The sequence below is a fragment of the Gymnoscopelus microlampas genome, assembly GCF_963454915.1.
Source record: "Gymnoscopelus microlampas genome assembly, chromosome: 11".
NCBI classification, from domain to species: Eukaryota; Metazoa; Chordata; class Actinopteri; order Myctophiformes; family Myctophidae; genus Gymnoscopelus; species Gymnoscopelus microlampas.
Window position 1 is genome coordinate 35,690,809 of NC_139948.1, and position 101,635 is coordinate 35,792,443.

Genomic DNA, 101,635 nt, shown 5'->3' on the forward strand with positions numbered 1-101,635 from the left:
AAACACACTGAAAAGAGTGAGAACCGTAGGTAACAAATCTGATTGGTGCATTCATGTGTGGACCCACCCCATCCCACCCCACCATACTGCACATAAGAGGTAATCCAGCCTGACAGCGTCAGCGTGTAGCTGGTTCCACTCCCGATCCCGACGACCTTTGCTGCGCGTCACCCCCCTATCTCTCTCTCCCCATTTCCTGTCAGTCTACTGTTCCTATCAATAAAGGCAGAAAAAGTCCCCAAAAATATATTTGAAAAAATAATCTCAAGGCACACGCTCAACCTGTATTCATAACAAAAAAATAGTCGATCTACAAGCTCACAATGCGTTGCACCACAGCATGTGAGCTTGTAGATGTGCTATCTTCACAAGTTTGTAAAATGTGTCAAAAAATAAATAAACTCAGACAAATCTCTGTAATAGTTTTTTTTTTCTTTTTTTTACTGTTGTATTCAGGTACATGTGAGTAGACAGGTAGCTAAAACACTACCGTGTTTAAAACAATCATCACTTCTTAAGAAGCAATAAACAAATAAAGGAAACATTTGAGTGCTCAGCATAATGTAACAAAAATATGGCAGTAGTTGGTACATTTATCAACAAGGCACCAAAGGTATTAATATTTGATTTTTGTCCCTGGTTTTTTTGTGAGGTTGCCTGAATAATGAATAATAATAATAATAATAATAATAATAATAATAATAATAATAATAATAAAAATAATAAAAACCTACTTCTGCATTGTGAATGTAAAAAAAGATATTCCCTCTGTTTTTTTGTGTGCCAGTGTTGGCTTCGTAAATCCCTGCCTCACACACACAGGGATATCAGAGAGTGTTCTATAACCGTTGTTCTCAATTATTATTAATTATTTTTTTCAAGCATCCCCAGTTTGGTATGCATTAGGCCACAGACCTCCATCACTCTGAGAACGTACAAATGGAACCAAATTGACCCGTAATGGTTCATTTGGTTCCATTTGTACATTCTCAGGCCCCTCTTCCACCAAAAGAACTTTGGTTCTAGTACTAGTTCAGTTCTAGATTCTTCGAACTTTGGTGCTTTCACGGAACTGGCCAAAAAACGGCTTACGTTTCCACCAGTTTTAAGCAGAACCATAGGAATTGGCATAGCTGAATGGTTAGAGAACCTGCCTGGGGAGTAGGAGTCCCCAGGTTAAATTCCAGGCCTGGCCAACAGTGTGTCGAATTGGCCGGTCGCAGTGCCAAACTTTTAGGGTTCTGAACCAATTAATTTTCAGTGGAAACACACTTCAAAATTAGGCGGAAAAGGGGCCTCAGAGTTACAGACCAGGTGGTTTGCAAATATCAATCGTTCAGCTGGGGACCCCAAGGAACCAAATCAAGGACCCCTATGGGTCCACGGAACTCAACTTTGAAGAACTACTGGTTTACGAGATGTGGCAGTGCCATCATACCCTGGTTTCACTGCACAGTAAAGGAGATGTAGCAGTGCCACCATACCCTGGTTTCACTGCACAGTAAAGGAGATGTGGCAGTGCCACCATCCCCTGATTTCACTGCACAGTAAAGGAGATGTGGCAGTGCCATCATACCCTGGTTTCACTGCACAGTAAAGGAGATGTGGCAGTGCCACCATACCCTGGTTTCACTGCACGGTAAAGGAGTGTCAATAATCGGGGGGGAAGGAACGTGATTACAGGAAGTATGAAGGGTGACATCGTGTGTATACAGTATACAGACAGAGTTAAAAATTGAAATACAAGCATATTTCAGTTCACAGAGAAGGGAGCGATCCCCCTCCCGCCGCCCTCCCAGCCACACGGGGGCAGAGCAGAGACATGGAGACACCGGTTGACGCCATCGGGTCGGTCCACGTCTCTGTACCTGATGTCCCTGTCCCCTGTGCACTCCAGCTTTCCATGGCTTCAGTGGAGGTGAGCGTTGAGGTCGTACTTCTCGCAGAATTTGTCCGTGAAGGGGATGCACGTGATCAGCTCGCACCACTCGCACTTGATGGGGTACACGTAGAAGAGCACCACGAGGCCCGCGAAGAGCCCCACGAACACCACCAGGAAGATCATGATCTGACAGCGCTTGCGGTACATGTCCATGCGGCCGAAGCTGATGTAGGGCAAAAAGGCAAAGGACAGGAAGAAGCCGGAGATGAAACCGCACATGTGGGCAAAGTTGTCGATCCAGGGCAGCAGGCCGAAGGCGAAGAGGAAGAGCACCACGCAGAGCAGCTTGATGAAGGCCCTCCACGGCTGAGCCAGGATCTGCCAGCTCTGGATCAGCTCCACAAACAGACAGGCCAGGATCCCGAACTGAGAGCCCGCTGGGCCCACCTGGGACGAGGGTTAGGACAAGAGACCGTAGGTGAGATCAATCTGGAAAGATATTCCCGCACACTGCCACTTGCACGTTCAAGAGAGGTTTTTATTAATATAACAACGTTTCGGTCGTGTAGACCTTCCTGCTGTATATTTCCTTGATGTTGTGGACCCTACAGTATTATGTGGTACTGTATATTACCTTGATGTTGTGGACCATACAGTATTATGTGGTACTGTATATTACCTTGATGTTGTGGACCATACAGTATTATGTGGTACTGTATATTACCTTGATGTTGTGGACCATACAGTATTATGTGGTACTGTATATTACCTTGATGTTGTGGACCCTACAGTATTATGTGCTGCTGTATATGCGATGGAGCAGTGATTACCTCTGCCCTGTAGGGCAGGAAGATGGCGGAAGCGAGGTTGCCAGTGATGCCGCTGAGGATGTAAATGATTGAGATGCGCAGCCAGCCTGCCAGTTTCTCCAGGTCTCTCAGGATGGTCATCTGGAAGGCCACCGACACAAAGCAGTGGAGGATTCTGGGTTGAAAATGGAAAGAAACGGGACAAAACCGATTAGTACGAGATTTTATCCTTCCTATGACTGGTAGATGATGAGTGAGTGAGTGAGTGAGTGAGTGAGTGAGTGAGTGAGTGAGTGAGTGAGTGAGTGAGTGAGTGAGTGAGTGTGTAGGCACAGTAAAATACTCAGTGTTCATTTATCCATTTGTAACTCTGAGTGTGTACAAATGTAACCAAATGGACCCGTAAGGATCATTCAGTTAATTCAACGCTGAGGATTTTACAAGCACAAAATTTTGGGAAGGTAATCCGCCTGTCTAACACGTTCAACACGGTCATCAAGAGGCCAACTGACCTACTGTATCTCCTTGAAACCTAATGAGAGCACGCAGTGAGGGCACTCTGTTTAATTAGCTCAGAAGACTGATAAGAGGCAGCATGAACATGCAGTGACAGGTCAGAACTGATGGACAGATGGACTGCTACAGCATCGTAATGCACTAGTCATTCTGAGCAGGCTACATAGCAGATATGGACCTGACCATGAAGGTTATAAAGTCGAGTTATAAAAGGTTCCTTTAACAGAACAATTGTTGCCTACTTGTTGTTAACTAGTGGTACGAACTCCTGTTTTATTGTTGTATTGTTTTACTGGATCTTGTTTATTCGATACACTTATTTGTTTCAGCTATTGCTCATATGATTTTACTATTTTGTCTCATCTGTTTATGAAAGTAGGTAGCTGATATATTGCACTTTTACCTTAGCGCTAGGTATACTCTTAGTTGTTGTTTTAGAAGAGAATGCACTTACTTACTTCTGGTGATTAGTAGTTTCGTTCCCTAACTATGTTGAATGCAAAAAAGAAAAAAGGGTCTGCTAAATGACTGTGTAATGTTGTCCTTTGCTATTGTACTTGTCTGGTATGTTAAATGTATGTATGAATGTACTTATTGTGCTTATTATGGATTACATTTTTGTGCATATGTCCATGTGTGTGTATAAATTCTTATGGACATGTGAGTAGAAAACCATCTAATTCTATATTGCAACTTTTTTTTTTGGTCACGGACCCATTTTCATGAGTCACGAGTAAAAGTCCCTTTACTTTTCGTTTCCTGCATTTTGTTTTTAATTATTATTATTTCAAAACATTTTCAAATTAATTTTGTTTAAAGAAATCTAAGAAATTCTAAGATATAGTGTAGTGAAAATAGCAGACCTACAGGCTTGTAAATCGGCAATTTTCACTAGTTTGGGTCCTGGGGAGAAATGTTCTCTATTGAGTAAAATGTTTGGGAATGGCATGCTCTTTACACCTAAGATTTTTTAAAAGACGTTATTCGCCTCTAAGGTCTTAAGTTAGGTCAACAGTTTAGCAGTCACCCATCAATGGCTGGGACAATCTTCAGATTAGTTTTTTGTTTGTTTTTCTTGCTTTGCTGCATAAGATGCTACTTTCTCTTTCTGTGTATTAATAGAAACAAAGACTGAATGATGATTAAAACAGGGGTTCTCAAACTATTCCATGCCAAGGACCCCCAAATAGTCTAATGTGGCCAGCTGTGGCAAAATGTCAAATAAGAAAGAAAGAAGTTAAAATAGCCGATCTACAAGCTCACAACACCTCACATCATGGCACATTGTGGGCTTGTAGATGCCCAAAATGTTTGAAAATGTTTGAAAATGTTTGAAAAGAGTTTAGCAACAATAACATGCCCAAAATAGGGACACCAGGTCCCAGTCACCAGGTCAGTCAGGTCAAAGGTTAAACTGGCACAATAACCTTATGAATTGAATTTGAATTGAATACATACATAAATGAATTAATAAGTACATTCGTTTTTTTAATGAATTAAGAAAATAAAATATGTTTTTATATATCTTTTATAATTCTTCTCTACTTTCCATTTGGCCTCCCTGGCGCCCCCTAGTGTTTGCACTGGGGTCCACGCCATGGCACTCACTTAGCAGACCTGTGTGGGTCAGCCAGTCACTTACCCAGCATGAAGGAAGAGTGAGAGCCAGAGCCTGTAGAACTGGTCAGGAATCTCTGGGTTGAGGAAAGGCAACAGGCCACACACATCATCCATGCAGTGGACCTGATGAAGGACACAGCACAGCACATGATTTTACACACAGAATCTGCCTGTTACATGCTGTACCTGGCACTTGGAACCGCAGAGTTAATTCTCTGAAATGATGAGCTTGTTGCAAAAAAACATTTAGATCCAACAGGGTATAAATTTACTTTTACTAAAGATTACTAAAGATTGCTTTTCTTTCTTCTTAATATTTGAAATGCAGGAAATACATCCTCTGAATGTACCCAACCCCATCCTAACTACTAGGAGGCGCAGTGGGTGCTATTAACCCATTCAATCCGGGAACGCATCTGTGTCATTTTAGATTTATTTGGCTAGCAGATATACATAGCAGATATACAAGCTCATAGCGCGGCACCTGAGCTTTTAGATCTGAAAAATCGTGAAAATTTGATTTGACACTGATATTATAGCAAGACAGTTTAAAAAAAAAAAATGTTAGGATTTAGAAGGCATTTGTAGAATCCCCAGAAGCAAAGATTTGAGCAAAAATGTTTGCTTGAAAAAATTGTAAATACATATATTCAAAGATTTGCAAAAGTTTCAAGATTTTTCAAAAAATAGCAGATCTAAAAACTCGGTGCTGTGCTATGAGCTTGTAGATCTGCTATTTTTGAATAGCCCAAAGTATAAAATAATGGATATGGCTAAATATCTAAAATGACACATGCGTTCCCGGAATGAATGGATTAATATGGCACACAGGGACCAGTTAGGGGTTAAGTACAGTAAGTTTCTTGCACAGGTACACTTTGCTGACAGCCTCTCCACCCCAGTACCCGCTCAGCTACATCCACCCACTAAGCACAAGGAATAGAAGTACAGTATAAAGGAAAAGGAAGAGTATGAAGGGGACTTACTTGAGAGCAGAGAGTGGCCTCTTCGTGAAAGTAGCCCATCATGAAGTCACAATATTCCCGGGATGTGATTTCGCACCTCGAAGAATGAGAGAGCCACAGTAAATAATCACACAATGAAGTCTGATTCATACATACTTAGCCGAAGATACCCGATCTACAAGCTCACTGCGTCATTGATGTGATGCGTTGGTAGTTTGTATATCAGTTATTTTTGGCACACAAAGGAGCATAAATTAGGCTTAAGGGTCCTTCATTATGTGTTTGGTTAGCATGTTATGTCTCAACCTTTTCAGGCCGTTTTTCAGGCCGTGACCCGGACCCCCTAAATGATCATATTTGAACTGGGGACCCCCCACCCTGACAAGCACTTGGAATGTAGGAGTTGAGGCATTACATTTTGTTTGACTTGGTACCGTTCCGCTGATACTGTACATATCGTGAAAATAGCAGATCTACAAGCTCACAACGAGAAATAGCAGTGAGCTATTTTCTAAATGTTTGCCTCTTTCTTATATTATTTGACAATTTGGCCAATGTTTGACCAGTTTTTAAAGTATAGGCCTAGTTTGTTGATTACTTTTGAGGCATAGTAATGGTCTTTTTCTTTTCTTTCTTAGGTATTAAAAAATGTCTTAAAATAGTCCGGGAGTCATGGGGCTGAACGTGGTTTCGTCGGTAAAAGTTTTTTTCTCAACTGATTCTTGCTGCTGGGGGTCCCCTCTTAAGGATTCAAGAGGGTGCCCGGTGAAATCCCTTGAGCATTTTTTATTATTAACCCCTTAATGCCCAAAACACAAAAAATTCACCCAAAATAGACTTCTATAGTATTTCATGCAAAATACTTGATCTAATTGCTTAAAAGTTGCTGTCTACAGTGTGTATCCATGTAAGTGGATGTGTACAGTGCATTAGATTTAATATTTGTAAACTTTTAAATATTAACCCCTTCATTCCCAGAACAACTTAATCTTTAAACTGTGATATTGTGAAATAGAACATGTACAGAAATCAAATCAAATGCATCAGATCTGCTTTCTACTAAGTCTAATAGTGGACCTGGTCATGTTTCCTTTTGGATGAATGCATATTAACCCTTTGAGGCCAACCGTCATTAACCCTTAAATGCCCAAAACAAAAAAACGTTTTTTATGGCATTTTATGCAAAAATATTGATTTAGCGCATAAAATTTGATTTCTACAGTGTTTATCAATGAACGTGGATGTGTAAAATTTTGTTTTTTGATTTCACATTAGAACATTTCATAGATATTAACTTCACACCCGAAGCACCAAAATCCATTAAAAATGTTGATTTATGACATGTTATGCACAGTAAATCAATTCAAATGCTTCAAATTAGCTGTATAAGAAATTAATAATGTTTATGTGGAAGTGGTCATATACAGCATATCCCATATTAAGGTCCAATGATACCAACTAACCACATTTTCCTGAGACACCAGAATCAGAGACAAGAACCAAGTTTAAAGGAATTCATAAAAGAAAAAGGAAAGAATCCTATCTAAAACTGTCTTGAGCATCCTACAACATAACAGTGACAGGACAATGTGCATGGCAAACCATGTACTCTGCAGCTGCATTTTTTGGAATTGCATGGGTTGTCAGTTTTGCAGCCACATTTAATCATTTGCAAAATGTAGTCTGGGGCAGGTTTGCAACCTTCAGGTAGAGTGGTTGGGCTCAGTGACCTGTTAGTTATGTCTTTTTCCCATCCAAACTTCACTGGGTCGCATGCTGGTGGAAGATACCCGTCAACGGACGCTGCTTGCAGCCTGCGGGCCCGACCAGGCGCGGAGGGACCACGTGCGGAGAGGCCTCGGTGGCCTGTCCTCCGCACTCCTCCGCGGCCGACCCCGGCCTAGCGAGACCGAGACGCACAGTCTGACCTAGTTGCCCTGCCACGGACCGCCTGAGGGCCCCCGCTGTCGGCCTCGCCTCAAGCCCCATCACACGGCTCGGCGAGGAGATCCGTATGCGGCGGGGGCGCAAAGGCGCGCTCCGGAGACTCCGTTTCTCAAACCCTGCTTGCGTCGCGTACTCCGGCGACCGACCAAACAGCTGCGTACCGGGCCACGGGCGCCGATCCCCCGTAACATGCCGTCGACCTGGCTAGGGGGCAAAGGAGGAAGTGGTGACCGTCATAGTGCACGCCGCCGGGAGACTATACCTCCGAGATTCCGCGGCCGGCTCCGGTCAACTCCCCCGTGTCCTGTCTATCCGTATCCCGTTTGATAGGCCGTGTGTTCTTTGTGGCGTACCTATCGTCGGTGTCCTTTCACTGGTTCCGCTTTTTGCGTCCAGACACCATGATTTGACGGTAAGGTACAAATCCAGTAAATGATACCTGGGAGAGCTCTAACCCGCGTGCGGTGCGGTGCCACTTTGCCCGGTGCAAACCGGTTATCGTGGACCAGCGCCGGGCGTTGGTTAACTTTTCCTGTGGGCTCTGTTCGTTCAGGGCCCTCTCACGTGCCGGCCGGACCAATCACATGCTAAGCAGAGAGCCGCCTGCATGAGAGCCGCCTGCCCCTTACACCCTCGACAGCGGGGGTTCATTCCCTCGTCTGGCTGCTCGGAGAACTTGATGTTACTCGAGTCAGCGTTAAAGCACAGTAAGGGGCAGGGCAAACCTTTGGGCGTGGTGTTCATCGATTTCCAAAAATCGCTCGATACGGTCTCGCATCAACACCTCCGGGCGGTGCTGGAGGGGCGGGGTCTCGACCGGCACATGGCGGACGTAATCTTTGCGGGCTACGATGGATGTACGACGAGGGTCAGGTGTGGGGAAGGGACATCACCAGAAATGAAGGTGGGTGTGAAACAGGGTGACTCCCTGTCTCCCCTACTTTTCAATCTAGCGGTTGATCCATTAATCACCACTATCGAACGCGAAGGGCGGGGATTCTCCTTCGGGGATGTCTCCGTGGTGGCGATGGTGTTTGCTGACGATCTAGCATTGTTTAGTGACTCAAGGGAAGGCATGCGGAGAAACTTGAACATTCTGGGGGCTTTCTGACAACTTACCGGCATGCGGGTTAACGCCAGTAAGTGTCATGGGTTCTTTATCGAAAAGAAGGGCGGCCGGCTCACCTACAATGTTAACACCGATTGGGCCTTTGACGGTGAGCGGTTGCACCTGATCGATCCTGCTGGTTACGAGAAATATCTCGGCCTCAGAGTGAGCCCGCTTGACGGTTTTTCGGCTCCGGCCTGCGAAGCCTCGATCTCCGCGTGGAGTGACAGGATCGGCAGGGCCCCCCTCGATCCCCGAATGAAGTTTGATCTGTTGAACCGCTTTGCCCTACCGAGGGTTCTTTACGCCGCGGATCACATAGGCACCGCCCCCACACCCTTGAGGGATGTAGACAAGGCTATCCGGGTCAGAGTGAGGGAGTGGTTCCGCTTGCATCAATCGTCTAGCAACGGGATCCTCTACTCAAGCAATTCCGATGGCGGCATCGGCCTCTTGCAGCTCCGCTCGGTTGTCTCTGCAGCCCAGGCCCGCCGAGCCTTCCGACTCAGAATCAGAATCAGAATCAAACTTTATTGTCACATCACATTACTCGGGTTGTCCAATGACAAGGTTATCCGGAAGGTGGCTCGCGCGGTTATTGGGGCGGATAAGTTGAGGCAGTGGTGGCTTAGGGCTGGGGGAATATATATATATTTTTAATGTTTTTTTCTTTTCTTTTTCCCCCCCAGGGGAATATGTTCTGTAGATATTTTTGTGCAGGATGCTCAATATGGAAGGCCTGAAAGGGTTAATGTGCATTCATCCAAAAGGAAACAAGTTCCACTGTTGAAAGCAGTTCTAATGCATTTGATTTGATTTGATTTATGTGCATGTACAATATCACAGTTTAAAGATTATGTTGTTCTGGGCAGGAAGGGGTTAATATTAAAACATGCATAAATATTAAATCTAATGCACTGTACACATCCACTTACATGGATACACACTGTAGAAACCAAATTTAAGCATTTAGATCAAGTATTTTGCATGAAATACCATAGAAGTCTATTTTGGGTGAATTTTTAGTGTTTTGGGCATTAAGGGGTTAATAATAAAAAATGCCCAAGGGATTTCACTGGGCACCCTCTTGAATCCTTAAGAGGGGACCCCCAGCAGCAAGAATCAGTTGAGAAAAAAACTTTTACCGACGAAACCACGTTCAGCCAAAAATCACCCTTTGGCTCCCGGACTAAAAGTCCTTAAATTGTCACTTCACTGTAAGCTGGGGACCCCCCCCCCCCCAATCATGTGTGGACCCCTGGGCTATAGATAAACATGGAACTCTCCTCACCTCCCTTTGGTTCCAATGCAGCAGGGCCGGCCTGTGATGGTACAGTCTATGTGAGGCAGGTTAGTGTGGTTCCCTGTGTTGTATCGGGTGCAAATCTAAAAGCCGGGCCAGAAGAACAACAGTCGTTAACACAAATCACTGGTATTACAGTACCTCACTACTTGAGGCCAACGTACAATGTTAATGGCATAACATGAATAATTCACAGGTTTTCCCTCTACTCACCGGCCATTTGGTGATGTCATCAGGCCATTCGTGAGGTGATACTGAGGCAGGCTCAAGACATATCCTGTCATTAGATGACAAAAGATAATAAAACATATGCAAATGCAACACCAGTCACCATTAGGGTTGCGTTCGTCTATGTGCTAAAAGAGTGACTTTGAGAGCTGTTTCAGCGTACAATGTAAGTCAATGAGGAGCATATTATGACACACACCATCCAAGGTGGAGATGGTGCATGCCTATAAGTTCCTGGGAGCTTTCAATTCAAGAGATTCAATCTCTTGAATCTTGTATCCATATATGCTCATTATTTTCACTGATAGACTGCACATACATTATCCAGATACTCTTGACACTGTATATCAGTGTAACTCACTTCAAGGGAAGGGCACGCTCAACTCGAGGACAGTCTTGAGACTGTATATTAGTCTCACATCCACTGTTGAAATTTTGTACTGCAAAATCACATCAACTTGTCCCACAACAGTTTACATATAGAGCGATACACCCGTACAGAGTCCCAACAATTCTCCATGACAGCACTTGTCTGTAAGTGCTGCAAAAAGGTGCTGGAGGGCTGGATATACTGTATATATAGGCTGTACATATCATGAATTGGTGATAGATGTACAGTACATCCATGCATAGTATATGCACTGGGTGATAGACTGCACATTTATATTCATTATTGATAGAGTATGCATTATGTTAACTCATGAGTCAGACCGAGTGCAGATGGCTGAAGTTGTGGGTTGGGAACAATAAGTTATGTTTCTTCTCACTCCTTTTCGAATATGTATTTTTTTATTTACTGTTCTGAATTGTGAATATATTCTGAATATTGTTTTAAAATGTCTTTATTCGAAATAAACATATCAAATGAAGGCCAGACTCATATACTGTAAGTCTATATATTCTATTGTATTTTCATTTTATCTTTCACATCTATCTGTGGCTATCTCGTGTTTCGCTGTTACTGTTCTTGCTGCTACAACACGTGAATTTCCCCACATGGACAAATAATAGTTGATCTTATCTTATCAACAAATAACATGCTTATTTCTTGTTCAAACCTTTCTCTATGAACATCGTCACAGCAGAAATCAAAGCTCTGAAACAGCTCAGAAGTTTCCAACCAGGAAATTATGAGTTGGTAGTGCTTTTCATGTGACGTTTTCCTACTTGGAAATGGTGGAAATATCACAGTTCCCACCTGGCATTTAACACACAACTAATAACATGCCTTACCTTGGGTCCTGATGACACACAGAGCCGTGCTGTCTATCTTTGCCATCTAGCTGTGGAGTGCTAGGATGCCATGGCCATTTTACCCACACAGCTAGAGTACTCTGATATACAAAACACACAGGGGGAAATAATTTGAATACTTCACTCACAATTGCAAAGTTGAAGTATTTAGTATTAGTATGAAGCAGACAGACTAGAGCCATGGTTCTCAAAGTGGGGTCCGGGGACCCCCAGGGGTCCTTGAGTGGGTTCCAGGGGGTACCCAGATAAATGTTGGATAGTCAGTAACCAAATGGACCCGTATGTTGCTGTAACTCTGAGAGTGTACAAATGGAACCAAATGGACCCTTACGGGTCCATTTGGTTCCATTTGTACACTCTCAAATTCATGGTGGTCCGTGGTCTAAGGCAGGGGTTCCCAAAGTGGGGTCCGGGGACCCCGAGGGCCCTACATACATCAGCTATTTTCCAAAAATCTTGATATTCTTTGAAAATGTTTGAATATTTTTTTACATTTTTAACACCACATCTGGAACTCTTTTCAGATGGGGGTCCGCGACCAAATCCACATTCATTTAGGGGTACTTGACCTGAAAAAGTTTGAGAACCACTGGACTAGAGTATAAGCTTTGAGTACAAACCGAGCACTCCTCCTCCGAGGTTTGGACACAGCCAGAGCGATCGTTCCGCACGCAGCAAGCAGAGTTGCGTTCGATGGCTCTCTTATCCCTGATCAGATCATGTACCTGCTTATCTTGCCGCATGCAGGGAGAGAATTTGGCCCCCAGGTGGATCAGAGCCTCCTGATAGTGACGAGATTTTAACACAATGACGAGGTGGTTACAACACAAACTACAACGGTGGTTATATTCATATTTATGCACATGCATATCTATGTCATTTTTTCCTGTTATTTGTACTTGTATAGTATCTACTGTTGAATATAAAGTACGGCGGTGGAAATTGCTCTTACCGAACTCGGCCCAATCCAGAAGTTCTCCTGCTGTACAAACTTAACATTTTCATACACACCTTTGTTTCTTAAAACCTAGAAAAAATGCAATACAAATAAATAATAATAATTACAAAGAAAGTAAGTATAATAACGTCATAGGAAATAATAACTCATTGTGAGAGAGTGATACAGTACGTAAGGAATTGCTCAAGAATGAGCCATTACTCACAGAATCAACCGTCTCGTGCTGGGAGAAACCCACTGGTGCAATACCATAGATGCATACAGCCAAGATAGTGATCAGCAAATGGACAAAAGTGATCCAGTAGGTAAAGAAAGGCCTAGTGGAAACACAACATATACATATCTATAAAACACTTCATTCATCAATTTACAATTGCAATTTATCCAGAGTGAAGTAGTCCTTATAAATCTGTTCACTTCCTTCTTTGGGTCAATTCAGGGCAATGGTTTCCAACACTTTTGTTCAAGATAGTTTATTCTTTCTTTTGATTTGTGTATTTTAATTATTGCTGTATATGAATGAATGACTCTAACTGTTGTGTTCTGTATTGTATCTCGGCTACATTGAAAATGAGGGCCTGTCCCTCAACTGTACTCCGAGCTTAAATTTCATATGATTTACACACCGCATGAAGCATTTAATTCATAGAGATATTTTGTTTTTTTGTCAAAATTCCTGAGCCAATAATTTGATGACCGGCGGTCTCTCCGGTAGGACACTCAAAGAGTCTCCTTTGAGTCTCCTACCGGATACATAAGCATCTTACCGCCGGTAATCAAATTATTGGCTTTAATAGGAATGTGACAAAAATATAAAAATCTCCATGAATTCAATGCGTCATGGGGTGTGTAATTGATAGAAAACAAGCCATATTTTGGGTGAACTACTCCTTTAAACAAAGGTTATAATGATGATGACAAAGTGCAAGATTAGAGTAAACAGCATGAACCCTAACCAACTAGCAACAGGGTAAGTGGTCAAGTAATTAGAGTTGCAAATAAAATAAGGAGTTCGAGGGCATGAGGTGCAATCTGATCATCATCAACAACAACATCATCAGTTGAAGGAAGTAGAGCAGGGGTCTTCAACGTTTTCAGGCCAAGGACCCCCTAGTTGAGAGAGAGATGGAGCAGGGACCCCCTCTATATTGTATAAAATTGTGTTTCAGATTAAACTTTTTTTGTTTAACTTGGTCAGCTCTTTTTTCCCTCTACACCTATACCTCTTTGCCAAAAATAGCCGATCTACAAGGTTCAAGTGGTTAATGTAAAAAAGAAAATCATGTCACACAAACATTTGGCGGACCCCCTGTAGTAACTCTGAGGACCCCCTAGGGGTCCCGGACCCCCTGTTAAAGACCCCTGAAGTAGAGAAAGCCAGAGGGTAAAAGCAATCAATATCATACCTATGGTCATCCATGTCTTCTATCTGCCTCTTGACATAGCTGTCAATACGTTTACGGTAGGTGCGGTTGGTCAGCTTGCCCACCATGCCGAGCCCATAGGGCCTCTTCTCTCGAGCGAAGAGCTTCTTGACAGGTACGACGATGCGCTGGCCTCGCCGCTGTCCATTAATGCTCACCACTTCCTGCCGCAAGGGCACCTTTGGTGGACCGGGAGTTCCCTCTTTGGCCTTCCGCCAACCTCGCTCCAGAGGTCTGCAACGAACAGAGGACGTCAGGAAAGACACAGAAATCAAGCCTTGTCTCTAAATTCAGCGATTCCTCAACCTGTGGGACGGGTCCCACAGGTTGTAATAATAATCTAAATCAGTGAACCTTTTCAAGCCGTGACCCCTCAAAATAATCATATTTGAACTGGGGACCCCCCATTTTGTTTGACTGAAAATAGCAGATCTACAAGCTCAAAACGCCTCGCAACGCAAGGCGTTGTGAGCTTGTAGATCTGCTATTTTCACAATTTTGGCCTCTTTCTTATATTTTATAGTATAGTTTGTTGATTACTTTTGAGGCAGCATTTGGTCTTTTTCTTTTTTTTCTTCCCTTGAGGTATTAAAAAGGTCTTAAAAGTCCTTAAATTGTCACTTCACTATCATCTGGGGACCCCCCCAAAATCATGTGGGGACCCCCCTGGGGTTGCCGACCCACAGGCTGAGAACCACGGATAAATCAACAAGGCAAATAGTAACTCAACTTTTCAGTGGAGTAAAAAGTACAATATTTGAGATGTGAGATGTAGTGGGGAAGAAGTATCAAGTATCGAAAAACTGAGATACTCAAGTAAAGTACAAAATACCTCAAAATTGTACTTAAGCACATTACTTGAGTAAATGTACATCTCCACTGACTGTGACAGACCACGTGTGTGTCTTCTCGTCTTGCGTGGAACTCACAGCATGAGGTGGCTCTTCTCCAGCTCTGATTTATCCAGGGCACTGCCTGTCAGCTCCGTCTCATCCATCTTACTGCTGTCCTCCGCCTCCTTCATGGCCGCCTCGGACGGCGACTCGAACACCTCATCAGCGTAGGTGGACAACTCCTCATGCATCAGGATGTCCTGGAGATGGAACGAAGGACACATTATGACTGAACACAGCTTTGGAATTGTATATCGTCGCTGTCGGACGTAATGTCCAAAACAGTTACTTTTCAGGAAACGAAAAAAAGAAAAGAAAAGACCTTGCGTTCGCTCTCTTTTGAACCCACGACACAGCACTTGAATTACTTTTTATTTTATATATTTTTTGATATATATACATTTTTCGAAATTTCTAACCGATGGATAGTTAACAATTAAAAAGATTACTGTGATGGACGGATCCAATATAATTTGTATTTAGTCGCAAGCTCTTCTTAATACTTTTCATTGGTTAAATATTGATACAACCTCACACTGTGAAGCCTTGAATATATGGAGAGGTTTAGTTTTTGTCGCATTCCTTTTAAAAAACGAAATAGAGGTCCATGATTAACAGCTGCAAAACTATACCAAAAACACATCTCTCACAGTATAATCCAAGTGTCTTGTATCCACTCATAAACTCATGACTTCAAATACGCTCCTTTTAAACTGACATTTTTACTTTTTTATAAATCATTTTGGGTGTACACTGTCTCATGCACGAGTGAGGAACGCGCCTGAGCATGCCTGTGGGGTTCAACATGAGTGGAGTTCACATGGACGATTGCATGTGCCTGCCCAGGTGTGTGCGTTGGTTCGTGCATGTGACAGTTTAGTCCAGAAGTGTTTAAATATTATACATAAATATTCAGCAGAAAAGCTGTGTTTTTGAATGTTGGAGTTGGAGTTTATGAAATGAATTATTAGTAATATTCTCGACTTGCAAGCTCACAAAGCGTCACATTGCGATGTATTGTGAGCTTGTAGATCCTCTACTTCTGCCACTTTTGCGCAACAAATACGACGGATTCTAAAGGGCATTCGTTTACGAAAAAACATAGATGAAAAAAAAAACATATATATGGAGTTACAAGGTTTCTGCCCAGCAGCAACCATACACATCAGTTGCGAGAAATGCACTTCTCACAGTGTCCTCTGGGTTGTGCTGTGGTCCTTTATTGTTTTGCTTTAAAGACAAGCCAACCTTAATGACAGTACATCCTCCCTTACTCTGGCAAAGAAGGAGGTGTCCAACTCGTCAGGAAAGTCCACCACATCCTCCTCCATGAAGCTGGCCGGGGTGAAGCTCCGCCTGTGTGCACGCTTCAAGGTGTTGTTGTCCCGCAAGGAGCGACCCTGACACACACACCACACACGCACGCACAGACACAATTTTCAATTTAGGCATTTAGCAGATGCTCTTAATCCAGAGCGTCTGCTAGGGGGTCCTTTCAAACAAGGACAACACAAGGTAATACATCAAATGTACAAATAGTCATCTAGGATCATAAGTAAACCGAAAACCTCTCATCAGTCTAGCAGTAGAATATCAGAAAGAAAAAAAAAATCTGTACATTGAAACTATACACACACTACACACGCACACAAGCGGCTCACCTTGACGAGTGCCGCCGCGGCCCTGAAGCTCATCTTGGCCACAGACTCCCTCTTGCGTCGCCGCGGCAGCCAGTTGAGACCTGAGCGTGAGCTGGTGAACGAGCAGAGCGAGGCGGCGCCGGGGGTGATGGGGGTCTGGGGCACGCTGTAGCCGTCCACCTCCTCCACCATACGGAAGGCCCGGCCTCGTGCCAGCGGGTCCACAATCTGGGGTTACACAACCAGGAAGAACCGGGCACTGGTTAGAACACAGTGAAACAGCTCAGAAAGAGAGGGGAGTGATTGTAATCACGTGAACCCTAGCGTCCCTATTCTCAGGGAGAACATTCAGGGAACATAGCCAATCTACAAGCTCTAGATCAGCTATTTTCAGCGAAGACATATGGTGTAGAGCAGGGGTCTTCAACAGGGGGGCCGGGACCCCAAAGGCAGTGGTTCTCAAACTTTTTCATGTCAAGGACCCCCAAATGGACACTTATTAGCCCATGGACCCCCATTTGAAAAGATACGCCAGGGACCCCCACAAGAGAAGATTTTTTACGTCTCTAGCAGTGATTCTCAACCATTTTAATTTCAAGGACCCCCCAGTTTGACATGCATTAGGCTACGGACCCCCATTTAATGGCATGTATGTCTCTGGGACCCCAATTCATATTGTAAAATCAATGTTAATTTAACTCTGAGAGTGTACAAATGGAACCAAATGGACCCGTTAGGGTCCATTTGGTTCCATTTGTACACTCTCAGAGTTACAGACCCACAAGGGTCCATATGGTTCCTAAGTTCCTAACTATCTATCATTTAGCTGGGGACCCCCTGGAACCCCCTCAAGTACCCCTGGGGGTCCCCGGACCCCACTTTGAGAACCAATGCCCTAAGGGGTCCTCAAAGTTACTACAGGGGGCCACCAAATCTTTATGTGATAGGAACTTTAAAAAAAAAAGTGGTTTGGTGTAGAGAGGGAAACAGAGCAGACCAAGTACAGAGCCAAAGGTCAAGTTATGTCTGAAAATACACGTTAACATGAATCCAACACTGATGGATGAAACAAGTCTATGAAGCTATATGAAATCTACGAAAAAGTGTTTATGCATGAGAACAAATGAATAAATGTTGGTACCTTCTGCATGCCATGCTGGGAGGTGGGGACGTAGAGGGGAGGTGGAGTCTCAGTGCTGGTCAGGGAGATGTTGTCCTGGCTGGGCAGGTCCATTTCTCGGATCACCTGCGGCTTGAGCTTCCCGTAGCGCAGGCTGCAGTGGCGCAAGCTCTTCCTCTGCCATTTCTGCGTGGCGTCACCGTCCTTGCTGACCCCAAACCAGTCCGCCGTGCCCCTGACACCACAAACACAGTCCGTTCAGTCCCGGGGGGGGGGAAACGCTCTCATCTCATCAACACAAACACTAATCACCTTATTTCCCACTCACAGAGAGAATATAGCAGCTATCTGGTATACAGTAAAACTTGCCAGCGAGATACACAACCACTGATAAATGTCCCTCCTAGGATCGCTGCCTGGACGATTGAGTCAGCAAACATGCAGTGCACTGATAAGACCAAACCAAAGGAGAAAAAAAAGAGTTCTCAACGGTAACGCAGGGAATATGCCTGGGCAAGTTCATGTCCAGATACTGAGAAACAGACACACACATACTGTATGCAGTACATACACATACACCCGCACGCACGCACGCAAGCACGCACACACGCACACGCACACGCACACGCACACGCACACGCACACACACACACACACACAAGAGATTCTTAAAGCATGCTGTATATCAAATTATAAATAGTAATCAAAGGTATATAAATAGTAATCAAAGATATGTATATATATATATATATATATATATATATAATATAACAATTATGTGTGTGTGTGTGTGTGTGTGTGTGTGCGTGTGCACGCGTGCGCTGTGAGCGTGTGTACGTGCTGCGTGCGCTGTATGTACTGTATGTTTGTATGTTTGTTTATCTATATTTATTTAAAAACTAAATTCTGAAGAGCAGTTTCCCAGAATGACTCAGTAACAGAGTCATGTTGTTGGAGTTGCAGCTTAATAAGTACCAGAGCAAACAATCCTCTGACGCCCTGAGGCCAGGAAGTGGAAGTGGAAAACATTTTACAGAGGAAGTGAAGGCAAGCTAGCTGTTTCTAAACTAGCTAATTACCAGCTGCATGGGACGCATGTGAAGCCCCAGTGCCCTCATTCTGCTAGAAAGCATGACTAACAACCTGCATACTGAATGACGGAACTGTCTTTATGTCTACCTCTGGAAAAAATTACATGTATTCTTAAAGACAAACAAGATATGTTTCAGAAAGTGTGGGGTCGTTTTATACAATTATATCAAAAATAAGAATCCGTCACATTTAATGGAAGAACCTGGAGAGGAGTAGTGCCGATGATGTTGTTACTGTCATTGTGTGTGGTGCTTTTGTTGTTATTTTGTGTGATTGTCTTGTAATGTTTAATGTAATTGCTAATTTTATTTAGTTTTCTGTACTGTAATGTTGTATGTTGTTTGGAAAAAGAAAAATTCAATAAACATTGTTGGAAAAAAAAAGAATGACTCAAGATCTTGACAGAAAATCATGGCTCACTTAAATTGAAATTGGGACACATTTGTGTAGCTCATAGAAATGCTCAACCTCCTTTATATTGCGCAATTCTGTGGATAATTTAATTGGTTGTGAATTTTGTTGTGTTTAGCCTTTACCCTAAATTTACATAGCGTTGCAGTCGGGCAGAAACCCCCTCACTCCATATTTCAACTTTTTATATATTTTCGTAAATTAATGCCCTACTTCATACTTCATACAAGTGTCGCACAAAAGTAGTGAAAATAGCAGATCTACAAGCTCACAACGTGCGATGCGACACGCTGTGAGCTTGTATGGATGGATCGGCTATTTTCACGGTTTTGGAGTGAGTGAGATTTCCACCCGACAGCAACAATACATGGCCAAATAGCTGCCACTCCGGCAGCTGTGTGTGCCCCTCGCTGGCCTTGGTTTGTCATGGCGGTGGCCATGGCCTCGCTGACCCCGGCCAGCTATAAATAGAGCCCAGCTTGACTGAACACCTGGACGTCAACTTGCATCTCGGTCTAATCAAATCTGGGTCCGCTAAAACAGTTGTGTCGGGGTATGGCATTGGCAGCCAAAACCAAACCCACAGCCACAGCATTTAAACCTGGGCCTGCTAATGAGCTCCAGTCCAATGCAATAACAGTCCCTCAGTGATGAATGCTGTTTGACAGATGTGCATGTTGATGTGTGGTCCCTTGTTGTGTGACTACACACAACAGCTTCCTGTCCAGGCCATTACTTTAGCTCAGAATATAGGGGGATTTATAACAGGAAAATGGCAGCAATATGGGTTTCGACTCCTGTTCTGACTAACCCAGTATCACTTGTGTAAGTGAGAGATGACTCATAGCGGTACCAGGAATACAACACAGTCAAGTCCTGAATGTAAAAATGACCCTCGCTGGTCCATTTTTACCCTCAGAGTTAAATTAACCCTGATTCACAACAATGCGTGTGAACCTTTAGTACAGTATAACACTTTGACAGCACAGTGGAACCCACCCAAAAGCATTGAAAGCAGTGTATCACTTTGCTTACTGTATATGCTTAGTTAGCAAAGTACAGTAGCTTACCAGCACTAGAGCTGTAGGCAGAATTTATGAGTCAGGCTAAAATAAAAGCATATCAAACATTTCTTAACACCTTAACCCGCTAATTTATACTTTCAAAACTTTTCAAAACTGCGGAAATAACATATCTGATGTGGATCTGCCATTATTGTTATTTTGTGTGAAAAACATGTTTTGTTTTGTTTTCTTCTTTTTTTCATGTTCCCCAATGATGACATACCCAAAACAGGGATGCCTATCTTGGCATCCATCATACTTCACATTACAAGATGCATCCCCACTTTCCTCAATAATGATCCTTCCCCGGCCCCTGACCTTGAGCCTGACCTTGACGCTAACCCCTGCCCAGTCTTGTGAGGGACCTCCTCCTGTGGTACCTGAGCAGCGTTCTGGAGAGCGAGTGGTACTTCCTGGCGCTGCGGCGAGCAGCCCGCTGGCCCTTAATGGGCACCGTGTTAATCCGCTCAAAGTGCACCCTCCTGCTGCTGTGGATCGAGGGCCCCGGAGGAGAGGAGGAAAGGAAGAAAGGAAGGAAGAAAGGGAGGAAGGAAGGACAGAGAAAAGACAAGGACAGGCAGTGAGAAGGAAAAGTGCAGCTGGACAGCACAAAACGGCCATCGTGCAGAGAAAGAAAAGCAGATCATTGTTAAATAGAGACTTTTTGATGTTAAAATTCAAAAGATCACATGTTATGAAAGTTATGAAATTCACCCGATGCAGTCATCATGCAAAGAGAAAGCAGGTTAGGAAAGAGTAATAGGCTCACAGCATCACTGGAGTAATGTTAGAAGATTAGTTTGGACAGTGTTGCACTGTGAAACACGCCGTTCCCCTGTCCTCAGTTCAACTATAATGAGCAACATGATGCCCCGAAAGGGCTTTGGGCAAATCAATATGCAGTGGAACAATCCATGTGGAACACACAGACTCTCCTTTTATCCTCTCTTATGTGTACAACCACATGCTGATACGCTTTCATCACGCAATCAACAAAAACTGAAATAATGGAACCGCAAAGGTCCTTTTTTTACACTATAGAGTTAAATGACAGTAATACTCAGGGTTTTACTGTATAGTGTTGCCTACCAGATCCAAAACAAGATCGCTGTATTCTGTCCAATATACCAGAGGTTCCCAAACGTCCCAAAATGTCTACTCAAACTAGTGAAAATAGCAGATCTACAAGCTCACAACGCGTCGCGATATGACATGTTGTGAGCTTGTAAATCGTCTATTTTCACTACTTTTTAAACATTTGTTTTAGAATTCATGGACTTTCTTAGATTTTTGCCATTTATTTATGAAATTATTTAGAAAAATGTCAGAATTTGTTATTAATTCATAAAAAAAATCTTAAAAAAAAAAAAAAGTTAAAAATGTAGGATATGAAAAAGATCAAGGGGGACATTTACATTTTATTTACCATAAAAATGGACCCGCGACCCACAAACGGGTCCCGACCCACTCTTTGGGAACCACTGCAAAATACAATAAGACATCTGCATGGTTCTTCAGAACACAGATCATGAGGGATGGGTTGTTGTCTGCAGTCCATGCTAAAACCAAACGCAGTCCCATTTTATATGAGCGTCTTTACCTTTTAATGGTCTGTGTGATGGATGACTGCCGCTGCAGAACGGGCCGGCGGTGGTGGTCAAAGAGATCGCGTGGCATCGGCGACTGGAGATGACTGGTCTCTACTGGCATGCTGATGCTGCGCAGGAAGCCCTGTCTCTTCACCGGCTAGACGGAGAACAACCACACACACACACACACACACACACACACACACACACACACACACACACACACACACACACACACACACACACACACACACACACACACACACACACACACACACACACACACACACACACACACACACACACACACACACACACACACACGTCACAGGGAAGTCAAAACCTAAGGCACTCGATGAAGGAAGTGAGTGAGAGCAGTGGTGGAACATTTTGTACTTCAGTAAAAGTATCAATACTGCAATGTAGAAATACTCCCGTTACAGTCCGGAACACAACATTTACTTGAGTAAAAGTACAAAGGTATTGGTATCAAAATGTAGTTAAAGTACCAAAAGTAGGAAGCACTCATTATGCAGAATGTCCCATTTCACAAGTTTTTTCAAATGTATAAAATGTGTAAAAATCTTTTGAAAATGCGACGCATTGTGAGCTTGTAGATCGGCTATTTTCAAATGGACGAAATGTATATAGGGCTGAAGGGTTTAAAGTATGTTTTGAAATTTGCAATAATAAATCAAAATCTACAAAGTAACTAAGTTTTCAAATAATTGTAGTGGAGTAAAAGTACAATATTTGCCTCTGAGGTGTTGTGGAGTAGAAGTAAAAGTACAGAAAATTAAAAAAAAAAAAAATACCTCAAAATTGTGCTTAAGTATACAGTACTTGAGTAAATAGCTCAGTATATAGCAACATTAACACATTTACTGTAATTTTTTAATGAATTGAGTTTTTTTTTTTAAAACGTGGGTCAGGATTTAGAAGGCGTTTTTAGACTCGGCCTCAGCTTTAAATGGGTTAAGATACATTTTCACAAACGGAAATGACAAACAAGGATGACAGCTTCCTGTCTCGGCTTTCGGGAGGCGTAGTTCCAGACACAAACAGTGGATCCTACAGTAGTTAACAATGTCATGACACCATTAGGTGGCTCAGAGAGAGACAGGGTACCTGAACGAAGGTCGGAGGCTCGTCGAACGACCCCGTGGCGGTGGGAATGTCCAGTTTGAGCCATGGAGGTTTCTTCCTCTGCAGGCTGCTGGTGCTCTCCCGCCGTGGTTCAGCCATGCTCCCTGCCCCGCGCCACGCCTGCCAGCTGCATACAAAACACAACAAACAACAAAAGACAGAATGATGAGACGAGATGATGATGATGATGATGATGATGGTAAGAAGGCCAAAAGCAAACACATACAGTACATAGCATTGGTTCTAACCACTTTAACCATATTTTATACTTTGGCTATTCAAAAATAGGAGATATACAAGCTCATAGCGCGGCACCGAGTGCTGCGCTATGAGCTTGAGAACCACTGGTATATGGTACATCATTGCATTTTAATACGGTGCTATTTACATGTATCAGAATTTAGAATGATTCCAACAACTTCTCCTGGCATTCACATGTGTTAGCTGCAGCCTCTTCGGCCTCATGAGCATGTTGTTCTGCGCTACAGAAATGTCACACAAGAGGGCACTAAGTCTCCTTACTTTACTGTATCTAATCTAGAATATCTCTAGTATTAGTAACAGTTGCTGAGGGGCAAACCACTCACCAGAAGGCCAGTTTTCACAAGGAACACGGAACCATTTAACAAAACAATAAGTGTATGTGCTACAGGAGTCGGGATGTTTATATAATAGCCTCAAATCTAATCCCTAAATGCTAGAGATTAAGTCAAATCCAATTCCCACTTGCAGTAAAATGTTGTTCTCCTTCCAATGTATGCTTTCCCATAATTAAGGCCACAGGTGGTGAATATTAAACCTCACCGTCAGACAACCTTCTTCTAACTGAAGCCTCGTTACTGCGGTCCTTTCATTTGCCCGTCCCACAATAAAGCCTCCGGGCGCTTGTCAACTCGTCATTTCCAAGATCATTTTCTTAATTGCAGCTTATACCAGTACATTCCCATGGAAAGATCACAGCCATTTTCTTCACCCAAAATTGTACATCCACAAAATTGGTCCCCTCCAAAAAAAAACTCTTCTACAGACATTGTTATCCTCATTAGAACTGAAGATAATTCTTCACTCTGCAGGAGAGAGGAATGTGTGAATTTAATGACTAGTTTTCCACACAGCCACACAACTGTAAACTTGCAAAAGAAGGGTGGCTCCTCCACTCTGGAGCTTTGACAAAAACCCAGAAACGACCCCTCTCCGCCAGGGCTGTCACCATTACAACATTTCAGTTGATGATTAAGTGTCATACAAATAATTGCTGATTAATTTAATTTCTTTTTGGCTTTTAGCCTTCGTAAACAAAAGTTATTATCTCAAATAATTGCGATTAGGCGATTATGTAATAACCTACCCTCCACACAAATATTTCTCTCACAATCTCATTTTGCAAATAGAAGATTATGATGATTCTTATTCTTCTTATTATATTTTGTGATGAGTCACAGCGGCATCTCATCACATTGGGTCACTTTTTCACTTCTCTGGTCTCCCCTCCATGGATGGACTTGGAAAATGTAGGCTACACCTACTTATGCATGATTTATACTTGGTTACGCGCCGTGTCGCATACCGAAAACTGCCTATCTACAGTACAAGCTCACAATGCGCTTTTAGATCTGCAACCAATAAATCAGGTTTATGTTACTGCCCACACCTGCCTTGCGTTGCCATTTCTTTTTGACACACTGCAGGCTTCTGTTTGGACCCAAGCGATAACGGTTGTGGGGTGGGGAGGGGGGGGGGGGGGTTTGGTCAGGGGTTGGGGTGGAATATAAATCCTCCTGGAGCGGGAGAGATGTTGTCAGTGGACGAACCACAGGTCAGAGGGGGTGGTGACAGTAAGGGTGAGACGCCCTGTGTTAACATTTAACCACAGTCTAGTCCTCAGTGACAGACATTTCACTGCAAGACACTGAGCAAATTGTTCTCTGGCCCTGACACCAGGAATGTGAGTGAAGGTGAGACAGCCGTTTGGAATGGTGCGGACAACAGAGTGCGGGTCTGTCCACACAGTTTCTGTTTCATTTGTTACAATTTAAGCACTTAGAGCAGACGCTTCCAAGCAACTTACAAAAGTGCAAAGGTCAGCCTAAGTGCCATGAACTTTTGTCAAACAACAACAAGGTAAATGGTGAAGGAATAATAGCGCTACCACTAAATAGACTGACAAGTAAACATGCTACCTAGCATCGTATGTTTATAACGTAACACACTAAACAAAAATGGTGCTAAATAGCACTAAAAGTGCTTGTTTGGCTCGTAATCATAGGGGAATCTCTTTTTGTGCTATCATATGGTGAAATAATAAATAAAGGTTAAATAAAAAAAATAAAAAATAAATAGCACCTATCACCATTGGACAAAGGTGCCACACCATATCTTTGTGTGTAACTAGAAAACAACAGAAAACACAGCGGGAGCACAAAGGGACGTCTTCCTGGTTACGACGAGGCCCAAAACAGACGATGAAAGAGCGTGACAGTCACATCGTCCATTCCGTGATGCCATGCTGAAAGGTTTTGGCGTCGTCGCGTGCCGAGGAGGCTATGCACTGGAATGGCATTTGACCTCCAGAGCGTCTTTGTCTGTCTGGACTGTGATGACTGGGTTGGATTAGCGAGGCAGACAGTAACAAAGCAGGCCGGGTCGGGTCCAGAGAGGCTGGGTTCTGGGTGGATGGGGGGGGGGGGGGGGGTTACAGCTTGCTTGCATTGGGGAATGAACTCGTGAAGTAACATTTCACATTCCGGATGGTTTCGCTCAAGACTTTAAGTGGCAGCACATGTACGCATGTCAGTCCACAATCGTGGTTGGGTATGTAGTACTGCACCGTAATGTGTACACAGTAAAATCCTCAATGTTCATTCATCCATCTGTACACTCTGAGAGTGTACAAAAGTAACCATTCTGGTTCACATTTGTGCCCTCTGCTCTCAAGAGTTCAATGAACAGTGAGCATTGTGTGTGGGCGGACCTACTGTATAGTGTCCCAGAGTAGTTTCACAAAGAATGAGTCATCATCATCATCACGGTCACACAGGCTCTCTCTCTCTCTGTCCCGCAAAGCAGGCAAGGCGGGCGGCAACACCACAACCACAGGGAAACGCAAATGATTGTGACAGTCTTTGAGCCACAGTGTGTACCACTCACAGCAACAGCGGCGCAACAACAACCGTACACGCCGGGTTGAGGCGTAGCGGGCAGACCATTTGATTACTTTTGCCATCAGTTCAACCGGCAGGGTTCCTAACGTGAAGTGAATCAGTAGTGTAAAGTAACTAAGTACATTTACTCAAGTACTGTACTTAAGTACAATTTTGAGGTATTTTTTTACTTTACTGGAGTATTTCCCATTTTCAGTACTTTTACTTCTATTCCACTACATCTCAGAGCCAAATATTGTACTTTTACTCCACTACAATTATTTGAAAATGTTAGTTACTAGTTACTTTGCAGATATAAATTAGTATATTATAAAACATACATTAACCAATTTAGCCCTATTTTATAAATAGGCTATTTGAAAATAGCCGATCTACAAGCCCACAACGCGTCGCATCGCGACGCGTTGTGAGCTTGTAGATCTGCTATTTTCAAACATTTTAGTACTTTTACTTTTGGTACTTTAAGTACATTTTGATACCAATACTTTTGTACTTTTACTCAAGTAAATTTTGAATTCCGGACTTGTACCTGTAACAGAGTATTTCTACAATGCAGTATTGATACTTTTACTTAAGTAAGAAATGTGAGTACTTTTTCCCACCACTGGAAGTGATCGACCAAAAGGCCTTCAAGATTTATATCCAAGAATAGATGAGATTTGGAAGCAGGGCGCAGGGGAACCTAATTATCTTCTCCCCTCTTGTCTTATTTGATTCTTGTTCCCAGAGAGCCAGAGCTCCAGGCTCCGCCTGACTGAACTCAGCCTCTTGTTGTGCTCTGTATGCAGAGTATCAACTTCTCTGCTTCTATTATGTTCCCACAAAGGCCTCTCCACCAGCATAAAGGCTCACGTATACCTTGTTGTACGGGCGGCGGTGCCGCTGAAAACTTGTTCTTTGCAGTGAGTGACTCGGTCGTACGATGAAGTAGATCCTAAATCAGGCTTAAACCTTTTCTTCCTCGTGTCTATTGTCTCGTGCTCCTTTTAGCCCTTCAAGATAGACAGTATTGTCCCTCTGTGTGAGGGAAAGCTTTATACAAAGGCAATTACGACTCCATTACGTCCCTTTAATGTCCATGACTGATAATCAGCTATATATATATATATATTGGTAAAACGTTGGAGAAGAGAAAGAGAAATGCAGGCTAGCATAGATGAAAGAAACCCTAGTGCAACCAAAGAATTGTACATAACACATTACAGTAAATAATTAATGCACACTGCGCTGCAAACATTTCAGTACTTGCACAAGGTGTATAATATGAACATTTCACATCGCATGCTAACCACTATAAACCCTATATACTTTGTCATATGAATAGCTAAAATCCAGTCCATTTACAGTAAAAGCTCATAACGCTTTGCAATTTTGTAAATGTTTTTCTTCATATAATGACATGCCCAAAATAGGGACACCAGAAGTTGCTGCGTGTCATACTAACATGTATGGGTACAGTGGATGTTTCCAATGTGTGATTCAACTGATCAGTAGGTAGGCCTGTCACAATTATTACATTTTTTTGCCTATAGTTGCAATTATTTGAGATATTCGTAATTATTTTGCATAATCATCATAATCGTTTCTATGTTGAAAAATAGCAATCTACAAGATCTACAAGCTCACAACGCGTCACGTTTTTTTGTCAGTCATGTTTTTGTATATTTAGGTTATTTGTAATTCATAATATCTGCCCTGCGCAACCTCAAAGCCTAAAAGCCAAACAGAAATGTGATTTTTATTCATATGTTCCAGTGTTCAATGACAAAACCACAATTAAATCGTTAATCGCAATTATTTGCGCAACAATTCATCGTCATGTGAAATGTCATAACCGTGACAGCCCTATCAGTAGGTCCGTGGGAGCAGTTGGTCTCAGCCCAGGGTAAAAAACCTCCTACGTTGGACCGATAACCGAGCCAAAGTGCCTTGGAGGGAGGCCGCCTGCGTCTCTCTTGTCCTCCTCCAAAGTCAACATGGCAGCTGAGCTGGCATGGGCCTGGGACTCGTGTCTCGGGAGGAGGATAGAGGGTAGTTGGAATACTCGATGCGCAAACAGACAGGCACGGTCTCTGACAGTGGACTGCCTGTCTCACAGGGAGCAGGGAGATTCAAAACGTCAGTCATCATCATCCCTCCTTCCTGCACAACGGTAATTATAAAGTACCTGTAGAAGAGGTACAAAACAACCCGAAGGTCAGTCTGAGAAGAACTGGCCTTCACATGCGCGGCGGAAGTCCTTCACGAGAAGACGACATATCCTTGGGGGTAAAGAGATGTTGATTGAATTTCACGTTTTTGGCCATCATCCAGGCTCTCGCTTCACTCTGCCTCGTTATCTGCTCACACAGACAGTCGAGTTCCACAGTAAAAAAGAAAATAAATCTTAAGGCTCAAGGCTTAGAGAGGCATAGGCTATATACTCTATAGCTGCAAGTGGGTGTAGCAGTGTGGATATTGAAATCCTTGAACCTCACCGAGTATTTAACTAATCCAGCTGATTGTGTTATCTTAAGGCCGGAGAGATCACATTTTTCGTGTTGAAATGGTGCAGTGCAAGTACGGTATGGCAACAATTTAAACAAGGGTCTGCGAGTGTAATAGTTTCCCCACACGAATGACTACCTCACAGTGCCAGTCTTGTTTTGTGATCCGCATGCTCGCTACGATTTAATCTGTGCTCTTAAAGGGGATTTGTTGTGACTTCCAGACACAGATCTGAAGAGGGAAAGCGGCCCACTCCCATCCACTCGCACCGTGCACTGTGCGAGATTAGTTTCCTACACCGTCATTTTTAACATGCTAGCGCACGCGAGAAACTGGCACTTCCTACACAATCACTCAACCCCAACGCCCACACTCTCCTCCACGCCTTGTTCTTTAATTCTGTGGGTCTCTTAACATCGGGGGCCATTTCTATCCATTAGCCGAAGGGAGACAGACGGGCAGACAAACCATTTCTTTCCATTAGCTGGAGGGAGACAGACGGGCAGACAAAACATAGAGGACAGGCTGCGGTCTTGCAGTGCCAGGTGCAAGGCTGGAGATGTCCGACTGCCTTAGGTAGATAATCCATTAAAACCGGGAAGGCATCTGTGTCATTTTAGATTTTAGCTATTCAAAAAATAGCAGATATACAAGCTCATAGCGCGTCTCTTCGTACCCAGAGTGAGCAATTTTTTTTAAAATCGTGAAAATGTCATAACATACATATATAAATCTTTGAATATATATGTTTTTTTTTTTTTACTCAAATCTTTGCTTCTGGGGGGGTCCCTGGAACAAAATATTTTTGAGATGGGGGTCCAAGGCCAAATACATATAATTTTGGGGGTCCATGACATGAAAAGGTTTGAACTGTTAGGACTTAAGGAATTTGTAGAATCGGTCTAAATGGGATAAGCTAAAACTCTCTCTCTCTCTCTCTCTCTCTCTCTCTCTCTCTCTCTCTCTCTCTCTCTCTCTCTCATTGTATTTCATGCCGCACACACAACTTTGGGGTAAATTAAGTCTTCAGGCCATCATTTCCTATATAATAATGACTTGGTAAATGGGCTGCAGTCATGCAGAGAATAGCACACTGGCTTAGTATAAATGAAGCTCAGCTGTCACAGGTGAGGCTTTAAGGCAAACAGTGCATGGACGCTCTGTAGCTAAAGTGCCACCTTGAACAGCCTCGGCTGCCTTTGTGAGGGGGAAAAAAAGGCTTGGGTGGGCCAGGATGGGGGCAGTGCTGTTTCATTGTGTACTTGTAAATTGCAGATTATTAGAGCATTGCCAGCCTTTCCTTTTTCACATTCATCATAGGTTAAATATAGGACTACTAGGTCCCAGTCCCACTTCATTGAAATGCCTCGTTTAACCACTTTAGACCCCGCCGACCCAATTTTGGGCATGCCATTGTAAGAATTTCGAAATTTCGTGTCAAGCTCGAAACACAACGCCTTGTGAGCTTGTAGATCAGTCATGTTTTAAGTAATTTAGAAAATGTTTTGAACCCTTTAAGACCTGGAACGCATCTGTGTCACTTTAGATTTCTTTGGCTATTTAAAAATAGCAGATATACAAGCTCATAGCGCGGCACCGTGAGCTTGTAGATCTGCTATTTTTGAGGATTTAGAAAACAAAATTAAGAATCGCTTCAGGTCTTAATGGGTTAAGTGGCAAGTGATTAAGTGGTTAAGTTGTAAAAACATCCCAGTTAGACAACTGATCACGACAGACAATGATGTACGACGAGTTTCAATAAAGGCGCAGATTTCATAGACAGCATAGTCAGGAGTCACACAGGACGGAATCAACCCACATTACGCTTCAGTTGTCGTTTTTAGAAATAGAAGTTATGAATTATACACGATTCCCTGGTGCCGTACATTCCAAAAATCACCCATCCGGGGGGGACCTAACCTGAATTTGTAATCATCACACGGCATTCCATACCCAGCATTCCACAAAATCTCCGGGTGAAACCGAACCATGCTGCAATAATGGCAGTGTGGGAAACAACCACACCGTCGCCTCCGACAAAGATGGACAGAAGCTGCTTAGTGTCGTCTGGGTACTGTGTGTGTACTGTCTAGTGCACTGGTTCTCAAAGAAGGGTCTGGGGATCCCTCATTGAGGGGAGTTCTAGGGGGGTCCCCTAGCAAAATGACAGTTTAACAGTTTAAACCAGGGGTCTTCAACAGGGGGTCCGCAGAGTTACTACAGGGGGTCCGCCAAATCTTTGTGTGATATGATTTTATTTTTTTTACCTTAACCACTTGAACCCTACCAAAAATAGCCGATCTACGAGGCGTTGTGAGCTTGTAGATCGGCTATTTTTGGCAAAGAGGTATATAGGTGTAGAGGGAAAAAAGAGCAGACCAAGTAAACAAAAAAAAAGTTTAATCTGAAACGCAATTTTATACAATATAGAGGGGGTCCCTGCTTCATCTCTCTCTCAGCTAGGGGGTCCTTGGCCTGAGAAGGTTGAAGGCCACTGGTTTCAACACTTGAAGCCCCACTTTCTGCTATACAAAAATAGGCGATCTACACTACAAGCCCACAACGTGTCGCAATGAGATGCGTTTGTAGAGCTCGTAGATGGCCTATATTTGAATAATGTTGACAAAATAATGTTGACAAATCTTCTCTTATGGGGGTCCCCCTGGCACACATTCATTTCAGATGGGGGTCCGTGGGCCAATCCATGTCAATGTGGGGGGGTCCTTGACATGAAAACATTTGAGACCCACTGGTCTAGTGCTCTGTGCAGCTCTACAGAGCAGCCACAGGGCACTAGACTGAGAGTGGCTGACACAGTGTCAGCGGGCCTGGCCAAGTGGGGCTAGCACAGCGCTCCAGGCGGGGCGGGGACCAGCGTTGCCATGTCCGCTTATTATAAGCGACTTTGGACTTGTTTTTCTGTAAAGTCACTTGTAAATATTGGTAGTTTGCGGGTTGTGTTTTTTTGGGGCTTGTTTCTAAAGTGTAGTTGCTTATTTTGGGCTTGCTTACAAATTTTCATGTCAAGGACCCCCAAATTAATATGTATTTGTCCACGGACTCTCAGCTGAAATTATAATTTGTGCCAGGGACCCCCGTACCAGATTTGTGTTGTTAAAAAATACAACTTGTCGCATCGCAACGCATTGTGAGCTTTTAGATCGGCTATTTTCAAATAGCCTACGTATATAGGTTTGAAGTGCTCATGTGGCCTAATGGTCGCTTAATTCTTTTGGGCTTGTTCTCATAGACCCGGTTGCTTATTATTTCTCTCTCAAAATCTGGCAACGCTGGCGGGGACTCAGACTGTGTGGCCAGGCAGGACGGGGACAATCACAGAGGACGGTTTTAAGGAAGAAGCGCTGCTCATATCGTGAACAGGCAGGCGCCACCAAGGATGACCTCATTAATCTGGGTAGTGAGAAGTCCGGATCCCTCATTCCTGAGAGCAGCGCTTCCTGCCTAGGCCTCGGTTCCTGCTGTTTCCTCTTTCTGTCCTCTCTCGCTTTTCCTGTGCATGCTTCTGAGTCTCTCTTTCTTTCAGACACACTGTGTGGTATTGTGCGAGCTTCCTGTGAGTGTAAACTCATTTTCACTTCACTCCTTGATACAGTTGAAACTATGCAGAATAAAAGGAGTAGTTCAGAAGTAGTTTTCTATCAATTACACACCCCACGAAGCCTAGAATTCATGGAGATTTTTGTTTTTGTCGCATTCCTGAGCCAATAATTTGATGACCGGGTCATCGGTCTGTAGGAGTCTCCTACTCTTTGACTCTTTCTACCGAAGACTCTGCCGGTCATCAAATTACTGGCTTAGGAATGCAACAAAAACAACAAAATCTCCATAAATTCAAGGCTTTATGGGGTGTGTAATTGATAGAAAATAAGTCATTTTTTTGGGTGAACTACTCCTTTAAGCAAATATGCCTCATGCAGGAAGAGATATACAGTATGGACAAAAACTTGTTTTCACAGTTCACACATTCTGTTAATCCAATGCTAGAAAACGTACGTTTTGATACCGTTGAAGCTATGCAGAATTAAGCAAACAACTGTGTTTGATTACTTAACGAAATAGAAACAATTTCATCTTCTTCGGCTCAGTGCTGAATGTAATCCCATTATCTAAAGTGCTGCGAGCCCCATTTGACTAATAAGACACATAATGCAGTTTTACCCCGTCTGAATAGCCAGTCACTTATACTCGAATATTCACTACTACCCATTGTGACTTCAGTCTCACTCCAAGCCAGCAAGGCTTGACACTGGAAACAATAGAAAAGATGCTATTCAGCAGAGCCCCACTTATGTAAAAGCTCATCTAGCTTATGCCTGCCTGATGCGTACTTAGTTGTGCGTGGGTGTTACTGTTAAGCCAGAAAAATAGCAGATCTACAAGCTCACAATGTGTCACGCTGCGACGTATTGTGAGATATGTTATTTTTGTTACGCGACACCCGCGCACAACTAACTATAAATCCAAGCCTTACACATTACCCCCTCACTTTTTCTCTCTCACATGGAGATTACAGAAGGTCATGGCTAAATATGTGACAAACAAAATGTCAAGTTCACATGATGATACAGATGTTTTCTCATCAGACATGCCTCGTGTCACAATGCGAGAAACACCACCAGTTCCTTTAAATCTGAATTTCACAATAGTGTGCACGCACGCACACACGCACACACGCGCGCACACACACACACACACACACACACACACACACACACACACACACACACACACACACACACACACACACACACACACACACACACACACACACACACACACACACACACACACACACACACACACACACACACACACACACACACACACACACACACACACACACACCATCACAGGATCACATATCCTCACTGTAAAATCCTGAATGTCAGTTTATGTCTTGAGAATGTAATAAAGGGCATTTTTTACACTTAAGACAAATGAACACTCACAATTCTACAGTGATCTCTCACGGAATGTCCAATACAATCGCAGGAATCTGGCAATCGACCCAGATAGAGCATCCAGACGTCAAATCAACTGCACATAACAGTGTAAAACATGTGTGTTAGGTAACTCCACGCCATCTGAGCTCCATCTGTGAATTAATTGAGGAACGTGCATTGGCGTTTGATCTTAATATAGCACATCCTGCATGCACGGCCAATTATCAAGCTGACAAAACCTGAAAACGCCGCCGATATTTAATAGATTGGGGATCGAGTTTGACTTATGTGAGAGAGAAACGCATAAAAATAAACATGCCTCACGTTCGAAGCGGACACAAACACCATAGATGACCGCTCAAAGTTTGGATATGGAGCATATCTCTGTGACATGGCCATGGGTGTAGTTATTGTAGTAATGAGGATGCTTCTGTTACTGTTTGCTATCTCCTTGTTTTTGTTTTTTTTGTTGCCTGCTCCTGAATCTCTAGGGACAGCAGTGGATTCCACAACATATTACATTGTATCAAGAAAGAGATTTTCAGGCTGCTGTTTCCTCTCCAATCTGGCCGTGCAGCTTGGATGTACGCCACACTTGCACACAGTAAAATGACATGAGAGTGTAAAAATGTACCCTCAAGTCCATTTTTTACCCTCTCGGAGTCAAATGGACATTCCGGATTTTATTGCATTGCACGAGAAGAAATATTCCACGAATTGTAGCTGCAGGCCAGGCCAGGGGTGAAAGCGCTGACTTGACCAAAGTGACATGTGACAAGCTGTCATACCAAAGTAACCCTTCTGACATTAATAAAACAAAAAACTGAAACGCACGCACGCACGCACGCACGCACACACACAGACAGACTCGCAGACAGACAGACAGACACACAGACAGCAGAAATATCCACTTCAGCTGACCCAGAGATCAAGTGTCAGGGCTGGCGCTGGCTAAGGGCAGGGTGGTTGAGCGGGGTGGGTGGGGCTGCTGTCTGTGACAGGCGAAGGTGGACAGGGTGGTGTGTAGGCATGGCTGACAGGCAGTCCCTGAGGCATGCTGGGGGTTGGCTCATGCTATGTCTATAGGGCTGTCAAAACAATCATGGCATTTTACTTGAACATTGGACCATATTAATAAAAAATAACATTTCTGTTTGGTTTTTAGGCTTGTAAACAAAAGTTGCACAGGGCAGATGTGACGAATAACTGAAATGAAAAAGATATGACTGACATATTTAATAACTTAAAATAGTAGAAATAGCCGATCTACAGTACAAGCCATCTTTCCATTGCCATTTCCGCAATTTTTTAAATGTTTAAAAACATTTTTCAACATTGCTATTATGCCGCTTTAGCAAAATAATTGCGATTATCTTATATAATCGCGATCCGGCGATTACGTAATAATGTGTGACAGGCCTATAGCTACTCATGCTCACTGCAGACCTGTGCTTCGTGGCATACCCATTAGTTAACCTCTTACTCTCTGGTTCCAGTTTGGAGTGAGAGTGACAGGTTTGTTTAGGGCCCACGGCCAAGCTCTCCTACTGTCACAACAGTGTTGTTTACTAAATGACAGCATCTAGTGCCACTGCCAGAGTTATGAATAGTGCATGGGACTATAAATGGCTTCCCAACAGCGTGCACGCCAGGTATTTATAGAGCCCGGTTGCAAACGTACTGGATGAAACATTGGACTGATATGAATAACATCCTGCAGTCAGTGCATAATATCAAGGCGATGGCCTTTATTTCTGACACGGGCAAATACAATCCTTAATCAGCTGAACATTTTTTTTTACGGCGTGGCTCTGCAAGAGCTGGCCAGTCGTCTGTGACAGGGTCTGTGTGTGTGTGTGTGTGTGTGTGTGTGTGTGTGTGTGTGTGTGTGTGTGTGTGTGTGTGTGTGTGTGTGTGTGTGTGTGTGTGTGTGTGTGTGTGTGTGTGTGTGTGTGTGTGTGTGTGTGTGTGTGTGCGTGCGTGCGTGTGTGCGCGTGCGTGCGTGTGCTACTTGAGTAGCACGCAAGCTACTCTGGCAAACCACTGGACCTATCAGCAGCAAACTGTGTATGCCCCTGGCAGCAATAATTAATATAGAGATATGTTTTATAGTTTTTGAAATATTTTGCTTTAATTTTACGATGAAAGCCAACGGCGCCGGGATCGCCCCAAGACAGACGACGCCACAGATGACTGATGTCACATGGCTGTTTACATGAAGTCTGAGATCCACAATGGAGCCTTGATGATTAATTGTCGCTTAAATAATTGCGATTAACGATTTTATTGTGTTTCTGTCGCTGGAATCATTATGAATAGAAATTACTTTTCCGTTTGGCTTGTAGGCTTTGTAAACCAAAGTAAAGTTGCACAGATATGACAAATAACTTACAGATTTAATCACTTTTTATTAAAATAAAAATAGAACATAAAACAGTGGAAATAGACGATCTACAAGCTCAAAACGTTTTGAGCTTGTAGGTCAGCTATTTCCACTATAGTTAAAGTTTAAACAACCTTTTCAACATGGAAATGATAATGACGATTGTGACGATTATGTAATAATTGTGACAGGTCCATTTCTATGTGGATCCCGAGATCCACATAATTTCCTAGCAATATAACTATTGTACGTAGTTATATATACATGTGTACAGTATATCTCTTTGTATTGTTGTGCAACAACAAGCCTGTATCTGTATTTACCATCTTCTTGCTCCCATCCATCTTTCTCCACAAGGCCTTATAATATATATTTCCAAATTACAGCGGGGTCTATAAATTGTGCCAGGTTTCATTATCAGCGGAGGACAGCCACCCTGTCATTGTGCAGCAATATCCTCCTCCAGGGAATCAATATGAAGGAACGGTGGCACACCTTCATAGTGTGCTGATGCCAGGAGGACACATAATTACTTTCTCTACAACTTTCTGGACGACATCATGTAAGCCAGTAAAAAGTAAGTAAAAAGTATCAATGCTGCAATGTAGAAAAAACGACATTACAGAAATTCAACATTGACTTGAGTAAAAGTACAAAGGTATTGGTAAAAAATGTACTTAAAGTACCAAAAGTAGAAAAGTACTCATCATGCAGAATGTCCCATTTCACAAGTTTTCAGATGTATAAAATGTATAAAAAATCTTTTTGAAAATAGCAGATCTACAAGCATCGCGACGCGTTGTGAGCTTGTAGATCGGCTATTTTAAATATAATAATTATTCTAATAATCATAATAAAGTTTGAACCCGCCTACCAATTATGTCATTAGTAGGCAGGTTTCTGAACGGTCCACAGCCCTCCTCTGAGACACAGAGTGAGTAGACAGAAATGATGTAATATTTTAAGCAAGGGATTCAGGGCGATTAACCACCTCGGCTGCGCCTCGGTGGTTAATCGCCCTGTCGGGCTTTAAATTTCAATAATGACTACCTCCCCATGCATTATCCCGCTTATTACACGGCTACTTAATAAATACATAAATACATTTACCCAAAAGTAACAACAAAACGAAGTATTTCCTTGCTTACGGCAATGAAAGTATTCCATAAGTATTGGGCTGGGCGGACAAGTTCGCCTCGCAAAAACAAATGACGAAATGGAAAAAAACTCGCCCCAAAACACACTCGCCCCCCATTCTATTTACTGCCGATTTGCCTGTAATACCGCCGGATTTGCCCCGGGGCGACTGTGTTTTGGGGCGAGCGTTTGGGTATTCCCCCGTTGTTGTGCCACGATAAACAAGGAAGCGCAGTGGATCAAATAGAATGACTTCTCGGTTATTGCATCGTCTATTTCTCACTTCAAATGTTTTCAAAAACATTCTTGAGAGCAACGTTTAGTTGTAAATGACATTGTTTGTTTGTTTACATGGCTGTCATGTTGGATAAAGCATATAACCAAGCAGCAGAGGTTGACATGAGCAGGTGTTCTGAGTCTCTGATTACACAGCGGTCCGTTATAGAGCTCATCGGTCATTATCCAGAAATAATGACCGATGACTGACCAATCAGAATCGAGCATTCAACCAAGCCGTGTAATAATGAGCATTAGTGGGGACCAATTATACTGTATGAGGATACTGTAGGTTGAAAATGGCCAAAGTGGTCCTTTAACTCTGAAGAGTGTACTAATGGAATAAAATGTACAGGTTCATTTGGTTCCATTAATACACGCTTTAGAGTGAGGCTAAATTAACACTGGGATTCTTTCTACTCTGTGCCAGCGTTGAAAGCCAGATACAGCTACATATGGCCTGTCTGACTATGGTGTGTCTTTTCCCAGGACTCTACAAAACTACAAATAGATGCCACAAAGGCTTATCTCAATGGAAGTCTCACTCAATGGATCTACATGTCGCCGCACACCGCCTGCTGTATTTGTCTTTCTAATCTCGAGGAAGCAGCCAACAGCAAAGCTCACCGGGCCCGAGCTATATATATATCCCTATACCTCTGACTTCAAGACAGCTATACATGATTAATACGATCAAGAATGTCGTGTTTCTACTGTGAGGGCTTTTTCGTTATTTTTTGTTAGATCAGGTTAAACCCCCGTGGTGGGATTAACTCAAAGTGAAACAGCCTGTTCTCCCCTCTAGGATGAAGTAGTTGATGATGAACATGTTAGGCTAACGTAGCTGGAAAGGCCAGCTGTCAGATTCATAGAGCTCCACACAGACACAGCATAGTTATCTCCAGAAGTGTGCGTACAGGTTGATCCAGCAGGGAAGCCCTTCACCTGGGACTGTGGGATTCTGTCCCAGCCCTCGATATATATATATATATATACTGTATATATCCTCCTACACGTTAGGGAGGGTGTAGACTAGGGATGGGACGATAATCGTTATTATCGTTTATCGTGATAGAAAAAACCCGTTCACAATGAGCGTATCGCTGAGATGTTAATTTGTTGTGAAATTGTCCACCGTCACTAGGACAAATTAGCTTTTGTTGAGCTGTACTTCAGTACCACATAAACCCTCTATAGCCTACTACTTGATTAAACGGACCTGTAAAGAGCGCCTCGGGTTCGGGGACCACCGGGTGTCCAAATGGACCCTTACACTTACAGGTCTGTAACTCAGAGAGCGTACAAATGGAACCCGTCTCAGAGGTAAATAAGCACTGAGGATTTTACAGTGTAGACTGGGGTTCCAGCATAGTTTAGTTCTGTGATTCTCAACCTTTTACATTTCAGTCCAATTTGATATGACGTTCTTGCTCTGATGAAACCCCAATCTACACAGTCACACACACTGTCTGAAAGTCCTCAGTGTAGATTGGAAATTGGTTCCATTTGTACTAGTTATTACAGACCTGTAAGGGTCCATTTTGGATGCCTGGTGGTCCCTGAAACAGTTAGAGCATAGAGGTTGGACAACAGCCATGGCTCTATCTATACTCCATGGCCGTTAAAGAGTTGAGTTGAATTAATGAAATTCAACATGTGTGTGATACTCACAACGAAAGGCCCTTCTCTCAGGAGGCAACGAGGAACTGGGTCAGACGTTAAGTGAGGGCAGTTGGTCATACAGGATGAAAGCAAACAATGACACTGTAACAATATGGACTCTAATCTTCTATCTCTGTCTGCAGCATACAGTACATGCAGCCAATAATCATATCCAATTTCATGGGGAATATTGGGCTACATTACCATTCATTAGCTATAAAAATAACAACAATCCCTGGAGAATACATAACACATGAAGCTGACTCCCTCCTTACCAAATCAAATATAGACATGCTTTATTCCCTTAACAACTTTTGCAAATTACGAAGGGGCTATAAAAGCAGTCTAACTTGATTAGCAATGCAAATGCCAAACACAACTTACTTTTATGTTCTCTAAAGCCTGATCGATGCAAGATTTATGGGTCTAGTGCTGATCCACATTTTGGAGAGAGATGTTTGAACCAAAATTTTGCAAAAGAAATTTGAATTTTCTAATTAATTTGAAAAAAACAAAAAAAACATTTTGATAGATACAAAATTTAAATTTAGTATGTATATTAAACTCAACTTAAATTCAACTTTAGTTACACAATGACCAAGCTCTACAAGCTCACAGGTCACAACATGTCGCTTTGCGACACGGTGTGACTCTGAGTCACATCGTTTTTGTTTTTGTTTTACTTTTGGAAATTGTCACCTATGATTATTATGCTCAAACATTATTGGCTACATGGTATCAGCAATTGTCTAAGTCAAATAATGGCCGATATATTGGTCGGCTCAAATTTTCCCACCATTATCAGGAGATCAATAACATTAGCATTTTACTTTGTTAAAGGTTGATGTGCGCGCTTGACCCTTTGACCTCCCCTAGTCCGAAGCGGCATATTAGATTTATGTCTTCAGAGGAGAGGCTACTTCAGACGGCAAAGAGAAAACAAACCATTTTTTTCTCCCCAACCCCATCCCTGTATTTCCAGATGCGTCAAACAAAAAAAAAAATACAGACAAGTACCTTATTGTCTGTGAGGCGGCTCGGCATTCTCCTAGTTAAGTGACTAAGAGGGGACTCTCAGCAGCAGCAGCATGCCCTAACAACATGTGATCCCCATCTAAATAGTTTCCAGCATGATATCAGCCTGAATCAAGACCTACAAAAGGCTGCATTGTACGCCTTGCATACGGTTGATGTGCATAGGGGCTGAACGAGGGCCATTGTGCAGGCCACTGATCATACTCCGAAAAGGCAAAAAAAAAGCAAGGCTGAGGGGCTTCATTCCTTCGCCAATTGAAACGGCAGCCTAAGCAGATTCTCCTCAGGGTTAATTACTCGCCGTGAGGCGCATGACTGGTTAACCCCATGATGTCGGAGCCGAGACAGTCCGGTGCTTAAGTGTAATTCGATGGTTCTCGAACACTATAAAGTCAAGGACCCCCAAATTGATATGTATTTGGCCGCAGACCCCCAAGATTTTGTGCCAGGAACGCCCATAAGAGGTCATTTGTCAAGATCTGTCATAATCGTTCAAAAATAACAGTTCTACAAGCTATAGCTGAATGTTTTTTTTAGACATTTTGCTGGAGACCACCCTGCCTGGAACCCAATCAAGGACCCTTGGGGGTCCCCGGAATCCAGTTTGAGAACCAGTGGTCTAATTTATACTGTGATTTCGCTGACCAAAAATAACCTATTATCAATAATAAAACATTTCATTGAAAACCTGTTGTTTTGAGCGAGCAACACTGTCATATGATGAGGTATAAGGCTTTAGTGTATGCCAGCCATGGCCAGCCATGGGTAAAATAGCTTTTAAAGGTCACTACACAACGGGTCGGGGATGTTTTATTCATACAATGAATTCGCCCCGAAATGTATTTTTTGTTGTTTGTGTCAAGTACGTTCACACAGAACACAAATATGGCACGGCAATAAAGCCATGCAATCATTCGGAACACTATTTTCACACTATTTATTCACCACTAATAAAGGCATCAACAACCTGTATAACTGAGGTATCAGCCCTATGAATAGTTTTAATGTAAAGTACTGCAAATGTCGTATTGTGTGTATTCATCAGAAACAGAAAAGTATGACACAGGGACATGATCTATTTGCATACTACTATCAACATTCTAAGTTTATCCTACTTCCACAAAGAGAAGACGTCGGCTCTGTCACCTCACCTCACATCCTCTCTGGGAGACCCCCAGCCAAGGGGGCGAGGTCAGATTACTGCTTGGTTTTTTAAAAGAGAAGGGCTGGTGAGGAAGGAAGTGGAGAGCAGAGAGGATCTGGAGACTAGAGACGGGCAGGAAGCCACACTGCTGTCTGCAAGTCGTCTCCATGTCCGCTCAACGCGACCACGGAAACAACAAACACTTGTCGGCGTGCACGCGGACTCAGTGACGTCGCACGCGCGGAACACGCCACATCCCCACCCCTGCCTGGCCCTGGTTGATGTACACATTCACAGCAACATGCTAGTACACAGAGAGTAACCCACTTTCGGTGACCCCCACCACCAGCCTGCCGCCCACTGACTCCGGCATGGCAATGAGTGGCCAGATTGTGAGACATCTATGCAAAGCTGCTGGGGCTTCTATTGAGAACTACAGATGAAGAGAGTGGACTGCAGAACTAGGCAATCATTTGCGAGATTAACCAGATTAAAGGAGTAGTTCAAACTAAAAAAATATTATTTTCTATCAATTACACACCCCATGGAGCCTTGAATTCATGGTTATTTTTAGTTTTTGTCGCATTCCTGAGCCAATAATTTGATGACCAGCGGAGACTCAATTGACCTGCATGTGAGTCTCATACCGGAGACACTGCCGGTCATCAAATTAAGAATGCAACAAAAACAAGAAAATATCCATGAATTCAAGGCTCCATGGGGTATGTAATTGATAGAAAATAAGCCTTTTTTGGGTGAACTACTACTCAGCCAATCAGCGTTTCCCTGTCCAACAACAACAGTGCTGTGATATGAAAACCAGTGTGGTCAACCTGTATGAAGTGGCTGGGTTTACAGTATGAATTATTCACACTATCTCTGCAGCCACATACATTACAGCAGTGGTTTTCAACCTGTGGGTTGATTGTGCTCCCGCTTGGACCCTACAATCTCTGTAGGGTCCTGAAAATGCACGTTGGCCCACCCATATCTGACCACTTAGCCTATATATCGGCTGCTGTGTTAAGTTGTCAAACGGGCGGGGCCGCAAACACTTAAGAGATTTTCAAGTGGGCCCTGATCCAGAAAAGGTTGAGACCCACTGCAGTACACTACAGTATGCGACCACAGAGACAATCACATTCAATTTCTTTCAGCTGCGGAAAGCCTTGCTTAACGATATTCACAAGCTGTACTGTACCTCCTACAAGCAATTTAATATTCAAACTTTAATTCGTCCATTCTGCTCCATGGGGAATTGGCCTACATTTCTATGCCTAATTTGATTCAACGCTTTCATAATCCTTCCACACAGACTGGCTTAACCTTTATGGTTAGGTCTAATTAACAATTTTTACCCTTCCCATCGCTCATACATTTTAACAAGGCAGTGTATTTGCTCCACAGTAGCAGCTTCTACACTGTAGCTATGGATGGATTTGACCTCCACATGTGAGGAGTGGGTTCATGAGACCCACCATGGGGGTAGGGGACAAAAAAAACACACATATGAGCTCTGGGTGAAGAATGGGGAAGAGCAATATTTTCGCTCTCCTTGAAAATCGACTTTTAAATTATTTTGTTTTAATTTTAGCGATTAACTCATTAAGACCAGGAAAGCATCTGTGTTATTTTATACTTTGGCTATTCAAAAATAGCAGATGTACAAGCTCATGGCACGGCACAAAGTGAAAAATCATGAACATTTGAATATATATATACATATTTTTTTTAAAGCAAAAAAAAAAAAACTCAAATCTTTGCTTCTGGGGGTCCCTGGGAACAAAATATTTTGAGATGGGGGGGTCCGCGACAAAATACATCCTTGACATGGACAAGTTTGAATGACTGATATAGCAGTCAGAATTTAGAATTTAGTCATTTTTAGAATCGGCCTCAGGTCTTTGTTTGATTAGCTGTTGCACCCCTACTTACACCTAATAGTTTGATGACTGCATCTTGCTCAGCACTTTGTTGCCACCATCACTTTGAAACAATCTGCCCTCAGACTTATAAAAACCACACGTAAAGACTCACAAGGTGAAAAAAAATCATCACCAGCCACGCTGTCACAGCTGGTAAAAAAATATCTCCTTGAAAGGTCCTGTACACAGTAGACAGGTGGATACACATTATTTATTGGCTGCATTGATTTTCACCCAGCGAAGGATGTGTGCGCGCGTGTGTGTGTGCGCACGCAAAAATGTTACACGTGCCGCCGATCACCCTTCAAAATATGTTGTTCCAGGGACCCCCCAGAAGCAAAGATTTGAGTTAAAAATGTTGTTTCAAAAATATACAAGCATTCAAAGATTTGCACAAAGGTTTTTCAAAAAATAGCAAGCCGTGCTACGAACTTGTAGATCTGCTATTTTTTAATAGCCAAAGTATAAAAATAATGGTTATAGCTCAAATCTAAAATGACAGATGCGGATTGAATGGCTTAAAGAAGGATGTGATTTTGGCTGCTGTTGCATAAGCCTACAGTATTTGCTTTCCTGCTTGTTTTTCTGTAAAGCCGCTTCGCTTGTAAATATTGGTAGTTGCGGTTTCTTGGTCTTGTTTCTAAAGTGTAGTTGCTTATTTGGAATTGCTTCCTAATGTTGTTTAAAATCAGTGATTCTCAAACGTTTTCATGTCAAGGACCCCCCAAATGAATATGTAATTATCCCCGCCGAGGATAATTACCCCCATCTGGAAATATTTTGATCCGATGACGTCTTTCTGTATAGGCCATCCGTGCCCAAATTTAGGCAATCTGAGCCCCCATTGACTTCCATCATTACAAAGTACAAGTGAAATATGTAAAAGAAAGTATAGAACAAAAATGAGTGGGCTTCTACATTAGTGTAGTGGCAGTGGGCACAAGCAATCTGAGCACTGGAGAGACACACACACACACACACACACACACACACACACACACACACACACACACACACACACACACACACACACACACACACACACACACACACACACACACACACACACACACACACACACACACACACACACACACACACACACACACAACGGTGTAATTGTCATAAGGCTCTCGTATTTGAATGTCTTTCAACCGCTGTGACGCTGTATCCATGCAAATGAATGAAAGAGGAACAGTAGCGACAGATAGACATCATGAAAATGAACTCTTAATTTATTCTTTGGCATTTAAGCACAAACCAACCTGACAAACAGAGACGTGCTTACTCACACCTAGAGTATGTGCTGTGCTTCCCATCACCATGTCTCCCAGACTACCTGTGTACACAATCCCACATACATTTTTCCACTATACACCCTCAGGCCAAGCTCGCTGACTGCTATGGAATGTGCACAATTAACTATTAAAACTGAGCTCCCTTTCATTGTCAACCGCTGGGATGGGACACAACAGAGTGACACAAGGCGTTTGGCCAGAGATCGTGGACAAAGAACAACAACTAGACATACATTACGTTATCCAATATATAGGCCATGATGTCATATAGATGGGGTAAAATGTCTGTCTTTGTGTAACACAATTGAGAATTACTATGCACTGAAAGGCAGTTATTGCAGTGTATATAAGTGCCTTTTGTAAGTGCCTTTCGGCAAATGTGGATCTTTGTATTATCCATTTGAAGGAGCATCTTGAATAGCCTTATATTGCAGAAAATCTGTGAACGATACATAATTATCTTCCTAACCTAAATTATCAACAGGGAGGATACAATAATGATAGTTAATGATAAAAGTTTTTATTTATTTTATTTCATATATAATATTTACAATAAAGGTACTCGTGAAGGAGATTAGATAGTCATCCAGTACAACATACCAGGGACCATCTCTGTTTAGCCATTAAAATAACCAGAGCCTCATTTGGGCCATGTGTTTCATTTCGGCGTCCTTGACTGCCCGCCCACTCGCCGATCGTCCCTCAAAAGAACAGTTGAAGGCACGTTCACCGCCTGTACTTAGCTCGCTGGTTACAAGACATACGTTCTGCTCTGATAAAGGTTACAGTCAGGAAGCGAGTGTGTAACCCGAGGGAACCCCCCAGAGGTGAGGCCAGGGTCCCTGTACACTGAGATCAAGGAGAGAGGGAGAGAGAGAGAGAGAGAGTAAAAGGAGGAGGAATGAAGCCATGCTGTAGCCAGCTGTGCTGAGAGACTGAGAGCTCTATGGAAAAGTCCCGACAAAGGCACAGGAAGGCCGGGAAGAACTGGGAAGGCTGCGGCAGCGCCCTTGGGACATTCACAGGGCCAGTGTGGGGGAGGCCTCTTCAACTCTCCTGATTTAACTTATGAAAACACACACAGCCTGTCCATGGAAATAAATTCGGTGTCGTTCCCACTGGTCAAGCAGTGCGCAGACACACGGACACTTCCTCACTCTATAAACGGTTTGACAATCTAAATAAATAATCTCAAATGAAGGTCTATGACCATGGCTGAAAGGGAAACATAGCCTACTAGCTGTAAGGACTTAGCGGAACACAATACCCCACATAATAATGAGTGATCCAAATGTGAGTCACGTCCCCGTAGTGAGCGAGGGAACCACTAGGCGTACTTAACTGTTCAATAGGTCTGTGTTCCCTGCATGCCGTGCTGCTTATGCTTCGCCCGATATTACACTGCCATTATTGATGTCTTAAGGCGCTAGTGCCGAGGTGGGTGTGATTATCTGGGCAGCCTGAGTGAGGCTTTACATCATTTTCCCTGGCGCGGGGCAACGCCGAGCTTTTGTCAGCTGGCAAATGGAAAAGTGGGGAAAGTTGGCATTGGCTCTGGAGAGCAGCAGAGGCAGCACACAAAGACAGGAGGGCTGATTCACTCTAAAGAACAGACTTAAAAGAGTCAGGTGCTTGTTAAAATATGCCAAAGCCACCGGGTTTAACCACATGAAGCCTAGCGTTGCTATTCCGGACATGTCGTAAGGTGAAAATAGATTAACAACATTGGGGAAAAACAGACAAACATTTGGTGAAAATAGTTGCACATTCTGTGAAAATAGCCGATCTGTAAGCTCAATGTCACAATGTGACATGTTGTGAGCTTGTAGATTGGCCTATTTCGATATTATGATGTACAGTAGGGTTGTTTAAGCGATTACGCCACTTCAATCTCTTCGCTAAATGGTACCCAATAGATGAGCTGAAATCTAATACACTTTAAGAGCATTTAAATATGCTTTGTTAAATATAAAGAAACAAGGTATGGTGATCCCTCACAACACACAGATTTGAACATTACAAATACTGTAACTGCGGATAGCACATCGCAGTCACAGCAACATTTTAAGTGCACTCATCAATTCTCTGCGTGTAAAAATTTACCCATTTGATGTGCAGAAATACCTCTTCCGAAAAAAAAGAAAAGAGAGAAAAAGAAAGAAAAAAAGAGCCAGCTAAGGCCAAGTCAGAGAAGACTTCCAAAACACACCCTCATTTCTGGGAAAAGCTGTTAAGAGTGAGTTGGGCTGGTGGTATGTGACGTTGGTGGGACCGCTGAGACGGCCCAGATATAACTGCATGTGCCGTTCCATTCAGGGAACGGTCGACTTGAAGTGTAGCACTCTGGTACACAATGAGGATTCGCAGCCCCCTGGGCATGTCGGCTGGCGGTGCCAAAGATAGCAGGGGAGCTGGAGTGGAGGGGGACGCTATACTATTTAAAACTGCAATCTCATACACACACTGTAACGCTCCCAGGATATTGTGTCAGGCAGGGTGTTCCTAGACTTGGCTCTCTCTGGCCTGACACCGACCTGAGAAAGAGTACAGTAAATAGTTACTACACAGTGTGCGTGTAGTAAAGGGGAGATCTGTGCTGTGAGGGTAGAAACTGCACACCACAATACAGACATGAGGTTCATGTGAGAGTATAACGATCAACATGAAAAATCAAAAACAACTGGATGACTAGGGTTAACTGTTTTTTGGTTGTAGCCTTTTGTTCTCCCATTTAAACCCTCTATAGTCTCAGTGAAACGGACCTGAATTGCAACTGTACTTGGACCGTTTTTCCCCGTCTACACCAAATCTCTACCAAAAACGTCAGATCTACAAGCTCACAACGCGTTACAACGTGTTGCGTGTTGTGAGCTTGGAGAACGGCTATTTTTTTTGCGAATGTTTCACCCAGAATAGAGATGCTGGGGTTCAAGTAGTTATCATTTTAAAAATAAAAATGAAATTACACAGATGCAATTCTTCTTTGTCACAAGCAACTATATAAAATAACAACAAAGGAAACATCTCTCCAAACTGGTCCTTAAGCTCGAGCTTGGAGAGGCATGATATGAAATGGGCGAGAGGACAAGACATTCTGAGCTATGGTGTGAGCATTGCAAACGATCTCGGTGGAGATTTTAGCCAGGTGTGGTACTACAGAGTGCATGCAAAAAAAACAAAAACAACTTTAAACAATTCTTTCCAATGGTGCCATTTTGGAGAGACATAGTTTATTGGGCTATCTGTGGACACGCCCTCCCAGAGTTCTACACACTGGCAGAGGGGAAGATCAAAGTGCAAGTATATTGCTGATTTTCCAAGCACCGGCCATCTGGGAAAAGACACTGCATTCCCACAGTGCTGAAAATGAGTTGTGCCCTGGGGTTAACCAGTCTCAAACCCCATCTCAGAGCTAACACAACCTATGGGACCACAAAACACCCAGGAACAATAAACCCAAATTAGCCTAGACCTTTTCGTAACCCCCATTAAAATAGGATATATATTATATTACATTTATTACTAGATACTACTACCAGGGAGAGAGCAGTGTGAAGTTTAATCATTTTATTTGGTTCAATCAGAATTTAGTATTGGGCTGAGCCCTACCCTAAGAGATGGTCTGTGAACGTTATCGAGAATCAATACTGGTTTTTACGTTCTCTTATGAGGCCCTTCGACTCGTTAAGAAGCAGGAGTAGTACTATGCTCATAACAGGAGTTTAAAAGCAAATAAGAAACAATTACCAATACGCAAACAAGCAAACAATCAAGATAGTCAACAAACTTGACTAACATCTTGTTTAATTCTAAAAGTCTGCTAAAAATATTCAGAAGCTTACATTTCATAACAATGACATTTCTATATGCGGACATTGTTGACTCAACGTCAACATACTGTAGACTCACATCATTTCATTGTCAAGTACTACTATGTGCAACTTTTAAATAATTTTCAAAGTAACAGTTGACTCAATGTCAACGTAGTCTAATTTACTTTAATTGTCAAGTACTACGTACAATTTATGAATAGATTATTATAAGATTATAAGAGATTCCAAAGTATCGGAATGCAACTCGGACGGCGCTGAGTAAACAAGCGCAGCCATTGCACCACGCGGCGTGGGTACTTGCTCGGCTTTCGCCTCACTTGGACACGCCTCACTGTTGCATGCATGTGCCTTGTTTTCAAGAGATGTAAAAAGGAATTAGAATCAAAATGCTATAATAAACAATTTTTGTTTCGATGTTGAATTGAAAGGCGGTAACCAAGGACATTCAATTCAACATCGAAACACAAATTGATCCCTTATTTTGTCACTTATCTGTGACGTATGACTTCAAATTCGGACAATGTCTCAGTGCCATCATAGCTCCATTGACCTCAATTATAAAATTGATGATTGAATATTACAAAAAGTATAAAACATTCCGAGACCTACTGGTCGCTTGCACACAAGGTTTGGAGCTGATCGGTCCAGTGTGGTTTGCGAGATTAGCTCCGGTCTGACACACACACACACACACACACACACACACACACACAGAAACCCTGTCATAGACGGCTAGCCACGCCGTAAAAACAGGCCAGGCCCGCTGTCTGCGTCAAGTTAATTATTATCGGTGAAGACCATGTTACTGCATTCTAGAATGAATGAATGATTGGTTTATTTTGGTCATAAAATATGAAGGACAGCACTTGACAAACTGTGTCAACACATCGTACATCATCATTACACGCTTTGGCTAATCCATTTCACAAAGACATTTTCCATAATCAGTGAGCGAAAAAGGAATAGGCTGAAGCCCAACTTCTACTTCAAGTATATTTGTCACATCACATTTACACCTCCTTTAAAAGGTATAAAGGGGGTGAAAAATCCTTCAGAGCTTATTATTGCCTGTCCTAGACAAAACATGTATTAATTTATCCACAATATCAGCAATATACTGCTGTTTAATATGCTAGTCTTGCTAGTGCTTTTAATGCTTTCCATAGAAATATGAAATTTGAATAAAATCATAATCCATTCGGAAATAATTTGCATAGCTAATATTGATATCTTTATAATGCATCAAAAAGCATCATGGAATTTGAAAAGATTTTCTTAGGGGGAAAAAAAAACACAAACCAGGCTGTTTCAAGGCACCCCAGGCCAGGGGCATCATGGAATAGACCGGTTATTTTCACAAATTGAGGTAGAAAATAAAGTTTGTCTTTGTTTTTCTTCTTTATGCATTACAAAGCATCATGAAATATGAAAACAAATCTCAATTTGAGTAAAAAAAAAATCACAATCTGTGTGGGTGAAAACTTGGCAGAGTTCTAAGTGACAACTCTTGAGTCTGCAAGTCCTTTCAGATCCAAAGTAGGATCAGAACACAGGACATCCAGAATGTGTCGATACTCTCAGATGTGGCTACATCACTCAGCATTGAGCGAATTCAAATGACACGTTACATCAGTAACCTCCAGGTTCGCCACTTTCATGTCAGAGTCGAGGTCATTTTGAACTGAGGGTGGTGTAGAAGGAGCAGGTGTGATCACCTCTGTGATCACTTCTGTGATCTCTGTGATAACCTCCTGCAGGGAGTGCTCTTCCTCTACTTTGAAGATGTTGGGTTGCTCCCCCAGGTCCTCACAGATCGTATCATAAATAAGCCCATCAATACCCTTCTCTCTCAGCGTCTTCCTGGTCTCATGGTCATTGTTGTGCTCTCCCCAGCTAAACACCACCAGGCCTTTCCCCTGGGCCTCACCAATGTAGTCGAGGTTCTTCAAAATCTCTTCGGTGTGGGCGCAGATACCCAACATGTTCTCGCTCTGTGCAAAGCTCATGGCGATGTGGGTGCCTTGGCAGCGGACATCCATCATCTCTGGGTAGTTGTCTGTGATACCCTGGGTCAGGAAGAGGATGGGGTATTTGTTCTGCTTCTGACGCACCATGATGCAGACGTCTGGGTTGAAGCAAGAGAAAACAATTTGTCTCTTGCCTGCATTCTGCAGAACACATGACAAGACGATGTCCAGAAAGGTGTTCATGTTGAAGTAGGATGACACATTGCTGTCCCAGGATTCGTCCTTCCTCTGGCAGATCCACTTTAACTCAATGTTGAAGCCTACATGCTCAGGGACAGCTTGGAAGATCTGTGAGAGCGAGGGGAAGGGCTGATATTCATCAACTTCATCTTCATCATCTTCATCGTGATCTTTATGATCACTAACTGTGATGGCAGTGGCATGAACCAGCTTCAAGAGTTGTAGCTGATCAAAGGTCAGCTCTTTCACTGCCATCTCGAGCAGCTGCAGAGAAGTCTTGTCGTTTTTCTTCTTGGTGGAGATACAGCAGGTCAGGTCATGGTATATGACGGGGATGGAATCCTTGGAGAGGTGAACATCGAACTCCACAAAGGCAGCACCATGTTCAGCAGCACGTTTGAAGGAGGCTATGGTGTTCTCCCTGACTTTGTGGTGCTCGGCCGCACGTGTTCTGCCAGCTCCTCTGTGGCCAACATGCAGGGTGCTGCTTTTCTTCAAGTATTTAGTGAAGGAGGTGCTCATGTCACACTGCAGGCCCTGGATGGGCCGAATCACAAGGTAGTCCACTCGGACTTTCCCAATGTTCTGTTTCTGACTGGAATTTCGTCCCATGATAGGAAGCGTGACGACTCCAAAGTCCTTGCCACTCTCTAGGAAGCTAGAGGAGAGGCAGCAGGCTGTGCCCACATACCCTGGGTGGGTGTCCCCCTGGACCACATGTTCACCCATTTCCTCCTCAAAGAACTCGAAAGTGATATCCAGGTTGTCTGGGTACATGGTTTGGATGCTGTACTCCAAACACTGGGAAGGCTCCAGGGCATAGCCACACTCAGGCTGGTCGTGGCGAGGCTTGTAATCTTTCTTACTGATACTGCTGGTCTCTAGAGTGGTGGTGATTTTCTGCCACGATGGAGGGCTGAGCAGCTCCTCTTCCTCATCTTCCTCCCCCTCCTCTTCAATGCCCTCCCACTTTAGCTTGATCCTGAAGCGAGACTTTTTGTATTTCTTCTTGGTGATGGACACTGGAGATTTCTTGGAATCGTGCAGACGTAGACGAATCTCTGTCTGGCATGTCAGCCACCCAGAGTCTATGCATGGCTTTTCACCATTGTGAACTCCAAACTTGCCGTCATTAACATTCAGGTGTGACTCTGTAGGGCACAGGGTGCGGGGTTGCTGATGGGTCTCCCACTTATTGACTATCACATTACAGGGACCACCTGCACTCTTTGACTTCAGGAAGAAGCCCTTGAAATAACGGTAATTTGACACAGCTCCTTTGGGAAGGGTGATCGTCGTACTCCATGTAGTGCCTCCATCAGTTGGCTCTAAAGTCACAGCTCTTTCATGGCACCAGTTACCAAGGGCTTCACAGCTGCCCACCACAGCAATCACCTCACCTGGCAATGAGTCTCCTTCTACGACTAGAGTCACTTGGCTGGTTTCCATAAAGGACACCGTAAAGGACACAGGCTTGTGATTCATGTATACCGATTCATGGTTCAAACGAGCTAACTCTTACTGCTGCCACGTACTGCTGTCACCTTTTGGCAGCCTTCAGATGGCCCTCAGCTGCCTTGAAGAGGGACAATCCTCAAATGAAGCTGGTTTAAGCCACTGAGAGTCAACTTCTGAATGGAAACTGACTAGTCGGTCCTATACTAGCCGTTGATGATGTCAGGTGATGATTGATGATGTCAGGATTTCCTTATAAGGTCATCAGCTCCAATACTGGCCATGGACTTGTTTTCGTGTCACAGCACTATGAGTTGTAACAAGATCCACCTTTTTTTTTGCATTTGACACTGTACTGTGTACCTCCTTGGTGCATTTTGCTTTTGTGTGTCCAGAAATAATTCACAGAGTTATTCGTCATTATGGATTATGCCCATATATGGCATGCCCATACCCCCTTTTTGCCCATATATGGAGCTGACTGATTTGTTTGCGCCTGATGCCGTGACGGCACATTGGGTTAGACAACACACTCCATATTTGGGCGTAGCTGCATTGGGAACTCCTTATATGGTTATGGCATGAGTGACATGCGCCACACTCGTGTGCTCTGCCCACCCGCCGGCCGGTACTCCCGTAAGACAATTTTAAGATAAGATGTTGTCGTGTCACAAATTGCAGCAGCGCTTCCCATGACAACTGAGATAATGAAGAATGAAATGCTTGTCAGCTGTAAGACGAACCAACATTACACATTGTAGCATTCCCCCATCAATGAGAGCATGACCCCTGCATTTTCATTCTGGTGAACATGTGTGTACATTTATATTAGGCTGCATTCTCCTGTCTGTCTCTCCAGCACACTCTCACTCCCCAAACTTCTTGGGACGAATGTGACCAAACGTCAAACCTTTGACTGGAAGTGGGTACCCTGGGGGTCATCTGGTGCCGTCCCGGGCACTTCCGCACTCCAGGAATCCCGTACTGCTACACCCACCCACTCTTCTTCATACCCACATTCCTTTCTTCAAAGTTCCCAGGTAAACCAACATGAAATGTGTGAGTCACTGAGTCACATCCAGACTGGGCACCGTCTTTATGAGTCACAGTGAAATTAAGGCTACAGAGACTGAACAGTTTGGCAGACTGTCAAATAAATAGAAATGGTTGTAGAAAGTAGACCCCCATCAGTAGATGAGACTGCACAGACAGAAGCTGCACCAACACCACTGGAAGAACATGAAGAGGAAGTAGGCATCAGGTTAGGACTGGGCAATACATCAATATTATATTGATAATATCGTGATACTATATTATCTGATATTTTGGATATAGTAATATTGTGATATGGCATTGTCTTTTCCTGGCTTTAATAACATGAGCTCTATTTCATACTTTTCTTGTCATTAACCCTAAGCACTATAGTAACCTGTGCAAAGTGTACCTTGTTTGTGACATGTAGAAAGTACCCTTGTTTTGCTGAGTGCAATCGTGTAAGAAATTACGATCTCAAGTCATTCATGCCACATGCTGGACCGGTGTATCCTGTAGTCGATAAAGTCTAAGTTTACCTGCAACGCTCTACACGTACAGTATTACCTATTCAATTGACCAACCTACAGTGAAGATACAGAAGAAAGGGAATTTGAAGGTATTGTATGAATCAAAGTGTTTGGATTCCTTTTTCAACCCATGTGACCTACGCTCCCTCTTGATAGATGAGGTGCTGACTGAGAGAGGAGCAGAATGGCTTGCTGACAGACTGGTGTACAGGAGACCAGAAGTAGACCTGAAATAGCCCCACACTGCTGCATTACAGCATTACATCACAAGTGATTTTGCTGTCATGGCTGCCTCTGCAGCGCCAGCGTGCCACCTTAAGAGGCCATGGGAGAGGCGGCAGAACCACTTTGAGTCAAACAATTAGGCCATGAGAGGAAGCACTCTGAAACCATGCAATGCGTAATGGTTTGTAAACAGCAATGAAACAGAGATGCAAACTTAAAAACAAATATGCATTCATAATTAATGAATGTTAATTAAAGTCATTAAATTCTAAAGTACAAAATGATGAGCCAGTGGGAATACTTTTCATAATTGTCACGTTCATTATGTGCGTTTGCTTGCTTTACGCATTACAAGCGTGCTGCAGACATTCAAAACATTGTGATTTTGTCACGTCATTTCCAGTTGACATGAGAAACCACTGATCCCACACTTGACAGCCAGCTCAGTGAAAACCCTCGACTCCGGCCACATCAAAGTCGAGCGTAGTACCGATTGAGCAATCAACCCAACCCAAGATGAAACAGAGGTTGAGCGCTCTCGCTCGCATCACTCCTCTCCGTGAAGTCATACCTGACATGCTTTAGAGGCGCAGCCTTGTTGTCTTCAGTTGTAGGAACAGCTGTAACTGATCTACTTAGCAGGCATAGCACGCGTATTGTCTCTGGAGCAGCAGAACAAGTTGGTTAGCATGTTCGGCTGCAGGAGATACTGTTGCCTTGCCCTAGATTTACGACTACACACTGACTGGAATCTTAGCTGTGGAGGAGTTTTACACTAAATCTGTCACTGCCATCAATGAATGATACAAGGAATTTTGAAAGGTTACCGTCTATTTATGTTACAACTATTTATAACAAACTTATCACCATAAGCCCATATAAACACAAATGAATGAGTTGAATATTTTAAACGCAATTACATTCCAAAGATATTATAGGCTAAATGTTGACAACTTGCTGACTGTAGTGTAATGTTGTGTAATAAACATAGTTATATACAGTTCTAACCTAATGATATGCAGGATGATAGAATGGTGAACAGGTCATCCCACAAATATAATTTGCCTAATTCTCATTTTCAAAATGTTTCACGTGTGTTTGATGCAGAAGCAGCCGTAGCTGGTCTAGAGGAGCATGTGCTCTGCACACATGGAACTGTTCAGCACAACAAAGATGGTTTTCGGCAGAACTCAGGAACAGCTCTGTCCAGACACAGACAGAAGAAAGCAACCAACTATTTGAAAAAGAAACACCCAGATCTCCTCCTGACCTGACAGGAAGAAAAATCCCAGAACTTGCATACAGTACTTTGTGTAATTGTAGAAAAAGGTTGCACCGCCTTGTGGCCGGAGCATCAACTCTACAAAGAGAGACCGGTCTGGGTTAAATGACCTGTCCTTGCTTGTGAACACACCATCTTGAAGTGATTAAGTTACGTATGACAAACATCGACATAGCACTCTCACACAAAGTCCTTCCTCCAAAGCCGTTAGACTCGAAATAAAATATGCCTGTGAAAGAAAAACAAAGAACTGAGAAAGAACTGTTTAAAAAAAAAAAGACATCTGTCATAGCAAAGTGGTTGATAACGTCACCTGCTCTGCAACTCTACAACTCAACGTAACATCACTATGGCTTAATTTATCCCATGTCACTTGAGCCTGTCGTACAATACGACCAAAATGACGTACAGTATGTCTGGCACTTTTTCAGCTGAGAATAAGCCATTGTTGTTGTGCAACATAGTATACTGTAAATTAGCCATAAGCTATTGTGCAGGACTGTGAACTTGGCCAGACTAGCAGACAGACAGACAGACAGACAGACAGACAGACAGACAGACAGACAGACAGACAGACAGACAGACAGACAGACAGATACTGCTCCATGAGTCATGTCGGCATGACTTCAGTGTGCCCCCTCAGCAGTCCCCTGAAACACCCACATACCATCCAGTCAACACGAGCCAGCATAGCTGATCCACCTGCCTGCACCAGGGATAGATCCAGACCCCCCTCTGGTGTGTTTTTTTTCTACGACTGCCCCTCTCTCTCTCTCTGTATCACATATACATGTGCACACATGTACACATAAACATTCAGCCGCACACATACGCAGTGGAAATATTCCTTCTCAAGTCCAGCTGGAAAGACTAGGTATATGATGCGTGTATGACTATCACCATATCACATCATACGGCTGCTTTATTGGTGTGATTACATCACCCCCCTGTCATGATCCCTCTCCGTGAGATAATGTTTCAGGGGCATTGGGCACACAAGAGTGGGCCATGAGCTGCCATGCTCTGTTTGCCAAAATAACTCCGCAGACAGTATGTCTCTCATTTCAGTTTAGAGTGGCCAGGTATGGTACAACAATGAACAATGTCAACAATATGAAGTAGTTTAAAGGAGCACTTCGCCTACCGTATTCAACCTTATCTTCATATAAGTGGTCCTCGCTAATGCTCATTATAAGATGGCACAATTCTCGCCTACTCACTCTGTGTCTGTGTCTCGTGGCTCTCATGGCTCTGCGGACAGTTCAGAAACCTGCCTACCAGTGACATCAATGTTTCCAAGCTTTTCCTGAAAGGTTAGCATGCTGAAAATAGAAGCCATTGTTCCTGTATCAATGAAAAGTGGAAAAAAAGAAGACGTTGTAGGCAGGTTTATGAACTGTCTGTCCACAACCCTCCTCTGAGACACAGACCAAGTAGATAGAAATGGTGACTTCTTATGATGAGCAATAGTGAGAAGATAAGTTGGATAATGGATATGGGTGAATCACCTTTAGCTAAACAATACCACTTTGATCGAAACTGAAAGAACCACTTTTCTCAAAAAGAGGAGCATTTAACTGTATTATAAAGGAAACGGGTGTTGTGTGGTATGCCATGAGACATTTTGAGTCATTGGCATTGCTGTGAGATAAAAGCCACAATTCTGAGGGGGGGAAACCTTCTTTGAAGTTGTTCCAGGGTCAGAAGGTGAAGAGGTTAACAGGAGAAGTCTGTACTCTTTCACGCTCTGTTCATATTTTGTATCTTGTTTAATTTGCTCTCTCCATATCTCTCCAAATTCAATTCCATATTTTGAGAGTTTGAACGACGGGTTTAGCTGGAATCAAATAAAAGTAGAAAGGTGCAATTTATGGAAAATGGAAGTGTGATCGCCCCGTCCAGACCCAACGAATCCCCTGGGAAATATAGCGTTAGAGGCCCCGCAATGTGAGATTCAAATTTGGTGTTGATTGGATTACATTGTCACATGTCTACTGAGATCAAAGTTTTGGGGTTGCCCTACTCTACTCTACTACATAAAGGTGAACTTAAAGGCAACCACACTAATAAAGGCATTACATTTAGTTTGACTAAGTTCCACAGATAAATATTGTGAAATTAGCTGGAGCTTGTAGATCGGCTATTTTCACAATGTTTGCCTTCTTACGTAATATTTGACTATTTGGCCAATTATACTGTAGTGTATGTTGATTTGTTTACTGTTGAGTGAGAAAACAATTTTACACATTAAGCTAATCACCTGGGGACCCCCCAAAAATTATGTTGGGGGTCCCAAACCCCAGTTTGGGAACCACTGCACTAGAAGACAGAAATATATCATTGTTGTTGTTGATGATGATGATGATGATGATGATGATGATGATGATGATGATGATGATGATATCATAATGATTGATGACTGTGAGGAGGGGCAGAACAAGGAGGGTGAATAAAAGCAATAGCCTGACTTACATCAGTTATTACTAGGTAATTAGCCTCTATAGGTTGCCTTGTATTGTAGTGTGTGAATTGTTGCTTTTGTATGACTTTAGAGTAATTTTTATCCTTTTTCCCCCCTCAGCCTATCAGTCTACAGCCAAATCATTAAAGCAATGAAGCTTTGTCTCGAGTCAAGGTTCAACAAACCTTATGATAAAGGTACTAATTAAAGTCCTCTCCTCGCTCTGACAGAGAGAGGTCCTCATTCAAGTTGGCCAAAAGTCAGCTCTGGGTTTCGGGAAGACAGGAAAGGTTGGCTTGGCTTCAGTTCATACCACATTCTTTCTATGAAACCTCTCCACAACAGAATAGGTATACTTAAAAAAGAAGACAAACAAAGAGGGGGAAAAAGGTGATTTCCCATCCCTGATCCCAAGGCTTGTATAGGCCAACTTTGACATTCAACTACAAGGTGTTTTTAATATTATTATAAGACGAACACAGCCAGACTAAATAAAACAGCCTACTACCTACTCTACTAGCAGCTTCCTGTCGCATATTGTAAAGAATGCCATTCAGTTCCCTGCTGATGTTTCTCCTTGATAAACTGACTGTTTATTTCAACCTATACCATAAACCAGAGGTCTTCAACAGGGGGTCCGGGACCCCTAGGAGGTCCTCAGAGTTACTACAGGGGGTCGGCCAAATATTTGTGTGATTTTTACATTAACCACTTGACTTCAACCCTAGCCTATTCTGAGGAGAACTTTAACCAAAAAATAGCAGATCTACAAGCGATCTACAAGCGCTTGTAGATCTGCTATTTTCGGCAAAGAGGTTTGGTGTAGAGGGAATAAAAAGAGCAGACCAAGTACAGAGTGAAAGTTTACTTAGTAGTAGCCCATTGACGGTTCAAGTGGTTAATGTCTGAAGATACACATAATTAATATGAATCCAACATACTGAACTGATGATGACAGAGCTGTCAAACAAGTCTATGAAGCTACCTATGAAATATATGAAAACATATATTGTATACAATATATAGTAGGCCTACATCTCTCTTTAAAAAGGGGTACTTGGCCTGAAAAGCGTTGAAGACCCCTGCCATAAACCAAAGATATATTTCTCCCTGCCTGATTATTACGACAGTGAAAGCACGCGAGGAGTGACTGACTAGTGCCGGACGGACCGAATACAAGAACACTCGCCCCAAGACACAGTCGCCCCGGGCCAAATACTGCAACCTCGGAACGGTCGCCACTAGGTATTCGGTATTCCTAAAACGTAACGTCAGTAAGTAAAACTATGCCTGCCCTGAACCTAGCCTTATTCCTAAACTTAACATCAGCAAAACTATGTCTAACCCTAAACTTATTTCTATTAAACCTTAACCTGAGTACTCAGTAAAACGGATACAAGAGTACCGCTGGTGGCGAGCGGTCCGCGAAATAAATGGGGGCGACTGTGTTTTGGGGCGAGTCTTTCGGTTACCGACGGACCGACTGGCCTCCTCCTCCTCCTTATAGCTCCTAGTGCGTTTCATATTCCGATGAAGGCGATGCAAATCATTAATAAAACAACACAACTCACCCTTAAAATAACCAGCTCAGACGTTGCCAGGCGAGGTAAATAAATCCTATTCCAACGGCGCTCCCCGATCACTGAGATGTGGCTCCTGTCACATCATCCTAGGACAGGAATAATTTGCTTCTATACCAACCGAACCGCAGATCAGATGTTTAAATCCAACAGATCAAAGAGAAAAAGCTATTGATTTACTGTGGAATAAGTGACCGGGACGGCGCAGACATTGTAAATAAATGCCGGTTCGGCTGTCTTCTTCCCCCCACCTATGGACAGAGCCTTCCCGGTCCACTCCATGCCATGGACCCGTAGCACCGGGGCAAGTTTTTCCTTCTGCCGGTTGTAGCCCTTAATTCAGTTCCACCACCAGGGTTGCCAGATATTGCGAGAGAAATGAGCAACTAGGTCTGGAAATAAGCCCTCTGGCTTTCTTGTGTTTTCATCCTCCTCGGTGATGCAGAGGTTCTAAATGGGACTAGGTGATGCATTGGGTTTGACTCTATGTCGGAAAGTGCTCTGTGCTCTTTTTTATGTCACCAAATCAATCAATCAATCAATCAATCAATCAATCAACCAACCAATCAAGCAAGCAGTCTATGAGAACAAGGCCAAAAGAAGCATAGTGTCGGATACTTGAAAATAGCCAATCTACAAGCTCAAGATGTGTCACGAAACGATGCAATGCGTTGAGAGCTCAGGGTCACACAATACCTTTATATGGAGGGGGTCATTGGCCCTGAAAATGTTTAAGAACCATTGTTTTAAACAACAAGTAGGATTTTTTCTTACTCTTTTCCTATATTTTTTATATCTGGAATCCAGAGTTGAAATACCAACAGCCCATAGGCTTGACAGCCCATAGGCGGCAGGCCTACACCCAAACAGAAATGTCCTATCTCATTGTATAGACCCCTTAACAAACGATGTCACACTGATAAGAACCAGTATGCGCGCAACCAGTATGCGCGCAATGAAACCCATTCTATCAGGTCTCGCAAGGACGCGCCTCCACCAGCCAACACACAAGAGGAGGTTGGGTTGTCCTGAAACCAGCGCACCCCAAAACAACAGGTTGGGAATTGATTGCGTGAAACAATCACCTGTACACGAACAAATAGAGAGTTATTTATCATCCAATAACCTATTATTTCAATTTCAATCCGGTTTTAGAAAATCTCATTCGACAGACACATGCCTGTTGTATCTGACCGACTTTATTAGGAAAGAGGTTGATGAAGGAAGATTTTGCGGTATGGTTATGCTGGATCTACAGAAGGCTTTCGACACAGTGCACCATGAAATACTTTTACAAAAACTCAGGGCTATAGGTTTTGATAGTGCTTCTGTTCAATGGGTAAGATCATATTTAGAGGGCAGAGAACAAATGGTGGACATAAATGGCACCATGTCCTCACTTCTACCACTAAAATGTGGGGTCCCACAAGGGAGCATACTAGGGCCACTCCTTTTTTTAATATATATTAATGACATGAAATCAGCTTGTGACTGCAATTTGTTTTTGTTTGCCGATGATGCAGCACTCTTGGTCTCAAATAAGGAAAAATCAGTGGTAGAAACATTGCTTAGCAATGAACTTAAAAAAATTAGCATCTGGTTAGCAGATAATAAATTGTCTCTGCATCTTGGGAAAACAGAGTCAATTCTTTTTGGGTCAAAAGTAAAATTAAAGCGGTACCCTGGCTTCAAAGTGGTGGTAAATGACACTGAAATCCTGGCCAAAAAAGACGTTACTTATTTAGGTTGTATTCTGGATAATAAACTATCTGGAGAAGGTATGGCTTTAAGAGTTATCTCCAAGGTCAACCAAAGGGTAAAGTTTTTGGCCAGAGTATCAACATACATAAATGAAGGAGCAATGAAAGTTTTGGCAGCAGCACTCATACAGTGTCATTTTGATTATGCATGTACATCATGGTACAATGGTATCTCTATGATTTAAAAAAAAAAATTGCAGACCTCCCAAAATAAATTAGTTAGGTTGATTCACAAGCTCCACCCCAGAACTCATCTCCTCCCGACTCACTTTAACAGCCTAGGTTGGCTTAGAGTAAAACAGAGAGTGTCGTTCTTGAAAATGTGTATGGTTCACAGGATTGTTGAAGATAAGGCACCCAAGTATTTATGCAAATATTTTTCAAAGGTCCGTGATGTGCATAGATACTCCACTAGGGGTAGCGCCACAAATTTTGTCCCATGCAAAGTTAAAAGCAAAATTGGAAAGGCTTCTTTTTTGTATTCTGCAGCTATGACATGGAATAGTTTGCCTAAAGTTACAAAAATGATTCGATCTACTGCCAGTTTTAAGTCTTCCCTCAAGAGTTTTCTAAATACCACATGGAACTGATTCTTCTCTCTTCAAACTAAATGTATGATTTTTGTTGTTTTATTTGTATTTCTATTTCACAGTACTTCTTGTTTTGTTTTTTGTTTTTCACTGTACATGGGACCACAATGGAAATAAGCCTCTGTGCTTTCTTGTGACATCCTTTTGACTCAGATGTGCATCTTTGTTTTGTACATATGCTTGTTGTCAATAAATAAATCAAAGTATCCAGTCTCAATGTTAGTAAACACATAATTGGTCTATTAAACGACGTTAAACTCACCAACATTGCAGCTGTACGGAAACCTTGAATTATCCTTTCTATCTGCAAAGTTTTTGTTTCATAAAAATCCACAGCAGACAAGTTATGAGCTACTTTCTGTCAAATAATTCCGTGCAGGTTGATTATTCCTCTGAGTGTTGGGGTTAGGAAGCGCTCGTTTGAAAACACTCAAAGGTCCTGCTTACCACCTGTTTCGAAATTGCACATAAGGTAGGGAGGCAGCAGGACGTTGCGTTTTTGAAAACGAGCGCTTCCAAACTCCAACATAAACTCAAACACTTCATTTTTATGAAACAATTTTGCAGATAGAAAGAGGATATTTCAAGCTTTCCGTACAGCTGCAATGTTGGTGAGTTTAAACGTCGTTTAATACAATCAGATACGACATTTCTGTTTGGATGTATGGGCTGTCAAGGGTTGGTATTGCAACTGTAGATTCCAGATATTACAAATAGGATCTAAGAGTTGCTTGTGGCTAGACTAGCTACCCGCGACCACCGATATTTACAAGCAACTTTACAGAAAAAGAAGTCCAAAGTCGCTTATAATAAGCGGACATGGCAACACTGAGCTCCACTGGAGCCCCGAGCCCCGCCCTGCACTGGAGAGGTTCGGGCGAGAGGAGTCAATCAAACTCAAACAGCCAATCGGTGCACGTGGGGGTGTTGCTGCTTCGGTCAATCAGTGTGACTAAGCAATAATAGGCTATTTTACGGTGGCTCATTGCCATAGCTCATTGCCGATTTGCCGTACTAACTATGGCAGTGGTTCAAAATCATGTGGGGACCCCGACCCGACCCCCCAGATTACGTGACTGACAATTTAGGGACTTATAAGACCTTTTTAGTGAATCAACATCAAATCAAAATTAATCAACAAGTTATAGAGGGCAATTATAATGTATTAAAGGCTTATTAGCCAGGGATCATTTTGAGGCTTTACATAAGGCTTTCATGAAATTGCATACAGCACTGGCACATGAATGAGCATTCTACAGTAAACATTACAACTTAGATTAATGTAAGGCAATTTTTTTATATCAAAATGTATGTAGGCCTACCAATTACTTGCAATACCATGATTGATTATATGTGACTCTTAAACTTGAGTCAGTGGTCTTAAGCACAGCACCTGAGAGAGCTAAATAGATGTTTTCAAAATATAATTTATGGCTGACAAACGTATAGTTTGTAACAATTTATCAATTCAACAATTCAACACTGAGTGGATCACCATTGTTGTACTGGTACCTTAGAGATGCTGACATGAAGCCAAAGAGATCATGTTTATAATCTGTGGCAATCCATAATTCATACCTCATTGTAGCCAAGATTCCTCCCATACTTCGACTTAGGGATTTTCCAGTCATTACTCATACATACAGTAGATTCTTCTGTATTAATTTCCCATGAAAGTGTACAAATGTAATAAGGGTGGGTCCATTTGTACTCTCAGAATTACAAATGGATAAATTAACACTGAGTATTTGGTGTACGGACCATGTAACCTGTTCTCAGTGGGAACCCATTTTTGTATTGCTTGCATTTGTACACCACCACACCAGACAGTTTTAAGACATTAGATAATTGATATTAATTTGATCAGACACACCACCCTCCTTTATAAGTCCATTCAACTTCAAACTCCATGTTAGACTCTTTGAAAACACACGTCCCTGCTTCTGGTGACTGATTGTCCTTCTAATGAATGGAGAGACCATTTTTGATTAGTTATTAAATGCATGGACTTCATGGATTTTATGCATGGATTTACAGGACTCCTTGATGCAACATTACATTAAAGAAAATATTAACATGAAATAACTCTTTAAAAAAGGATGGTCCTTGCCTGAACAGCTCATTCCACTAGTAAAAATGGTCCTTGTCTGATCAGAATGAATATCAAATATGTAAATATTGGATCAAACAACCTAATTTTTTCATAGTTGATTTTATTATATATTCAGGTTAAATTTAATCTGTGACATTTTCCCCCGTTCTGTAGATAAAATGCATTGTCCTAATTCAATCGGTCAAGCGGTTTGTGAGATTAGCCTCGGACACACACACACACACACACACACACACACACACACACACACACACACACACACACACACACACACACACACACACACACACACACACACACACACACACACACACTAGAGTCTAGAAAGCTCACCTCAGAGGAGCCATGCCATAAAAACGGTCCATTTCAGTTCAAGGGATGTAACTTGGTTTCAGCAGAAAGACAGACAGACATCATGCACTGCTTCACATGCATGCCACCAAAACAAAAGAAAAGACCATTCCATCATGGTTGTCGTGAACGTTCACATGACCTGGGAGGATTCAAGAGAAGAGGAATAGATGTGGAGAAGAACAAGGTGATGACAGGGGCCACAGGCCAGGTCAGGGGGTTCTCTTTAGATGTGGTTGCTGGGCACCAGAGGCCCGGGTTCCTGGACCTGGTTCCAGTGGTGATAAAAGTAACTACTGTACTTAAGTACAAATTTTAGGTACTTTTGCTTTACTTGAGTATGTCCATTCTTCAAAGCTTTATACTTCTACTCCACTCCAGGTACAGTATATTGTACTTTTTACCCCACTTCAATTGTTTGAGAACTTTAGTTACAAGTTAATTTGTGGATTTAGATTATTATTACAAAACACACAGTAACCACTAACCAGTTAAACCCTATACTCTGTGTTGTTTTTTTTCGAAAATAGCTGATCTACAAGCTCGCAATGCATCGCAACGCATAGTGATCTGCTATATTTTTTTTTTGGGGTACTTTTACTTTTGCACTGAAAGTATATTTTGATGCCAACATTTTTGTACTTTTACTCAAGTAAAATGTTTAATACAGGCCTTTTGCATTGCTTTGGGTATTTCTACATTGTGGTATTGCTGGTACTTCTTCCACCACTGGATGAGGAGAAGAACAAGGTGATGACAGGGGCCACAGGCCAGGAGGTCCTCTTTAGATGTGGTTGCTGGGCACCAGAGAGGCCCAGGTTCCTGGACCTGGTTCTGAGACTAGAAAAAGACTCCCTCAGGTCTGCTTGGATCTAATCCTCTGTTCATGATACATCATCCTCTCATCACAAGTGTACACTGCTAAGTTCTGTGTATTACTTTAACTCTGAGAGGGCGCAAAAATGTACCTGTACAGTGTATTAATGCTCAGAATGTAACGGTGCGTCTGGCAGCTAGTATCTTTTTTTTCATTTCATTTATTTGTTTATATGGGAGGGAGGGTGTACATTAATGAACAGAGCATACATTCATGACATAATATAACAATAAAACAAGATAACACAGAAAGTAGGACAAGTACAAGGTGAAAACAGAATATAAAACAAGTGCAATAAAAGCACAATGTATATAACACTCAGTATATCTGTCAGCTGTCCCTTAAGGGTGATTTATACTTAGTTGGACGCCGGTCTTGCTCACTGAAAATAGTACAACAGTACAATAAGTATAGAACCCTGGGGGACATTGGTCAACTGCTGTAAGTATATAGGGCTTAAGTGGTTAAAAAATAACTCCATGCAAGACTGCACTGCAAAAGAACACAGCACTTTAATTACAGCGTTGCAAAATGTTTTTGTTTTGTGCGCTGTTTTTGCGCTGTTTTCTACATTTTCTTATAGTGATTTTCTATGCTGTACCTTCCAAAAGGCAAGATTGCCATGAAAAAAGCAGGATAAACCCTGTATAATTAGTAAGACTGGGGTTGGCTCTGTACTCTTTTTTCCCTCTACACCAAATCTAGTAGAAAATAGCTGATCTACAAGCTCACAACGCCTGGCAATGCAACACATTGTGAGCTTTTGGATTGGCTTTTTTTCTGCAAATGTTTCCCCCAGAAAAGGGATGCGACAGTTCAAGTGGTTAATGCAGTTAATGATGGCTTTCTGGTATTGCCCTGCAGTCCAATGAACCATAGCGTCTTGGGAGGTATAATGTTTTCCAGGGCCTGAAAAGGGACTGTAAAATGGTTAATATAATACCCCTTAAACAATCTCCAGCTGCTGTCAAAATGTATTGATGGCTGAAAACAGGTAGGTCATCATTCTCTGTACAGTGTGACTCAAAGCTATCTGAGCCTGCCCAGTGACTAGAAGACAGATGGGTGGTGTCAGAAGCATGCCTTTGAAATATTATAACACCTCTTCAGTAGCAGGAACACCTAAGTACCGGCCACCCCTTCCATGACTAAGAACAGTTGGAAGGAAAATGTTTTGTTGCTCTTTGTGGTTGCTCTACATAAACAACGTCTTCTACTGACTTTTTAGATGTGACTATTAAATATAAGTATGAACAATATATTTAGTTTAATGATAGTATAATACCTAACTGTTCTACAAAGGCACTATGAATAGCAGAGAGATCAAGTAAATGCTCCTATTGTGGCCTTACATCTTAAAGGTGTCATTCATACAAGCAAAGCCTATATAGCTTCCTCTTGGGACACACACTGGAAAATCTTGAGTGTTCATTTTACTCTGAGAAAAGTACAAAGTGACCCATAATGGTCCCTCTCAGCATGAAAAAAATCACTAACCTACAAATGTAGGTAATTCAAATGCATGGTCCTAAATCAGGCAAAAGTGGAATGAGCTGTTCAGACTTCTTCATCCGTTGCATATGCACAGCCATGAAAACACAGGTAAATACCAGCCAGGGACCAACAGGGAGTCCCTGATTGATATACCATGAGGTAGCAGTAATTAATGGTGAACTCTCCCATGGGGTTGAGGAAAGAGGTGGGGTGGAACCAGGGCAAAGACAGCAATTAGGACGCAACACCAGACCTGTAAGAGCACTCAAGGTCCCCTGAAGCGCCATCAATCAGGCACAGATAAAAGGGTTGACTGGCAAGGGTGATGTTTAACCAAAAGAACACTGTCAGCCGGCCCATAAACCGCTTCCTCTTTTGTCAACCAACCAGAGAGGTGGAGGGGAGGCGATCATTTTTCAGCTAAGGGCAGTGTGGTTATTGCTCACGCATGTGTGACATGTAGGTTATAGTGAATTTATATGATGCCGTATGACAAAGTATAAATCAGGCTTTAGTTTCCCCATTAAAGACATTCCCCCAAGGAGCAAAAAAAAAACGTGTTTCCCGTTCAATCTTATTTCTGAGCTGTGTTTATTCTTTCTGTGAGTTTTGCTTTAATATAAATATCTTTCTGTCCTATAGCATCTCTAGCTTTGCTTGTTTTAATTTGCACTGCTGTCTGTTGTGTCCCAGGGCTCCCTTGGAGACTTGGAGAGTTTTAATGTTAATGGGATGTTACTCCTCCCTGGTTAAATAAAGGTCAAATCAAAATAAAAGCTGCTCATCTTCTACCATCATCTGAATGAGATCTCTTTTACCCAAGGTCAAATTGTTGCTATGTCCTGTGGAATATTAACCACTTAACTACAAAAAAAACAATCTATAAGCTCACAAGCTGAGCCTGTAGATCTGCTTTTATCACAAACGTTTGGGATTTGGGGGATATTTACAAATATATACTTATATTTATAATGACAGGCTCAAAATTGGGATGCCAAGGTAAAAGTGGTGAAAATATGATACATAATTGAGTGACTTTAAGACATATGTATTTATGATATAGTACTTTACATGTACAATGATATCCTGTAGGCTTTCTTTAGATCAGCATTATGAGCAACTGTAAAACTACTATTGCCACATACCACCAGAGCAGAGAAGAAGTGAAAGCAAGGGACAGGGCTTTGGCTGTGGTCACACTGCACTGAGCAGGCATTCACTCCCTTGTTGTAATAAGACCAGCATAAGGCTGCAGGCACAATTGACTGAATAGGAGAGACACAGGTGTGAGCTGAAGCGTGGAACAGTAGTATCAGCCTCTTGATCATGAACCAGCATGGCCCAGCGGGTTAATTGTTTCAATAACAACTGATAAATCGAATGGGAGGAACAAATCACTGTACCTTTTTGATCGTACATGAACTTAGAACATCTGTGATTGACTTCCTCATTTAAGATTTCACAATTTGGATCTCTACCGGCCGTGCATTTAATTTTGCATCTTCGGTTGTTTCACTACTGCATTCTGTGTTGACTGAGACTGAGAGTAAATTGAGTTATTCTTGTCAACATTCATGATGTTGTGCAATGAATGCAGAATAGAACTGAACTATTGTTAAATACCAACCGCAGGAGGAACTCTTAAATCCACAAAGGAAGGTTAATGTGAATACCCCCCCCCCCCCCCCCCCCCCCCCCACACACACACACACACACACACACACACACACACACACACACACACACACACACACACACACACACACACACACACACACACACACACACACACACACACACACACACTGTATCCACCTTATGTTCAGCCAGAAAATATAAGCTTCTTCTTCTTAGAGTACTGTAGGTACAGTATCTCAACCATAAACTGCATCGCACTGAATATTGAATAATCTGCCTCACCTGATTACCCAGCCACCTGCAGTGCACAGGACACCTCTGCAGCAAACAAGAAAAGAGCAACATGAAACATTAATGATGGTGCAATTAATAATTAATGCCATCAAACACTGACGATGCAGATGAACACCTGGCTATGCCACTCATAGGACTTGAACAAAGAGTCCTTTTTCGCAGCAGCAACTGAACCTCAACATTTTCATTTTGCTGTGCTTCATTTTGCATTCATGTAACACAAAAATATAAGTATTAAACAACAGAGAACATGTATAAGTTTAAAAGAGCTGTTACTACAATTTGAAAGTCTTCAAATTACACTGAATGATTTAACATTTGAATAAATAATTTATCACGCAAAAGAACAAATGTAAAACGGACAATAAATAGTTAGTTAAATAGATAATGGTTATTTATTTCCATGGGGCTGTGTTGGGGCTATACGTTGTAGAGCAGAGTTTATCATCTCTAGCAGATCAGCCACTCTCTTTCATCGTTGGATTCTATGACTCACAGTGTTGTGGGGATGCGGTTCAAGGGTTCAGTTCAAGATGCAATCTGTTTTTCCATCTGCACACCGCAGATTAATCTTAGGCATCCCTGCTAATAAGAGGTACTGTTATTCCGGCTCTTGGCAGAGTTGAAAGGAATCCAGCATGCAACAGTACAGCCGAGCTGTGGCTGCTCAGATTAGCAGTGGCAGGGTGACAATACTGAAAGTATTCGGCGGCAAGGCCCAGATTTCACCATCACTGCCGGTAGTCTGCGGAAGCAGTCAACGCAAATACAATATCAGAGGCTGTAAAACCAACAAACAACCTCAGTATATTACAGATATAATTTAACTACCGTACCTGGTTTGATTCAGCTCAACTGTTTTACATATCTTAACCTGCTATTCTGGCTTTGACTTGAATGTGACAGAGGGTTCACCTACAGATCAACATAACCAAACTGTCAGTGGTTCTTTTTTTCGTATTATTTTTTTAAGGAGCCTGCTTGGGAATGTAAAAGGCTTTCTTGAAGATGCTACAGAGAAGCTTGCAGATAACCCAGGGACATTGCTGCAGCACATTTCTATTTTTATATAGGAACAAATCTTCTGATGACATAAGCATAAACCATGGCCAGTCGACAAGAGGTCCTTTGGGAAGCGAGGTCTGTCAACAGAGCCACATAAGTTACAGTCAGCTTGAAATTGCATTTCATATTTGGAACAGGATCCTATACTGAGTTATGCCATTTGCAGTTTAACCCATTAAAACCGGGAAGGTATCTGTAATTTTAGATTATAGCGTTGGCTATTCAAAAATAGCAGATCTACAAGTTCACATAGTGTCACTTTGTGCCGCGCTGCAAGCTTGTATATCTGCTATTTTAGAAAAGAAATTAACAATCTTGAAAGTGTTGAAAAATTAGGATTTTTTTTTTTTACGCAAATCTTCTCTTCTAGGCCTAGGGGGTCCCTGGCACAAAACATTTTCAGATGGGGTCCGCGGCCAAATACATAGAATTTTGGGGATCCTTGGCACGAAAAAGTTTGAGAACTACTGATTTAGAAGGCATTTGTAGAATCGGCCTCAGGTCCTAATGGGCTAAGGTGAAAAGGTGAAAACTGAGATATGAATGGAGGAGATCAGTCATCATGTTAGCTTTCTCATGTTGTGTATGGTCATGTCACACACTGGTACACTTCCAGCTTTCTCATGTTGTGTATGGTCATGTCACACACTGGTATACTTCCAGCTTTCTCATGTTGTGTATGGTCATGTCACACACTGGTACACTTCCAGAATGGCACATGGACCAAATCTGCCTGGGGCCAAACTGGCGCCATCCACTTCCTGGGCACGGGCAAGCACGAGAACACAAAGCACTATTTATAACCTCATAGAGTGGGCTGCTTTTCTAATGAGACTGAGAAGATAAGACATCATGACCAGGAACCAGGAAAAGGCAAATGGGGGTTGTCATCTTGCTCAACTCTGTCCTCATACAGTAAGCATCAAACACCCCCTTTGGGCAGATGATAGGAACAGATCATCTTCATGAAGCATGCATCCCATTGGACACTGGAATCACTGTAACATATACACGTATCATGCAGTCCTTTTAACCACTTTAACCATGTTGTACATATCATTATAGGTGAAAGATTAACTCATTAAAGGAGTAGTTCCCCCCAAAAAAGTACTTATTTTCTATCAATTGCACACTCCATGAAGCCTTGAATTCATGGATTCTTTTTAGTTTTTGTCTCATTCCTAAGCCAATAATTTGATTACCGGCGGAAAGATGCTAATGAATCCGGTAGGAGACACAAAGTAGTCTCTCTCTCTCTCTCTCTCTCTCTCTCTCTCTCTCTCTCTCTCTCTCTCTCTCTCTCTCTCTCTCTCTCTCTCTCTCTCTCTCTCTCTCTCTCTCTCTCTCTCTCTCTCTCTCTCTCTCTCTCTCTCTCTCTCTCTCTCTCTCTCTCTCTCTCTCTCTCTCTCTCTCTCTCTCTCTCTGTGCTGCTCAAAAAAATTTCATGTCAAGGATCCACAAAATTACATGTATTTGGCAGAAAATAAAGTATCGGTTAATGGTTAACATACATTTTAGCCAGGATATATAGAGCAGGTTATAATTTATAAGTTATTACCGTTACTTAAAACGTATAAGTGCAGAATAAGTTAACCATGACAATGTTACCCCGTAAGAACTGAAGTGAACCACTCATAACCCTGAAAATCCAGGCTTAAACTTGAAGTTATACCTTTTGTAGTAGCCTACTACAGGTCAGGAGAAGGAGGAGGAGCTTCTGGGGGTCACTGGAACAAAATATTGGGGATGGGGGTCCATGGCATAAATCGAAACCCCTATGGCAAAAACAAAAAAAACGTAGATGTGTTTACAGGTCAGAGGATCAGAAAAATAAGACTTTTTAGAAATGCTCAGATTATACTAAAATCCCCTGACCTTTGCACAACAAATTGTAATTCTCGGAATTTGGTACAGATAAGATAAGAGATTAGTCAGCAGCATCTGAGCATGCATCATCCATCCTACCTAATCATCTCCATCATGCCTCAAACTGGAGAGACTGGATCATTGAAAAAATGTCACGCGGTCCCTTTAAGACGTTCAAAACAAAGATTGACTTCCTGTGTTGACGTCTGGTAGCTTTACTGTAGTGTTTACTTACTACTACCATTGAACACATGTCTATTATTATTATCGGTTACTAGCAGACACAGTTGCCGTTCTGCAGTTTGCTAGGATTTGTAACTAATCTTATACAATGATTGTGAATTGCACATTAAGCTAGGCAACATTGTGTCCAGTCCAGTATACTACAGAAGGCTATAATAATCTATTATAGCTAACACACAATGGTTAGTGATATTCTTCAGATGGACTTAACTAAAGAAAAAACTATCTGTAAGTTATAATAAATAAATAATAATACATTTCTCATGCACAGGCCCATAATGTTTGCATTTTTTGTTTTGTTTTATTTGACCTTTTTTGTGCAAATGAATGCCATAGGACCATTATGCTAATGATCTATATACAATTTTAAACTTTGGTTCAGTATCTTTCTGTCGTGTGAACTGTAAAGAGTGTGAAGAGATGGTAGGACGCAAGAGGAAGATCGACTCAGGGCCAGCAGTCAACCACAAAACCACAACATGCATGAACAGTCCTGAAACCAGTGGTGTGAGTAACTATAAGTACATTTACTCAAGTTTGATGTATTTTTAGTTTACTAGAGTATTTCCAGTTTTCAGTACTTTTACTCCACTACAGCTCAGAGGCAAATATTGTACTTTTACTCCACTACAATTACTTGAACTTTAGTTACTTGTTACTTTGTAGATTTAGAACGATTTGTATGCATTTTATACATTTGAAAACTTGTGAAATGGGACATTCTGCATAATGAGTATTTTCTAGTACATTTTGATACCAATACTTTTGTACTTTTACAGAGTATGTCTACATTGCGGTATTGATACTTTTACTTAAGTAAACAATGTGAATACTTTTTCCATCACTGCCTGTAACCCAGGGACCAGCTGCTGAGATGAACAGTCCTGATGAGATGGCTCATAGCCCTTATTTCATAAAGGATCAACCAGTGCACAGACTCAGAGAAGAATTCTTCAACCAGCCTTGCACCAGTCTGGCTAAAGCATTTCTTGGCAAGGTATCAATATCATTTCAAATTCCATTCCATTTTTGTCTCTGAATGATGTGTCAGAAACGGAGACACGGCCTCGTACGAAAGGTTTCCCACTTTTTTCATGCCATCGGTGTTCTGCAAGAACATGTTTTCTTAAGATTAATTTAGTGACCTTCCTCATGTTCATGGTAACTTTCCAGGGGGCCTTAATGAACAGCAAACCGCATCCAAAAAGTAGTCTAATCTTTCGTGCACCCCCAAGAGCACAAAATATTTCATCCAGTCCAGCTGGCTCCATGTAATTGTTCCAATGACATATATTACCATTTTTCAACATGGAAACAATTGACAAAATAATTGTGATTATCTCAAATAATTGCGATTAGACTTTTATGTAATAATTGTGACAGGCCTAAAGACCTGACATGTAACCATTTAAACTCATTTTAAGGTGTTGGTCCGCCGGTGTGCAGATGGTACAGAGCTACGCGGAAGAATAGTGGAAACAGAGGCCTACCTCGGAGGAGAGGACAGAGCTTCTCACTCAGCTGGGGGCAAACGCACAGAGAGAAACACTGCAATGTTCATGAAGCCAGGCACAATCTATGTGTACCCAATCTACGGCATCTACCTCTGCATGAATGTGTCCAGTGAAGGTAAAACACGTGACATCAACAGTCAGTGTGTGGTGTGCAATGCTAAGCAGCTATTTCCACTGAAAATAGGTAGATACTATAGCAGTTCTTTCCCATGTTTAGGCATACTCTGACAAAGTTTGTTAAAACAAATTCCACACCCTGTTTCATGTAGATGAGATCATCAGAAAAAGGATTGTTGCAGTGTCACATTAAAGGCATCGCAGGTTTTAATATGCTTTCCTCTCTAAGCGTTTGTCATTAATAACTACATTGTAGTTGGCTTTTTTTGTATCCTCGTGTAGAAAGGGCAAAAGGAAGTAGACCGACTGGAGCCTTGGTGACTAATGCATATTGTTGCTGTCGGGAAGAAACCTCTTATCTCCATATTGTAACTTTTTTTTGTGGGGGTGGGAATTAATGCCTATACCATTATACTATATATAGTGTCACACAAAAGTAGCAAAAATAGTTTTACAAGCTCAAAACAACACTTTTTTTTGCATATCCATTATTGCCATTTTTGAACTTGACTCCCGAAAAGTAACAGTTTTGGACATTCAGTACAAGGTTTCCACCGACAGTGACGACGATATTGTGTGTTGTCTAACTTGTCTAGGGGAAGGTGCTGCTGTGCTTCTGCGCTCTCTGGAGCCCCTGCAGGGTCTGCATCTCATGAGGCAGCTGCGGGCAGCGAAGCGCAGAGAGGGAGCAAGGCAGCTGAAGGACAAGGAACTTTGCAATGGACCCTCCAAACTGTGCCAGGCTCTGGACATACCCCGTAGCTTTGACCGTCGAGACCTAGCCTCAGACCCAGAGGTGTGGCTGGAGGAAGATCCCCAAACCAAACCACCAGATTCCCGAGGGCTGGTGTCGGCGCACCGCATTGGAATCGAGTCCCATGGGGAATGGGCTACCAAACCCTTGCGTTTCTACCTCCGTGGGCACCCTTGTGTTAGTGTAGTGAATAAAGACGCTGAGAGACACATGGACTCAAAACTGCAGTCTGACACGGGACAGCAAAATGAACCTTCTTGAAATCTTGCTGCCTCCTATTCGCTTTCATAAATCATGTTTATACTGTGTCAAATAAAATAAAAACGGGCATTGTAAATCAAATGTTCAAATTAAATGATTTCTGAAACGTCTGAAGTAAAAAAAGAAATGGAAGAATGTCTTTTAAGAATTGTTTGAAGGCAATAATTTCTTTTGCATACATTTAGCTCAACTTTTTGCAGTTATGTTATACCCCTTGTCCTCACACTGTACACATGAAAACAGATGGGATTTTGGAAATTCTGAGAAATTGCTTATTATATTAAATAGACACCATGTCACATACAGTTTTACCAACATGCTGAGATGCCAATTCCTTTAACTACAGTAGATGTTTAAAGCTGGTGTAATATGACATGAAGTTGAGTTCTAAACAGGAGCATTTTCAACTCACTAGTGCCGTTTTATTCAAGTTTTCCACCTGTGTTTTTTAATAAACATTCTTGCTGGAAGAAATCCTGTTCTCACAGACTCATTGAATTCACAGATGCTCTGAGGACTCCGCTTACCTCAAAGCCAAAACAGCTCGTCTGATGTCGGGAGTCTTTCTTGCCTTCTTTCTCCTTCACCTCTGGGATTTCCGAGGGGAGCTTGGTAGAGGCCTGGAATGATCATTACAGAACGCGTACCCCTCTTTTGGGGTACGCGTTCTTCCGAGACAGGGAAAATTACATTGAAACCCTGTTCAAGGTCTTTATAGGCGTGTTGTACATATAAAATAATTTATTAATATAAACAAAAACATTGGCTCTTAAGAAATACTTTGTTTCACACTGTATGTATACACATTGCATCGTTGCTCATAGAATGATGGCGTGGTCAAAAACAGCAGATTGTTGAGCTACAGTAGTTAGTCTGTGACCATAACATAATACTGTATTAGCTCTGAAATGTTTCTCAGAAGGTTGCATCGTTAGAGTCAGTCACCCTATTCCAGTGGTTCTCAACCTTTTCAGGCCGTGACCCCCCAAAATAATCAATTTGAACTGGGGACCCCCCACCCTGATAAGCACTTGGAATTGTAGGAGTTGAGGCATTACATTTACGGTAGTTTGACTCAAAAATAAATATTGTGAAAATAGCTCATCTACAAGCTCAGAGCTTGTAGTTTGGCTATTTTCAAAATGTTTGCCTCTTTCTTATATTATTGAGAACCACCGCCCTACTCCATGGGTGACTGGAAGAGAGAGATGATGGGGTCTTCATGGTTGCATTTTTCAGTAGGTTGCTTGCTTTGGAGACAGTCACCCTACTCAGTCGGTGACTGGAAGAGAGAGATGATGGGGTCTTCATGGTTGGTCACCACAAGAACATAGCGGAACTTATCAAACAGCGTCTTGAGCTGAGAGCGCCTCATGTTCTCGTTGTACATGATCTCTTCCAGGTGGTGGTGTCCTCGAAAATAGTGCAGCAGTCTGGGAACAGTCAACATAACAGGCACAACAAGAAGATTGGAACAGGAGTTCTTCACTGAATCATTAACTCCTTAAATCTACCATAAGTCTGGACTTCTAAGACGCTAATCACTTTATTGAACGCTGAAGCATTGTCCCCCCCCCCCCCTCTGCTCTTCACAACTCGTATACGATCTCACAATTACACTCTTTAAAGCCATTTTAAAATCGAATTTGTAAGTCATGCTGTTAAAGGACTTGACAAATGGTTTGTTTTCCCAAAGCCTTATACAAAAAACTAATTAATTTCCCCTTAATTAATTAATTAATTAATTATGATATTCACCTAGTCGCATCCAAACACTCGGCTCATATGTTAAAATATCTGTACAACAAGGATGGGTAATAAAAAGGTGAAAACCATTTTGTTTAGTCCCGGACGGCTGGCGTAGCGGTCCGGGCACCTAGGGTGCTAATGGTTAGAATCCTGATACCGACGACATTTGCTGCGTGTCACTCCCCATCTCTCTCTCCCCATTTCCTGTCAGTCTATGTATACTATCAATAAAGACAGAAAAAGCCCCCCCAAAAAAACATTCATTTAGCGCTAGGCAATAAGGACAATATCAAATAGTTTTGACCAAATTTCTGAACCTAGCAAACAAAAATCACACCCTGTGTGAAGTGAGTGGTGCCTTTGATGAGCCCCGTATTGCATACATACATACATACATACATACATACATACATACATACATACATACATACATACATACATACATACATACATACATACATACATACATACATACATACATACATACATACGGACAAAGTCATGTATAGGAGTGGTTGCCTTCGGCACCACTCAAAAAGCCTACAAGCTCGCAATGAATCACATTGCGATGTGTTATAGATTGGTTATTTTCACTATTTTTGTAGAAAATAAATAAGCAATTAAAACGCTTGCACCATATCACGATATTATTATGACATCCAAAGTCGATATCTAGTCTCTAGATATCTAGATATAATATCAATATATTGCCTAGCCCTGCATTAAGTCCTTTGACATCCGTCCAAGGTAGACTGATTACCTGGCAAACATCCTCAGGTCCTCAGGATTCTGTGCAGCGGGGATGTTAAGGATGACCTGCCTTTCGTGCTCACTCAGACTGGCTAGCAGTGTCTCGGTCATCCTCTTGTTGAGGGGAGAGTCTCCCCCAGGCAGGAGCTCAGCACTGGAGTTGTCCATACTAGGACTGGTCAGCGTCATGTCGTCACTGCTGGCTACAGACAGTGAACAGACATACTGTATGGTGAGTAGTAGACAAGAGAGCCTGTTTAGCCCATTGACTACCACTCAAGGGTATTAGAATCACTTTGCAGAGACTTGAAATTTGCTTGAGATAGGTAATCCAACATATTAAAGCCTCTGGAAACGTGGCTTGAGATCATTACAAAATAAAGACTGTTGGCATGACTGTTGGCATGTATTGACACTCGGGTTTCCAGTGTCAATACATTTGATTGTTATAGTTTTTCTTTTTCTGTCAAAATTAGCACAGATTGATTTGAATACAGCTAAAAGTAGCCTCTGGAGCAAAGCTTGATTTACAAATTAAATCCAAATGCCCTGGAATTATAAACCGTGCAATAATGTTTAGCCAACAACATAAACTCAATTATTTAGGTAAGTTTAATGACTTCAAAGAAAATGTAATAAAAAAATAAAGCCATTAACACATTGACTGCCATCGGCTAATCTCAGAACGTCCATCGTAGTGCCAAGCAATTTCTTACCTTTTTTGTTTTTTTGATTCCGTCATAGGCCCCGCTAAATCCGTTTAAAATCCGCGTTCATTTGGTTCGACACAAACACGGGACCCGACCGAACAAAACGCTGAAAACCGTGCGGCGATCCGACACTGCATTCTGGAGAACGAGAGGAAAACGCTAAAATGGTGGATGCGGTGAGAAAAACAACAAGCCAGAGATAATGGCGTCCAAAGTTGACCGCTAGACAGGAAACGGAGGCGGGAGAAAAACCGGAAACAGTATTATTTCGTTTCCGGTCCGCCCACTTCGAGACCGGAAGTGCAAAAAAAATCCGGAATCTGCACCTGCACGATTTAACATGGGAAAACTACGGGACTACGGGCTACGGGAACGGCAGTTAACGGTTGGATTTAACGGCCCGTAGGACTACGGGCCTGGCAGTGGATGTGTTAACAGGAAAACGATCTATGGTCTATCTATGTTTACAGTGTGTATGCTATATGGCCGAAGCTGTGCACAGACAATGACATGTATTGAAAGCGGTATGGTCCTTTAACATCATATTTGTACTATATAACCTATTACTGGAAAGGGTACGTACTTGGGGAACCAAAGCTGAGGGCGCTGGGCGTGCTGAGACTGCGGCTCCCTACCCGTGCAGCCAGGGGGGGCTCTTCGTTTGGACCCGGCTCCTCCTCGCTGGGGGGCACCAGCAGGCAGACATAGGTGTGCAGCTGGATAAGCAGTCGTCGTTGGAGCATCCACACCACCATCTGGATCAACTGGGCCTGGACACGAGCAGAGCAGAGCAGGTCATCACAGTCAAAACAATCGGATATGACTTCTCCATATGTTCAACACAACCCAGTCACAAGTCTGCAAGACCTCAAATGCTATAAGGAAGACATTGCTCTAGTACAGAGTGGTTCTCAAAGTGGGGTCCAGGGACCCTCAGGTGTTCCTTGACAGGTCTGTAACTCTAAGAGTGTACAAACAGAACCAAACGGACCTCTACGGGTACATTTGTACACTCTCAAGAGTTGTAGGGGTCTTTGAAATTAAAAGGTTTGAGAACCACTGCCCTGGTATTTTCACCCCCAATGAAAAATGTTGGCTGTAGAGGCTGATGCTGCTGTTCACTATGTCGTCTATAATTTATCATCTTGGCTCAGGGAGCACTGCCTAATTCAATAGGACCTTAGGCACATTAATATCAGTACTGACAAAATGTAGTAATTAACCTGGTAGATACTGGCAGAACTAATCAAGAAGTATGGCTTATCTCGGTGGTTCCCAAACGTTTTAGCTCATGACCAAGAAAGTAAATCAGATGTTTGCCCGGGATCCAAACTAGTGAAAATAGGAGGTCTACAAGCTCACAACGCGTCGCAAATCTGCTATTTTCCCTACTTCACTACTTCTAATTTCTTTGATTATTTTTATTTCATTCATGAAATTCTTTTTGGAAAATGTTTGAATCAGTTTTCAACTCATGAAAATGTGTGATTGTTTTGTGTGGAAATCTTTAGAAAATAATGAATGACAGAATTTAGGAAAAAAAAAAAAAATGATGATGAGCCACTGATGATAAGCCACTGTTTGGGAAACGGTGGCTTATCTTGTTTGATAGATGCTCTCTCTCCAATAATCCTACCTCCTGCACGGGAGCCTCCAGGGGGTTTCTGAACTCAGCCAGTGAGACGGGCAGTGAGAACTTGGCTAACATAGAGGGAAGATCATGGCCGGGAAACTGCTTGGCAAACTGCTCAGCCTGAGGTGAGTACCTACACAGGGAGAGGGGGCTCATATTATGCAACAACACAGACTTGTTTCCCATTAAGCCCTTAGGCCGATTCTACAAGTGCCTTCTAAAGTAGTTTTCAAACTTTTTCGTAATTCAAAATTATTCATCATTTTTCAAACAAAAATTAAAAATTAAATAAATAGCAGATGTACAAGCTCGCAGTGGGGCACAAAGTGACGCGATGTGAGCTTGTATATCTGCTATTTTTTAATAGCCAACGCAAAAATCTAACATTTTTCACAACATTTGAGCATAAAATTCTATTTTGTGGTCTTTGTAAACATTGAAAAAGTGCAAAGTGGTGTCAGTGGCCTGAATTTGTCAAAATAAATTACACCACGCCCAAAGAATATGTTTAGTAGCCAATATATCATGATTAACTGATGAGCTTTCGTAGGGCAATTTGTCAAGCAAAAGGGGGAGGAAAAATCATTTATAATTAGCAAACACATGCTGATGGAACCTATATGAGGCAAAGCCACGGGTGGGGAACTCAGTAAGGTTCATTAGCTGTCATTTGTCAGCCCTAGCAGAACTAATGAGCCATGGCAGAGAAGAAAATGGGAAGAGCAGACTGCTCACACACTCACAGGCAGATATTGGCATGAGGTGACAGCATGTAGACATTGTTCTCACACAGTGGGTAGACAATAATGGCTTTGCCCCAGTATACCAAATGAGCAGCAATTTGGAAGATCTGAAAGGAGGCAAAATGAAGAATGTGAAAACAAAACAAAAATTGTACAGCAACATTGTTATATTTGTCACTGATAGACACTGAAATCTATCAGTGACTTACTGATACATGAGAATATTTAAACCTAGTGCTGCTACACATTTGTCCAGATAACCATCACAGATAAATGCTAAAATGGCCCACTAGGTGGCAGTATGATAGCACTCATATGGGAACCCAAGCTGGCAAAACGTGTTCCTTACTTTTCTTTTTTCTTTACATTTATTTATGTCTCAAAGAACACACAGACTGAACATATCAACTAAATAATTCTGAATATCAGTTCCATGATAGTTATAATATTAGCATTGCACTTTCACCATACTGCCTAATAGTATATTATCTACATACTGCACATTAAGAGAAAGCATTGCAAAGCAGAATGCCCGCAACACTCCAGATGAAACACGGCTCAACAATATAATGAAACCGAGACGCCAGCCAGCACGCAATAAGTGTCCTTTTCACGGTTTTCACATATTTTATTTACCTCTCCACGGACAGAGCAACGGATGCATTTAAACCTAACAGGTCTTCCTCAGCGTGCAGAGGAAGACTATATACAGTTTATAGCAACATTATTTTTTATTTTTAATACGTTTTTCAGAAAACATTTAGAATCGGCCTCAGGTCTAAATGGGTTAAACAAGCTCACAACATGTCGTGTTGTGAGCCTGAAGATCTGCTATTTTCACCGCCTGTGGTTAAAGTGGTTAATAATCCATTAATTAATTAATGCAGGGGTCTTCAACAGGGGGTCCGGGACCCCTAGGGGGTCCTCAGAGTTACTACAGGGGGTCCGCCAAATCTTTGTGTGATATGATTGTTTTTTTTACCTTAACCACTTGAACCCTAACATCCCTTTTCTGAGGAGAACTTTAGCCAAAAAATAGCAGATCTACAAGCTCACAACGCCTCGCGCTGCGAGGCGTTGTGAGCTCGTAGATCGGCTATTTTTTTGGCAAAGAGGTGTTTGGTGAAGAGGGGAAAAAAGAGCAGACCAAGTAAACAAAAAAGTTGAATCTGAAACACAATTTTATACAATATAGAGGGGGTCCCTGCTTCATCCCTCTCTCAGCTAGGGGGTCCTTGGCCTGAAAACGTTGAAGACCCCTGAATTAATGAGAGTTAAATGAATACTTTAAATGATTCGACTGCGTAGTCGTAGTGCTTTGTACCTGAAGGAGGGCCAGGTCCGCGTCCTGGGCGAGCTGTTGTAAGTTCTTGACCGCTGAGCAGGTTTTGATGAGCCGTACCATTGCTGGGGAGCAGTCCAGAGGAAGTTGGCCGAGAAGAGCCTTCTCACTGTCGAGCAACAGCAGTGTGTGATACGGCCTAGAGGGGACAGGGATTGAATCCATGGCTTTCTCTTTTACAGTCAGTCATTCACACATTAAGACCTGGAACTGTGGCATTTTTAGATTTGAGCTAAAAAGCATTATTTTACACTTTGGGCTATTCAAAAATAGCAGATATACAAGCTCATAGCGCGGCACCGAGTGCCGCGCTACGAGCTTGTAGATCTGCTATTTTTGAAAAATCGTGAAAATGTATGCAAATCTTTGAATATATATATTTTTAAAGCGAACATTTTTAGCTCATATCGTTGCTTCTGGGGGTCCCTGGAACAAAATATTTTTGATGGGGGTCCGCGACCAAATACATATAATTTTGGGGGTCCTTGACATGAAAAAGACTGAGCACCACTGATATAGAAACATACGTCTTTCAGAATACTGTTGAGATTTAGGAGACATGTAGAATCGGCTTCAGGTCTCAATGGGTTAAGTGGCACCAATTTAAAAAAAGTGCCTGCTTGAAGCCAGTTTGCGTATTGTAGATACACGTTTATCTGAACCCAACACCTGTCCATGTCTGAAAACAGACAATTCCCAAAGCTTTTTAAAATCAACGAAGATACATTTTGTGGTCAAACAAAATTATATAAGAAACGACTGAATATAACCCAAAATTAACTGATATGTAGTCACAAAATGGCATTCTTTTATAGTTCCTTCTATATAATCAGGAATGCAAATATTTGACATGTAATGTTGAAGGATAACATTAGGTGGCGCCAAAGCCCACAGAAAACAATCCACAGTGTGTGAAACCAGACACTGTTGAGACTCAATTTGTTTCTCATCGTTTTGGATTCTAAGAGATGGTGCAAGAGATATTTTTGGGTTAAAACAAAAGTGTTTTTGTTAAAAAGTTAAAACTCTACATTGTTCTGATAGTAATCAAATAGACAGCCTCGCGCTGCGAGGCGTTGAGAGCTTGTAGATCGGCTATTTTTGCCTCTTTTTTTTTGGTGTAGAGGGAAAAAAGAGCAGACTAAGTAAAAAAAAAAACTTTAATCTGAAATACAATTTTATGCAATATAGAGTAGGGGGTCCCTGCTTCATCTCTGTCTCAGTTAGGGGGTCCTTGGCCTGAAAAGGTTGAAGACCCCTGCTTTAAAGATTTTCAAGTGGGCCCTGAAGGTTGGGAACCACTCAAGTTTCGAAAAGGGTCTGAAAACCACATACCTCAAAACTACTAGCTGACAGTGGACAAAGACGTTCTAAGTGCTACACAACTGTACACAGCCAAAGCTCACCTTATTGCCTTTAGACTGCGCTCTAATGCTTCAGGGGGGATATAGTTGCCTCCAATTCGATGGATCTTGTGTGGTAAACAAAAGCTCACCTCTAGCCAGTTGTTAATGTGGATGCGGACCAAACCTGTCGTACAGAGACTGAGAATGCCAAAGTTAGTTAGTTGTGTGACTGCATGGGAAATAAAGAGCACATGAGCATGATGGATAGAAGAGAAAATATGATTAAACACCAACCTGTCATAAGTCTCCTTCAGGTCCCTGGCCAGCTTACATTTTGGAAGAATTTGTCTGAACGGGGACTGAGGGCTTCCGTCCGCTGGCATCACAGTAACATAAATTACAGTCATACATTTGTATACTCAAAAAATATAGCCCCAAGAATTTTAACACTGTTCCTATTTTAGGATTATTCATAATGCATCCTTTTTGACTAGGAGACTATGGGTGTAGTAAAATATACATTTGGCTTAAACCACAATGCACTTTGGTCGAGGTTTGGACTGTGTAATTACCAGAATCAGAATCAGGTTTATTGTCACATCACATGTTTACAAGGTAAAAAAGTGGGTGAAATTCGTTTTTGTATATCATTCCCATCACAACGTTAATTTCCATAGAAAGAAGAGGGGGGGAGGAAGAAGAAGAAGAGGGGTGGGGGGCAAGTGGGAAGGAGATGTAACTCCAAATATTGGCGAGATATCTTCAATAGTTCCCGCAGATTAAAAATGAACAATCCAAATATTGTCTCCATTGACAATATATACGTTGACACAGGACACACTCTTTTAGCACACAAAGCGAACACAAATTCTGCCAATGCATAATATTACAAAACCCAGTTCCTTCTTGTTGTTGTTGAGCGGTGCAACCGCTCCTATAAGAGGGTTTAGGACCCATCCGTGGTGAAAGTTTTTCTTTCCGTCGTGAAAATGTGTCTTTCGCTGTGACGCCATGCTGTGGAAAACACGCCCATAGGCTAAGCTTTGCAGGACGTGCTGTGATTGGCTAGCGAGACACATGATGAAATTAACTTCAAACTTCGCAGACGCGCTGTGATTGGCTAGCGAGACGCATGATGAAATTAATAACTCATAAATATCACCGCTCACTTCACACTGGGTGTGATTTTTTTTAATAACAATGTCAACTTCCTGTTGATTTCACAATTAGGAAGAGGATCTGGGCCCAGTCTCAATCCCAGATCAAATTATTTATTTGGATCTGGCATTGCAAACCCTATATACTTAGATGACTAGGGTCCCCCTAGGCCTGTCATAATCATAATCCTTTCCATGTTGAAAAATGTTCAAAGTAATGTTTTCAAACATTTTCCAAAAATAGCAGAAATAGCAGATCTACAAGCTTACATGTCACATGTGTTGTAAAGCTTGTAGATTAGCCATTTCAGCTTTTTTACATTCTTTTTTAAAATACATTAAAATTATTAAATGTAATTTCTTTGTTTAAGAAATATACTTTATGGCCGATTTACACTTTGTCGTATGACAAAAAAATATATTGTCTTTCATTTTTGTCATACAACGCAATCATCGGCGGGGAGGTCTACATCTGGATCAGTGGTTCCTGGACCACGCGGTCCAGGAATCCCTAAGGGTTCCTGGAGGGGAATCCAAATGGACCCTCACAGGTCTGTAACTCTCAGAGTTATGGGGGTCCTTGAAATTAAACATTTTGAGAACCAGTGATCTGGATAAAGTGGACACTGGACAGTGTGTGTGTGTGTGTGTGTGTGTGTGTGTGTGTGTGTGTGTGTGTGTGTGTGTGTGTGTGTGTGTCTCACTTTCAGAAGTGGTGGTGATCTCATCCTGGACAGCCAGCATCAGCTTGGCCTCGCGGGTCAGGTACTGACAGCGTCTCTCCTCGTGCTGAAGGGCTATGGCTATCCGTCTGGACAGGTTGTGCATGCAGTTGATGACTGAAGGGTCAGCGTTGGCCTGTAGATGGCGACCAAAGCATTTGAATAACATTTAGACAGCAACTTAACAACATTAAGACCAGGAACGCATCTGTGTAACCACTTTATCCATATTTTATATTTTGGCTATTTTTGATTTTGTTTTGCAAATCTTTTAATATATATTTTTTAAAGAGAATATTTGTAACTCAAATATTTGCTTCTGGGGGTCCCTGGAACAAAATATTTTGAGATGGGGTTCCACGGCCAAATACATATCATTTTGGGGGTCCTTGGTGGGGGTTCACGTCCAAATACATATCATTTTGGGGGTCCTTGACAAGTTTGAGAACCACTGATATAGCAACATAAGTTTTTGCACAAATTTTCAAGATTTTTCAAAAATAGCACTATGTGCTTGTAGATCTGCTATTTTTGAATAGCGCAAGAAATCTAAAATGAGAAAGATGCGTTCCCGGATTGAATGGGTTAATGTAATGGCCACAACGCCACGCACCGCAAAGCATTGTGCGTTTGTAGATCTGCTAATTTTGAAATATGGAGATATGAAGTTTCTACCCAACAGTGACGGTATGCTATATGATTGTAAATCATTTGTTTGATAAAAAACGTTAAACTTTATAAAAATATTTCGGAGCATTTCATTCAAGAATAGTGATTCCTTTATGAGTTATGAAAATGTTCACCGTAAAGATAATTAGAGAGCTATGTAAATATTAATGATTTGAATATAGTTCATGAATAACATTTCAGCTTAGATAATTATTCAAGTAAACTGACCAATGTTTTGACGTTAATTTTGTAATACTGACTCCGTTTTCGGTGCCAATTTATTGCACTACAATGTCTTTTCATTCTTGGTTACCTAACAAATTGGTCTGTATGTTAACCTGTTTTATGGTGTATCGAGTACTAGTGTCTGTGGTGTTTTGTGATTGTTCGTTAAGCGTGTTTGTGTAAAACATGTTGAAAAATTCTATACAAATATTTGAATAATAATAATAACTGACCAATGTTTATTATTGTATTAACTATCTTAGATATAAAATTGACATCATGCATTTGTCTTGACATTCATCGCTCTGTATTCCTACAATATCAACAACATTTGTATGTGCTACATACAAAAAATAAAAAAATGTAATGGGGGAGTAGACAGCATCACGTGACACGTCAGAGAAAAGGTTGTTGGGCAAGATATCAGTGGTAGAGCATGACAGAGCACTTTCACATGGTGGGGATGGTGACTCAGCACGCCGCTAGACTGCGTCACCCAGTTGAAGCTGGGCAGGGATGGGCAGTGCCATGCCTTTCTTAACTCTCAAAGATATAGGGCAAAGAAAATACCACTCCCTCTGGCAGACACGTGAGACCTCATGTAACCCCATCTCCCACCCAAACTCAGCTGACTTATCTCATTGTAATCACGTCATCATAAAATAGGTATTATTTATGGTAATTGGCAAAAATGAGACTTTATACACCAAATACAGTACAGCAGTGGTTCCCAAACTTATTAGCTCGAGACCCAAAAGAGACATTTTGTGTCTCTCCGGGACCCAAATGTACAAACATTTATTATGAATTATTCACCTAAGCCCTATTTTGCAGTCAAAATAGCCAATCAAGCTCACAACGCGATTTTTTTTACTCACAACCCAAAATTGGGTCTCAGCCCATTGTTTGGGAAACACTACAGTAGAGTAATCTATGGAGCACAAAGGTGCTTCTGTAACCAATTAGGATTATAAAGACAGTCTGGCCTACAGTAAGTGAAATATAAATGTTGTTCCATACCCTCAGTGCAAACACCACACTGAACAAGATCATGGTGGGCATCTCCCTCTTGGGTGAAGGATCTGTTTTAGAAACCTGCATAGAAATAAAACAATGTGATAATATATGACAATATATGACAATAAAAACAAATGAGATGACACTGCTGGGGGGGGGGGGGGGGGGAGCCAAAAGTACACCTTGCGTATGTCATTGATCACATGACCTCAATCAATTATCCAGTTCTAGGCAACATAGAAGGGAGGGGGACTTTTTTCTTATTTCCACACAACAGCTCTAAGGTGAAAGACAATGTTCAATGTTGAAAATGAGTGGTATTCCCCTTTAAGCCCTATATACTTGGAAAATCTACAAGCCCACAATGCATCACATCACTACATGTTGAGCATATATATCTGCTATTTCATTTATTTTCCCCCAAAAAATGTCCCCAGATTTCTTTGCCCAAAATTGGAACACCATTTGGTTAATTTAACTGTGGGAGAGTAAAGATTTTTAGTTGGCACTCGATGGGGACTGAGACAAGCTACTGTTATTGAAGCGAGGACAGGACAGGACAGTGGTACATTCAGATGTTTACCTGAGTGATGTGGGGATGCTGAAGCAGGGTAGGGTGACCCACAAAACGCACATTGTCAATCTTCAGCTCAAACTTCTTCCCGCACATATCAGACTTGGTGGCCAGGATAGTGGCAAGGATGATGTCAGAGAACCTGCAGGAAGGAGGAAAACATTCCTTAAACAAAGCCCCCCGCCAAAGAGAACGGTGGTGCGTGGAAAGAGAAGGTGGAGGATAGAAAAAAGTGAGAAAATTCAACTTAGCTCTGTTTGATTCTTTTTTAACATTCCCGTCTATGAGGGAAAGGTTGAGTTAATCAGACTGATCCGCCTGAAATTTGATCGACTGATAAATTTTAACCCATTAAGACCGGGAACGCACCTGTGTGTCATTTTTAGATTCGGTGCCGCGCTATGAGCTTGTATATCTGCTATTTTTTTGAAAAATCTTTGAATATATATATATATATATTTTAAAGCGAACATTTGTAACTCAAATCTTTGCTTCTGTGGATTCTACAAGTGTCTTCTAAATCCTACAGTTTTTTTTTAAAACCTACAGCATGTTCCTATATCAGTGGTTCTCAAACCTTTTCATGTCAAGGACTCCCAAATACTATATGTATTTGGCCACGGACCCCCCATATTTTGTAATAGGGAATCCCAGAAGCAAAGATTTGAGTCAAAAAAATCCCTTTAAAAATATATATATTCAAATATTTGCACATTTTCATGATTTTTCAAAAAAATTGCAAATGTACCAGCTCGTAGTGCGGCACTCGGTGCCGCGCTATGAGCTTGTATATCTGTTATTTTTAATGGCCAATTTTTAAATAGCCAAAGAAATCTAAAAATGACACAGATGCGTTCCCGGTCTTAATGGGTTAAATTAACTTGTATGACTATTTGAGAGGTGAAAAGATGAACAGGCCCCATTGCAGAAGAAGTGAAGTCTCTGTAAAAGGGAATGTGACAGACTCATGCTGGTTTACTGAAGTAGCTCATGCTTCAAGCCAGATCAAAGGGGATACAAAAATCAAGATGTTAACCTCCAAAGAAACGTAAACACGTAGACTTACCCCACCAAGCATGTTTCCCTTTTGACAAAGAGTGGTAATTAGCAGCTCTTTTTCAATTCGCATTTCATTTGCATTAGGGTTGTATTTGGTTTAGTAACTTAAAATTCTACAAACTATCACTACTAAGGAAGTACAAAATAACAATTAATGCTTGAATTACAGCTTTCAACCCTTGAATTGTCAACAAACAAAGCATGTAGCAGGAAACAAGGCACAACTGTAGTACAGACTATACCCAAACCACTGATTTATTTCTGGATCTGCGTCTGGTAAATTACTAGCATTTTCTGAGATTGAGGTTGGGGTTCACAAAGGACACAAAACAGGAAAGAGGAGGGTAAAAAAAAAAGACAGGGGTGATCTAAACATAGGAAAGGTGGTTTAGAATGATTTGGTCTTACCCTGCTACCAACTGTTCGTCAGTTAGTGGAGTTTGTTCTCTGAAATGGGAATTGGGCCATAAAAAGAAGAAAAAAGCAAACAAAAGGGAAAATGCAACACACAGTTGGACTAAATGCATAAACGGACATCAAAAAAACAAAACAAACAAGCATATGCTATTGTCTGAGTCATGTGACAATGCTGGTCTGCGTGCTGATTGCTGAACATGCGTTTAAAGTGAATTAAAGCGGCCTAATTCTTGTAACCTTTTAATTAAATTCTAGCCTGAACCACACTGTGGTGAACAGTGTTTATAAACAAAGCACTGTAGTTAAAGGGACACTTCACACTGATTTCGATCTAAATCCCATTGTCCTGAAGTGAGAAGTTATGTAGTGTGGCAAAAAATACCGTAATACGTATTATTATTTACTTATTTTTAGATATTTTGTGGGATTTTTTGCCTTTACTGACAGTGACAGCAGAGAAAATAAATGCGGAGGTAGTAAGGGAGTGACATTCAGAAAATAGTCTGTCCGTACGGGATTCGAACCAGGGGACTGGCCGATCAGAGCATTGCACCCATTTAGTATGTGCCCTAACCATTGGCTATGGTGTCGCCCAATAAAAATACTGTATGACTATTCTGTGTATTTCTCCATAAAATGCACAATGACGTTTCATGTCACTGATATTTCTGCATTTTGCTGAGAAATACACAGAATACATAAGTAATCATTTTTGCCACACTGTCTATATAGTGTATGATCTCCTCAAACCAGAACAATGGGATTTAGGTTCAAAATGTGCAAAATGTCCCTTTAAGCTGTAGAATGTAATTTAAATAATACAATGGTTGACAGCCAAGTTATGATACTGTAGAAAATGTAAGTAGGCCATGTGATAACATCCCACGCGCCCATAAGTTTGTGTCTAAAGAAGTCTCTCAAATTTAGAAGCAAGTGTGTCAAGACTAACCTGAGATGTCACCTTAAGTGACACTTGTTTACAATTGTGTCAATGAATGTAATGTTAACAATAATACAGAAAATAATCTGAATATTTACTGTTAAGGCATGAAAGCAGAATGAACAAAGAAGTTGGCCGTTAAAAAATAAAAAATAAAGCTATGTTGGACATGTGTTGGAACTTGACAAAAGAGAATACACCACTAGATGTGCTTGTTGTCGGTGGCGTAATGTTGAAAACGCTCTCCTCTGAAACCATGTACAGTACCTCACTTCACAAAGAACTTTGGTTCTTTGTCAGGATTCACTAATGCATGTCGATAAAGGCAACCTATAGCTTCCATTAAGATTAACAGCACAAACCATGTCACATTCTGTACATACACACAGAGTATGTGCTTTAATCTCAGAAATTGCAAGGATAAACTATCCACAAATCATGAAGAAAGTTGAAGATGACGTCAAAAGATGGGATGCCCTGCCAGCGTCAATCCCAGCACGCATACAATCTTATGTTAAAAATACATTTTTTCAAATATATGGTTTTAATAATCTAATCCAGATTTCAATGGTACACTTACACTACTACTTACTACTTATCATGGACTTTCTGTGAACAAATGTGCTACATTAAAAGCTTGTTGATAAAAAAAGCTTTAAAGCTTTAAAAGCCATGAGCTTAAAGCCCTCTGTTTATTGCCCAGCACAAGCGGTTTACTCACAATTAGCATAGCTTGTGACAAGACCAAGGCCTCTGAACTGGAGAGCAGAAATAGGATTGTTTGGAACTTAAGTGTCCATATGGGGCAAGGTTGAAAAATGATAAATAAATACACTACAAGCCATAAAAACTAGGAAGACCATCGTGCATCGACCAGCGAGGAGGACCCAACTGGTGCTGATAGATGCACACAGATGCAATATCAGGTCAGTTATCCTAATTATATGGGTAAAATGAGAAATAAATAAATGAGAAAAACATAGTAGTCGAATAGATCAGTGGTTCCCGAATTAGATGTTTTAATTTTATTAATGAAATACTTTTGAAAAATATTGGAATTGGATTTTAATTGATAAATAGTTGTGATTTTTTTAGTTTTTTTAATTTAAAAGTAGGAAACGAAAAAAGGGGATATTTACTCGCGACCCATACAAATTGGTCCGCGACCCAAAGATGGGTCCCCACCCACTGTTTGGGAAACAGTGGAATAGATGATACACAAGCAGGGGTGAATGTCCTGCCAAACGTCAAAGGGTTTTTACAGACATGATGTGGGATTAGGTGTACACCTGCCATGGGCAGCAAGGATATTCCACTCCAGATAAGACATTATCCAAGCTACTTTTCAATATCATTACAGAGTTAATTTCATTAATTGGGTGAAGCACAGATCTCAATTCATAAACAGAACAGATGGTGTGTCTTAACCACTTAAGCCCTACAGCCTACAGTATATACTGTACTTCATCGAAGGATGAAAAGCAAATTAAGTTTGCGACACGTTGTGAGCTTGTTGATCTGCAATTTCGGCTATTTGTTTTAATTTGTTGATTCTTTATTTATTTATTAATTATTTATGTTAAATATATTATGTACAGTACTTCTGTGGTCTACTGCCAGTGTGCAAAAGAAATTTGACACTGATAGTTCCAGTTGTTTGCAAGATTAGCTCCAGACACAGAGACAGACGGACATACACTTTCATAGACGGCTAGACTCCTGGACGGCAAGACACCCAGGGAGCAGTTAGGATTAGGATTTAAGTGTCTTGCTCAGGGACACTTCGACACACATAGATTGGGGCTCAGGGGCGAACCGGGGATCTTCTGTTTCCCTCAGGCGGCCTCTCTACCCTAACTTGATGGGAATGATCAGTTGACTGCCACAAATAGCTGATTAACTTTTAACTTGAAAAGGGTCAATGGTCAAGGTCACAGTCCAGGTCAAAATCTAGAGCAGATGGGTGGATTTTCATGACACTTGGTGCAAATTAGCACCAAGCGTGCCTGTTTTAACCCTTTGACCCCTTTGGGTCAAAGGGTCAAGGCCACATCAATGTTACGGTGAAAATGACTTACTCTGCCATATCTCAGGAATGGAGAGATGTAGAGTAGCCGTAGAACAAGAGATGTTGGTGTGGCAAGGGCTTGCAAAGTTTTAATTAACTTTTATTTTGTCATTTTATTTTTCTGTATAGAGTGGGAGGAAGGACGTAGAATTTGTTGGCCGATTACGGCTGTCATGGGCGCCAAGTTGCCAACGCATTAGTCAAGCACACTGACAGACAGCAGAATATTGCTGCCACACCCACATCAGGAATGACACCTCCATGGTGATGGAATACATTTGGAATCTCTGCACTGATGATGGTATATTATATTAGCAAAGCCGAACTCGGAACAAAACACTGCGATGGGTAGTCATTGTTGATCGAGTGCTTCAGTTTACAGCAGAGGGCTAAATGTAAAGTATTCCCATCAACAGGATGACACATTCTGAATGCTTGCAAATAAACTGTGACTAGGTTAACTGTAATGGTAGGAAGCTTCTCTCAAGGTTGACAAAATGTAGTGTTAATTCATATGTTTTATTTTTTACAGAAAATCATGCACCAATTTTCTCAAACATTCACAACAAAAGGTAATTTGTCCACCAGTTGAAATGGTCACCAACACACATAAGCAATTTACGTATGACAGTATGTGATGAGAATCTAGCAGTACCTTGAATCACCATCCTGGTCCTCAAGAACATCTCCCGTTGTGTTCAATGCATACGGACTTCGTTGTTTTGCTGGGAGACAAAAGAAACAAGATGTTAGTTGAGATCATTTAAGTCAGTTGGTAGAAATACAACTTTTTGAGCGAGCTTTGATTTAACCAAACTCCACCAAAGCTGGGAATTAACCATTTAAATATACTACTATATTATTAGTTGACCGGAGTGACCCCAGGGGTCTATTAGGCCCTCTCCTGTTTTCGCTCTACACAAAATGTCTTCGCAGAAAATGGATGATCTCACTGTAAGATCTGTTATTTTCGCAGAATGTTCGCCCCCAGAATAGGGATGCTATGTGGTTAAGCAAAATTCAAAGAGTATACTATAATTTCTAGCTTTTACAGTCCTGTAGTGGGGGAGATTATTATACTTCAAACAATATGTACTGTGTGCAGAGTAGAAACGCACTGATGTGACAAGCCCTAGGCCCAGTGTCAGTTAAAAGTGTCAAGAATCAAGATACCTTCATTGTCTGTCACACGTGACAATATTATATTCTTTGACAAGGCTCAACAATGCCAATTTAAAACAGTTTAAAATACATTTAGAGAACACACACACACACACACACACACACACACACACACACACACACACACACACACACACACACACACACACACACACACAGTTAAAATACAACTGATAAAACAGTGCTAAAAGGTCAGAACACAGCTCCTAGTACAATTTATTCAAAGAGATGCTCGCAGTGTGAACAAAAGCTTTGTTGTAGATATTTTTAGGGCCAGTGGAGCTTTGTAGCGTCAACCTGATGGCAGTAAGCCTAACTGGAAGGGTTGGTGGAGGGGGTGAGAGGGTCCTGTGTAATCAGAGTGGCCTTCCTGATTACTGACCAGGTGTACAGTTCAGATAGGATATTCTGGGGTCAGCCAATTATTTTTGCGGGCCTGATTAGTTATGCAGGAGAGTTGTTTTGTGTTTGGTGGTGAGGGCGTTGCATCAGGATGAAATGAATCCAGGGACCCCCAGAAGCAAAGATTTTAGTTAAAAATGTTTGCTTAATGAATATATATATATATACAAAGATTTGCAAAGATTTTCAGGATTTTTCAAAAATAGCAGATCTACATTACATTACATATAGTATGAGCATTGGGCATGTGATCGATCACTTTGTCACCGTTTTAGCCATTCAGAGGGGTTAAATTTCCACCCTGTCAGGAAGCTGGGAAAAATTTAACACACAGTCCTCTGTTTTTCCCCCCCCCTCATTTATGGAACTTAAGATTTTTTTAAATGTATTTCTGAAATTCTTTTGAAAAATTACATTTTTTAAAATCTTTTGAAGAAATAATAATAAAAAACAAAATGTAGGAAATGAAAAATAAAGGGATATTTACTCGCGACCCATAAAAATGGGACCCACAGCTGCGTCCGCTGGCCTAGCGGTCCAGGCGCATACCACATATGCTGGTAATCCAGCTTGACAGCGTGTCGCGGGTTCGACTCCCGTTCCCCACGACCTTTGCTGTATGTCTCCCCCCATCTCTCTCCCCGTTTCCTGTCAGCCTACTGTCCTGTCCAAATAAAGGCATAAAAGCCCCCAAAAATATCTTTTAAAAAAAAATAAAAAAATGGGACCCACAGTTTGGGAAACACAGTTCTAACAGATAAGCATAAAGCATAAAACTAGAGTGTAAGTGTACTGAAAAAAGAAAATAATTGGTGGATGTTTGTGTGTTGTCCGAACAGTAAGAGACAAATAGAGGAAGAAGGGAGAACCCTCTCATGTCAGGAGTTTCACGCAGCAGGCCAGGCCAGTAGAGGAAGTGAGATGAAGCAGAAATTATTAACCACTTAAACCCCAAACGTGGTTGAGTGGATCTGCTATTTTCTGCGAATGTTTCACCCAGAATCTAGCCATTGTTCTCGAGTTAATGAAAATCAAAAATACAAACTTTGAACATCCTGTTCGAAAAAAAAAGGAAGAAAATGGTACCATCTTATCATGAGCCTTAGTGAGGACCAATTAGTATGTCGTAAATGGGTGAAGTCGTCCTTTAAGTGGTTAACTAATCGATTTGTTGATTTTTTTAAATAAATATTGTTTAAACATGCTTCTCGATTATTCGATTAAAGTAATAAGAATAATCAGTAACACTAAGAAATGTATCAATAGATGCAGTCCTAGTTCAGTCTGTGGGGGTTCTGTTTATTTGAGTCTTGTTTGTCCAAGTTAAGCCTGGTCACTCAAGGTTAATCCAAGTACAATGATAGTGTCAGTGCATCAAAGAGAAAACAATAATTCACTCTTTTTATGCACCTTATACTTGGCAATGCAGTGATTTGTGAGTGTACTGTATGCTGCAGTGCACACCAGTGTTCCAAAAGGGTTTTGTTTTGTTTTATTTGAGCAAATGACAATGGAATTCATTGACAAGATACAACAGTATACATGTATACATGTTACATGTATACATGTAGCGGCATTTGCATCAGAAACTTTTCAGGCCGCCCCTCCCTCCCACAGCACAGAGCATTTCCAACGCTTGCGGCTAGGACGGTGGTAGTAGCCATGGATCACACGACGCTCGTCCGTCACGAGCGTCATGGCTGAACTTCAACCTGTTTTTTGCACTTTCTTCATTTACAACTCGTACATCTACATAAACGTTCATATTTCAAATATAAAGTGCTTACCCCTTGGCCACGGATGTTACAATTCTACTCAGGCCCTCAGAAGTACCATTATCTTCCGTATTGTTCAATAAAAAGCATTTTAATTCGATCAGTGGTCATTTTCTTCGAATTTTCTTCAAGCTTTCAACTTCTGACCCTATCGGTTGGGAGGTGTATTGCACTCTGATACATTGTAACTATAAGAGAAATTGGCCACCAATCGTATTAAAATGCTTTTTATTGACCAATACGGAAGATACAGGTACTTAGACCCACCCGCAGTGAATTGCAACATCCGTAACCGTGGGGTAAGCACTTTATATTTGAAATCTGAACATTTATGTAGGTGTACGGGCTGTAAATGGAGAAAGTGCAAAAAACAGGTTGAAGTTTCGTCATGACTGTCATGATATGACAGTCAAGTTTCAAGGCTATGACGGTGGTAATATTATGACACTTACCCGTCAGAGATGATGGACATTCAGCCACTCTTTGGAACGGGTACCTGAACAGCAGCTTGTTGCCTCTGCTACCAGAACTGACCAGAATGACGCTGATGGGGCTGGTCTTTTCGCCGAGGTTCTGCGACTGTTTGTACATCGACTTTCTGTCCCCATTGAGCTCAGATGAAGGGCTGAACATCATGTTAGCATTCTTGCTAACGTCGTGCATATAAGTAGTCAGTCGCTACTCTACTATACAGCTATTATTATTATGGTATGCATATATTTATGACTGTAAACCATGGAGGATAATGTAGAAACTAAACTGAACTAAATAATATCAACAACCGCCACCATTGCAGTGTCACAGTGAAACTTGTTCCACTTCCGACTGAAGCGCGACTTCGTCTACAAGGTTCCACTTCATCCCTGGCCCCTGGCTGTATACATTTCAGACAACTTGTGAAATGGGACATTCTGCAAAATGTGTACTTTCTACTTTTGGTACCTTTTAAGTACATTTTGATACCAATACTTTTGTAGTTTTACTCAAGTACATTTTTAATTCCGGACTTTTACTGTAAAGTATTATTTCTGCATTGCAGTAGTGATACTTTCACTAGTAAAAAACATGTAATACTTTTTCCACCACTGGAACCAATTCGGTTAAGAAATAAAATAAAGTAAAAATAAATAAATACAGGTAATCTTTTATAAATATGTCCTGACATATTAACCTTATTCTAGTCTGAAATTAATGATATCCTTTTTTTAAATTCATGTATTAATTGTGGTGATAATGTATTCCTGTCTTTGCAGTGTCTTACTTACTCATAGGTCTTACTCTATGTTGGCATGTGTAAAGTAACTAATTATTATTTCCAATTTTCAGAACTTTTACTTATACTCCACCACATCTCAAAGGCAAATATTGTACTTTTACACCACTACAATTATTTGAAAACTTTAGTTACTACAGTAGTTACTCTGTAGATTTTGATAATTATTACAAAGTAACCACCCCTATATACATTTCGGCAAGGCATTGTGAGCTTGTAGATCTGCTATTTTCAAAAGATTTTTATACATTTGAAAACTTACTTTCCACCTTTGGTACTTTAAGTAGCCTACATTTTTATACCAATACGTTTGTGCTTTAAACTCAAGTAAATTTTGAATTGTGGACTTTTACTTGTAACAGTCTGAGTATTTCTACATTGCAGTATTGATTCTTTAAGTTTAAAAAAAAGAGTACTTTTTCCACCACTGAAGGATTGTGAAGGGAGTGAAAGTATATGTAATGTTTATGGTTTAAAGAGAAATGTGTATTTGGCCAGGTGTTCGCTGTGCTCCTTGCTGTCCTGCCGCTGCGCTGTCCGTGGTCCTGAACCAATCACCAACCCATGGATGTAGATCAACATCATATAAATTTGGGGGTCCTTGACATGCACTCCGTGCGCTCCCATCCAGACATGCTGCTAGCCACCATAACGTGCGTGCGTGCGTGCGCGCGCGCCTGCCTGCCTGCCTGCGTGCGTGTGTGCGTGCGTGCGTGCGTGCGTTAGGGTGACCAGATGTCCCCCTTTGCGTGCACAGTCACACTTTTCCATGACTTCAGCCGTCCCACAAATTGAGACGCTGTCCCACATTGTGACTGGCAGGCTCCAGTGTACAGTAATAAATCAATGTGCAGGTGTTGAGAGGTGCGCTGATTGTTGCTGAATCTCTTAACATGAGCACACAGCAAATATAGACTGGACCACACTGGACACAGCACTGCTCAGGCAGCACGTTAATAAATGATAGGGACGGGTATGCTTTTTATCGAATAACGTGTTCATGGACACATTTATTTTGTTGAGAGACAATTGTCAAAGGAACCGCTGCAGCATTAATTGTTGATCTAAACAAAAGGAAAATAGGAGTAGTCTACAGAATCAAGTTAGAACACACAGTTATTTACAAGCTTGTTTTAAAAGCAACGGTTCAAAATGAAACAATATAATTGTTGCATTTTGAACCTATCCTCCAAATAGTTGGCTTTCCACTTGTAAATCTCTCTTACTGTCTCTTTTCCTGTTTTTAAGCCTGTTAAAATAACATGAGAAATATATCCCCTATAGGCTACAGCAGGTTAATAACAAAATGATAGGCAGTATTAGGCCTATGGTCAAATATGACATCAAGGCATTTAATAGCAACTTAAGTAATAAGTTGCTAATATCAATCAAACTGGAGGAAGAACAAAATAAATCCCAACAATGCCAGAAGTCAAGAGTGAAACAATTCCATTTATTGATTTATTGTGTTAATAGGCAGCCTATTAGGTGGATAAGATAACACAAACAGTCATCATAGTGCAAAGCTCTGGATGTGTTCACCGGTACTTCTCGGACAGGGCCAGTGCCACCCTGTTGAGGAACTTGTCCACACTGGTGTGGATTTCAGGGGTGTATTCTCCAGCGAAGGTAATAGCCAGAACGATATGGACGTTGTTGATGAAGAGCTGTGAATAAAGACAACCAGTTATTGTTATGCCTACGCGTCACATCTATGTTAACATGATTAAATCGTTGACTTCATATTTCGTTTGGATTAGGCCTACGTTTAGTTATTAATTGTATTCATTGGGTAAAAAATGCTATTTAAAAAAAATCAACACCACCCACCCTGAAGTTGGCAGGGTCTACACGCAACATGAAAGCATGCAGCTCGCTGAGAGAGAGCAAGCCAGCTTTAAGGTCGTTCATTTTGGACACAGCATCCATGACAGCGTTGAAGATGACACTGCCATGTTTCCTGACATTGGGGGAGGTGATGGTCAGATCACTCCAGTGGGAAAAGTAGGTCTTGGTCTGGGGGTAGACCAAGAGTGTCCTATAAGAGAACAACAGGTACATTTCATTAAGAAGACTGCAATTACATTGTAAAAGTATAGGTCCTGGTCTAGGGGTAGACCATGAGTGTCATAAGAGAACAACAGGTAGGCCTACATTTAATTAAGAAGAATGCAATTACATTGGTGAGAATTACGCATCAGTGTTGTGGCCATTTGGTTACATGTGCACACTCTCAGAGTTACAAATGGATAGATTAACACTTAGGATTTGACTGTGCAATGAAAAATCTAATTTTATACAACTTTAATAGCACAATATGTTTTATTTAATTTCTCTCTTACCTGCAAAGGGCTTCAGCACCGACATCAGCACCCCTGCCCCCAATTTTGGTGAAGAAGATCTTCACGACCTCTTTATCCTTGGCGTTGAGACTCATTGTTGCTTGTTTACAGGGGTTCCCTACTGCTCTGCTAAACGTGTGTGCGAGGCTTTATATGTTGCCGTCCTGTCCACAGCAGCCAATGCGCTTTGGAGACTCCACCCATACGTGTCTATGCTATTGGCTATGGCTTATCTCTGGCCTCTTGGCGTCTCGAAAATAACCATTTGTTGCACTGCCAAGATTGTAGGTGTTACACTTACTACAGTAGAATACAGACGTATTTAGTTGTAATTACACTTTTATACATTGTAGTCAATTATTGGCTTCTAGGCCACTATTACCTTTATCTTAACACTGGCCTATAGCTATTTGAAAACAGCCGATCTACAAACTCACAACACTAGCTTGTAGATCTGATTTCATGATAAAGGCCATGGCTGCCGTGCCCCTCTCATTTTGGCCCTATGCCCTTCAAAAAATGATATGCCCTGAGAGGCTATAGTGGCCTTGATGCCCCACCTATAGGCGACTGCCCCCACCTAATTTCACAGTGTTCTCTTCTTCCTCTTTCTTGTCAATATGTTTTTAGACATCAGTGTCTTCTTTATGTAATAAATATAAAATCATCCACAATAGGTACTTATGCTATGCCCTTATGGTAAATTCACTATTTGCATTGTTGATGGCATTTGGCTTTTGTGCCCTCAAGCAATTAACAACACCAAAAGCCAAGTGGCCTTACCCCTAAAATAATGAAATTCCAGACCCGGGGCTAGGTACATGGTAAGCCATTTGATGCTATATTATTGAATTTAGCTGGGGATCCCCTGGAACCCCGTCATGGACCCCTGGGGGTCCCTGGACCCCACTTTGAGAACCACAGGCAAAATGTATGATAATGCTTGAATATGCAATTATCGAATACTACAAGAGATGGCCACTGAATTATTATTTTCATGGCTAGTCTGAGTTTGAAAAAGTGCAAACAATAAATATTAGGCCTGCTTTTCAAACAGTTGAGTCATTAGCACAACTAAATAGGCCTAAGCAAACTGCTTTGTTTGGTCATAATGTCAGCTAATTTCTGCAAAATATATACCAGTATATATTTTTTCCAATAACACACAGTAGGCTAAAAAGGATGTGTGGTCAAGTAGGCCTACGCCCACATAGCCTAATTTCACTGTTAATTACTTCACTATTCGTCAGACTTTATTTCACAAACAGAAATGGTGATAAATTAGGATACTTTAATCATTAAACTATCCTCATCATTAAAGTGTAATGGGTTAATCAGTGGAAATAAAACCAACTTGCCGTGATCATTTAATTGACATCGAGCCCCAATTGAGAATTGGACTAGGCCTATGCTAATCAATAAACTTAATGCTTATCTTTAAACTACAGTACCTCCGCCCTTGGCACTCAAGCTGATGATGGTATGACATGAAATGCTACCAAACCAATCAGCAACGGAAGGAAATTACCCTATAGCAACAGACCAACTTCTCACAGCCACAGTGTAGCAATATTTCATGTTTTCATTCCTTTGTTTTGCAATTGTGTTTATCATCATCGACTATGCAGAACATGAAGACATATGCTGTAAGATCCTTTGTCATTTTTGAATGGCAAGTTTGTGCACTCTTGCATGTTTTTATTTTCGTTTCTTTAATTCCTTTTAGATTATTGAGTATAGAGAGATTGAATCATTTTATTATTGTATTATCATAATGTACAAAACATTGGTATTATAATGCACAAAAACAAGTGGTTGGCCCATCTTTTTGTCTATCTTAGGACAGGTGCGCACAGCTCAAGGTAAAGTCAAATTATGTTACAGTGCCCTCTGGTGGACTTCCAAATGTTCACCAAACCTCATCGTTATATTGGATATGCCTATAGTACCACAACACATCCACCTTACACACACAGGTATAGTAGCTATAAAAGCAGTGCTGTCCAGATTTATTTAATTTTCTTCCAAAATGCAAAAGCAGAAAATAGGATGAACACAACCTGGGATTTACACATAGCTTAATAAAACATAAAAACAAAACCTTGTGCGATTAGATAAAGTAGTTGTGAAAAACAATTCAAATGTATAAAAAGAGAAAAACAGTTAAATTAAAAAAAGAATTAAAAAGTTTATAAAAATTCAACTGCTCAAAAGTGAATATGAAAGGAGTGGGGGAAAAAACATTTGAAGTACAAATTCTGACATCAATACATATTTTTCTAGGAATCGGATTCTATGCATCGCTGCTAGTTTAGCATAATGACATATATTATTTTTTACATTTTTTTTATGTTACATCAAAAAACACTCAAAGACTTTGTAGTTGCCTTTCAATTTCTATCAGGATGCCCCATGTAATAGGTGGTTTCACCAAATCTATCAGCACTCACAAAACATTAAAAGCACAAATTCTTCTCATGTCAGTCATCTTTTCGTTTCTTTCTGCTTCTTCTTCTTTTCCTTTTTTTACAACCTTCCAAAATACCTTCATGTATGAAAATACTCATAATATAGTACCATAACTTTCAGAAAGTAACATTGTCAGTTAAATACAAAAGCTTGTTCTCCTATACCTCGCTGATCCCAGGCCTGTGTTGGTACACCCATACACTGATCACCAACATACTGTAGTACAATGTTATACTGTAGTTGTTATCTTTGGGCCCGTCATGGGAAATGTGGTCAACACTGTGAGACCTCTTCAACATTTAAGAACTCTGAGGGTGAGAAGGTTTGTGTCATCTAGTTAAAGGGACAAGTCATGTTTTTACACTTGGGCTTGATAGCGCAAATCCCAAGGGTCTTGTCAAATAGTTGCAAACCCAGCAACCGTAGTGCTCAATGGTTTTCAACTATCTGAAAGGAAAGTAATGATGTGGAATATCAAACTCATGTGAAGACCAAAACTATTCCTTTACAAAGGTTTGATATAAGGTACAGTAACTGTCACCTAGGAAATAAAAGTGTGATCAGGAAATTGTGACATTTAATCAGACTAAAAAGACACTATCAAAAATATTCTACAGTAAATAAATCTTGATATATTGTTTAATAAGGTGTGTATTGTATAAGAATGTTTGCAGCACCAATAATCTGCATTTGATAAAGGACACTTATCTGTGACATTGCTGGCTTTTGTTATTCCATGAATGATTGTGACAGTGACACAAAATACATTTATACCGTGTCAAAGCAAATGTCAATAATTACAGTGACAATACACTGTGTTAGGCATAGACTAGTAAAAGATCCATTTGGAATAAAACAAGGAGTTTCAAATAATGACCTGCATAATGAAATTAACATAACTGACTGAAGTACAACTTGTTAGTGACGCTTGCTGAGAAGAACTGATCTTCAAGCTAACAATGTGTACAGTACAACCATCCTGGAGACAAGAACTGATCTTCAAGCTAACAACGCGTAGCCTACAGTACAACCATCCTGGAAATTCACTATTTCCGCCCGAGACGTACGTCAACCACCATTGGGACTAT

General features: G+C 41.6%; 6 protein-coding genes across 9 annotated transcripts in view; 1 reads left to right on the forward strand and 5 right to left on the reverse strand.

Annotated features, from left to right (window-relative positions):
• Positions 1 to 794: 794 nt before the first annotated feature.
• On the reverse strand, positions 795 to 59,365 carry rhbdf1a (rhomboid 5 homolog 1a). The gene is made up of 18 exons (XM_084072253.1): positions 59,038 to 59,365; positions 22,952 to 23,096; positions 21,835 to 21,980; positions 17,689 to 17,902; positions 16,569 to 16,775; positions 16,182 to 16,307; positions 14,944 to 15,107; positions 13,997 to 14,248; positions 12,796 to 12,907; positions 12,585 to 12,659; positions 12,253 to 12,414; positions 11,612 to 11,712; positions 10,364 to 10,427; positions 10,139 to 10,233; positions 5,814 to 5,889; positions 4,850 to 4,950; positions 2,713 to 2,866; positions 795 to 2,329 (listed from the first exon to the last, which is right to left on the reverse strand). Exons 2-18 carry the CDS (start codon positions 23,066 to 23,068, stop codon positions 1,910 to 1,912), a joined length of 2,586 nt encoding a protein of 861 aa, XP_083928379.1. The 5' UTR covers positions 23,069 to 23,096; positions 59,038 to 59,365; the 3' UTR covers positions 795 to 1,909.
• On the reverse strand, positions 49,867 to 51,933 carry LOC311054725 (glycerophosphocholine phosphodiesterase GPCPD1-like; the record flags this gene model as incomplete). The annotated part of the gene is made up of 1 exon (XM_084070731.1): positions 49,867 to 51,933. The coding sequence occupies exon 1, from the start codon at positions 51,928 to 51,930 to the stop codon at positions 49,867 to 49,869; it is 2,064 nt and encodes a 687-aa protein (XP_083926857.1). The 5' UTR covers positions 51,931 to 51,933.
• Positions 59,366 to 71,402: 12,037 nt separating the features above from the next.
• On the forward strand, positions 71,403 to 74,307 carry mpg (N-methylpurine DNA glycosylase). 2 transcript variants are annotated; one of them, XM_084071417.1, is made up of 5 exons: positions 71,403 to 71,565; positions 71,720 to 71,844; positions 72,197 to 72,334; positions 72,762 to 72,966; positions 73,565 to 74,307. In XM_084071417.1, the coding sequence occupies exons 1-5, from the start codon at positions 71,517 to 71,519 to the stop codon at positions 73,981 to 73,983; spliced, it is 936 nt and encodes a 311-aa protein (XP_083927543.1). In that variant the 5' UTR covers positions 71,403 to 71,516; the 3' UTR covers positions 73,984 to 74,307. The 2 variants fall into 2 exon arrangements, with proteins under 2 accessions (XP_083927543.1, XP_083927544.1); XM_084071418.1 differs by having other exon boundaries at positions 71,749 to 71,844.
• A 399-nt stretch (positions 74,308 to 74,706) lies between these two features.
• nprl3 (NPR3-like, GATOR1 complex subunit) lies at positions 74,707 to 95,253 on the reverse strand. 2 transcript variants are annotated; one of them, XM_084071113.1, is made up of 14 exons: positions 94,916 to 95,253; positions 91,760 to 91,829; positions 88,088 to 88,126; positions 86,630 to 86,762; positions 86,050 to 86,124; positions 84,118 to 84,271; positions 82,551 to 82,632; positions 82,317 to 82,454; positions 80,893 to 81,049; positions 79,569 to 79,675; positions 78,829 to 78,958; positions 77,776 to 77,962; positions 76,493 to 76,685; positions 74,707 to 75,416 (listed from the first exon to the last, which is right to left on the reverse strand). In XM_084071113.1, exons 1-14 carry the CDS (start codon positions 95,124 to 95,126, stop codon positions 75,251 to 75,253), a joined length of 1,842 nt encoding a protein of 613 aa, XP_083927239.1. In that variant the 5' UTR covers positions 95,127 to 95,253; the 3' UTR covers positions 74,707 to 75,250. The 2 variants fall into 2 exon arrangements, with proteins under 2 accessions (XP_083927239.1, XP_083927240.1); XM_084071114.1 differs by lacking the exon at positions 88,088 to 88,126.
• A 1,915-nt stretch (positions 95,254 to 97,168) lies between these two features.
• LOC311055446 (hemoglobin subunit alpha-2-like) lies at positions 97,169 to 98,237 on the reverse strand. The gene is made up of 3 exons (XM_084071637.1): positions 98,079 to 98,237; positions 97,567 to 97,774; positions 97,169 to 97,403 (listed from the first exon to the last, which is right to left on the reverse strand). The coding sequence occupies exons 1-3, from the start codon at positions 98,171 to 98,173 to the stop codon at positions 97,275 to 97,277; spliced, it is 432 nt and encodes a 143-aa protein (XP_083927763.1). The 5' UTR covers positions 98,174 to 98,237; the 3' UTR covers positions 97,169 to 97,274.
• A 1,576-nt stretch (positions 98,238 to 99,813) lies between these two features.
• kank2 (KN motif and ankyrin repeat domains 2) overlaps positions 99,814 to 101,635 on the reverse strand; it is a 36,753-nt gene continuing 34,931 nt past the window's right edge. For both annotated transcript variants that reach the window (XM_084071545.1, XM_084071544.1), the window contains one exon: positions 99,814 to 101,635. This exon is cut by the window's right edge and continues 513 nt beyond it. The gene's annotated coding sequence lies outside the window, so the exon portion shown is untranslated.

Coding starts and splice junctions, on each gene's coding strand:
- rhbdf1a (XM_084072253.1), bottom strand. CDS start 23,068: ATGGCTGAACCACGGCGGGAGAGCACCAGCAGCCTGCAGAGGAAGAAA. Junction 21,981..22,951: donor AGCCTCCGACCTTCGTTCAG/GTACCCTGTCTC, acceptor TTCTCCGTCTAG/CCGGTGAAGAGACAGGGCTT. Junction 11,713..12,252: donor CCTCGGAGGAGGAGTGCTCG/GTTTGTACTCAA, acceptor TTTGTATATCAG/AGTACTCTAGCTGTGTGGGT.
- mpg (XM_084071417.1), top strand. CDS start 71,517: ATGGTTAGTGATATTCTTCAGATGGACTTAACTAAAGAAAAAACTATC. Junction 71,566..71,719: donor AACTAAAGAAAAAACTATCT/GTAAGTTATAAT, acceptor ACTTTGGTTCAG/TATCTTTCTGTCGTGTGAAC. Junction 72,335..72,761: donor CTAAAGCATTTCTTGGCAAG/GTATCAATATCA, acceptor ACTCATTTTAAG/GTGTTGGTCCGCCGGTGTGC.
- nprl3 (XM_084071113.1), bottom strand. CDS start 95,126: ATGCACGACGTTAGCAAGAATGCTAACATGATGTTCAGCCCTTCATCT. Junction 84,272..86,049: donor GTGTGGTGTTTGCACTGAGG/GTATGGAACAAC, acceptor CGCCATCTACAG/GCCAACGCTGACCCTTCAGT. Junction 76,686..77,775: donor CCTCAGCTTTGGTTCCCCAA/GTACGTACCCTT, acceptor CACTGTCTGTAG/CCAGCAGTGACGACATGACG.
- LOC311055446 (XM_084071637.1), bottom strand. CDS start 98,173: ATGAGTCTCAACGCCAAGGATAAAGAGGTCGTGAAGATCTTCTTCACC. Junction 97,775..98,078: donor GGTGCTGAAGCCCTTTGCAG/GTAAGAGAGAAA, acceptor GTTCTCTTATAG/GACACTCTTGGTCTACCCCC. Junction 97,404..97,566: donor TAGACCCTGCCAACTTCAGG/GTGGGTGGTGTT, acceptor CTTTATTCACAG/CTCTTCATCAACAACGTCCA.